The following is a 144,179-nucleotide window of genomic DNA, read 5'->3' on the forward strand; positions in this document are numbered from 1 at the left end:
CAGAGAGGGAACAATGCCACTCACTGGCTCTGCTCTAGCCCCCCTTTCCAATGAACTCTCTCGTGAGAGACTGGGAGTTTCTCCTGCAGTAGCAAACACCACAGTAGTTTACAGCTAGCTTTGAGTCCTTAATGTCCTATTCAGCCAGCCCTGCCTTGCCCATGCAGTCTGCTGCCTTGCTGTGAGTCCTCTCAGCCAGCCCCTGCCTGGCCTGTATGGTCTCGGCCTTGCCATGAGACCTCTCCACTCAGCTCCGCCCCTCCTACCAGTCTGGGTGAATGTTTCTTTAACTCCTTGCTTGTCGGACTTCCATGTAGTTTGATTTTCTGGCACTTCTGGTTGTTTATTGATTTTTATACTGGTTGTTATCCTCCTTTTGGTTGTGCAAGGAAGTGAAACATTTCTACCTATACCTCCATCTTGGCCAGAACTCACATCATGATTTCTGTGTCAGAATTTCCATCTTTTCCTTTTTTGGTGTATTTCTCTTACTTTCCATATTGTGCTGTCAGTGATCTTCAGCTTGCACCTGAGTTTCTTTAAGATGAACATGCCTTTGTTCTAACCAACCACCCCTCTGCTGCGGCTGAATCCAACAGTTCCTGGTTTGAATTACACCTTGTCTCTGGAGACTACATAAATACGAGGACCTTCATATAAAGCAAATCCCATTTTGCAGGCAGGGGAAGCAAGTGTTGGCTTTGTCTTCTGGTCAAAATCATACACTGAGTCACAAAATGAATTCAGTTTTGATTTCCAGGCAACCAATGGGAATCCTGGGCTACTGGGCTCTTCCTTAAAAGGTATAATCCCAAGTCTGGCTAGAGATGGAAAGATGAATGAAATAATCTTTTAGGTGCCTTTCAGTCTGAATATATTTCTAAGAATGTATCATTAGAGATGAAAGTAGTGATTAAATCATATATCCAGGTAGGTCTGGGTTACTATGATTCAAAAATTCAGTGCGTTCCTGGGTAGTTACTATAGCCCTCTGTTGTTTTCCAACAGGACATTTTTATCTCCCATGTGGCAAATACAATTTTGAATGACAAAAATGTTGGGCAATATAATGAGGATAAAAATAACTTCTTGAAGTTTGAAAAGTAAATTAATACCAGTAAGATTAAACTGAAGAGGGACACTCCCCCCACTCTCCCGCTGAGTCCCAGTCCCTTTGCTAGCAGAGACTTTTAACAATTTCTTATTATGTATGCTTTAAACCTGGCATTTTCCTTAACACATGCCATAAGCACTTTTCCATGTCATTGCATATGTGTCAGGAAGATCGTTTTGACAGATACATGATATTCTACCTTAAGTATGCACTATATTTAACTTCTATTTTGCCTACCAGGTTATTGGCTTCAATTATTTTTATCTTAAAATAATGTTATAATGATCATCCTTTCATATAAAAATAATTTAACAGAGGCAAATGTAAAGGCCTTTAAGTTCAACATTAATCATAATTACAGATTCTATTCATCTAGTTTCCCATAAACTTCAAGGGGAAAAAAAAAAACTAGGATGATTTGGTTATTCACAAGTGCTAAATTTCCCAAGATGCAACCAGTACGGTGTTCAGTACAGGGAGGTATTTGTTCTGCTCTACTCTGTACTGGGAACATTATATCTGAAATAACATGTCCCTATTCTAGGTATCATCCTGCACCCTTTGCAACACAAACATTTAGAAGAATTCGAGAAAATCTGATAATTATCAGATGAGTGCCAATTCAAGCTGAAAGAAGTGAGAGCTTTAACTCTGAAGAGGAGAGATCTAAGGTTATGAAATCAGATTTCAAATGTACAAAAGAGTATTTTGGGAAAGAAGAATTAGAATTACTCCCATGCCCAAAAGCTATGAGGGGCAGATTTCAGAAGATGTGGCCCAGAGTAGTTAAAGTAAGAAAAAGAAAAAGAAAGTTAGCGGTACTTCATAGACTTGAACAGATTGCTCCCTCCCCACTGAGGACCATAGCATTGGAAGAGCTGGGTAAGCTCAGGAATGGCCTGGGTGGAAAACAGAAGTTTCCTCCTCCTTTACCCTCTTAGATGTTGGCATTCTTCAAGGTTCCATCCTTGGTCTTTGGTTGTTTTCTATGCTTACTTTAGACAAGCTCATCCACTTCCATGGCTTTAACCACCACTTATCTAAACATGCCTTTTAAATCGCTCTCTCTAGTCTCTTTCTCCTGTGCTCAATTATCATCAAAAGAAAAATCTTTTAAACTGTAATGTATCGAGATCACAATTATCTTCCTGCCTTGAGTAGTTGGGACTTTTGTTTGCAAGTGTCAAAAACGCAACAGTAACTACCTTAGGCAAAAAAAGGTAATTTATGCTAAGCCCTGGCTGGCATAGCTCAGTGGATTGAGCACGGGCTGCAAACCAAAGTGTCCCAGGTTCGATTCCCAGCCAGGGTACATGCCTGGGTTGCAGGCCATAACCCCCAGCAACCGCACATTGATGTTTCTCTCTCTCTCTATCTCCCTCCCTTCCCTCTCTAAAAATAAATAAATAAATAAATAATTTTTTTAAAAAAAGGTAATTTATTGGTTCATGTCCACCAAACCATAGGACAAGCAGGGATTAAATTAGCTTCAGGATGCCTGAGACAAAGGACTGAAAGGCCACCAGAACTCACTTTCCTTATGTTTCTCACATCTGCTCCTCTCCATGTGCTAGTTTCAGTTTTTCTCTATTGAAGAGCAGCTTCTTCCACACATGAGACAAAACCACTAGCACCTCTACACTTCCAACTTTGCAGATTCACCGCCTGAGAAGAAAAGCCTGGTTCCCTTAGCGCCTATTCAAAATTCAGAATATTGGAGGTTTAAGATTGAGTCACATGCTCCTGTGCTGGCCAAACACTCTGGACAGGGTGGAGAGAACAAGATAGTATGACTGAACCAATTTGTATCTAGTAACCAGCCCTAGAACAATTACTGTAGCTAAGGAGATAGGGTCATGTTAACAAAAAGAAAGGTTGTTCTCATTATGTTCTTGTATTCCAGTTGGGAAAAGGGAGAACAGGTATGTCTGCTGTTCCCAGGAAATGGGAGCAGTGACAGGTGAACAAAACATTACTGAGCATTGCACTCTCCAGCAATGCTCCGTCTTCCATATACCAGGTGGGAGAGCAAAAAACCATGGAATTATCTTCTGGATGGTGGGCCAGAAGTCTTGTAGTACAGACTTCTTCTGCTAGGTGTTTTAGAAACCCATCCATATCAGTGTGCCAGCTGGCCTTGTTGTGTTCAGCTTCAGTGAATTTTTTTTTTGAAGACTCTTTCTAGTGTTTGCCCATTTCATGATGGGTGATTTACGAGTGCACCTGCCCACAACGTGCTGAGTGTTCAGCAGTTTTTGACCAAAATGGCAGGACCCCTGGGCCCTACCTTCCTATTATACACCCAATCTTACCCTAAGCGACTTTTTTGTTTCTCCAGATGAAAAAAGTCCTCAAAGGGAAACAGTTTGCCGATGTAGAAGAGGTAAAACTAAAAATGGCAGAAACACTAAAAGGCATCAAAATCAATGAGTTCAAAAACTGATTTGAGCAGTGAAGAACACATCTTGATACGTATTTATTGCAACAAATGGAGAGTACTTTGAAGATGACTGAAGTTTAAACATATAAGAATAAATACACAATTTTTTATAAATAGATTTTGGGGTGTTCTGGGTCCTTCCTCATACTTAACCTCTTAATGACATCTCTACTTAACCAGTCTTGCAAACTGTGCCTCAGCTTCTTAAAAGCTTTGGCCAGTTCCCCAAACAAACTCCAAAACCCTTAACTTAAATACAAATCCCTTCCCAACATGGCCTGACCTATTACAGCCTTATCTCCTCTAATTCTTTTTTTTTCAAATCTTAAAATCCTTTTTTTTAAAATATTTTATTTATTTATTTTTAGAGAGGGAAGGGAGGGAGGGAGGGAGGGGGGAGAGAGAGAGAGAGAGAGAGAGAGAGAGAGAGAGGGAGAGAGAGAGAGAGGTTCAATGTGCGGTTGCTGGTGGTTCTGGCCTGCAACCCAGGAATGTACCCTGGCTGGGAATCGAACCTGGGACACTTTGGTTTGCAGCCCGTGCTCAATCCACTGAGCTACGCCAGCCAGGGCCTCTAATTCTTCATTGTATTTTTTCCACTGCCATTTATCCTCCTTATATCTCCTTCCACCCCACAATCACCACACTGTTGTTCATATCCATGAGTCCCTTTTCCTTTTTTCTCAACACCCCCACTCCCTCCCCACCCCTCTCCCATAGCTATCATCCTGCTCTCTACAAGTCTGTTTCTATTTTGCTTGTTAGTTCAGTTTGTTCATCAGATTCCACATGTGAGTGAAATCATATGGCATTTGTCTATGACTGGCTTATTTCAGTTAGCAAAATGGTCCCCAGTCCATCCATGCCATCACAAAGGGTAAAATTTGCTTTTTTAATTGCCAAGTAGTATTCCATTATGCAAATGTCCTACAGTTGTTTAACCACTTATCTATTAATGGACACTTGGGCTGCTTCCCTACCTTGGAGATAAATAACACTGCAATGAACATATGGGTGTTTATGTTCTTTCAAATTAGTGTTTTGGGTTTTCAGATATATTCCCTCCCAGAAGTGGGATTGCTGAGTCAAAAGGCAGATACATTTGTAATTAAAACTCCTCTAATTCTTCTGTGCAACTCCCATTCCCTGCTTTCCCCACACAACCACACTGTGTCGCCACACTTGCTTGCTAGTCCTCAGATACCCAGACCCCTTTCCCCACTCCATACATTTGCCCATGTTCATCTCTGCACAGCTGGGACTGTCTTTTCTTACTTTTGTCACCTAGTATTTTCATTCAAGGTTTGCATAGAACATTTCCTTACCCTTAGGTTAAGCCTATCCTACTCTCCAGGTATGTACGACCCCTTGTAACTCCCATGACACATGAATTCACATCTTCTCACTAGGCCAAAAGAAGACAAGAACCATACATTATTTTTCTTTGAAGTAAGTCCTAGTAAAGGGCCTGATAGGTGAATGGCTATCACCTGGCACATAGTGGATGGTCGATAAATGTTTAATGACTAAAACAATAACTTAAAATGTCTAATTTTAAATTTTGTTTGGTTATTATTAGCTAATAAGTAAAACTACACATTACCCAAACTAGTGGTTCTTTTTTTTTCCTTTAAGAAATGAGAATAAATTAAAGAATAATGACTGGGTTAATTTGATTTTATTGTTTTCATCCAAAATACTCTACTTCATTCAAATATGCCAAATGCTATTGCAGTAGCCTCCACCCAGTACTGTCATACACACCTGAAGCTTTTTCACTGTCACATTAGTCCAAACTGGGCATAGATTTATCTTCCCAGGGTTCCAAAGTGAACACTGTACCACTGGTAGGCAAATCAACTCACAACATAAAAAGGGTAATTTGTGGCAACAAAAGCATAAAGGGGAAGAGAATAAAGGACTGAACATGCACAGGTAATTAAAGATACAATCAGAAGTAAAAGGACTACTGTATACATGAAACTTTTTTTGCAAGACATCATTGAAGGAAATTGAAGAAGACACAAAGAGATGGAAAAGTAGTCCATGTTCATGGACTGAAAGATCAACATAGTTAAAATGGCCATATTACCCAAAGCAATATACAGATTTAATTCAACCCCATCAAAATCCCAATGAATTCCTGACTTTAAATGATACTACAAAGCTACAATAATAAAAAGAAAAGTATGGTATTGACAGAAAAACAGACACAGAGACTAACAGAACAGACTTCAGAGCCCAGAAATAATTCCACATGTATATAAGCAACTAATTTTTGACAAAGAAGACAAAACATATAATGGAGAAAAGAAAGCCTCTTCAATAAATGGTGCTGAGCAAATTGAAAAGCCACATGCAAAAGAGTAAAACTAGAATGCCATTTGTCACAATATACAAAAATGAACTTGATGGATCAGATATAAATATAACACTAGAAACAACAAAATACAAGAAGAAAACATAGGTATTAAAGTGACAGGCCTTGGTCTCAGAGAGGATTTTATGAATCTGATTCCAAAGGCAAAGGAAGTAAAGACAAAAATCAATGAATGGAACTATGTCAACCTAAAAAGCTTCTATACAGGAAAAGAAACCACTGACAAAACAAAAAGGCAACAAATGGAATGGGAGAAGATATTTGGAAAAATACCTCCAATAAGGGGCTAACATACAAAATATATAAAGAGCTCAAACAACTTGACAACAATAAAACAAACAATCCAATTTAAAAATGGGCAGAGAACCTGAACAGATACTTTTCCCAAGAGGTCATATAAATGGCCAACATATTTGTGAAAAGAGGCTCAACTTCACTAACTACAGGGAAATTCAAATCAAAACCAACCACAAAAAGATACCACCTCTCATTTGTTAGAATGATTATTATCAAGAAACAAAAAAATAACAAGTGTTGGAGAGGATGTGGAAAAAAGGAACCATTGTACACTGCTGATGGGAATGTAAATGTGGAAGCCACTATGGAAAACAGTCTGGAGATTATTCAAAAAATTAGGAATACAGCTACCTTATGATCAAGCAATCCCTTTTCTGGGTATCTACTGAAAAAATTTGAAAACTTTTACTTGTAAAGAAATATATTCTTATGTTCATTGCAGCACTATTCATGGTGGCCAAGCCATGGAAACAACCTGTGTCCCTCGATGGATGGTTGGATAAAGAAGATGTGCTGCATACATATACAATCAAATATTACCCAGCCATAAGAAAAGATGAAACACTGCCATGTACAGTAACATGGATGGATCTTGAATATCATGCTAAGTGAAATAAGTCAGCTGGAATAGAACAAGAACCATACGATTTCACTCACATGTAGTATATACAACAGAGAGCAATAAACAAACAAAACAAAACAAAACAAAAAACCTAACAGGCACAGACAACAATATGGTGGTTACCAGAGGGGAGGGGGTCATGGGAGACTGGAGTGGGTAAAGCGAGTCAACTATATGGTGATGGAAGGAAACTAAACTTTGTGTTAGTATACAGATGATGTATTATAGATTGTACACTTGAAACAATGCAATCTCATCAACCAATGTCACTCCAATAAATTTAATTAAAATATACAGATTGGACTCTCAAAGGTCATCTGGCAAGAGGGTCACTTTTCTCTAAAGGAACTCTTACTACACTAAAAATACCCTCAATCTCTGCTACTTTATCCTTTTTTATTTTAGTACATTTTGCCTATAATTCAGTTTTCTATTTATCATCCATTTTATGGTCCAAGTCTATCTGAAGCTGGGAGAACTGTAAACATAAGTCATTTTGCAGAATTGATCTTATTTTCACATTTTGGCAGCTTTGAGAGAGTAAAAGCTGTGTATTACAGACAATGAGAACTAGAAGGGGCCTTGTAACCACCCTCTCATTTCAGAGATGTGGAACTGACACCCAGAAGGAAGAAGTGACTGGCCCAGTTGGTGGAAGAGCCAAAACTAGCTTCATGCCAATGCACTTAACTATAAACTCAGCAAATATAAATGTGAATATTTGAGGCACTGAGCTAGGAGCTACAAGACAAGTGATTATGATCTGGCTCTGAAGACCTGACAGTGAATGATGGCAGATTAGTTAAGTTCAGTCCATGATAATCTAGACATAGCCAAAACATTAGGTGCTATTGTTGTGATTCTTTCATGAAAAAAATGTACAAAGAATTCTCAACAGAAAGTCATCAGCTTGGAAGGGATATTCAAAATCATATTACCCTTTTCCACAACCCTTATTAAAGAATCTAAATCATAGCCTTGACTGGTATGGCTCAGTTAGTTGGGTGTTTTCCTGCAAACCAAAAAGTCACCAGTTCAACTCCCGGTCAGGGCACACACCAGGGTTGCAGGTTCAATTCCCAGTTGAATGAGAGATAAATGATCAATATTTCTCACATCGATATTTCTCTTTTTCTCCCTCCCCTCCCCTCTCTCTAGAAATGAATAAAATCCTTTTAGAAAAAGAATTTAAATCATAAATCTACTCTTATTTATGTTGCTTGGCCTCTTTCTATGCCTTGGTTTTTCTCCCCTGCCTCCATTTCTTGTGCTTCCTGAGAGGTGAAGAACAGTGTTGAGATCTGACACTCGATTATTCCGGTATGACCTCCAAGGCCATCTGGGCCTTTCATGACCTTACAGATTCCCTCGTCTTGGAACAATTCAATTAATAATAACTGTATCTATGTGTTGAGCAACCAGCATATGCCAGGCACTGCTAAGTGCTTTTCATAACACACACAGCCTCAGGTAATTCTCATAACAACATTAAAAGACAAGGAACCAGCAGTTCAGAAAAGCCAGGCAACTTCCCCAAGGCTAAAGGAGCTCAAAAGCGGCAAAGCTGAGTCTATAACCTAGGCTGCGTGATTCTAAAACCATGATTTCATTATAGCATATTGCTTTCCAAACACAAAATGCTAATCCCATGACACGTCTTTTTAAAATGTTGATCTTATAATACATATATTTTTATAATGAAGGACATCACTGCTACGATCAGGCAAATATAGCCACATTGCAACAAAGTTCATTGAAAGATCCCTCAACTGGAAATCACAATGCCTGGGTCTATGCCAGCTCTGACACTGAAACAACCTCAGGGAGACAATTCTTCCTGTCCTCCACAATGGCACATTATTATCTGACCCCACTGCAGTTTCACAGAAGCAGTATGAAATTATACCTTTGAAAAATTTCTAGTGTACCATGTTCAGCTCCTTAGACTTGAAAGAAGTATTTCATTCAGAAACATGTGTATTGATGTGTCACAGATTCCAGTTTTAAGCTACATTTATGGCCCATCTTTTCTGACATACATTTTTTTTAGTCCTTACCTGAGGACATTTTTTCATTGCTTTTAGAGAGAGAGGAAGGGGGAGAGAAAACATCGACTGGTTGCTTCCCTCATGCACCCTGGCTGGGCATCGAACACACAGCACAGGCATGTGCCCTGACCAGGAATCAAACCTGAAATCTTTCAGTTATGGGACCAGGCTCCAACCAAATGAGCCACACTGGCCAGGGTCTGGTATACGTTTTGTAAAGAGTACAGAATATGCATACTGTGTTCTAAGATATTAATTTTACAATGGTAGAAACTGAGTATTTTATTTGTGCCAAGGAGGATAGCAAAACTTTGAGTCTCCATAATTTGAGAATTACAGATTTTTATTTTATGTCTGAAAAGACAAGTTTTAAAGAGTAACTATCTTTGTGTTTATGGATTCAGAAAGTAACCAAAAATCATTTCCTGGATTAAGTACAACTTTACATGAAAAAAGGAAAGAAAATAATATTAAATAATAGTATGTGAAAGGGTTGTTCAGGAGGAACTTTCAGACAGGCAAGATTCTAAACTAGTGGGAAGGGGCCCATTTTCCCTAGCAATTATCACAAATACATAAATTCATACCCAGGGGAATTTGACCAGAGTTGTTCCACCTGGTGGCAAAAAAGAGACTGTATAATTTCATCCTTTGACCCAGTTCACTAAAATTTAAGAGAGGAACTCAGCGCCCAGATTTGCTGCGACAGTTCCGGAGTAAGACACTGCCATCTAGTGTTTGCTGCTCTCACTGTAATTTGGAAACCTCCCACTAACATGGTCTCTGCCAATCTAGTCAAACAAAATAGACCTAAATAGCAAAGGCATACATTAACACAGAATCAACATTAAATTATTTGTTGAGTTAAAGCATTCTTTTGAGAAAAATAGGAGTCGTCAGTACAGTATTGAGATGGGAATCAGAACTCACTTATACCTTCCACATGCTGACCACGCAAAGGGGCGACAGGGAACGTGCAGAAAACTTGTGTGTGTTTGAATGAGAAGACATAGCCCGTGTGTGGTGGAGTACGGGGCAGGAGATTACAGATCAAGGTAAGGACAGACTCTCTAACACTGAGTCTCTAATGCTGCCCAGTGGGGCAGGTGTGGGTTGTCACTGGAGTGCATAGGCATAGCCTGCAGTACTTTATTGCAAAGTTGAAGATGGCATTTAAGAAAAGATGGCTGACTAAAGCAGACAACCTTTCTTTCTCTTTTTATGCTAGACTTTGAGCTCCTTGAACACAGGATTCTTACTATTGTATCCTGTGTTTAGTAAACTGTGTGATATGTAGTAGATATAGATACTCGGTGTTTTGTTCAATGAATGAATGTATCCACTGACCATTTCCCTGAAGGAAGAAAACTAGCCCAAATAAAAGTCAGTTTAGGAAGAAAACTAGCCCAAATAAAAGAGTTACTTAATCAGAAAGAAAAAAAAACACAGCCCCTGACATTTAGAAACTGGCCTGGCACCCAGACTAAGTTATGTTACTCTCCTATTGAACATAAACTCTCAAAATACCAACCTCAAACTTACTTGGAGACTATGATGACATGAGATAAAACAAGGTCACTACATAATTTTGTCTAAGCACAGATAAAAATAAACTCACTATGCTACCACAGAATACCCAACCACCCAGCTCTTAGCCAAAACAATTAACTGCTGCTTCTTTACAAATGCCAGCTTTTCCTCCAGCTAGTCTTCCTCCCTATAAATAAGACTGACATACACAATCACAGACTCGCCCTGCTTTTGGACAGCACCCAAAAGAAGGCAGAATCCCATTTCCTTAGATGTTCCCCCAAATCACCCAGCCAAACCCCAAATCCTGACATAAGTTCTTTCTAACACCCTCTTACTAAGATACTCCACAATCCCCATGGTCTGTGTCCTCCCTCACTGTATGGATGAAAATGGGCCACATACTGAACCCGACAAGCTCAGGGGAGGCCTGCATGGTGGCCTTACAAACTCAGAGAATGAAAGGAACCACAAAGGATGGTCTGAAATTAACTTTCTCACTAACAGCAGTCCTAAGCTGGTATTTTTCCCTAACAAAGGTCAATCTTTACCTTAACTGAACCTGTTTGTTTGTTTGTTTTGCATCTAGGATAATATACCTGATAACATGCCTTTGGAATAACAAAGTATTTCCTTTTTTCTGGACTCCTTCAAAGCACAACCACCAGAGGAGGAGACCACAAATCCCCTCATTGTTTATGTTAACTGTTGACTATTAACTTTTATACCCATGTAAAAGAAGTATGTGTCCATTCATTTTACTTTTTATCCAGTCTCAGAGATTCGCCCTCTCCCCGCCCCCCACTCCCAGTTTGCTTTCTCCCACCTCCTTAATCTATCACTTAACAAATTTCATGTAATCTTCTGTCTGTCTTCCCCTTTGATTTTGATGTATAAAATCAGGGGTAAAACTACCATTTTCTGGAGCATTTTCTCAATACACTGAGAAATTTGCTTCCTGGCAATTGTCAGTTTGACTCAAATAAACTGATAAAAATTCTTACAGGTTTGGACATTTCTCATGTTGACAACTATAGCCTATCTTGTTTAATTACAGGTCTGCTTCTGGTGGTCTTGGGATAAAGGGCATTGAAGAAGTAAGTGCTAAGGAAAACAAAGTATGCTCTTAACCCCAGTGCAGTGTGAATCCTGCAAGAATCCAAGATCTGTGAGGGCAGTGTTAGTTACAGAACACTCCCTAAAAGGGGTCTTTCATATTAATACTACTAACATTTACTGAGGCTTACTCTGTGTCTTTTACAGGAATTATTTCATCACACGTTGTAGGCATTATCACTATCCCTACTTGCAGATGAGGAAACTAAAGCACAGAGAGTAGCCTCCTCCTCAAGTTCACACAACTGGTAAATTGTGGTGCCAGGATTCAATTTGGTCTTCTGACTCCCAAGCTCATGTTTCCAATAGACATGACTTTGAAGGTATAGAGAGCTAGATGAGTATGTGTTCTGAGGGCAGGCAGCAAGGCATGAGCAAAGGCACAAGGGGAAAGAGAGCCTCTATGTAACAAGCATCTTGTATTCTCAGTAATTGTATAAAAATCTACAAAATCACCCTGGCTGGGTGCTTCAGCTGGCTGGAGCATCCCCCCATACACCAAAAAGGTTGTGGGTTTGATTTTTGGTCAGGGCACGTGCCTAGGCTGGCGGTTTGATCCCCAGTTGGGGCCTGTACAGGAAGCAGATGATCAGTATTTCTCTCTTATATCGATGTTTCTTTCTCCCTTCCTCTCTAAAATCAATAAACATACCCTTGGGTAAGGACTTAAACTTTTTAAAAAAATCTACAAAAGCCATGTCTTCTCTCCACGTACCCTTTAGCGCTGGTCCTGGCTCGCTCGGGGCTGACCCCAGAGCCAGGTGCATGAGTTGGGGGTTGTTTATGAGGCTTTGATTCTGTCTTAATTTTAATTATTAAAATTGCTCCAATCTGCCTTCACCACACACCCAGCTTTTCTCATCTCCCCAAAGCCTGATATGGCATAACCTCAGGGTGGCCAGGGGGACTAAAACCAATCCTTCACCTTCACTCACCTTTCAGGTCTCCACATTCACACGTCATTCTCAGGGAAGCCTTCTCTGATTCCCTAGGATAAGTTAGATCCCTTTGACAGAGACACTCATATTGGCCTGAACTTCCCCTTTGGTAAAGCCTATCACTTGCTACAGTTCAGTATAAGCCCCTCCCTGCTCGACTTTAAATTCCATGAGGTCAGAGGGCATGTCAGACTTGCTCACTGCTTGATATACTGCAGGAACTCGGTTATATCAAGGAGATCAGTTATAGCAAAGAAGTTATTGTCTGGGTGTTGGGAATAAAGAAGACATCTTTTTACCTGGGATGGGTCAAGTATAGTTTGGACAGGAAGGGGTGAAGGGAAGAGAGAAACTACATAAACCACCATCCAGTCTGGAGTCGCTGAAAACATGAGAAGTAAACTACCTCTGTGAAAAAGTGAAGGTTAATGGATGTACTTGGACATCTTTCCTAAATACTTAGGGCTCACTGCTCCCACATTTATTACTCACACAACCAGGAAGCCCCCAAATAATCGTGTCCCTCATATTTCTTTGAGATATTAATTTCCTCCATCACTGTTGCCCCAAACAGCACCATAAAATTATTCATAGGAAGTGAGGCAGGACAGCTGGTTTCACCAAACCTCTTCCTGCATCTTAGTACAAAGGGCTAAAAATAAGTAAAATCACTTTGCTAAAGTTTCTAACCAAAAATAATTTTTGACAAGGCTTTTGTTTTTCCTTTCCCTACTATTTTTCATTCCCTTTTAATGTTCTCTTTTATAAAAACAAAACCTGTAATTTCATCTAGAAATGAACTATCTCTGTTTTAAGCAACATAAAATGTGTTTTGAGAAAAAAGCCAACATCCTCCCCATGGAGAGAGGACAATCTGAGACTAAAGCACAACAAGGACCACGACATCTGTCCTCAGTGCTACTCCTATGACCTGGGAGGGGGCCTTAAGGACCTATGGCCTAGAAACAAAACTTGTAAGAATGTCACTTCTCTACATCATTAATCAAAGCACAGTTGAATCTCCATCACAAGAACCTTAATAACAGTCCAACATTCAGACAGAGTGGGACATGAGTTTAGTACATGGAAAACTTCATTTGTTCCACAGGTAAGTCTTGATTATTCTGTCTCTCATTTCCCTCAGCTCTAAAATTAAACTATCTTTTGATACCTTCCCATTTTGCCAATAGGAGATTAAAGATTAAATGAAATGTCTAACTTGCTATAAAAGGAATTAGTGTAGCTATATGGGGAGGGGTTGGCCAGAGGTAGGATGGATGGCGGGAAGCGTGCTCACCCCCCAGAACAGCTCCTCAGAGCCAGGGGGAGCACACTGAGAGCAAAGGATGCTGGAGAGCCCATAGGCATTAGGGCTTGCTCTGTTTTGGAACTTTCAATAACACGAAGTAAATAATTTTCTTCAGAGGTTATCTGATGAGCTGTTGTTCAGGGTAATTCAAACTGAGAACACGAGACTTTCCCTATCTGCAAGTGGGTTACATAAGAGTTACAAGCAATAGAGTCCTTAAGAGTCCATTAAGTTGGAGCTGAAAACTTAGGTTTAAATAATGCAATGTGGGGATGAAACACAGAAATCACAGAAACAAATGTTTGGTATACGCAGACAACCAAAACCTACTATGGAAAGCTTTAACCACTACATGTAAAAATATTTTCACATATCAAAATGGCTCCAAATTCTTTATCATCATCACTGTAAATCAAGAAATAAAAGTTGCACTAACACAAAACCTTCCTCTTCATAACTGCAAGATTTATGAAACTTTCTTATAAACACATTTTTTTAACCCTGAGGCTGATTATCACCAAAGTGAAAAAGAAAAGTCACTATAGGCTGAAATTGATTCAATGTAGAATTTTTTAAATCATTTATTCTTTAACCTTGAATGGCCTTCTCTTCACTCTCCCACCCATGCTAATTGATGACAGGAGAAATAGATGACAATTGGTTGTGTCCAGTCCAGCAATATATAACATACTGACCGTTATGATTCTCAACTTAATCCACCAATCAAAACAAAGAAATAGAATTTTAGTACCAATTTACTCAAAGCTATCACATGAAAAAATTTATCAAAATTGTCTCTTTCTCATAAAAAGGGAATTGACAGTAAATTCTCAAACAGTTCTTTCTGACAATGTCCACTGCAGTGCACTCTACTTGGTAATTCAGTTCAGAGTTCAGACAGATTGTCTTGCAAACTTCAGCTCTGGGCTCTTAGTCACCTTGAGACAAGACCTGCACGTGTCTAACAGAAAAACAGCCCCAATGCTACAACATTCAGTTATTCCAGGCAAGTGATGGCAGAGGCAATCATCTTGAATCAGAAAAGAGATGGCCACATTGAAGAGGAGACTATTTAAACTTTTTTGGTATATAAACAGAAATAAATAGCACAAAAAGATTTTCAAAACCTAAATTCCCAAGGTTTCTACCACAGTTTTTTGTGAACAAGGCTAAGGCATGGTGTGCTACCACTCACAAGGCAGTCTAGGGGCTTTTTCTCCCATATGTCCATGATGTTCTCTGCATGTTTCTAAAATGTGCTCTTTCTAAATATTAACAGCACTTCATCAAAACCAACGGTCAGTCAGCACATCTGAGCCAGGCACTCTGTCCTGTCGCTTGGTTTCAGAGTATTATATGTGCAATTTCCTGTGGACTACTTACTGTTGACTGCACAATCACGAGGATTCTGGGCTATAAGAAACAAGTAGGGATATATGGCAGGTAGAGAATTACCACACCTAACCTTGTTCCATACTCTCTATTTTTATTATTCCTGAGATGCCTTCCCAATTCAAATGACTGAACTGAACAACACAGACAGGGACATTTATTGGGTTTGTCTTGAGAAGTTAAATTATGTTCACTATCTCTCAGCCAAACTGGGTGATGATAATGAAGAGAGAATTCAGTATTAGACTGAATTAGAAAAATCTTTTCTGAGAAAGACTTGATACAAGTGTTCTTTTCTTTTTTCCTGGTAGACTCAAGGTTGGAAAAACTCTTAACAATTGTATAGCCAATCCCCCATCTGACACCTGAACTGCTGTATAACATTTCTGCCCAGATGTTGCCCATTGTCTGCTAAAATACCTTTAGGGTCAGCAAGCTATTGCAACATTATTCACTCCTCCTTAGAATAGGATAGCAAAACAGATGGAACAGGTAAACAAACTTTCATTAAACATGATTGTGAATTTTGTCTAACTTTTCAAGAGACTTAGATTTTCAATCACTACTCAAAGGAATACACCAGATTTGTTCCACGAATCCCATGCTTTTCACAATGATTCAAAATGGGGAAATGAGAATTTTATGGGAAAAATTCTCATGGGAAAGCAGATAAAAATATCTTAGAAATAATCACTGTAGGTACTCCAAAACAAAGGGAAAGTAAATGTTTTGAATAATAAATAAAAGTTCCACTTCAAAGCTGCTATAAACACCTTGGGCACAAGTCTTGGTACAAGAATTCCAAAGCCTCATTGGATGCATAATCACAGCTGCAGCATCTGTCAGTTCAGAGGCAGGTGACAAGAGAGTGACAGGAGCAAGTCTGGGACTGCAGCCTGCTGTCCCCAGCACTCAAAAGCAGGACACGCTACCTTGACTTCTCCTTCCAGCTTGTATAGTAGCACTGCAAATACTTTTTGTATTTCTGACTTCTCTTAAGGTATTCAGACTGCTTCACCATTTCAGATGCCCCCTTCAGAAGACCAACAAAGCAACATGTTGTTCAGTGGACAGTGATATCATAATTCAATTTACAATGGATCAGTTCCTATGAAGGACAAGTTTATGTCTATACACGTATTTTTGGAACATATATATGAATAAATCTATCTGAACTGAAAACATTCATTCTGATAACACACAAACTTTAAAAACTCTAAATGATCATATTAATTGAGACTCAGCTGATTCAATTTTGAGTGTTATCTTTCACTGCAAGGTGTTAAAATGGCAATGGTGTCGATTTTTAACACACAAGACTGAATAACGAACAAAAACAAAACAACAAAAAAACCAACCTTAAAGTCAGTATGTCTTTATATGGAGGCCACTTTTTTTTTTCATATGGGTTTCAAAAGTGTCAGATAATTAACATTTAGTGGCTAGATGACAGGAGAGCAAATCTTCCTGCAAAAAAGAATAAACTTCTTTGACCACTGAGATTTGGAAGTCAAATCAATGGAAGTCTATTAAGTACTCAGGATAGATCTGGTTGGCATCAAACACCACAAAGATCTTTGGATTCCAGGTGTCATCCACACAGCTGTCATATAAATTCACATAGCTACCGTCTTTGGAGGGAGGTCGCATGTATTTGGAGTCTCCATTTATATAATCTCCAATTAGCACTCGAGCAAGAAACATAGATTTATATGTTCTAAATAGATGCCGCTGTTGCAAGCTTACACCATGAATTTGGAATGTGTTTCCATGTTTTATGTCATCTTTGCAGAAGCGACTGGAGTAAGCAGCATCTCTAGCAAAATAGGTTCCTTAAACAAAAAGAACCAAAAAAAAAAAAAAGCCAAGATTACTCTGAAGAACACATGAAACAGAAACAAAAACATTCTAATTGTTAGGGGAATAGACACATGGAATTATATAACTAAAACAGATGTGGAATTTCCTCTATGCAGATGTTTAAGAAAAGAATAGGAATTCCTCTGTAAGGACAGTTGTGATTCAGGCTTCCACGGGGACAGATATGTTTGTATAGACCAGTCCCCAACACCAAAACCATCCCACCCGCACAAAAATGTAGCTGCCAGACTTCTATTTTCAAAAGAAATATTATAAAGAAATCCAATATGTAAGACACATACAAACTATTTAAGTGTGGGAGCACCTGAGTTTTTTAAAAAATTTTTATTCATATTTAGAGAGAGGGGAAAGGAGGGAGAAACAGAGGGAGAGAAACATTGATGTGCAAGAGAAACATCAATTGGTTGCCTCTCCCACACCCTCACCCCCTACGACTGGGGACCTGGCCTGCAATCTAGGCATGTGCTCTGACTGGGAATCAAACCAGTGACCTTTCAGTTTGCAGGCCAGCGCTCAATCCACTGAACCACACCAGCCAGGGTGGATCTGAGTTTTAATTGTTTGGACTCCCTTCCATTTCTGTTTCCTTCCATCACTTTCCCCACCCTGCTACACTGTACAGCAATGAAAACTATTGTCTACAGAGATGATTTTAACCCATCCCACAAAACACATTTTATGATAAGGAGTAACAATTCAATAATATTTCTGAAATCTCCTGGACAATAGAACTCTATGTCCAGGAGAGTGTACTGCTCTTCACATCTGACCATCCCAAAAGAACAATATCACTGGTTGATTGCCTAAGTATGAAAACTCAGTAAAGCCTCTGACTCTTCTGAGGAGTCAGGCCTACGAGATTGCCATCATTATAGGAATATTTATTTTAAAAAGTTTTTGAAAGAATTTCAAAGTCTCATATTACCCAATACTGACAGGATTTATGTAACACTTTTCTGATCCTCTCACAGTTAAATAAATGGAATGGCCTTTTCAGTAGTTATTTAAAAATTAATTTATTTTTTAAAACTATAGCACATTCTGATCCTAAGTGGCAATCAGTCCTCTTGATGAAGGTAAGGTACAAAGTAAGAGCCAGCAAAATAAATTTCCACCCCTTACCTTTTCCCCTTATCTCTCTCCTTAATTTGCTTGAGTAGTGGGCATAAAGTGGAGAACTTGGACTTTCACAACATTAGAAAAAAGGTGAGGATTTCCCCCATTATTCCTTATTGCTTATTAATATTCTTACCTATCTTTTTCTAAAAAACAAAACAAACAAAAAATACCAGTACTAGACCCTTGTACAATGTGATTGATTTATTTTATAGTTCTCTCTATATCTGACATAGAACAGTTTTAGTTTTATCCATGGAAAGGACTTAATACATGAAAATTAAATGTCATGCAAAAATCAGCTAACATGGACATGATGCCCCATATGAATGACTGGGAGTGGGGTGTGACTGAATCCAGTAAAAAGGTCTTCTATCTTGTACATGCAGGAAGTGGCTTCTCTGTGGCTCAGAAAATCTAAGGGTGTGATGGGAACTTAATATAGTAACTTTTAACTTGATGAATGACTATCAAACCCCTGAATTACAAAACAATCAATTGTCTCCAAAAAGAGATTTGCTCCCAGGACTCAAATTGGACCTGGAATTCTGATAATTACCTTTACCAAAGAGAGCGCCATGTATACCATTTATTCTCCAATCAAAGTTATGAATGCAAATTGCTTCCACAAACTCACTGCTGGTACCATGAAATAGCATTTGTTCATTAATCTGAGGCACACCACTTTTTTTCTTGAGCTGAGCCTTTTTCCTAAAAACATAATAAACATAGACAACACACACACAGAAATATAAATGGCAGTTATTAATTTTTCAAGGAGCAAAATTCAATAAAAAGCATGATCCAGAAAACAATTCTTTAACATAAATAATAAGTGGACAAAGCAGCTCTAAAGAAGAATCTCAAATGCTCTTGAACACATAAATCATCTCATCAAAAATCATTAGCTAACACTGAGACTTAAGGTTTGAAAATTATACCCAAAACTACAGATATGCCAGACAGTGCCTCATTACAGTAAAGGTGGTTGCCTAAGTCAGTCAAGTTTTACAGATGCCTAACAATGACATTACAAACAATTAAATAATACAAAGTTCACAGAGTCTTTAAACAGTGGATTCCTTGAACAAGGACCATGCCTTAATTGATGTATTCCCAGAGGCTAAAAAATTTTGATTGCATTTAATTGAATTTTGAATCTTAGGGCTGGAAGGACATTAAGCCATCATTGAACATCTTCCCAATGGAAAAATCCCTTGTTATTACAAGGTAGGACTGGCTATAACAGTATAAAAACAAACAAATTGAAAACAGCCTAAAATTCTTTCATAGAAAAATGAATAATTACATATTTATACATGAAAATTAAAAGTAGTGAACTAGACTTACATGTATTAAAATAGATAACTTACGAAAAATGATACTGAATGTAAGAAGAATGTTGTAAGAAGAGACATATAAATCAAAATAATACTGCATATTGTATAAGTACACATATGTAGGTAGTAAAAAATATAAAAACACGGACAAGAAGGCAGCACACCAAGCTCAAGAGGGAAGAAAGAAAACAGGATGGGGATGGGGTAAACAGTTTACCTGTATATATCTTTGTATATTAAAAAATAGATAAAGGAGATCCAAGATAGTGGAGGAGTAAGTGGAAGTTACACTAACCTCCTCCCAAGACCAATCTGGAATTACAACTAAATTGAAAAGAAATCATCCAGAATAACCAACTGAACACTAGCTGGAGAGGAGCCTTATAACCACACACAGACAGAAGAAAGCACTTCACCACAACACTGGTAGGGAGTGCAGAGGAGATTCGAGAGGGCTGGCTGGGCTCACATGGGCAGCAGCTATAGTGCTGGTGGGATAGTTCAGTGGCCGGGGGTTCCCCTTGGGAAGTCTGGGGTCTAAACCCCAAGCTGGACTCCCCAGGCTATACAGTCATCCCTCACTATATCGCAGTTCACTTATTGTGGCTTCACTGTACCATGGGATATATATATCTAATTCTGTGTTGCGGAGTTTTCACTATATCACAGGATTTTGAGGTATATAGGTATTTATATAATATTTATGATTTTAATTATTTTTGCCTAAAAATTTAAAACATAAAAATGTTAATTCAAACATATTAAAAATATTAAATTGAAAAAAAATACAGTATGTATTTCATCAGCAGATGAATACCGTACTGTACACAATGGAAATGCAGCAGCCACTACCGCGTGTGCAAGTTGCCAACTTGAGTTTATACACGGCACACTATTGGCTGATGGAATGGAAGGCGACCAACGACAGCACTGTGTTCTGTATCCTGGGCACTGATTGGCTCAGTGACTGTAGCATGGGTCTGTTTGCTCTCCCACACGGTGCCCAAATGTTCAGCATCTCTCCTTGTTCACTTTACATCGATATCTGATCGCTGTGCGTAGTGTTGCTCTGTGGTGTTGTGTTTTTGTGAAATTTTTGTAAATGTTTGAATTTATTTCAAGCCCTACAATGCCACCCAAATATTCTGTGCCTTATAAGACTTCTGGCAGTGAACCCAAGTGCCAGAGGAATATGCTTACTATCAAAGAAAAGGTGGAACTTCTTGATATGTTAAAGGAAGGCAAAAGCTACATGGCTGTAGGCCGCCATTATGGGATCAACGAATCTACTATTTGCTACATAAAGAAAGACAAGAAGAATATTAGGTCTACAGCAACAATGGCTTTCAACAAGACTGCAAAGAGGGTGGTCACTTCCCGCAATAAGGCCATTGTGAGGATGGAGTCTGCATTGGCCCTGTGGATAAATGACTGCAGGAAGAAGAATAGCCCACTGGATACCAACACCATCTGGACAAAGGCCAAGAAACTTTATGATAGTTTTGCAGAAACCATGGACGTTCACGACAGTGACGAGGATGAAGACAAGGACAACGATGCAGAAGCAGGACCTTGGAGTGCTTCTCCCACCAAAGCAACCCCATTCAGTGCCAGCAAGGGCTAGTTTGACAAATTTCAGAGATGCTTTGGACTCAAGATAAAAAGCAGTGCCAGCAGCTCCCCATAACTATGTTCATCACTCTGACAAAGAGATCAGTTGCACCTACACTTTTAGCGGAAATAGAAGTTATGGCCCAGAGCAAAGATACTACACCACCTGATGTAGTGCTTGATGAAGTGTGTCTTCAGAAGAGCTGTAATGCTCTTCTTGACCATGTAGTACATTCATCTCATTGTCATCACCTTCATCGCCGTCAGTACTGCACAGCTACATAATTCATGATCTTCATCATTCAAGTTGTAGTATACTTCACTGGTGAGCACCCATATAGAATTTTATATGTTGCTAAAATTACATAGGTTTAAGAGTACACAAAGTGTTTAAGAGCATATGAAGTGTTTATAAGACTGTGGGAAAGGTTAATAAGAGAGTGGGAAAGGTTTACAGGAGTGTGGGAAGGGTTTATAAAGCCTTAAAATATATATAAATAATAAAATAAATATAACGCCACTACTTTGAGGATTTTCACCTATCGTGGGGGTCTCTGGAACGTAACTCCCGCGATAGGTGAGGGATCACTGTAGCCCAAAGCCCAAAAAGTACCCAGATAACATCCAGCTGTCAAAAGCACCAGGGTTTCTCTCTACCAAGGACAAATGGCTGTAGTCACAGAGAGCCTCTTAAAGGGTCAATGCACAAAATTTCATTTACAGTCACTTACCCTAGGTTCCAGCAAAGGGAGGGCAGAGTGGACTAGAGATGCTTGAGGAGAGTCTGGGGATGGTGGCTTTGGGGAGAGAACTGAGAGAACAGCCACCAGTATCCTGGTGCTGAGTTATCTACCACATGGCAGGAACCATCTTTCTCGGACAGACCACTCCCTTTGAAGTAGCATCAGCCTGAGGGGAAGCAATAGCCCTGCCCACAGGAATTACACTGCCCCATCCTGTGGTGCTTAAACCTGCCTGCTGGTTATAGATTGACTAGATTAACAATTGAAGGAGACAGCCACAGACTGTGGATCCCTGGTAGTATCAAACAGGCTACCTAGGGCCAGACTAGGACACCATCTCACATTGCCAGGAGTGCATCCAGAAAGAGAAGACAGTGCTAAACACTAGATTCTACTGAGATGAAATCGACCACATTCTTCATGATTTATGTTATTTTCTCTCCTGCATATCTATTTAGCATTCACTTCTTGTTCTGAAAGTTTGTGCCTATTAGTTCACTCATTTTTATAATATAGTTCATTTCAAATCTCATATTTTGCTCCTCCCTCCTTACACCATTTTACCTCCTTTCCTCTTATTTTCATATTAAATTTTGTTTTCTCTCTTGCTACTTCTTTCTACTCCACACTCTTATTATTTCTCCCCCCTACAGCCTCTCAAGCCATTTTTCCTGTCATTAGTCATCTCACATTCTTTTTCCTGTTTTTAAAATACCCTTATTCTCTGTCCACCTTTATTAGTCTTTGCGCGTTGGTTGTGGATATGGTGGTTGTTATTGCATTTCTTCAATTTTATTTCTAGATCTTCACTATATTTGTATTTCATATCTCAAATTTTACTGCTCCCCTCTCCTACTCCATTTTGCTTTCCTCCTGCCCTTTCTCTATTTTTGTTTCAAAATTTGTTCCTTGTCTTAGCCTGGTTTCACTCCTCACCCTTAGTATTTCTTCTCCCTCTATGCCCTCACAATCACTTCTCTTTCCTCTAGACATCTTTCTTTATTCCTTCTTATTCCCATCCATCTATATTAATCCTTGCTCATTTGTTGTTGATAGTGCAGTGGTAGATCTTTTTTATCTAATCTGGCTCCTTTTTATTCTCTCTAAATATATAGGTTTCTTTTTTATTTCTGTTTAAACCAATACTATGCACTTCCTGTCTCTTACTCCATTTTGTCTTTTTCTTCCCTCTGTTTTTTATTTATGATGTAAATTTTACTTCTTTCTTTGCTTTGTCTCTATTCCCTACTCTAATTATTGCTTACCTCTCTAACCTCTCAGAATCATTTTTCTTTCAGGTAGCCATCTCATGTTCATTTTTCCTTTCTCATAACAGTCTTAATCTCTTTACACCATTATTAATATGAGTTCATTTGCTGTTGATAATGTGATTGTGGATGGGGGTTATTTTTGCAGATGTGGGTTTGTTACCTGGGCTGTTTGGTCTTGTCCTGGTAGCACCTGTACAACAGCATACAAGACACGGTGGTTGAAGTGACTCTTAGCCAGCCAGAGGGAAGTACCCACAAAAGAACAACTCAAAGAACAACCAAACCCCAATTACAACCAGAGAGCCCACATAAATGGCATAAAGAGCATCCCAAGAGCATAAGGCTCAGGAGGTCAAGGAGACTGCACCACTGAACCCCACAGGTATCCTACCACAGAAGGTCATACCATGAAGACAGGGAATCAAAGCAGATCAATCTAATACACAGAGACAAACAAGAAGAGTAATCTAAAATGGAGAGATGAAGAAACAACACCCGATCAAAAGGAAAGGAGGAATCCCTAGAAGACTGCTAAACAAAATTGAGGCAAGCAAATTATCAGACACTGAGTTCAAATTAATGGTTATAATGATGCTCAATGAGCTCAGTGAGAACTACAAAGAACTCTAGGGAAGCTACAAGGACTTACTGTGAACTACACCAGCTTGAAAAAGGACATAGAAACTATCAGTAAGAGCCAGGAGGAAATGAAAAGCATAATATCTAAAATGAAGAACACAGCAGAAGAAATTAAAAGCAGGCTACATGAAGCAGAGTATCAAATCAGTGGCCTGGAAGACATGGTAGAAAGAAATTCCCAGACAGAGCAACAAAACCAAAAAAGACTTAAAAAGAAAAAAGAGGGTTTAAGGGAGCTGCAGGACAACATGAAATGTAATAATATCCATGTCACAGGGATACCAGAAAAAGAAAAGGAAAAAGGGATAGAAAAGAAGACCTGTTTGAAAAAGTAATGACATAAAACTTCCTTAACTTGATGAGAGAAAAAAGTCATGCAAGTCAGAGGAGCACAGAGGGTCCCAGTCAAGATGAACCCAAAGAGGCCCACTCCAAGACACATCATAATTAACATGGAAAAATTTAAAGACAAAGAAAGAATCTTAAAGGCAGCAAGGGAAAAAGTAACACACAAGGGAGTTCCAATAAGGCTATCAGAAGATTACCCAAAAGAAATACTATAAACCAGAAGGGAATGGCAAGAAATACTCCAAATAATGAAAAGCAGGGGTCTGCAACCAAGACTACTCTACACAGCAAGGCTCTCAATCAAGATAGAAGGCCAAATAAGAAGTTTGAAAGACAAAAGAAGACTGAAAGAATATATCTCCACCAAACCAGCATGCCAGAAATGCTAAAGGACTGCTTTAAGAAAATGAAGGGGCACAGGCACAAAGGGAAAAAATAACAATGAATATGTACCCTTAAATGTAAATGGATTCAATGCTTCAATCAAAAGATATATGGTAGCTGAAGGGATAAGAAAACATGAACTGCATATAGATACTGTCTACAAGAGAGCCACTTCAGAACAAAAGATCTACACAGATGTAAAGTTAAGGGATGAAAAAGAATATTCCAAGCAAATGGACAGGAAAAAGAAAAAGCTGGTGTAGCAATACTTATATCAGACTAAATAGATTTCAAAACAAAGGTCATAGAAAGAGACAAAAAAGGATACTACAAAATGTTTAAGGGAATAATCCATCAAGAAGATATAACCATTGTAAACATATATGCACCCAACATAAAAGCACCCAAATATATAAGAAAAATCCTAGAGGACTTCAGGAAAAATATTGACAGAAACACACTCATAGTAGGGATTTTTAATACTCCAAAGTTAACAATGGGTAGATCTTCCTAGCAAAGAATCAACAAGGATGTAGTGGCATTGCATAGGACACTACATCCAATGGACTTAATTGATATATACAGAACCTTTCACCCCAAAGAAGGAAAATATACATTTTTTTCAAATGCACATGGAACATTTTCACAGATAGACCACATGGTAAGAAACAAAACTAGCCCCTACAAATTCAAGAAAATTGAAATCATCATGCATGTTTTCAGATGACAATGGCTTGAAACTAGAAACCAACTTCAAGGAAAAAACTCAAAAACATTCAAATTTATGGAGACTGGGTAACATGCTATTAAACAATGAATAGATCGATAATGAGATCAAAGAAGAAATCAAAAACTTTCTAGAAACAAATGAAAATGAACACAAAACAGATCAAATAAACAAGCTAACCCTACATCTACAAGAACTAGAGAACAACAACAAAGTCCAGCGTGAGTAGAAGGAAGGAAATAATCAAGATCAGAGCAGAATTAAATGACACAGAGACTAAAAGAACAATTCAAAGGATCAATACATCCAGGAGTTGGTTTCTTGAAAAGATAGACAAAATCAATAAACCTTTAGCCAGGCTTGTCAAGAAAAAGAGACAGGGAACCCAAATAAGTGAAATCGGAAATGAAAAAGAAATTATAACCAATACCACAAAAATACAGAGGACAGTAAGAATTTACTATGAACAACTATATACCAAGAAATTTGACAACCTGGGTGAAGTGGACAAATTTCTAGAAAAATATAATCTTCTAAAACAGAAGCAAGAAGAAACAGAAAACCTGAATAGACTGATATGAACTAGTAGAATTGAAGCAGTAATCAAAAAACTGCTGGTATACAAAAGTCCTGGACCAGATGGCTTCACAGGCAAATTTTACCAAACATTTAGGGAAGAGCTAACTCTTGTCCTTCTCGAACTATTCCAAAAATTTCAAGAAGGGGGAAGACTCCCAAACTCTTTTCATGAGGCCAGTGTTATCCTAATTCCTAAAACAGGTAAAGACACAACAAAGAAAGAAAATCACAGGCCGATATCGCTAATGATCTTAGATGCTAAATCCTCAATAAATATTGGCAAATTGGATCCAGCAATACATTAAAAAGATCATACATCATGACCAAGTAACATTCATCCCTGGGATGCAAGGATGGTACAATATTTGCAAATAATAAATGTAATACATCACACAACAAAATAAGAGACAAAAATGACATGATCATATCAATAGATACTGAAAAAGTATTTGGCAAAGTACTGTTCCCATTTATGATAAAAACACTCAGCAAAGTGGTCATAGAGGGAGCATACCACAACATAATAAAGGCCATATATGAGAAACCTGCAGCCAACACCTTACTCAATGGGCAAAAACTAAAAACTTTCCCCCTAAGGTCAGGAACAAGACAAGGGTATCCTCTTTCACCACTTCTATTAAACATAGTATTGGAAGTTCTAGCCACAGCAATCAGACAAGAAAAAGAATTAAAAGGCATACAAAATTGGAAGGAGGAAGTAAAATTGTCATTGTTTGCAGATGACATAATAGTGTACATAGAAACTAGTGGCTCTACCAAAACACTATTCAACCTAATAAGTGAATATGGCAAAACAGCAGGATACAAAGTCAATATTAAAAAATTGAAGGCATTTTCGTACACCAACCATTAAATATAAAAAATAGAAACTAGGAAAAAATTTATTTACTACAGCAGCAAGAAAATTAAAGTACCTAGGAATAAAGTACTTAACCAAGGAAGTAAAAACCTGTACTCAGAAAACTGCACAACACTGTAGACAGAAGTTAAGGAGACAAATAAATGAAAGCACATACTGTGTTCATGAATTGAAAGAACTAACATCATTAAAATGTCAATACCCAAAGCATTCTAGAAATTCAAAGTAATCCCTATTAAAATACCAATGGCGCATATCTAGATTTAGAACAAATATTTACAAAATTCATATGGAACAAAAGTGGCCCCAAATAACCATAGCAATCTTGAGAAAGAAGAACAAAGTAGGAGGGATCACAATACCTGATATCAAACTACATTACAAAGCTGCTGTAATCAAAAGAGTCTGGTATTGACATAAGAACAGGTACATACATCAATGGAACAGAATAGACAACCCAGAAATAAATTCATGTCTCTATTGTCAATTAATATTTGACAAAGGGGACAGGAGCATAAAATGGAGTAAAAATAGTCTCTTCAACAAATGGTGTTGGGAGAACTGGAATGGTAAGTGCAAGAAAAACGAAAATAGACCACGAACTTACACCATACACAAAAATAAAATCAAGATGGACAGAAGATTTAAATATAAGTCGTGACACCATAAAAGTCTTAGAGGAAAACATAAGCAGTAAAATTTCAGATATCCCACACAGCTCTATTTTCACCAATATATCTCCTAGGGCAAGGAAAATAAAGGAAAGATTAAACAAATGAGTCTACATCAAATTAAAAACTTCTGCACAGCTAAAGAAAACATAAAAATGAAAAAGGAACCAACCATATGGGAAAACATATTTGTTAATGATACCTCAGACAAGGGTTTGATCTCCAAAATATATAAAGAACTCATATGACTCAACACCAAAAGACAAACAATCCAATTTAAAAATGTGCAAAGCACCTGAACATACACTTCTCCAAGGAGGATATATAGAGGGCCCATAAGCATATGAAAGGATGTTCAAGATCAGTAGCCATCAGAGAAATGCAAATTGGAACCACAGTGAAATACCACCCCACACCCACACCAGTCAGAATGGCCATCATGAGCAAATCAACAAACAAGTGCTAGCAAGGATGTGGAGAAAAGGGAACCCTAGTGCACTGCTGGTAGGAATGCAGACTGGTGCAGCCACTGTGGAAAACAGTATGGAATTTCCTCAGAAAACTAAAAGTGAAACTGCCTTTTGATCCTGCAATTCCACTGCTGGGATTATACCCTAAGAATCCTAAAACACCAATTCAAAAGAACCTATGTACCCCAATGTTCATAGCTGCAAAATTTACAATAGCCAAGTGTTGGAAACAGCCTAAGTGCCCATCAGTAAATGAGTGGATCAAAAAACTGGTACATTTACACAATGGAATTCTATGCAGCAGAATGAAAGAAGAAACTCCCACCTTTCATGACAGCATTGAAGGAACTGGTGAGTATTATGCTAAGTGAAATAAGTCAGTCAGCACAAGACAAATATCATATCATCTCACCTATAAGAGGAACCTAATGAACAAAAGAAACAGACAAGCAAAATAGAAACAGAGGTATGGAAACAAAGAACAGACTGACAGTGACCAGAAGGGAGAGAGGAGCAGGTAAGAGGGAAAAGAAATGGAAGGAACTAGTCAAGGAACATGAATGAATGACCCATGGACATGGACAACAGGATGGAGATTGACTGTGACAGCTGAGGGCAGGCTGGGCAGGGGAAAGAAATAGGGGAAAACTGGGACAACTGTAATAGAACAACAATAAAAAAAGACAAAAAGAAGAAGAAAATGTGACAAAAAGGGGGATTAAAATAATCCCCTTCTCCTATTTTATCTCTAAAAGATAGCTATTTAACATCTCAATTCATTCCAATGTCAAGTGCTTATAGCTTCACAGGACAGAGCCATCTATTTGTGATCATCTGTATACTGTTAGAAAGTATATCTATCCTAATACTGAACCAAAATCTTCCTTTCTATTACTTCTATCAATTGGTCTTAGTTCTTTTCTTCTAAACACAGAACAATTCAAATATTCTTATACCAAACTACTCTGCAAATACCCCAAAATAATCATGAATACTGACTGAGACTTTCTTTTCTAGGTCAAATATACATTACTCCATCAACTATTGCTCATGCAGCATAGCTTCCAGGCCTTTCTCCATCTGTGCTGGACAGCCCTTGGTTGACAATAACCTGCTGGATACCTTCTGGTTTATAAATGTTGGTAGGAAATAGGAACAGAATCCAGATATTACCAGACCACACTGATCTGCCGGCACACCACTGAATTCATTTTGTGGCAGGGGCACCACACTGCTGACTTACAGGCATTTGAGTCAATTAAAACTCCCAGGACTTTCTCAAATTAGACTTCTCTCAGCTTGATATACTATACTTGTACAAATGTTTTACAAACCCAATGCAGTGTAGTTATTTCAATTAAGCTTTAACTTGATATAGCAATTTATAAAGTACAGAACTTACTAAAAATCATGTAGCTTATTGACTATGTGTAGGATGGTGTACAGTTACATTTAAATGATGAAAGAAATGGAAATGTATATGGTCTTTCTCAAAAGTCCTTTGGCAATATGTATCAAAATTTAAATGTATATGCTTTGATCTATTGGTGATAGTCTTTTCAAACCATAAAGCATGACATTAAAAGGACGTGCATTAAATAAATACTTGCTCCAGGAAAAGCCAGCATGTTTTTACTAAAAACAAATCATGCCAGCCAGCCCTGACGGGTGTTGGCTCAGTTGGTTGGGCAACAACCCCCAGGGCAAAGGGTATCTGGCCTAATTCCCTGTCAGGGCACATGCTGGGGTTATGGGTTCGGTCCCTGGTTGGGGCGAGTACTGGAGGCAACTGATCAATGTTTCTCTCTCTCATAAGGATGTTTTCCTTTCTTTCTCCCTCCCCTCCTCTTTAAAAATAAATAATATCTTTTTTAAAAAAAAGAACAAATTATGCCAACTTTCTGTTTTAAAAGTTGATCTATTTACTTTTCTAACAATGCATATTTGTTGCTTTTCTAAGAAAGAAGAATTTTTAAAAAGATAATCATATCATTTTGACTCACTGTTTCAATCTTCTAAGGTCTTTCTGATTCCTGATTCATTCATACAACAAATAAGGTACACATTCTAGTATTGAATCTTTCACAAGTGTGATAAGCAAGTCTTGCAGATTTTCATCCAAATTCCTGATAAAATGTTGAAGGGCTCAAGAAGAAAGCATGCAAGTTACACCATTCAAGTTAACTGTTTGCGTAAGACTTTTAACTGGTTATTAATAGTTTTCTTTATACTTATTCACCTCACACATATTTCTCTAAATTGTCTTCATCATAAGAAACTTTTCAACTACTTTGCGAAAATCAAGTTACCCTAAAAGGCTCACCCATCTACTACTATGGTAGTCCTTTTACTTGGATATTAGTAAATCTACAGTTTTTTTTTTATCTAAGTAAACATTGTTTAATATACATCCTTCTAAAGTCAAGCTTCATGGTCTATAATGAATAGAATCCACTCTAAAATCAGGATGTTCAACTTATCACTACTTCTCAGGCACAGATTAGAATGAATTTTGGGTTGAAAATTTACTTCAGTCTCTCTTAGGTATTATAAAGGAAGTTTTGGTTAAAGAGCCAGGTGTGTGGGCATTAAAAACCTGCTTGGCCACTGGATTTGATATAGTGTTATTATACCAGTTGGAGGCAGAGTGGAAGGGGAAGTCAAAGCTTTGTATCCCCATAGCATGAATTATTCTAGTGCCCACTGCTAAGGCACCTCTGAAATGTGGAGACTCTCATACTATGACCTTGGTATTCCAGAAAGGCTCATGTTGAGTTCTAGGGCCTCCTGGACTTCAGTCAAACTATTGAAAAAGTCATAGTATTCAAACTATACTAAGTTCTTCACAATCCTGCCTGCCTTTGCCCAACCCTATGCACATTTCTGAACTTACTGAAAATTTTGTAGCATTCATCTCTCAAAGATCTCTTAAAATTACCCTCCATCTCAGGGACTAGAGAGCCAAAAGGGCTGAATTGGATATGCCATGTCCTCTAAACTGCAGCAAGAATATCTTCATGTTCTAGATTGAAATGTTTGCATAGATTTAGACCAGAGATTCTCCATCCTGACTGAACATCAGAATCACTTGCAGAACTTTTAAAAGATAATGTCAGAACATTGAGGTTCTGACTCGGTGGATCAGGGGTGGGTGACAGATATCTCTACTTGTTAAAGAGCTCCACAAGTGATTCTGATACAATCAGGGCTGAGAATCTCTGATCTAAATCCAAATTCTTCCACATTCTTTTAAAAAAGATTTTATTTCTTTTTAGAGAGAATGGAAGGGAGGGAGAGAAACATTATTCAGCTGTCTTTTGCACGCCCCCAACCTGGGACCTGGCCTGCAACCCAGGCATGTGCCCTGATTGGGAATTGAACCAGCGACCTTTTTGGTTTGTAGACTGGCACTCAATCCACTGAGCCACACCAGCCAGGGCTGGTGTTTACATTCTTAAAACAACAGCAGCATTCATTGCTCTTTTTTCCTTGCTGCCTTCTCCTTCCCAACCCTGGATCAACCCAACCACCTCCTCTCTCTGCTCTTAAATTTGAAAGGCTGAAGTCAAATCAAACATCCCCATGGTTTTCCCTGCAAATTCACACATTCCAATTTTAGCTAAGCCCTCAGCACTAATGGAAATGCTACAGTTGCCAAGTTAGCTCTCCCTCTGCCGTTTTCCACAGTGACCATTTCAAATCTCTACTTTTCCTCTATCTCTCCCTGGTATCCACACCTCCTTAACATATCATTCTCTACAAGTGACCTCACTTCTTATTTCATGAAGGAAACAAAGTATCAGGATGGAGCTCCCAGCCTAACTCCTGTCCTCATCTCCAATCTCTGCTTATTCATGACACGATCTGACCACCCTTGTGTATCTCCTGACATGTGTTCTCTGAATTCCATCCATCGCCTCTCTTCAGGAACCTTAATCCATCAATTACTCTTCCCTCTCCTGTCTTTTAAACTCCCCCTCTCCATAGGTTCTTTCCTATTATAATTTAAACATGCTCAAGTCTCTCCCATCTTTTAATTCAAAAAACATAAAACAAAACAAACAACCCTTTCCAACTCCACATTACCCATCTTCTCAGAGCTCTCAATCTCTTCACTGCCAAGCTTCTTGAGTCATCAACATTTGCTGTAAATACAGTACAGGGTGGGGCGAAAGTAGGTTTATAGTTGTGAGTAAGCGATACAGTTTATTCTGGTATTATTATTAATTATTGTATTGTCTTCCATATGAATGACTGTAAACCTACTTCTGCCCCACCCTCTATAGTGTCTACTAACATTGCTCTCATCAAAGGTACCAATGGCCTTTTTGTTGCAGAATACAAGGGATATTTTCTATATTTGTCTCACTTGGCAACTTTTCCATATGTGGCCAAGGATCACACCTACCTATCTATGTAAACCACTTTCTTCCTTTGCCTTCTGTGATCCCATTCCATCGGTTTTCTTCCACTTTTTCTGGTTATTACTTCTCAGTCAGTAATACTGAGTCAGTAATACTTTCTTCCTTGGGTTTTCTCTTCCTCTGTTTATTACTTCTCGAGTTCAGTCCTTGGCCCTCTTCTTTCCTTATCTACACAAAGTCCCTGGTTATCTTATTAATTCCTGTGGCTTCTTTTATCCACATTTTTTAACAATCTCAAACTTTTATCTCTAGTCTACACCACTCTGTCAAGCTTCCAACCCATATATCAACTACTTCTCCCTCCCCAACATCCCCAGACCAAAACCTGTTCTTACCCATTTTTCCTTAGTCAATGAAAACAAGTCACAAACTTCGATGTTATCTTCCTCATCTCCCTTATCCACTTCATTGCACACATTAAATTAAGCACCAAGCAATCTCATTCTACATCATTAATATCTCAACATGGTCTTCTTTGCTCCTTTGGTGCACTTTGGTTCAAGCCACCAAATGTGTCTCAGTTTAATTATTGAAACAATTTCCTGAAATGGTCTCCCTGCTTCTAACTTAGAAACCAGAGTTTCTAAGCCTCAGCACTACTGACATTTTGCACTAAATATTTCTTGTTGTGGGAGGCTGTCTTGTGCATTGTAGAATGTTTAGCATCTCTGGCCTTTATGAAGTAGATGTTGGTAGGAACTCCCCATCCCACTGCATGACAATAAAAATGTGTCCAGTCAATGCCAAATATAACCTGGTGGGCACAATCACTCCTAACTAAAAACAATTTTAAAAATACATATTTTATGTATTATTTTTCAACAGAGGGGAAGGGAGGAAGAAAGAGAGGGAAACATCAATGTGTGGTTGTACTCATGCAGCTTCTTCTGGGGACCTGACCCAGGCATGTGCTCTGACTGGGAATCAAACTGGCAACCCTTTAGTTTGCAGGCTGGCACTCAATCCACTGAGCCACACCAGCCAGGGTAGAACAACTGTTTTAAACTTTCTCCACAGCACAACATGCTGCATTAGTTTTCTAAAATGCAAATCAGAGCCATCAATCTCCTGCTTAGAGTCCTACAATAGCTTTCCACCATCCCAGGAAAAAATCCAAATCCCTAGTTTGGCTTATAACCCTGCATGGCCTGGCCCCTGCTAATGCTCTACCCCAACTGTGGATCAGTCCAACTCAAGTTGAGGCTACAGAAGAAAATCATACCACAGTGGTTGTACTATAAACTCCTGCATGCTCTACTTCTTGAGTACCTTTTTAGGCTCTTCACCAACCATTCATCCTACTTTCTGTTCTATTTGAAATTGTTTCAATGTTCAGTGGTCCCTCTTATAATCAACTTTGGCCCATGCTGCTCCCGAAGCCTGGAATGCCCTTCACTTCTCCTAATTATGTCTAGCTTAAATGAACCCTGCTTTAGGAAGTGCTTCTTGATATTCCCCACCATATAATACATATCCTACTTTTGTCAGCAAGAGTGAGTATACATCCTCACTTTGTGCTCCATGATGCCCTGTGGTCCTGTGAGAGCAGGAACAATAAAATGGCATTGGCCCAATCAAGATAACATAAAGTATATAAAACAATGTGGAGTCATTTGTCAACCGAGATGGCTGCCAGTCAGCCATAACACTTTGGTTCAAGAGGGAAACTACCTAAGTGATGCTAGACACATCTAACAAAGAGACACACCTAAGACATTTGCACTTGCAATCAGAGAGTCATGTCTGCAGAGGGGGACCACCCACAGATAGGCTCCTGGGGAAATTCTACACTTGCCATCAGGGGTGCCAAGACACTTAGCAAGGGGCCCTGAAGGGTGGAGTACACCACTTTCAAGGTATAACTGAGGCAGTCTCCAGACCACTGCTGAGACAGCCAAGCTCCACACACCAGAGTGCTGCTTCACACCACGCTGATCTTCCCTGACATTGGCTGCCGGACGCTCTGTCCTGCTGGACTGAGGACATCCAAGACCCTTCCTTGCAAGACTCTGACAACTCCCTTGCCCACCGTGCTGTCTCCTGGACCTGCAGACTGAGACTCTGGGACTCGGGTTCATTATTCCCCACTGATTGCAGGGTGTGTGTTGTATTCCTCTCAGATTGTTGGGGTGTGAGTAGGATGTTAATGTATGCTGATGTTCTACTTTGGGTGAACCTGCATTCAGTAAAAGCTGAGCGAATAGCATAGTTACTGTGTGTGACTCTTGTCTATTCCTTGGTGTCGAGCTGCTCAGTAGGCAGCAAACTGAGCATTTGCCAGGCTGACTTACAGGAAAGACTATATGACGAGCATACACTTGTGACAGCTCCCCCCTACATTCTGTGGTTCAATGGCCTGGCTCCTTGTCTAAGCTATGGTCCTGTACACTATTATATCCCAAAAGCCTAGAATAAAGCCTGTCACAAACTAGAAGCTGAAACATATTTTTAGAAGAAGGGAGGAAGTAAGAAAGGTCTTGACAACATGCAAACTGATGTCTGATGGACTCACATGGACATCACTGCCTGTATAGTGAGTCACAGATGACATTACAATGAGATTGACTTGGTTGTCTCCGTTCTTTAGGAAGATTACAAAATGACAGGCTGTCCTCACAATGAGACTTGGTATTTTGTACTGTCAGAGCAGGTGGCAGGTTCATTTACCATCACAGATTTCTAGATGCTGATATTACATAAAATCATGAAGAGCATCAACAGCAAAACTGTTTTCGGTAAAATCTTTGTATAAAAAGTTTGAGAGTCACTGTATATTTTATCACTATGATTTAACTGAGGACTGAAATTATGAGGGAGACTAATATAAACTCCACTTCAGAAGCCTGATTAAAAACAATGAAATAAGATTCCACCAGACTATTTGAGAAAAAACTTTATTCACTGAGACAATAAAATAAAAGGGAGTCTTCCATTTTCCTCTACAAAAGAATTACCTAAATAAGAACTGAATAAAACCTTCTGAACTCAGTAATATCAGAAATAAAAGTTGGCTTGATACAAAGACTCAAGACTATAAAGAAAGTTGAAAACCCCTTATTTTATAATACAAACTCTTATGAGAATAAAACCTGAAATTTTCTCAAGCCATATTAACTAACTCACCAGAAGCACGAAAGAATTCCATGTATCATTAACAAACAAAACTCAGCCCAATTTTCATGAATGACAGGAGTTAATGTATGGGGTCTGATTTAAAATATTTCAGCAAAAACAATAACAGCAAAAAAGGAGATGGATTATATGTGGTATATCTTCATAAATGTTAAATCAGTATAACAGCTACCTAGGGGTTTGTTATATTAAACCCTATTGTTTAAAATTTTCCTGAATAAGTATTAAAGGTCTGCTTATATTATGAATATTAGAAATCAAATCTCATATGCAAATTTAATAAAAACATTTCAAAACCCACATATTTTAGGTACTACTTGTTATTAAAAAATACAGATTAATTTGGATAAGACCTTTAAGTTTTTATAATGGCCTTTATTTTTAGGTTAAGTGAACACTGAGCAATCCAATGGGTCATTTCCAACCTAAATTGAATAATAAATTGAGATTTTAAATCTACAACATAAACTTTGGGCTAAGCAGGAAATTTGCAAGTATGTTTTTTTACAATGGCCATCAAAACTAAACAAGCAAATGACTGCAGGCAAGATAGTGTAATTGTTTTTTATCATATATTTTACTGATTATGCTATTACAGTTGTCCCATTACTACCCCTTCATTCCCCTCCACCCTGCACACCCTCTCCCACCCATATTCCCCCCTTTAGTCCATGTCCATGTGTCATAAGTTCTTTGGCTTCTACATTTCCCATACTATTCTTGCCCTCCCCCTGTCTATTTTCTACCTACCATCTATGCTATTTATTCTCTGTACCTTTCCCCCTTCTCCTCCTCCCACTCCCCTGTTGTTAACCCTCCACGTGATCTCCATTTCTGTGGTTCTGTTCCTGTTCTGGTTGTTTGCTTAGTTTGCTTTTGTTTTTGTTTTAGGTGTGGTTGTTAATAATTGTGAGTTTGCTGTCATTTTACTATACATGTTTTTTATGTTCTTTTTCTTATATAAGTCCCTTTAACATTTCATAAAATAAGGGCTTGGTGATGATGAACTTCTTTAACTTGACCTTATCTGAGAAGCATTTGATCTGCCCTTCCATTCTAAATGAAAGCTTTGCTGGATAGAGCAATCTGGGATGTAGGTCCTTGCCTTTCATGACTTGGAATACTTCCTTCCAGCCCCTTCTTGCCTGCAAGGTCTCTTTAGAGAAACCAGCTGACAGTCTTGTGGGAACTCCTTTGTAGGTGACTGTCTCCTTATCTCTTCCTGCTTCTAGGATTCTCTCCTTCATTTTTACCTTGGCTAATGTAATTGTGATGTGCCTTGGTGTGTTCCTCCTTGGGCCCAACTTCTTTGGAACTCTCTGAGCTTCCTGGACTTCCTGGAAGTCTATTTCCTCTGCCAGATAGGGGAAGTTCTCCTTTATTATTTGTTCAAGTAAGTTTTCCACTTGTTGCCCTTCCTCTTCTCATTCTGGTACTCCTATAATTTGAATGTTGGAACGTTTAAAGATGTCCTGGAGGTTCCTAAGCCTCTCCTCATCTTTTTGAATTCTTGTTTCTTCATTCTTTTCTGATTGTATGTTTTTTCTTCCTTCTGGTCTACTCCATTGATTTGAAACCCAGTTTTCTTCCCATCACTATTGGTTCCCTGTGCATTTTTCGTCATTTCACTTAGTGTAGTCTTCATTTGTTCATCTAATTTGTGACCCAAATCAGCCAATTCTGTGAGCATCCTGTTCACCAGTGCTTTGAACTGTGCATCTGATAGGTTGTCTATCTCTTGGTTACTTAGTTGTATTTTCTGTGGAGCTCTGATCTGTTCTTCTGTTTGGGTCACTTTTTTTTTGTCTTGTCACGCCTGTTACATATGGGGGGCAGAGCCTTAGATGTTCACCAGGGCAGAGCAACCCAGTTGCTGGGTTGTAACACTGTATGTGGGGAAGGGATCCAAGAGGGAACAGTGGCACTTGCTCAGCTCTGTGCCGGACTTCAGTCCCTTCCACCACTTCCCCCAAGCAAACTGGGCCTTTCTGGTGCTAATTCCCATGTGGGTGGGCTTGTGTACGTTCTAGGACCCTGTGGGTCTCTCCAGTGAACTTTCCTGTGAGGCTGGAAGTCTCTCCCTGGGCCACAATCCCCAGAGGTGTTTTCAATCAGTGCCCTGAGGCTCTATTTCCCAGCACTAGGATCCTGGGTTGCTCGCAGTGCCTGGCTTCACAGTCACCACCTTGCTGGGTCTGCCAGTTGTCACCCCACGGCCAGGGTCTGCCAGCCACCACTTGCGTGCCCAGGGTCCACCTGCTGCGGTCTTGCACACCCAGGATGACTTATGCACCCGGTCCCTCTGCTCTTTGTGCCTCGACCCCTCTCCACCTGGCTGCCGGACTCTGCCCCTCCTACCAGTCTGGATGAACATGTCTATTTCAACTATTGGTTGTCTGACTTCCATAAAGCTCAATTTTCTGTCAGTTCTGGTTGTTATTCTGTTTCTAAATTGTTGTTGTCCCTATCTTGGTTGTGCGAGGAGGCACAGTGTATCTACCTACACCTCAATCTTGGCCAAAAGTAGGAGATAGTGTAATTGTTAAAAAAGAAATTCAACAATGTTTCAGAGAATTGTAATTCAACATAAAAGTCTGAGCCAACAAATCTATCAACAAAACCAAACAGCTCCCCAGATTCCTTTGCAATGCTGATTATGCCAAGATGCACAGCTCCAAACTTTGAAAGGAGTGAGAGTTTCTAGGGGTGTGCAGAGGAGACCAACCTCCAGACTGCATTACAATAGGCAATGCCTTGCATTTACTTACAGAGCAGCTCTCTGTTACTTCCTGAGAATGCTGAAGAAGAGAGCTGAGAGACCAGGTCAAAACAATGCAAGAGAAAAACACAGCAGCAGTGAAAATTAATACAATTAAACATTTGTGCTTCACTATCGTGTCTAAGACTACAAAAGTCTTAGAAGTCAAGGAGAGGGTTCATATTAGAAACTGTCTCACCTGCAAAAGAACTCCCACAAGTCTAGGTTTTGAATTCTCTGAATTCTTTTAATTCTGTTGCGATCCATTGTTTTCCCAAAGAGACTAGCAACTTCATTATATTCGTGTGTTTGATTGTGCAAAGGAATAAGCTGGAAAATGAAGTTTGATAGTTTTATTGGAGTCCTTTTCCACCTCTAAAGCAGTACAGTCTGTCAGTTCTGGTCTTACCTGATAGGGTACGTCAGTATTCACGTTCTCCCAGTGTGGTGGCATGGGGATAGCCTCATTTTCACAGATATAACTTTAAATTGCAAAAGACAAAACAAAATGTTAGAATCTGTAAGTGATTTAGACTTTTCTTCAAAGCTGAATTTTCATGTTTGGGATAGTGCAACAAATGCAATTAAGTGTAACCCTTGGTTTCTTTATTTCAAAACATTTATTGGCTGTCTACTTGTGTACTACCTTTTAGGTGCTGAATTGAGAACTTGGATGGAAAACACCCAATCCTACATAACATTAAAATTTCAAAAACAGGTGTTTAATTGTTTCATTTTTCTGAATTTTCCAGAATTTCTTTAAAATGTAAGGAAGATTTTAGGTAAAAAAAAAATTCAAGAAGAAAAAGAAAGTCCTTGATTTTAAAAAACAAACAAACATGTAAACAGATTTATTCTGCCTATTAAATAAAATCAAAACCCCTAAGCCATACATTCAATGTCCTTCAGGATGGAGTCTAAACCTTTCTTTTTATTGCCCACTAGTCCCCTACAAAGTTCACACTAACTTAACTAGTATAGTCAATCAGTAAAACGTTTTTAAAAACCTTCTCTTACGGTTAAGCCACCAGATGTGAATACAAAAAAGCAGAGTGGCCCTGGAGAGCTCAATGGCAAAAGGCTAACATTGACACATTCTCCTCTCTGGTGACTAGAGGTCACTGGAAGAAATTATAAATTTCAAGCTTATCTTTAAATTTTAAGAATTCATTTCAACTTTGAAAAGATCATGCAATCATATGATTTAAGAATTAGTAAGCATTTTTCAAAGTACGCAGTGAATAGCTTCCCTGCCACTTCAGTCCTCGGTCTCCATCCAATTCTCACCTCTCGCCTCAGCTCCAATAATCACTGTTTTAGGTTTCTTGAGTATTCTTCCCAAACTTCTTTCTGTTAACACAAGCCAATTTTTCCCCACACACAAATAGGAGCATAAAACATGTCTTTCGCAGCTTTTATTTTTCACTTACTACATTCTTAAAGATCTTTCGCGTCAGTAGCTAGAGCATACCCTTATTCCCAGTCCCTGCCATAGAGCTTGGCACACAGTAGACACTCCATAAATACTGACTGAATGAATGAGGGCTTTCTATTCCACAAACACATAGAATTCCATGATATGGAGACACCGTCATTTTTTAACAAGTCCCTTACTGAAAATATTCAGGTTTTTCAACTTTTTGTTACTGTTAAGAATGCTGCAAGGAACTGGTTTATCCATTTGTCACTGTATGTGTCTACTAGTCAATCTGTAGGATAACATCTTTGAAATGGAATTTCTCAGTCATAGAATATATTTATTATTTTGACAGATACCAACCAAATGCCTTCCTTCAAGGTTGTACTCATTGAATTCCCAACATAAATACAGAGAATGCCTATCTTCCAACCTCACCAAAAAGGTATGTTATCAAACTTTTGAATTTTTGTCAATCTGATAGTAAAAAATAGTCTGATATAATTTGTATTTCTCTTGAGTGAGGCTGTATGAACTGCTCAAATTCTTTGCTGATTTTTCTAAGGGGCTGTTGGTCTTCTACATAGAGATTCATAGAAGTATTTCACATGCTGTAGAGATGAGCCTTTTGACTGTGATCATGAGTAACAATAGTATACTCAGATTTTAAAAAAATTTTGCCTAAAGTATCTTTTAGCTAAGGAAAAGGTTTTTTGTTTTTAAATTTTTGTAGCCCATAGCCTTAGTTAACTGTTAATTCATTGCCAATGAGAAATCTGTATGATTCTCCTTACATGTAATTAATTCCTATAATAAATAATACATTTAATAAATATATGTACATATGAATAAATGAATGTATGTGTACATTCATATTATATATTCCTGCAATAAATAAATAAACGTTTTTATATCAGCAAATACTTATCTTCATCACTCTTCTGTATTCTACCTAACTACTCTTCCTCTTTTACTATCGAGCTTATTATCCTCCATTCTGGTTCAGTCTTTCCCTCTCCCACCTTTGTTTTATGGTTTGCACAGTGTGTGAGAGAACAAAGACTATGCTTCTTCTCCCCACCAAACTATACCAGATATAATAACATGCCTTTACAATAATATTTTCCATTATTATGTCTCATTTTTCTCCCAGATTACATACTCTTTGAAGTAATTCCTTTACCATATATATTCCTTGTACTTGAGGAGGAGGATATGATATAGTTGTAAGGAAATAATATTCTCTATGTTCCATAGAAGTACTAGAGCATTCATTACATAAGTACTTAAATAACTTTTATATCAGGATGCTAAAATATAAACCAAAAGTCTCATGAAACAAACTAATAGAAACTTACAGTTTTTCATCCCTTAATCTAATTCTTTCAAAATATTTTTTTGGAATGAGCAAGGGGTATCTCTTAAAATTCACATGTTAGCAGTTTTTCTTTTTAATTTTCAATACTTTGAACAGCAAGAATTTTAAAACTTGCTGGAAGAATCATTCCGGAAAATAGTAGACACAGTGTAAGATATTTCCCCTTCAATTCCATTCAAAGTAATACAAAATATTTATTTTCTTCTGGCATTTATACCACTTTTCAGGCCAAATAAATCCAGAAATAGAAAAAAGGAAAACTTGTAACAGGGAACAAGTAGCAATACTGCTGTCCCACTGCACTCCCATCCCCTGTAGGTCTCCTTTAGTCACTATAAACTTGAACTACCTCTAGGAGTTGCCCAGTGGGAATCAGAAGAGGTGGAGAAGACTGGTAATTATTTAGGATTTAGGGCCCAAATAACTGAATGGTTCTGTGACAGTATTTCCAAGTTAATTCAAAATTACCTCAGTAGGTTATTTTAAGGATGCAAAGCAGAGACTATAAGGTGTTTTTTAACTACCATGCAAACTGTTCTAAAGAATTGAAAAATATAAGCATATAGAGGGAAATTAAAAAGCTAACAGGAAAGCCAACATGGGCAGAAAATAATTATATTGCTATTTCATCAAGTATGATGATTCAGTAATGAAGGGATCAATATTAAGATCATTAAATAACTTACCAAAATATTTTCAGTCTAACTGTTCCTATGTCAAATATTAAGAAAGAAAAAAAAAAAGCCCATTCTTTCTACCCCTGTGCTCTTTACGGTACCTGAAAGCACTGATAGAAAAGGGGGCTCTTTTTATTAAGCGCTGTTTCCCAGTGGTGAGGTTCATTTGCTTCATTTCTGCATACAAAGACAGAGATGTTGGGTGAGTCATAGAAACATACTGTGCTACAAATTGTCACAAAGATTTATAGCTGCCCTACTTGATAATCAGGAATCACAGAGCTTTGGGGGTAGCTGACAAACACAGCACATTAAAGATACTTTACTACCTACGTATCTAGCATGTCATAAAAGTACAATTCAGGGAGGACAGCTTCATTGCCTGATCTACGTTCACACAAAAGAATGCTATCTCAAGTGCTGCTCAGTATGCAGGATCTATTTTTTTCTAACATTAAATAGAAGAGTTCTACACTTAGGAAAATTAAGAGTACCAGAAGGAGAAAAGAATGATAGTACTGAATATTCTAGTTGGCTTAAGAGGAAAATATAGGTTGATTTCTCCAAAAATTTTGGAAATGATTAAAAAATACATTACCATTATAAAATTGGCACTACTCACAGAATTTCAAAAATTTGTACATTTCTTGCCTTCTCTTTAAATTGTATACCTAAACCAAAGCACAGAAAACCTAGCTAGACTCAATACATACTTACATAAGAGATTCTAATGCTAAAGGACTAATTACCCAAAGGAATCATTTTCTTCTTTTGTCCATGCCTCAGCAGTGGCAGTATTTACCAGGACCATTTCTTCATTCCCACAAAGTTGAATACAAAGTCTTAATGCCAGTCTCTAGTCAGTTTATTATATTAATTGGCATTATTCCATTCCATAAAAAAGGGATTCAACCACCTAGACAAATGAGGTATAAAGTATGCTCTGCCCTTTCTGTATTCTCCTGGACTCTGTACACACTGGCATTAACCACTGTGCAGGGAAAAGCAAGATCTAAGCACACAAACCAAAGCCTGTGGTGTCTTCCATGCTGCATCATTTTGAGTTTGCTTTTCACCATTTTTATAGCGAGAACCTGAATTGGCTTGTGGCAGAATGGTTGGGGCTAATTTTGCAAATAGGACATGTGAAATGCTAATACTCAGACTTTTGAAACGATCATTATATAGAGGATTGCGGAACTTGAGTTATTACATGTGACTTTTACTTGATTAAAAAAAGTTTTAATAAACAGTGCCGAGAGAAAGCTCCCCAAAAATACAGTTTATTAGAAACTACTTATTCAGAAACATGTAGCTTGCAGAATTATCTACCACATGCTTTGATAAACTTCATCCTCTGTAGGAGTGATGTCTGTGCATATCAGTATGTCTCAGTATTGCTTCAAAGCTGGCCCTTGTGCACAGGACTAAAATGCCTATCAGACACCTTCTGTCTAGACTGTAGGAGAAAGACAAATGTCAGGGCCCCCTTAAAAGCAGGCAGCTTGTTTGTCTAATGCCATTAAACAAATGTTATCATTAGTCAGGAATAAGAATCTAATGGTTTTAACTCTAGATTTAAAAGAAGAAAAAAAACTTTGGGGGGATAGTAATCATTACGGATTCTGTTGCATCAACCTCTCGCTGGACAAACCCCCTTCACTATTTCTGGGCCTTAGCTCATCTGAGGAAATTTCCTAAGGTTTTCCCACCCTATCCTATAACAACATGCTACTAACTGTCATAAAGACACTATTTACAGAAACTGGGAAGAACAGTTAAGAGGACTGAGCGTGTACCAACCAAAGTACACTTTTCTTAAGAAACCTTCCCCAACCAGGTTGTGTTTGCCTCAAAGTAGCAAACAGCTGGGACTATAGCAGCTTCAAATGAGGGGGCTGAATACAATAGTTTTTCATGGGATACCCCAAATCATGCCCATATACAATCCAATGAATACAATCCAAAGTGCAGCTGAGTTCCAGATTAGCTGGCTAATCTGTGAAAAAGCCAGTGAAATCAGAAAATGGCAGAAGGCTATGGCCATTAAAGAAAGTTTCTGGCAAAGGTACAAAGAGGTGGGTCATTCTTCTGAATTCTGATCTTAAAAAACTATCACCAACTTTGTCACTTAACTGCTCAGATTGATCCTTAAAATAAAAAGGTTCCAATCTATTTCAAAAGACTGATATGACAAGGAATAAAACAATAGTTTAAGGTGTTTGTGTTGACTAGAAGAGAAAAATTACATGAATATATGACCATGCCCAAATATGTTAGTATCTAGAAGAAGCATATGAATACTCCTTTAGAAAAGATAATGCTGTTCAAGAAGATTTTAAATCTTGCATTTTTAAAGAAGTATTTTATGTATTTCAGAAAGGATTTATTTCACTGTTTATAAATGTCACCAACTAATCCTGATCTTCAGAACTGTAGATTTCACCATATAGTATACTAAAAACATACAACTATTAGGAAAAAAAAAACACATACCTGCAAAGTCTATCTTGTAGCTGAATTTGGAAGTAGTAAAAGAAATGGACCCACAAGGATTTGTTTTGAAGCTTTTTTCGATATCTTCACTGCTAACTGAACACTGAATGTTGGTATCCGGCTTTAAGACAAACCAGAAAGTTTCATTTACCAGCTGTTCACATTAATGGCAGTGAGGTGGTACTGTGGTCACAGAGACAGAGGACAGGGAAGCAAGGAAAACCTAACTAATCACCTGTTCTAGTTCCCTATACACTGGGAGAATCACAGCTAAGCCAACATGTTAAAAACAGTTCAATGATTTCCACCAAAGATACTTCAACATCTGAGTACAATGCCATTTCTGAAATTATTACAATTGTCAAAAATTATGACAATCATTACATGTCCTAAGTGGCTCGAAAATTAAATCTTCTTTAAGTGGCTTTGTAAGGAAAAAAAAGACCACAAGCTTTAATCATTAACTTAATCATTAACTAGCTGTGTGACCCTGGACAAATTACAGTAACTTTACTGTAATTTGACCATAAGACAGAGTATCAACATCTGCTTCAAAGTTGTTATGAGGATAAAGGAAAAAACATTTGTACAACACCTAACATAATTCCTGGTGTACAGAAGGTGTTTAATATGGGCTGTTATCTTCCCTTCCTTTGTCCACCAAATCAAACTTGGAGTTGCTCAGATGTTCTGATACCATGCAACTCTCAGTCACAATCGCCTTCTGTACACACAGTAAACATAGACTGTTTCTTCTAAATAAAGTATTGTGAAAACCCAGGGGAAAGAAAAGGAAAAGGACTAGAAGAATTTCTAATCTTTCCTTTTAGTTAAGCTATCTGATTTCTTTAGGGTTAGATTTCTTTTGGGTTCACTCGCATTCATCTTATTGATCAGTAAGATGACACTGAGTGGATCTGAGCCCCTTCTGCTAATGTTTAAGGACAGGAAATACCTGAAACATGTGCCACTTTCCACACTCTGCCAAGTAAAACCAGCCCCATTGGGTGTCTGATGTGTCCATCTCATCCACCTCACTGTCTGTGGTTTTAGATAGGAATTCTTCTGCTTTGTGAAACATCTCCTGAAACGGTAAGAAAGAGGTCAAGAAAAATATTTTTTTCCAATAATCAGTGTACTTTTTACACATTATTTTCTTCTTACAAAGAATTATATTCCAAGGGTTTTTCCCCCATGACACTTCAAAAGCAGCATTCTATGTCATATATTAGTTCTGAAGATAAACATTTAAAAATGTTGAATAACACTGCTTACCAAATAAAACAAATAATGATACACTTAGGTAGAATATATCAATGTCCATTCAACCATTTAAGTAAGTTGTATCCAAATCTATAAGCACTCTCCAGATTCTCAGTATAGTGCCAAAAAATTTCTGTCTCATCATATGTTTATCCATGTTTTTGGTTAAAAGGGTCCATGCTATCACGACTATATCTGACTTAGACCAACTATATCTAATTTTTGTTTTAAACATTTCATTTAATGGCATGGAAAGATGTATATAATACATAGTGTTCAGGCCCTGGCTGGTGTGGCTCAGTGGATTGAGCGCTGGCCTGTGAACCAAAGGGTTGAAGGTTTGACTCCCAGTCAGGGCATGTGCCTGTGTTGTAGACCAGGTCCCCAGTATGGAGTGTGCAAAAGGCAACCGCACATTAATATTTCTCTCCCTCTCTTTCTCCCTTCCTTCCCTTCTCTCTGAAAATAAATAAATAAAACATTTAAATATATATATATATATATACATATATAGTGTTTAGTACAAAGAAGGTTGTAATAAATAAAAATATAATCCAATTTTAATTAAAAATACTTCTATATTTACCCACATGAATGTATATGCATGTATATGTACTTGTACATGTATGTGTTTATATGTGTACATAGAAAGAAAGTCTGGCTGGATATACCAAAATTTATTGTAGTTTTTCCTGAGTGTTAGGATAATAATTATAACCCTTATATGGCTCTTACTATGTGCCAAGTACTGTTCTCAGTTAAGATAATAACTCATTTAAGCCTTACAACAACCCTATAAGATAGGTACTATTAGCCCAACTGTATAAATGAGGAAACTGAGGTACAAAGAGGAGAAACAATCAAGAAGCCAGGATTCAAACTCAAGCACTCTAGATCCAGGGTCTATGCACTTAATCACCATGGTATACTGCCTTATACTTCATTATCAATGATTTCATAATCATTGATAGGTCTGTCCAACCATTTTCCTTAACTACAAGAAAAAAATCCAACCATGTTAATGTAAGAATGGAGTGTGCAACACTGATATAACCTGGCAGTCAAGGAGAATGAACTGGAATGCACATGTATGAACAATGACGACTTCACTGTACTAATAAGTGGGGGCTGTAGATGATGTTGAGTGAGCATGTGTACTGTGTGGCCATCTCATTTAAAAAAACTGAATATTTTTGATCCACTCATTTACTGATGGACACTTAGGTTGTTTCCAACACTTGGCTATTGTAAATTGTGCTGCTATGAACACTGGTGTGCATATGGTACATTTACACAATGGAATACTACTCAGCATAAAGAAAGAAGGAGCTCCTGCCCTTCACGACAAAATGGATGGATCTGGAGAGCATTATGCTAAGTGAAGTAAGCCAGGCAGTGAAAGACAAATACCATATGATCTCACCTATAAGTGGAACCTAATCAACAAAACAAATAAGCAAGCAAAGTATAACCAGAGACATTGAAATAAAGAACAAACTGACAGTAACCAGAGGGGAGGTGGGAGGTGATAATGGGGGAAAAAGGAGGAAGCGTTGCCAAGGAACATACATAAAGGACATATGGACAAAGCCAAAGGGGATTAGGATTGAGGGTGGGAGGTGGGGATGGCTAGGGTGGGGGGGAGTGGTGGGGTAAAAATAGAGACAACTGTACTTGAACAACAATAAAAAAAGAGAGAAAAAAACAAAACCATTTATTAACTGAATAAATAAAATTATAAAGTCACTTTACTCAAAGTAAAACTTAAAAAAAAAAAAACCTGGCCCTGGTTGATGCGACTCCATGAATTGAGCACCAGCCTGTGAACCAAAAGGCCACTGGTTCAATTCCCAGTCAGGGTACATGCCTGGGTTGCAGGCCAGGTCCCCAGCAGGGGGAGTGTGAGAGGCAACCACATGTTGATGTTTCTATCCCTCTCTTCTCTCTCCCTTCCCCTCTATCTAAAAATAAATAAATAAAATATTTTAAGAACTAAAATAAGTTTAAAAAACTGAATGAGTAGAGCAACAAATCTACATCAAATTTTTCATTAAGCTTGAACATTCATCCACAGAAACTACTTGGATGATTAAGAAGCCTACAGCTATGGGTGAATGGTGACTGGCAGCTTCACTGTGACAGTGCACCCACACATACATCACATCTACTGAAGAGTTTCTGGAAAAATATCAAATCACCCAGGTGACTCAGTCCCACTACAACTCAGATTTGGTGCCCTGTGACTTCTGGCTTTTCCCAAAACTAAAATCACCATTGAAAGGGAAGAGATTTTAGGCCCCAGATGAGATTCAGGAAAATACAATAGGGCAGCTGAAGGCTATTGGGAGAATTGTGTGAAGTCCCAAGGTGCCTATTTTGAAGAAGACTGAGGTGTCACTGTCCTATGTACAATGTTTCTTGTATTTTGTATCTCCTTCAATAAATGTCTCTATTTTTCATAGTGCATGGATGGATACTTTCTGGACAGGCCTTGATCAACTAACATATACAAGCTGTTTTTGAAAAGTTTTAAACATTCTTGGGTGGGGATTGTGATACAGAGGAAGTCACCAGAGAAGGGGCAGAGAAGTTAGCCAAAGAAGATAAAACTTTATCGGACTGGTGCTTTTTGTCTTCATTTTTAAAGGATTTTTAATTACTAGTTTAAATTAATATAGCTAATCAAGAGGACTGGCTTCACAAGATAATCCTAGAGACTTTTTGACCATTACTTCCACACTTCCATTCCTTGTATCTTCTCACCTACCTTCTCCAGGGTTAACCAGTGCTATCAAGTTATTATTTATCTTTCATCTCTCTCTCTCTGCCCCTCCCTCCTTATGTGAGTGTGTATAATCATACACACATATACACACATACATAATTATTGGTGATTTTTAAAGTTTTTATTTCCTATATACCTTATTTTTAAAAAAAAGAATATGCACTTGAGTAATTTTTTAAATATTTGTTTTTAATTTCATTATTTTAAATGTCCATCGTGTTTCCAGAAGCTATGTGACCTGGGATGAGATTCCGTTGCCTTGTCTAGGCCAGTTTCCTCATCATGAAATGGAGATTAAAGGCTCCGGCCTCACTAGGTTGTCGTTAGAAAGGAAGGAGACGATCCTGAAAAGTACCAAGCACTGTACCTGACCTCAATGAAGGGGACTTGTTATTTTTTATTCATGTTTTGAACCTCTCACCAAGGAAATGCTTTATTATTATTTTCTGGTTTTCTTTTTTCCCTTCATGTTTTAAATTTGATTGGCTGCTAAGAAGTAAGAAATAGAACAACCCAGGATCAGGAGCTTTAGGTTTAAGACCCACTATTTACCTTATATATTTTAACCACATAATAAAGGCAATGATTTCAAATTTAGGGTCATTTGTACATGCTTACTATTCATAACTTCTGCTTCTTCCTTCTATTAACATTCACATCATTTGGCTATTTTACTGTGAGAAAAAAGCAAAGCAAAAATGACAAAACTTCAGTTTTTCTCCTGAAAATACTCAGAAAGAATTTGGAAGAATGACTCTGAAGGTAATAGTTGAGACAAATATTTGGCTTGCGAGTTTTATCTATTCTCTACTAGAAAAGGCAATTCAGCGTATAGGCAACGTGGATGCTTTGCCTTATCACAGTGTCCCTAAGATCACATGTTAAGCCAGGTTAAGTGAAAGTGTTTTACCAAAGTCCTTTCAGGACTTCCTGTCATCAACAGTTTTGTGTAGGACCTAGGACAGACTCATATTTAATCCCTGTTTTAGACAGGGTGACACTATAGAGAGGTACTATTGTATTGAGCATTCCTAAAGCACTTCAAATTTTATGAAATTATATATCAATTTACACTAGTTTTTTTCCTACATAACACAATGTGCAGAAGTCATTACAGTCAAACCTTCAGTTCTCCACCAACTTATTCACAGACAACAACAATTCCTTGGTTGTCAACCGAGAACACTTCAGTTTTCAACCTGACAACCCATTCATGCCAATACCTATATGATCACAGTCACGTGTCTCTCAGGTGTGATTCAGTTTTTGAACAAATCACTTCTCGAACAGCCTTTTGGAACAAGTTAAGTCTAAGAACCGAGGTTGCACTGTATTCTTCAATTAAATTTATGAAAAACCCGAAGCAGAGGAAACGTAATTATTTTGTCTAGAAACATCAAGTTAGCAATGCAAAGAAGATTTAAGAAACACCCAAGGCCTCCTGTGTGTCAATTCTTCCCTAAGCGGCCAACACCCACTGCTGCTTCTTCGTATACGGCGGTCGTTCCTTCTTTCGTCTGTTGCCGAAGCTTAATTTGGTTGCTTTTCTTCACAGATGCTGTGGCTTTCTTTTTGGACTCAGTTCATAAGACTAAATCTTAACAGTTTTCTACAATAAATTTTCCCTCCAAGGGAATGGCTATTCTGCACAAAGCTCATAGAGTAGTCAAGTTCAAATTAATAACTTTAAAATAACATATCCATAGTAATAATAGATCTAGGTTAGAATACACTAATAGGCAATAAAAAGAATGTGTGCAAGTTGTCTGTCACGGAGTGGGCAATTAATAAACGTCAGCTGAATGAATTAGTTCAGCCACAATGCCATACATAACTCTGCACTGATTTTCCAGTTTTTAATTGGCAGATAATGATACTACCTCCACATCAGAGAGTGAAGAAAAAGAGTTAATACAAGGTGAAAAACATTTTGTAAATTTTGAAGTGCAGTACACTAGTGGAGACTATCTATAATGCTATCTATTCCAAAGGTCATATTATGGGGCCTGAGAATAGTCAGTCTGGATCATCACACTGAAAGACTATGTGAAAAATGAGTTTAAAGTCAAAATCCTGTTCTACAGAAGAAAATATACTGCCCCCTTCCAGACTGGATAAAAGCTTTCTGATAGGTTTATTACAATATACAAAGTATTATTTATTTTGTTAGTATAAACATAATACCTCAAGGAAATAATTTTTGGTCTGGAAAATGTGCTTGTCTCTTGAAGAAGATCCAAAACTTGATACTAAAAGCTTAAAAACAGGGTAGAACATTTGGAATGACAGAGTCAGGAAATCAGTGGACCCTCTCCCCAACAAAACTGCAGTTTAATTGATGAACATTATTTAAAAAAAAAGTCTCTGGAAATTGTCCTAAGGGCATACACCAAATAGTGACACATTTACTCAAAAAAAATCTATTAAATCTCAGAACAGGCAAGAGTCTGTGGCATTTAAACCAAGATCTGTTCTTTTGCCCCTACTTCACCAGCTCTGTATCACACAAGCTCTGCCTCCAGCATTTGCAGCCAAGAAGGCAGGGGCTCCTTTTCCTTCCAGCTTCCAGTCTGGGGCTAGTTTCACCTTAGGAGGAGCAGGCTGCTGGGTTTTCTCATTCCCTTCAGCCAGGAGCTACAGAACTCTATTCTGGGAAGGCACACAGAGCCCCAGTTTCCCTTCCTCCATTCAGACCCCACTCATTTGGTAGAAACTTGACTCCAGGCCTACAAGACAAAGAAGACTGGGCCTTGATAGCTACCACCCCAGTTTGCTCATAGGGTAGCAGTTTCATGCCAGGAAGAGTAAGTCAAGAAGAACATAAGCTGCCACCACCCCTCCCACCTAATGTCTACTCAAAAACTGAGGCATCACTCTGGGAAAAGTGCCCCAGTCCCAGCTCCAGGAACAGTGGCACAGGGACTCTAATCCAGGGGAAGGCATGCCATAAGAACAAAGAGCTTTACATTTCTACCTGAGGAAATTGACTTTATTTGGAACAGAAAGTAGAGACTCTCGTGCCTAAGAATACTACAGAAAAAAATGGAAATCTTGATAAAAAACAATTTATGGGAAGCCTGAAGCTCTGACAACAAGCAGAATGGCAGAACAGGCAGAAATTTAATATAGAGAACAAGGGACAGTCGAGAGGCCTCCTGAGATTATCGTCCACCATAGGAGGTTGCCATACAAGGAGGGACCCCCCAAAGTGGGATTTTCTTCTGGAGAGTTGGACCCTCGTAGGACAAACATTCTCTGCTAGATGAGTGTTCTAGGAACCCATCTATATCAGCATACCAGCTGGCATTGTGAGAGGCTGCATTCAGCCTCAGTGAATTTTTTTTTTTTTTTTCTGAAGACTGTTTCAACGCATTTGCCCATTTCATGATGGGTGACTTACGAGTGCACCTACTCACACCACACTGAATGTTTAGCAATTTTTGACCAAAAACAACATGACCCTCTTGCCCCACCCCTCCTATTCACCTGATCTTGCGCCAGGTGACTTTTTTTTGTTTCCCCTGATGAAAAAGTCCTGAACAGGAATCATTTTGCCATTGTGGAAGAGGTGAAACAAAAAAACGCAGAAGCACTAAAAGACATCAAAATCGATGAGTTCAAAAACTGTTTTGAGTAGTGTGGAAAAAAGTTCCTAAAGGTGTATTGCATGAAATGGAGAGTACTTTGAAGATGACTGAAGTTTAAATATGTAAGATTAAATACACTATTTTCTATTAATAAATTCCAGGTTTTTATGGGGCCCCCCTCATATTTATGCCATAAAAAAAGTTCCACTAATTTTAAAAGGAATGAAATTATACAAAGTTTGTTTTCCCACCAAAATGGAATTACCAATATGAATAATAAGAAAATTTATGAAATTCACATGTATTTTAAATTCAGTAACACACTACTAAAGAACTAAGGGGTCAAAATATCCCAAGTGAAATTTAAAAGTATGTTGAGATGAGTGAAAATAAAAACATAATATATCAAAACTTATGGGATGTAGCTAAAGCAATGCTCAGAGAAAACTTTATAGTTGTAAATGCCTATATTAGAAAAGAAGAAAAATCTCAACAAAAACATTCTATTTTAGAAAGAGAAAAGCAAACTAAACACAAAGCAAACAAAGGAAATAATAAAGGGTTTGAAAAAAAAAGGTGAAGTAGAAAATAGAAAACAATAGAGAAAATCAACAAAACCAAATAAAAGAAAAATAAAATTTACAAGCCTTTAAGTAGAAAAGGAGAGAAAACTCAAATTACTAAAATAAGGAATAAAACAGGGGACATCAGTACTGATCTTGCAGAAATACAAGATTTATAAGGTAATAATATGAACGGCTGTACCCCAGGAATTAAAATAAGCAAATTCCTAGATGAATACAAATCATTAAATGACTCAAGAAAAAATAGAAATCTAAATAGGCCTATAATAAATACTGAGACCAAATTAATAATTTAAAAACTTTCCCTGGCTGGCGTAGCTCAGTGGATTGAGCACGGGCTGCGAACCAAAGTGTTGCAGGTTCGATTCCCAGCCAGGGCACATGCCTGGGTTGCAGGCCACAGCCCCCAGCAACTGCACATTGATGTTTCTCTCTCTCTCTCTCTCTCTCTCTCTCTCCCTCCCTTCCCTCTCTAAAAATAAATATAAATAAATAAATCTTAAAAAAAAACTTTCCACAAAGAAAAGTCTAATCCCAAATGGCTACACTGGTGAAATCTACCAAATATTTAATGAAAAATAAAAGCAATTTATTTGGTATGTATATATAGCAAATAAGTAGTAGTCATATGTCTACTGTAGTAGTAGTAGTCAGTAGTAGTCAGAAGTAGTCAGATGTCTGATCTGACATTGTTCTGAAGGTTCAAACAGGGCAACTATCCAAGAAATAAATAAATACAAATGCATCCAGATTTACTAAAAGTAGGTAAAATTCTCTATTTGCAGATGGCATGACGTTGTGTCGGAAATTCTAAGGAATTCACAAAAGAACTACTAGAACTAGTAAACAAGTTCAACACATTTCAAGATAAAAAGTAAACATACAAAACTCAATTAGATTTTTACACATTAACAATGAACATTCCAAAAATGAAGTTAAGAAAACAATTCCATTTACAATAGCACCAACAAGAATAGAATGCTTAGGTGTAAGTATAACAAAAGATATGCAAGATGTATACACTGAAAACCTCATAACACTAGTGAAAGAAATTAAAGAAAATCTAAATAAATAAAGACATCCCATGTTCATTGGTCAGAAGGCTTACTGTTGAGGTGGCAATAGCTCCCAAATTGATCTTCAAAGTCAATGCAATTCCTAACAAAATTCTTTCTAACTCTTTGCAGAAATTGACAAGCAGATCCTAAAATTTATATGGAAATGCCAAAGTCCCAGAATAACCAAGCAATCTCGAAAAAGAAGAACAAATTTGGAGGATTTATACTTCCTGATTTCACAGCTTAATACAAAACTACATAAACAAAAAGTGTAGGACTAGTATGAAAACAGACATACAGGTCAATGAAACAAAACTAACCGTCCAGAAATAAAGCCTGCCATTTTTTGTGAATTGATCTTCAGCAAAGGTGCCAAGACAATTCAAAGGAGGAAAGAACTGTGTTTTTGACAAATAGTTTTAAAACAGCTAAATGTCCCCATGCAAAAGAATGAAAATGGACTCCCACTTGACATAATACGCAAAAATCTCTGACCTTGGGTTAGACAGTGGTTTCTTAGACATGACACCAAAAGAACAAGCTACAAAAGAAAAATAGATAAATTTGACTACATCAAAATTAAACATTTTTATACTACAAATGATACCTTCAAGAAAAATGAATACCCCTGGCTGGCATAGCTCAGTGGATTGAGCGTGGGCTGTGAACCAAAGCATCGCAGGTTCAATTCCCAGTCAGGGCACATGCCTGGGTTGCATGCACATTAATGTTTCTCTCTCTCTCTCTTTCTCCCTCCCTTCCCTCTCTAAAAATAAATAAATAAAATCTTTAAAAAGAAAAGAATGGAAACCTGACAGGAAAAAAAAGAAAATGAAAAGACAATTCACAAAAAGAGAATAATTGCTAATCATACATATGATAAAGCACAAGTACCCAGAATACACAAAGAAAATTTACAACTCAATAAAAAATAGCCAAATAATCTAATTTAAAAATGGACAAAGGATTTGAATAGATATTTCTCCAAAGAAGAAATGTCAGTATCAATAGTCATCAGTAATGCACATCAAAACAACAATGAAAGCTCACTGCACTCATGCCCTCTTCCCACCTCACTTCCTCAGGTATCACAGGCTGTAAAGCATAAGGGCCTCAGCCAATCTGGAGGCTAAAGCAACGGCCAGTTTGTAGCCACTAGTAGCTGCTGCAATACTGAGCTGCTGATCCACTGGTTCATCACTTCTCAGGTATCACTGAGAGCTCAGCAGCAAGGCTGAATTGTAAAGAATGGAAGCTAATGCATCTGTTGACATGTTTGCAAAAGCCCTGGAGAATCAGTTGCTTCAGGCTACCAAACTAGAAGAATATTTGGATGCTGAAATTCAGACACTGGTTAGCTTGACAAGGATGAACTGGAACACCTCAAATAAAAGAGACTTGAGGCACTAAGGAAAGCTCAACAGCAGAAACAAGTAACCTTTCTGCCCAAGCTTTCTGAAGTTGCTTTAACAGTATGCACCTAAAAACATAAATATACACATGGGGCAGTACCATTTCACACTTACTAAAATGTCCACAGCCAAAAAAAGACAGACAACAGAAATTCAAGATGGCTACAGAGTAGATGGAAGTTACATTAACCTCCTCCCAGGTCCAAACTGGAATTACAACTAAATTTTAGAACAATCAACCTAAATAACCAAGTGAAGATGAGCTAAATGAAAGTCTTATAACCAAGGATTTACAGAGGCTACATTAAAATTAGTAGGAAGGGTGTAGACACAAAAGGGGCTGGCCCCATACCCACATGTGGTGGTTGAGAATCTGTAGAGATAGTCTCAGCTGCTAAGGGCCCGCCTGAGGAGTGTGGGGTCTCAACCCCACACCAAGTTTCACAGCCCAGAACACCAGAGCCAGGAAGAGAAGTCCACATGTCTGACTGTGAAAATCAGAGCGGATTCTGTCTGCCAGGCAGAGAAGGGAGTCTGTTAGACACAAAATCTCATTCATTCATTCTTGGCTCCAACAGAGGGAGGACGAATCAGAGCGAACCGGAGTCATGTGAAGACAGACTGGGTTGTGTGACTCTGAGGAGAGAGCTGTAGGGATAGCTGCCAGGGGCCCTGTGCTGAGTCTCTCTCCCCCACTGCCCACAGATGCCATCTAGGGTTGAGCATGCCCCCCGCCCAACTCTTGGTGCCCCACTCCCCAAGTTCACACCCTGCAGAGGAATCAGCTGTCTATGGTTAGCTCGGGCTCTGGGTACAGACTCTCTTGCAAGGCTCTCAAGGAGGGAGAGACTGAGTAGTATGGCTCCAGGGTGGGGCCATTTTTTGCTCATATGCCCAACCAGCATTATCATTTTTGTGCAGAGCCCTCTCTTCACATGGCCTAATCTTGGTCTGTTTGGGTTTTATTAACTCTGTGGCCTCACCCTGAGAACTCCCTGAGACCCTGCCCCAACACAAAAGTCAATAGGCAACCAGAGGGTGGCAGCTGGCTTTGCTGTACCTCGAGAATGTTGCTGAGTGACCTCAGTTCCAGCAATGGCACCAAGTGTGAATCTGTATCAGTCTAGTGAACACCGCTCGCTCCTACCTGGTGACTCACTGAGAGCCTACCTCAACCAACTTATATACCACCAGAGGCTCTTTCAGTGACTGAGTCTAACGTGCTGCCAGCAAGTGCAGGCAGATCTTGGGAGGCGTTGGGCCTTTTGCTGAGCTGCCCCTGGGCTCGGTGCTGGTGGAAGCCAGTCTTGCTGCACAGCACAGCCCCTCCCACACATATCCAGGCCCAGAAGAAACAAACACAAACTGTATATCTACAAACAGGTAACCCAGGATTTGTCACAGGTAGCACCTGACATTGACCTATACCAGAGTCCCTCCCAAGAGGCCCCAGAACCAACACACCTGGTGGCAGGATTTAGACCACATTAGAGCACAACCCAATTAGCTCTACAAGCAGCACACCCTAAGGGAGATCCCAGGAGGCAGCAGACTCTGTTGGGGTAAATTCCAGTTTGTGGGGTCAGCTCCTACAGAGCAGCCCATACACTGTGGTCAGGATGGATTCCCAAAATCAGCCAGGCCCAGGGTCAACCCCACCCATGGAGAGACCAATAGCAGTCAAGACTCGACTACAACTTGAAGGTTCATAAAACCCACACAAGGGACATCCCTGGAGCAACTAGCTGAGGTGGTCAAGGAGATTGTGCCACTAAGCCCCATAAGGCCACCAGTATTTGTATGGTGACCATATAAGACCACCATACAAATACTGGGAAGCACAGCAGATATACTTAATACTCAGAAAAAATCACAGAGAGGCAGCCAAAATAGGGAGTTAAAGAAACATTCCCTGAATGAAACAAAAAAAATCCCCAAAATAAGAATTAGGTGAAATGAAGGAAAGCAATCTATGAGACACAGAGTTCAAAACAACAGTTATAACAATGCTCAAGGAACTTAAGGGAAGAATGGATAAACTCAGTGGGAACTTAAACAATGAGAAAAATAAACATAAAAGAGGACATAGAAACAATTAAAAAGGACCAGTCAGAAATGAAGAATACATTGGGAGAAATCACCAATAGGTTAAATGAAGAAGAAGACTGAATCAACGATTTGGAAAACAAGGTAGCAGAAAACACCGTATCAGAGAAGCATGAAGGAAAAATATATTTTTAAAAAGTGAGAATAGTTTAAGAGACTTCTGGAACAACATCAAGCATAACAACACCTGCATCATAGGAATACCAGAAGGAGAAGAAAGAGAGCAAGGAATTTAGAACATATTTGAAGAAATAATGACTAAAAACATTCCTAACCAAGGGAAGGAAAACACACAAGTTCAGCAAATGCAGAGTCCCAAACAAGATACTCAAAGAAGCCCACATCAAGACACATCATAATTAAAATGACAAAGATTAAAGACAAAGAGATAATCTTAAAAGCACAAAGAGAAAGACAGATTCCTGCAAGTCTGTCAGCTGATTTCTCAGAAGCCTTTCAGGTCAGAAAGAATTGACACAAAATATGGAAATTCATGAAAAGCAAGAACCTACAACCAAGACTACTCTACCCAGCAAAGCTATCATTTAAAATTTAAAATGAAATGAAGAGCTTCCCAGACAAGAAAAACATAAAGGAGTTCATTACCACCAAACCAATATTACAAGAAATGTTAAAGGGATTTCTTTAAGAAGGAAGTAAAAATAAGGAACAGAGTTATAAAGAATACAATGGCAATAAATAAATACCTATCAGTACACACTTTAAATGTATATGGATTAAATTCTCCAATCAAAAGACATAGGGTAGCCAAATGGATAAAAAGTTTAAAAAACCCATAAGACCCACATGTATGTTGTTTACAAAAGACCCATCTCTGAATGAAAGATACACAAAGATTGAAAGTAAAGGTATAAAAAAGGTATTTCATGCAAATGAAAACCAAAAAAGAAAAAAGAAAAAGCTGGGGTAGCAATACTTATATCAGACAAAAGAGACTTTAAAACAAAGGTTATAATATGAGACAAGAAGGATATTACATAATGATAAAGGGGTCAATTCAACAAGAGGATATAACTCTTGTGTACACATATGCACTCAATATAGGGGCACCTAAATCTTGCAAATCTTGAAGGACATAAGGGAAGTGATCAACAGTAATACAATATGGGATTTTAACACCCCATTGACATCAGTAGATAGACCGTCCAGAGAGAAAATCAACAAGGAAACAGCAGCTGTAAACACACCAGACTAAATTAATTTAATTGATATTTTTCAGAGCATCTCACCCCAAAGCAGCAGAATACACATTCTTTCAAGTGTGCATGAAACATTTTCTAGGACAGACCACATGTTAGGATGCAGAGAGAGTCCTGATAAATTTAAGAAGACTGAAATCATATCAAGCATCTTCTCTGGCCACAGTGGTGTAGAACTACAAATCAATTATAAGACAAAAGCTGAAAAACACACAAATACATGAAGGTTAAATAATATGTTACTAAACAAAGAATGAGTTAACAATGAGGTCAAGGAAGAAGTCAAAAGATACTTTGAGACAAATGAAAGCAAATACACAGCAACCCAAAATCTATGGAACACAATGAAAGCAGTTCTAAGAGAGACATGCATAGCATTACAGGCCTTCCTCAAGAAGTAAGAAAAATCTTAAATAAACAATTCTGTTCTTATGCCTAAAGAAACTAGAAAAAAGAACAATAAACAAAGCCCAAAGTGAATAAGGAATGAAAGAAGATCAGAGTGGAAATAAACAATATAGTCTAAAAAAAAAAAACACAAAAGATCAATGAAACCAAGAGCTGATTCTTTAAAAAGATAAACAAGATAGAGAAACCTTTAACCAGACTCATCAGGAAAAAAAAACAAGAGGATCCCCTAAAATAAAATCAGAAACAAAAGAGAACAACTAACACCACAAAAATACAAAGGAATAAAAGAAAACATTACAAACAACAATATGCCAACACATTGGATAATCTGGAAAAAATGGATAAATTCATATGAACATATAATTTTCCAAAACTGAATCAAGAAGAAACAGAAAACCTGAACAGCCCAAATAAACTACTAAAACTGAAGTAGTAAACAAAAACTTCCAACAAACAGAAGTCCTGAACTGGATGGCTTTGCAGGTGAATTTTACTAAACATTCAAAGAACTAACACCTATCCTTCTCAAACTATTCCAAAAACGCAAGAGAAGACTCCCAAACTTAATTTTATGAAAACAGTATTATCCTTATTTAGAAAAAGACTCTACAAAGAAAGTAAGTTTTAGGCCAATATCCCTAACAAACATAAATCCAAAAATCCTAAACAAAATATTAGTAAAAAATGAGAATTCAACAATATATTATAAAGATCATACACCATAATCAAGTGGGATTTATTCCTGGGATGCAAGGTTGGTATAATATCCACAAATCAATTAACATAATATGCCATATAAACAAGATAAAGAATAAAATGACATGATTATATCTATCAGTGCAAAAATAAAGCTTTTGACAAAATCCAGCCACCAGAAAAGTCTCAGAGAAACAAGAATAGAGGGAACATACCTCAACATAATAAAGGCTACATATAACAAAACCACAGCTAATATCATACTCAATGGGAAAAAAATAAAAGTGTTTCCCTTAAGATCAGGAACAATATCTGGGATGTCTGCTTTCACCTCCCTTATTCAACATAGTACTAGAAGCCCTAGACACAGCTATCAGACCACAAGAAAAAATAAAAGGAATCCAAATAGGAAAGGAAGAAATTAAACTGTAATTATCTCCACAGTGTATATGGAGAATCCCAAAGATCCCACCAAAAAAAAACAAAACAAAACCCAAAACTACTAGAACTGAAAGATGAATTCAGCAAAGTAGCAGGATACAAAATAAATATTCAGAAATCAGTTGCCTTTTAATACACCAATAATGAACTACCAGAAAAGGAAACTAAGAAAACAATTCCATCAAAAAAATAAAATACCAATGGGAGTAAAAGGGAGAAAACTGTACTTGAACAATGATTAAAATAAATTTTTAAAAAAATAAAAAACAAAATAAAATACCTAGGAATAAATTTCACCAAGGAGGTGAAAGACTCGTCCTTGCAAAACTGCTAGATACTGAAGAAGACACAAATAAATGGAAGCATATACCATGCTCATGGATAGGAAGAATTAACATCACTAAAATGTCCATACTGCCCAATGCTATCTATATATACAATGCAATTCCTATCAAAACACCAATGGCGTTTTCACAGAAGTAGAACAGATAGTCCAAAAATTTATATGGAGCCACAAAACACTTAAATGGCCACAGCAATCTTGAGAAAGAAGAACAAAGTTGAAGGTATCATACCACCTTATATCAAACTATAATACAAAACCACAGTAATCAAAAGAGCATGGTACTGTCATAAAAACAGACACATAGATCAATGGAAGAAAATAGAGGCCCAGAAATAAACTCATGCCTATATGGTCAATTTATATTTGACCAAAAAAGGCAAGAACATACAATGGAGTTAAAACAGTCTATTCAATAGTGTTGGAAAAATTGGACAGATACATGCAGAAAATGAAACTAGACCACCTTTTCACACTCAAAACCATAAAACTCCTAGAAGAAAACAAGTTAGTAAAATATCTGACATTTCTATTAGCAATATTTTTTTCTGATATATCTCCTCAGGCAAGGGAAACAAAAGAAAAAAGTAAACAAGTGGAACTACAATAAACTAAAAAGTTTTTGTACAGAAAAGGAACCCATCAACATAACAAAAAGACAATCTACAGAATGAGAGAACATATTGTCAGTGATATATCTAATAAGGGGTTCATACCCAAAATTTATAAAGAACTCGTACAACTCAGCAGCAAAATAACCCAAACAATCTAATTTAAAAAATGGACAGAGGACCTGAATACACTTCTCCAAAGGGGACATACAGATAACAAATAAACATAAGATTCAATATCACCAACTATCAGAGAAATGCAAATTAAAACCACAATGAAGTATCTCTTCACCCCTGTCAGAACAGCTACCATCAATAAAGCTACAAACAACAAATATTGGTGAGTATATGGAAAAAAGGGGACCCTCATGTACTGCTGGTAGAAATGAAGTTTGGTGCAGCCACTATGGAAAACAGTATGGAGGGTCCTAAAAAATGGAACTGCCTCATGATCTAGTGATTCCACTTCTGGGTATATATCCAAATAAGCCCAAAACACTAATTCAAAAGAATATATGCACCTCTATGTTCACTGCAGCATTATTTACAATAGCCAAGATTTGGGAGTAACTCAAGTGCCCATCAATGGGTGACTGGATAAAAAAGAGGTGGTACAAGTATACAATGGAATATTACTTGGCTAAAGAAAAGAATGGTATCTTAACATTTGCAACAGCATGGGTGGACCTACAGTATATTAAGTGAAATAAGTCAGTCACAGAAAGACAAGTACCATATCATTTCACTTATATGTAAAACAAACAAAATTGAAACAAACTACAGACTGATAGTTGCCAGAGGGGAGGCGGGTTGGGGACCTGGGTGAAAAAGTTGAAGGGTTTTAAAAATACAAATTGGTAGTTATGAAACCATTATGGGGATTTAAAGTATAGCATAGGGGCTGTATTCAATAATGTAATAATTATGTATGGTGCCAGGTAGGTACTGGAAATATCAGAGGGCACACTCTGTAAAGTATATGATTATCTAACCACTATCATGTACACCTGAAAGTAATACAAAATAATAGCGAATGTAAACTGTAATTGAAAAATAGAATAAAAGGCAGACAATAACAAGTGTTGTTGGGAATGTGGAAAAATTGGAACCTTCACACACTGTATGATATACACTGGTGGGAATGTAAAATGGTGCGACTACTCTGGAGAAGTAGTTTGCAGTTCCCCAAAAAGTTAAACATAGAGTTAACATATACCCAGTAGTTCTACCTTAAGGTATATACCCAAGAAGAGCAAAAATATGCATTCATACTAATATACAAACATTAACAGAAAAATTATTTATATTAGCTGAGAAGTGGAACAATCCAATGTCCATCAACTGATGAATAGATTAAGAAATATGGTAATTCACAATACAACAGAATATTATTCATCCTTAAAAGTGAGTGAAGCACTAATAAATACTACACTGATGAACCTTAAACACATTTTGCTAAGTGAAAGATGCAAGATGCAAGAGACCACACCATGGATGATTCCATTGAAAAGTACAGCATAGGTAAATCCGTAAAGACAAGAAAAGCATTGACTGGTGTGGCTCAGTGGATTGAGCACCAACCTGTGAGCCAAAGGGTTGTTGGCTCAATTCCCAGCCAGGGCACATGCCTGGGTTGTAGGCCAGGTCCCCAGTAGGGGGTGAGTGCAAGGCAACCACACATTGATGTTTCTCTCCCTCTCTTCCCCTCTATCTAAAAATAAATTAATAAAATCTTTTTAAAAAATAAAGACAAGAAAGCACACTAGTGAGTGATTACTGAGGGCTGGCAAGGAGGTGGAATGACTGTTAATGGGTAGAAGTTTCTTTCTGGGGTGATGAAAATGTTCTAACAATAAACTGTGATAATGGTTGTATAACCTTGGGAATCTCCTAAAAAATACTGAATTACACACTTTAAGTAGGTAAATTGTATGGCATGTGGATTGCATTTAAATAAAAACATTCCTTTTAAATGCTAAGGAACAAAGAATTAGACTCTCACAGCCAAGATTCTGAAGGAAACAAGAGATTCTAGAAGAGGTTAGTAGCCTAAACAGACAGTGGACAAAAGGAAAATTCGTAAGAAATTATAGATAAATTACTTGAAAGGCTTTCCTTTATACATTAAAAAATCAGGATGATAGCTAGGTAAAGTCTCCAGGAAAGCCCCAGGAGCAAGTCTCCTAAGTTCCTTCATGTACTCCTATCCTGTCAGGAATGTGCCTCCATTTGAAAGGGCACTGTGTTACTCAGCACCAAACACCATGAGGGATTTTGCAGTTTTACTTTCTAGACTTTTGTATTAGAAATGACAAGTACCTTTACAAACAGCTTTAATGACGTATAATTAACAATAAGCTGCATTTAAAGTGTAAAATTTCATATTTTCACACATGTATACACTCATTAAACCACCACATGAAGATGAGCATATGTATCATCCCCCAAAATTTCTTCATGCCCCCTCCCCTGTACTGGCAACCACTAACATGTCACTATAGTTTGCCTTTTCTAAAGATTTATATATATGAGGAGTCATAAAGTACGTACCCTTTGTCTGACTTCTTTCAGTCAGCATGATTATTCTGAGATTCATGTATTGTGTATATCAAGACTTAATTCCTTTGTATTGCTTTGCTGATCAGTATTCCATTATATGGATGTATCACAGTTTGTCCCTTACCTGTGGAAAAATGTGTGCTTAAATTTCTAAGAAATAACTAAATTCTTAAAAAGTGATGCACCATTTTACATTCCCATTTGCAGTGTATAAGTTATAGTTGTTCCACATCCTCACCAAGACTCTGTATGGCCAGACTCTTAGATTTTAGCCAACCTAATAAATAGATATGAAACTATGTTTCTTTGTGGTTTTAATTTGCATTTCTGTAACGAATAATGATGTTGAGAATCTTTTCATGTATTTAATTCCTGCCTATTTGTCTTCTTTGGTGCAGTTTCTGATCAAATATTTAGTCATTTTCTATTAGGTTGTTTGCTTGCATTTTTTAAATAGTTTTGAGAATTCTTAATATACCTGGCTATGTCATTTTTCAGATTCATGCTTTACAAAAATTTTCTCCAGTCTGTGACTTAGTTTTTCCTTCTTTTAACAGTATGTTTTGAACAGCAAACACTTTTATTTTTCAATTACACTTTACACTCAGTATTATTTTGCATTAGTTTCAGGTGTACAGCATAGTGGTTAGATAATCATTTATTTTACAAAGTGTTTCCCCTGATATTTCCTGTATTTGACTGACACCATACATAGTTAATACATTATTATTGACTATATTATCTATGCTGTACAAACATTTTTAATTTTGATGAAGTCCAATTTATCAATTTTTTCTTTACCATGGTTCTATAGTTGTATCTAAGAAGTCATTGCCTATGCAATGTTAGAGATTTCTATCCTGTTTTCTTCTAGAAATTTAGTTTTCTCCTATGCTTTGTTCTAGAAATTTACAGAATGTATACCTTCATTTAAGTCCATAATTCATTTTTAATTTGCATGTACATGTACTACAAAGTATGTACTGAAGTTCACTTTTTTACCTATGGATACTCAATTATTCCAGCACCATTTGTTGAAACAACTGTTTTTTCTCCACTGAATTTTACCTTTATAAAAAAAATCAGCTGTCTATATATTTGTGGGTCTGTTTCTGGACTCTCTATTCTGTTTTAATAATCATTTTCTCTACATGATGCCAATACTCACTGTTTTGATTACTACAGTTTCATACTGAATCTCTAAATCAATTAGTGATAGCACTCCAAATTTCTCCTTCAGAATTGCTTTAGCTATTCTAGGTCATTTCAGTTTTGATGGGGATTACACAGCAATCTGTCTGGAAAGAATTGGCATCTTAACAATATTGAGAATCCCCATCCATGAATGACAGATATCTCTTGGTTTACTTAGGTCTTAACTTTTTCAGTAATATTTTACAGATTTTAGTGTACAAATCTTGCACATCATTTGTGAAAAACTGGTACCTAAGTGTTTTATATTTCTTACACTATTATAAATAAAATTACATTTTTAATTTAAATTTCTAACTGAATGTTACTAATATATAAAGGTGCACTGATTTTTTTGTATGGATCCTTATCCATGAGCTTTACTAAACTAACTCACTTATGAATTCTAGGACATTTTTGGACATTCCATCTGATCTTCTATATAGGTACTATATATCTATCTACATATAGGTACAGATATATAGATACATCTATATATTTATCTCTATAAAAGCTGTACTTCTTTCTTCTAACATATAGTCTATTGATTTATCATTGTTGTTGGGTTTTTTGCCTTATTGCACTGAATATAATCTCTGGTATAACTTTAAATAAAGAATGGTCATAATTTCTCTGTGCCTAATCTAAGGTGAAAGTATTCAGCTTTTCACTATTAAGTTGAATGTTAAATATAGGTATTTTGTAGATGCCCCTTGTGTCAGAGGTCCCCAAGATCACCCTCAGGCTCCACAGGAGAAGGACTCACAGGACTCAGACGTTGTTCTAGTCATGGTAATAGTTTATTACAGTAGAAGTATACAGAGGGGTGTCCCCTCCCAAGACAGTCATGCAGGACACACTTAATTCTTACAACTTGTATGACTAGTGCAAAGTGCTCACCTGAGCCTAGATGTCCAGAGTTTTTATTGGGAGTTAAGTCATGTGAACATGTAGCACCTGTGTGGCTGACCTTTATTGCTGAAGTTCCAGACCTCCAGAGGAAAAACAGGTATTCACTGTAAATCACACTGTTAGTATAAACTTTTTGGCAAACTGGCAGCACATGGCTCCAGGTCTCAAACATGCAAATACACTCATTAGACAAAATATCACAAGAGCTGTTCCCTGCAGCTAAGCAAAGAACAGTCATGGAAACAGGCATTTCTTGAGAATGTGCAGGATTTGAGCAACACAGGCCTGCTAAGTTAACTATTTCCCACACTTAATCAGGTTAAGCAAGTTCTCCTCTTGGGTTGAGTTTTTCCTGGATTTGTCAAATGTTTTTTTCTGCTTGCATTGAAATCATGGGGTGTTGTTGTTTTTTTTTTTTTTTGGTTGTTTGTTTATATGGTGAATTACATTGACTGCTGTGCAAATATTAAACCAACCTTACATTCTGGGGATAAACATCATTTGATAATGAAGCATTAACCTTCTTATATGCCTATATTGTTATACTTAGTTTGCTAAAATTTTGTTCAGATTTTTTGCATCTATGTGCACTAGGAGTATTGGTCTGTAGTTTTCATGTAATATCTTTTCCTTTTTTTATATATCAGGATAATGACAGCTTTTTAAGAGTTGTAAAATATTACCTTCTCTTTAATTTTCTAAAAGTTTGTGTAGAATTGGTTTTATTTTTGCCTTAAATGTTTGTTAGAATTCACCAGTAAAACCACCTGTGCCTGCAGTTTTCTTTGTGAGCAGGCTCTTCCTACAAGTTCAAATTCTTTAACAGATATTGGGATATTATGTTACTTGTTTCTTCTTGAGGTAGCTTTGGTAGTTTGTGTCTTAGAAACAATATGTCCATTTCATTTGTCATATTGATTGACATTAAACTGTTTATAACATTCCCTTATTATCCTTTAATGTTTTTAGAACATGCAGTGATGTTACCTCTCTTTCTTAATATTGGTAATTTGTATTCTTTTCTCCTGATCTGTCTGGCTTATAAATAGTACTGATATTCCCCTCAAAGAGTGCTTTTGGTTTCATTCATTTTCTTTGCTATTATTCACTTCAATAATTTACAGTCTAAACTTTATTTCTTTGCTCCTGCTTGAGTTTAATTTGCACTTCTTTTTTAGTTTCTTAAGGAAGAAGCTGTGATCATTGATTTGTGACATTTCTTCTTTTCCAATATAGGCATTAATTTAACTATAAAATTCCTTTTAAGTACTGTTTTAGAGCATAACACAAATTTCACGTGCTGTTTCATATTTATTTTCCCTTTTTTATTTCTTTGACCAATGGGTCATTTTAAAGTGTTATTTATTTACCAAATCTTGGAGATTTTACAGATCTTTCTTCTGTTACGTTCTAATTTAATACCATTTTTGTCAGCTAGCACACTTTATGACTTGGTTTCTTTTAAACTTACTGATGCTTGTTTTATGGTTCAAAATATGGTCTATCTTGTTAAACGTTCTGTGTACTTCAATAAAAAGGTGTATTTAGCTGTTGTTTGGTGTAACAGTCTACAAATGTTAATTCAGTCAAGTTGGTTAATAGTGTTGCTATTAGTGTTAACAATCTGCTATAACCTTACCCATTTCTATCTCCTTATTCTATCAATTGACAATTAAAATCTTCAACTATACTGGAATTTCTCTACTGCTCCTTTAGTTCTATTAGTTTTACTTCATGAATTTGGAGGTTCTATTATTAGGTGTGTAAATGCTTAGGACTGTTACCAATTAACTGACCTCTTTATCATTAGGAAATGGTGTTCATTATCCCTGATAATATCATGTCTGAAATCTACTGTGACACTAATATATCACTGAAGCATTTTCTTGAATAGTGTTTACACTGTACATCTCCTTCCATTTTTTTTATCCCATATTCTCTTTCTATTCAAAGTGTGCTTCTTAGAAACAACTTACAGTTGGGTGTTGCTTTTTAATCCAATCTGACAATCTGCCTTCTAACTGGGGTGTTTAGAGCATTTATTATGCTATAATTACTGATATGGTTAGGTTTATCATCTTGCTATTTGCCTGTTATAAGAAGATAAATGGTTCAACTTTTTTAAAAAGTGCAAGAGATTTCAGTACACTTCATCAAAGAAAATAGGTTTACAGTTGTGAGCATGTGAAACACATCTTACTCTTGTTTATCCTTATTTATCATTTATTATTATATTATCACTTATTATTGTATTATTTCCATATGAGCAACTATAAACCTATTCTTACCCCACCCTGTATGTTATATTATGTAATGAGGCAGAAGTACTCAATGTTTCGTTCTGCTTATCAATGAGAACTCAAGGTAGTTTTTACTGTAGGGAATGAGTTTTCATTTAGACAGTATTTTTGTGAGCTGTGACACAGGCCAAAAAAGGTGCAACACATTCAAAACTAAGTGAGTACAAGCTATACAAACAGCAAGAAAGGCTGTTGCTATATTACTAAAAGATGTTATAAACATAATGGTTAGAAGTACACAAACTGCTCCTAATGGTAATTGAGTGTTAAAGAAAATAATGAAAATTGGATATTAGGAAATCTTTTTTAAAGATTTTATTTATTTTTAGAGAAAGGGGAAGGGAGGGAGAAAGGAGAGAAACATCAATGTCGTTGCCTACTGGGGACCTGGCCAGAAATCCAGGCATGTGCCCCAACTGGGAATCAAACTGGTGACTCTTTGGTTCCCAGGCCCACTGTGAATCCACTGAACTATAACAGTCAGGGCAGATATTAGCAAACCTTGACTACTCAGAGTATGTGCTCTCAGATGTTGTGAGGAACAATGGCAGAGTTTGCAAAATTACTCTGCCCAGTGAGGTTTACTGACTGTGAAGAAAAAAAGTGCTGACAAAAGTTTCTGAAAAGAGGAGTGATATAAAAACACTTGTTCATGATGCTAATAATAATAGTCTTTCTTGTTTTCCAGAGGCCTACTCAAGAGTATAGCTGAAATACATTCAGCATCTTAAACAACCTGAACCTACTACACTAAGGCCAAAATACTCCAATTTTTTAATCTCAGAAAAATAGGCTTTGTTATTTTATTGTTCAATTACATTTGTCCAAATTTTTCCCGTTCCTATCCCTGAACCACCCACCCCCTATTCCCACAGTCAATTCCCACACTGTTGTCCATGTCCGTTGATATACTTGTTATTTACCTGGGCCCTTACCCTTCTTTCCCCAATTACCCCGCTCCTCTCTCCCTTCTGGTCATTGTCAGTTGGTTCCTCATGTTCATGTCTCTAGTTCTGTTTTTCTCATTTGTTTTGTTCATTAGGTTCCACTTATAGGTGAGATCATATGATATTTGTCTTTCACCACCTGGCTTATTTCAGTTAGCATAATACTCTCCAGTTCCATCCATGCTGTAGTGAAGGGTAGGACTTCCTTCTTTCCTTCTGCTGTTTAGTGTTCCATTGTGTAAATGTACCAAAGTTTCTAGATCCACTAATTTACAGATTGGCACTTAGGCTGTTTCCAAACTTGGCTATTGTAAATAACATTGCTATGAACATTGGGGTGCATAGGTTCTTTAATTGGCGTTTCAGGATTCTTAGGGTATAATCCCAGCAGCGGAATTGCCAGGTCAAAGCACAGTTCTATTTTTAATTTTCTGAGGAAATTCCATAGTGTTTTTCACAGTTTCTGAACCAGTCTATATTTCCACCAACAGTGCACTAGGGTTCCCTTTTTTCCATACCCTCACCAGCACTTGCTGTTTATTGATTTGTTAACAATGGCCATTCTGACTGATGTGAAGTAGTATCTCATTGTGGTTTTACTTTGCATCTCTCTGATGGCTAGTAATGTTGAGCATTTTTTCATGTGACTGTGGGCCCACTGTATGTCTTCCTTGGAGAAGTGATGTTCAGGTCCTTTGCACATTTTTTCATTGGATTGTCTGTCTTCCTGGAATGGAATCATGTGAGTTCTTCATATAATTTGGAGATCAAACCCTTGTTCAAGGTATCATTTACAAGTATGTTTTTCCATATGGTTGGTTCCCTTTTCCATTTGCTAATGTTTTCTTTAGCCATGCAGAAGCATTTTAATTTGATGTAGTTCCACTTGTTGATTCTTCCTTTGTATCTTGCTCTAGGAGATATATCAGCAAAAATATTGCTGTGTGGGATATCTGGAATTTTACTGCCTATGTTTTCCTATAGGACTTTTATAGTGTCACAACTTATATTTAAGTCTTTTATCCACCTTCAGTTTATTTTTGTGTATGGTGTAAGTTGGCAGTCTATTTCATTTCTTTGCTTGGACCTTTCAGATCTCTCAACACCATTTATCGAAGAAGCTATTTTTATTCCATTTTATGCTCCGACCCCCTTTGTCAAATATTACTTGACCAGAAAAACATGAGTTTATTTCTGGGCTCTCTATTCTATTCCATTGATCTATGTGTGTGTTATGCCTGTAGCAGACTGTTTTGAACTGTGGCTTTGTAATATAGTTTCATTTCAGGTATTGTGATCCCTCCTATTTTGTCCTTCTTTCTCAGATTGCTGGGGCTATTTGAGATCATTTTTGGTTCCATATAAATTTTTCTGAAACACTGGTTCTAAATCTGTGAAATGTCATTGGTATTTTAATATGGATTCCGTTGAATCTATAGATTACTTTGGGTAGTATAGACATTTTAATGATGTTAGTTCTTCCAATCCATGAACATGGTATATGCTTCCATTTATTTGTATCTACCTTAATTTCTTTCTTCAGTGTACAGTTTTCCAAGTATGGTTCTTTTTTACCTCCTTGGTTAAGTTTATTCCTAGATACTTTAATTTTCTTGTTCCTACAGTAAATGGGATTTCCCCCCTGGTTTCTGTTTCTGATACTTCATTGTTGATGCACAAAAATGCCTTAGATTTCTGAAATGTTGACTTTGTATCCTGCTGTTTTGCCAAATTCATTTATTAGGTTGAGTAATTTTTTGGCAGAGCCAATAGGGTTTTCTATGTACACTATCATGTCATCTGCAAACAATGACAGTTTTACTTCCTCCTTCCAATTTCTTTGCCTTTTACTTCTTTTTCTTGTCTAACTGCTGTGGCTAGACCTTCCAATACTATGTTCAATTGAAGTGGTGAAAGAGGACACCCTTGTCTCGTTCCTGACCTTAGGAGGAAAGCTTTTAGTTTTTGCCCACTGAGTATGATGTTGGCTGCAGGTTTCTCATATATGGCCTTTATTATGTTGAGGTATGCTCCCTCTATGACCACTTTGCTGAGTGCCAGTATCATAAATGGGTGCAGTACTTTGCCAAATACTTTTTCAGTATCTATTGATATGATCATGTGATTTCTGTCTCTTATTTTGTTATGTGACATATTGCATTTATTATTTTCAAATATTGTACCATCCTTGCACCCCAGGGATGAATGCCACTTGATCATGGTGTATGATCTTTTTAATGTATTGCTGGATCCAATTTGCCAATATTTGTTGAGAATTTAGCATCTAAGATCATTAGAGATATTGGCCTATAATTTTCTTTCTTTGTTGTGTCTTTACCTGTTTTAGGAATTAGGATAATACTGGCCTCATGAAAAGAGTTTGGGAGTCTTCCCCCTTCTTGAAATTTTTGGAATAGTTTGAGAAGGACAAGAGTTAGCTCTTCCCTAAATGTTTGGTAAAATTTGCCTGTGAAGCCATCTGGTCCAGGACTTTTGTATACCAGCAGTTTTTTGATTACTGCTCAATTCTACTAGTTCATATCAGTCTATTCAGGCTTTCTGTTTCTTCTTGATTCTGTTTTAGAAGATTATATTTTTCCAGAAATTTGTCCATTTCACCGAGGTTGTCAAATTTCTTGGTATATAGTTGTTCTTAGTAAATTCTTACTGTCCCCTGTATTTTTGTGGTATTGGTTGTAATTTCTCTTTCATTTCTGATTTCACTTATTTGGGTTCTCTGTCTCTTTTGCTTAACAAGCCTGGCTAAAAGTTTACTGATTTTGTCTATCTTTTCAAGAAACCAACTCCTGGATGTATTGATCCTTTGAATTGTTCTTTTAGTCTCTATGTCATTTAATTCTGCTCTGACCTTGATTATTTCCTTCCTTCTACTCACGTTGGACTTTGTTGTTCTTCCTCTAGTTCTTATAGATGTAGGGTTAGGTTCTTTTTTTGAGATTTTTCTATCTTCTTAAGATAGGCCTATTTTGCCATGAACTTCCCTGTCAGGACTGCCTTCACTGTGTCATATGGGTTTTGGGCTGTTGTGTGCTAATTTTCATTTGTTTCCAGAAATTTTTTGATTTTTTCTTTGATCTTCTTGCCAATCTATTCATTGTTTAATAGCATGTTATTCAGTCTCCATAAATTTTAATGTTTTTGAGGCTTTTCCCTGAGGTTGGTTTCTAGTTTCAAGCCATTGTGATCTGAAAAAAATGCTTGATATGATTTCAATTTTCTTAAATTTGTAGGGGAATCTTTTGTTTCTTACCATGTGATCTATCTATGAAAATGTTCCATGTGCATTTGAAAAAAAAGTATATTTTGCTTCTTTGGGGTGAAAGGTTCTGTATATATCAATTATGTCCATTGGATGTACTGTGTTGTTCAATGCCATAAAATACTTGATTTTTCGTGTGGAAGATCTATCCATTGTTCACAGTAGGGTAATAAATTCACCTGCTGTGTTTTGCTGTGTGTATTTTTCTAGAAGTTCTCCAAGATTTTCCTTATATATTAAGGTGCTCCTTTGTTGGGTGCATATATGTTTATAATGGTTACATCTTCCTGATGGATTCTTCCCTTAAGTATTATGAAATATCTTTCTCTGTCTCTTTTTATAGCCTTTTTAAAAATTTTTAAAATATCTTTTATTGATTATGCTATTACAGTTGTCCCATTTCCCCCCTTCTCTCCCCTCCCCACTGTACCCCCCTCCCACCCACATTTCCCCCCTTTAGTTCATGTCCATGTGTCATACATGAGTTCTTTAGCTTCTACATTTCCCATACTATTCTTGCCCTCCCCCTATCTATTTTCAACCTACATTCTATGCTACTTATTCTCTACACCTTTTCCCCCTCTCTCCTCCTCCCACCCCCCTACTGCTAGCCCTCCATTTCTGTGGTTCTGTTCCTGTTCTAATTGTTTACTTAGTTTCCTTTGGTTTTGCTTTAGGTGTGGTTGTTATTATTTGTGAGTTTGCTGTCCTTTTACTATACATGTCTTTTCTTTATCTTCTTTTCTTAGATAAGCCCCTTTAGCATTTCATAAAATAAGGGCTTGGTGATGATGAACTCCCGTAACTTGACCTTATGTGAGAAGCACTTTATCTGCCCTTCCATTCTAAATGAGAGCTTTGCTGGATAGAGCAATCTGGGATGTAGGTCCTTGTCTTTCATGACTTGCAATATTTCTTTCCAGCCCCTTCTTGCCTATAAGGTCTCTTTTGAGAAATCAGCTGACAGTCTGATGGGAACTCCTTTGTAGGTGACTGTCCCCTTATCTCTTGCTGCTTCTAGGATTCTCTCCTTCATTTTTACCTTGGCTAATGTAATGATGATGTGCCTTGGTGTGTTTCTTCTTGGGTCCAACTTCTTTGGGGCTCTCTGAGCTTCTTGGATTTCTTGGAAGACTGTTCCCTTTGCCAGATTGGGGAAGTTCTCCTTTATTATTTGTTCAAATACGTGCTCAATCTGTTGCTTTTCCCCTTGAGATTCTGGTACCCCTATAATTCGGATATTGGAACGTTTAAAGGTGTCTTGGATGCTCTTAATCTTTTCCTCATTTTTTTGAATTCTTATTTCATCATGCTTTCCTGCTTGGTTGATTCTATCTTCCTTCTGGTCCACTGTATTGAGACTCAGATGCCTTCCTTTCACTATTGGCTCTCCTCCGTATATCTTCCTGCATCTCTTTTATGGTAACCTGCATCCTTTCATCTAAATTTTGCCCAAAATCAACCAATTCCGTGAGCTTTCTGATCACCAGTGTTTTGAACTGTGCATGTGATAGATTAACTATGTCTTGTTGGCTCAAAAGGATGAGTCCTGGGGGACTGATCTGCTCTGTTGAAAACATATTTTTCCCCTGTCTCTCCTTTTTTTTTTCCCAGTCTGGTTGCTCTTGTTACAGTGGGGGGGCGGAGCCTTAGGTGTTCACCAGAGCTGGGCACCCCAGTCGCTAGATTGTGACGTTATATTTGGGGGCGGGGCGGGAGTGGGGACGGGAGAAAACAATGGCGGTAGTTCCGTTCTCCTGGGCTCAGTCCCTTCTCTGGGCTCCCAGGCTGCGAGTTCTGCCCTGGTCCACAATCGCTACCCCTCTGGGTCTGCCAACCGCAGCTTGCGTACTCAGGGATCACTGCTGCGTTCTTGCGCTCCAGATGGCTGTCGCGCCGATTTGGCGCCAAACTTTCCCCGACCTCCGCGCGCCGCCAACCCGTGCCAGGCCCGCGCCTGCCTGGCTCGTCTTCTCCTACCAGTCTGGATGAACGCGTCTACTTCAACTTCTTGGCTGCCCAACTCCATTCAGATAAATCCTCTGCCGGATCTGGGCGTTATTCTGTCTGTAAATTATTGTTGTTCTAATCTTGGTTGTGCGAGGAGGTACGGTGCGTCCACCTATTCCTCCATCTTGCCGGAAGTCCTCTATAGCCTTTGTTTTAAAGTCTATTTTGTCAGACATAAGTATTTCTACACTGTTTCTTTTTTTTTGTACGTTTGCTTGGAATATTCTTTTACATTACTTCACTTTCAGTCCATGTAGTCTTGTGTGAGGTGGCTCTCTTGTAGACAGCATATATGAAGGTCATGTTTTCTCATCCATTCAGCTACCATATGTCTTTTGGAGCACTGAATCCACTTACATTTAAGGGTATTACTGATAAGTACATACTCATTGCCATTTTTTCCCTTTCTACCTGGGTTTCTAATGTTCTCATTTTCTTTCTTTTTTAAAAGTATTTTTTTATTGATTTTGCTCTTAGTTTTTCCAATTTCCCCTCTTATCCCTCCTCCACACTCCCCCCAACCCTCCAGCATTCCCTCCCCCTTAGTTCATGTCCACGAGTTGTACATATAAGTCCTTTGAGTCCTCTGCTTCCTATACCATTTTTATTTTTCCCATTCTATTTTACGCCTACTGATTATGCTTCTTCTTCCCTATACCTTTTCTCCCCTGTGTCTCCCTCCCCAGTTCCCACTGAACTCCCTCTGTGTGGTGTCCATTTTTGTGATTCTGTTCCTGCCCTGGTTGTTTGCTTAGTTTTTGTTTTCACTGTTTTTCTTTTCTTTTAGGTTCATTTGTTGATAGTTGCGAGTTTGTTGTCATTTTATTGTTCATATTTTTTATCTTCTTTTTCTTAGATAAATGCCTTTAATGTTTCATATAATAAAGGCTTGGTCATGATGAACTCCTTTAACTTGACCTTATCTGGGAAGCACTTTATCTGCCCTTGCATTCTAAATGAAAGCTTTTGCTGGATATAGTAATCTTGCATGTAGTTCCTTGCCTTTCATGACTTCAAATACTTCTTTGCAGCCCCTTCTTGCCTATAAGGTTTCTTTTGAAAAATCAGCTGATAGCTTTATGGTAACTCCTTCGAAGGTAACTGTCTCCTTATTACTTACTGCTTTTAGGATTTTTTGTCTTTAATCTTGGGTAACTTAATGAGGACGTGCCTTAGTGTGTTCCTCTTTAGGTCCAACTTCTTTAGGACTCTCTGGGCTTCCTTGAAGTCTATTTCCTTTGCCAGATTGGGGAAGTCTTCCTTCATTATTTCCTTAAATAAGTTTTCAATTTCTTGCTGCTCTTCTCCTTCTGGCACCACTATAATTCGGATATTGGAACATTTCAGGTTGTCCCAGAGAATCCTCAGCCTCTCTTCGTTTTTTTGGATTTTGTTTCTTCATTCTGATCTAGTTGGATGTTTAGTTCTTCCTTTTGTTCCAAATCCTTGCTTTGAATCCTGGTTTCCTTCCTGTTGTTGGTTCCCTGAATATTTTGCTTTATTTCATTTTGGGTATCTTTCATTTGTTCTTTCATTTTTCGACCAAGCTCAATCAGTTCTATAGCATTTTGATTACCAGGGCTTTAAATTCTCTATCAAATAGGTTGGCAATCTCCTCATCGCTTAGTTCTCTTTTTGAGGTTTTGCTGTGTTCTTTCATTTGGGCCATTATTTCTTTGTCTTGGCACAGCTGATAGGTTGTAAGGGGACGGGGCCTTATTCACCCAGGCAGGGCAACCCACTTTGCTGCACTGCCTGTGTGGGAGGGGCCAGAGGGGGAACAATGCAGATTGCCTGCTTATCTCTAGTACACTTTCCAACAGACTCTCGTGCCAGACTGGAAGTATCTCTTGCTGCAGCAACCCCAGCCTTAACCCACAGTCAGCTCTGAGTCTCGGTTTTCCCCTTAACTCAGGCCCTCCTGCACAGCTCTGCCAATTCGGTAGTCAGCCCCACCCCTCAGCCACCTTATAGCAGTTTTTCTGAGTCCACCTGTGCAGTCTGCCTTATCAGTCTGGTTGTTCTGGTTGATTTTCTCTTTAATTCCTTGGTTGTTGGAATTCCATGCAGTTTGATTTTCTGGCAATTTTGGTTTACTGATTTTAGATTGGTTGTTATCCTCCTTTTGGTTGTGTGAGGAAGTGAAGGGTTTCTATCTATGGCTCCATCTTGGCTGGAACTCTCTAATGTTCTCATTTTCCTAAAGCAGTCCCTTAGCATGTCTGGAAATGCTGGTTTGGTGGAGATATATTCTTTTAGTCTTCTTTTGTCTTTCAAACCTCTTATTTTGCTTTCCAATTCAAATGAGAGCCTTGCTGGGTACAATAATCTTGGTTGCAGTCCTCTGTTTATCCTTACTTTGAATATTTCTTGCCATTCCCTTCTGGCTTGTAGTGTTTCTGTTGAGAAGTCAGCTGCTAGCCTTATTAGAGCTCCCTTGTATGTTACTATTTGTTTTTCCCTTGCTGCCTTTAAGATTTTCTCTATAAATTTTGCCATTTTAACTATGATGTGTCTTGGAATGGGCGTCTGAGTTCATCTTGACTAGGACCCTCTGTGCTCCCCTGACCTGCATGACTTTTTCTCTCATCACATTAGGGAAGTTTTTTGTCATTACTGTTTCAAACAAGTTTTCTTTTTTATTCCTTGTTCCTCCTTTCCTTCTGGTATCTCTATGATAGTTATTATTATGTTTCATGTTGTCCCGTAGCTCCCTAAACCTTCTTTGTTCTTGAAATCTATAATTAAAATCTTGAAAATCTATAATTAAAGCATGAGGTTTTTTAATTTAGTAGAAATATTGGGTTAAAAAATCAAAGTGCTGGGTCTAACCTATATCTCAAGCTAGTTGTTTACTTTGTAAGAGGCTGCAAAAAATACCATACTTTTCAATGATAATACAAACATGACTGTTTTTTTAAAATACTGCTTTATTGTTTAAAATTGTTGGTTTGAATGGGCGTTGAAAGTTTGAGAAACACTGTCCTAGGGGTCTCACTTACTCTCATGATTTTAAAAGCCATCTATATAAGCTGAGATCTAAATTGCAATTTCTACCCTAGCCTTCTTCTCTGAGCTCCAGACTCACCTATCCAATTGCCTCTTTGACTTTATTACTTGAATGCCTCAAAGACACATTAAACCTGTAATGGGCTTCAAACTCTTCATCTTCACCATCTCTCCCCCTTTTCTAATCCTCCCATCTCAGTGAAAACATTTCCTTCTTGGCTGCCTGTGCCAGAAACCTAACATTCACCATTCAAAGTGCAGCCTGAATTGATCTATTTTGTCACCTTCATCTCCACTTTGGACTACACCATAGCTTCTTATGTGGTCTTCCAACAGCCTTTCTGATGCACCTGTGTAGTGTTCAATTACTACTGGAACAAATTAGCACAAACATAAGCAACACAAATTTATTACTTTACATTCCTGTAGAAGTCTGATAGGGGACTCACTGGGCTAACATCAGGGGGACTTGATTCCCTTATGGAGGCTGTACAGGGGAATATACTTCCTCGGATTTTCCAGTTTTTAAAAGCTACCCACATTTTTTGCCTTGTGGCCCCCTTACTTCATCTCCAAACCAGCAACCTTGTGTCTCTTTTGACTGTTCTCCCATAGTTACATCTGACTCACTTCTTAAACCTCCATATTCCACTTTTTAAGAACCCTTATGATTACATTGGACCTGTCTAGATAATCCAAAATAACCACTCTATCATAAGGTCAACTAGTTAGCAATCTTAATTCTCCTTTGCTATGTAACCTAACACATTCCCAGTTTCCAGGGGTTAGGACAGGGATAAGGAGGCCACTATTCTGCCCATCACACTCTCTGTCAAATCATAACTCATTTCCCACACAGAGCCAGAATGATCTTTTTAAAAACATCAATATGTTCATGTCACTTCCTATTTAAAATCCTTCAATGGCTTCCAACTCCTCAAAGAATAAGGCTCAAAATCCTAAACAGATGCCACAAAGCCAGGCATGGCCTAGTTCCTACCAACCTACTGGTGCCATCTTCTGGTTCACTATGTCCCAGGCATACACAGTTTCTCTCTGTTCCTCAAACACCAAAATGATTTCTGCCTCAGGGTCTTTGCTCACACTATTTCTGCTGTCAGACTACCCCTCGCCCTGGCTGGTGTGGCTCAGTGGATTCAGTGCCAGCCTGAGAATTCCCAGTCGAAGGCACATGCCTGGGTTACCAGCCAGGCCCCCAATAGGGGGCATGCAAAAGGCAAGCACAATTGATGTTTCCCTCCCTTTCTTTCTCCCTCCTTGCCTTTCTCTAAAAGTAAACAAATAAAATCTTTTCTTAAAAAGTCCCTCTCACCTCCCATCCAGCCTTTACCTGACTAACTCTTGTTTATCCTTCAGATCTCTGTAAAAGTGGCTTTGCCTGATCTCCCAGCCTCGTACTATCCTAGCTCCTCCCATTATACATTGCCATGGTATACTTTTTCTTTTAGAACTTTCACTACAATTGAAGTTAAATGTTATTTGTGTAATTATTGGCTCAATGTCTGCTTCCCTGCACCAGACAACAAATTCATGAGTGCTGGGGTCTAGTCTGTTGTGTTCACCACTGTAAACCCTGGAACTTAGAATTGACTGGCATATAGCAGGTGCTCAATAAATAAACAAGTGCCATCAGACATAATTTCAAAAGCAGGCCTAACTCTGACAGGGTGAGTGGCATAAGCCCAATACCTCAACATTCCACTTGAGCACTTTAGGCCAGGTGGGTCACACTGAACATATTGTCTCACTCCATTCCTTCAAACCCCTATTACAAACATGGGCCTCCAGCCTTGTCCCAAACTGTGTTCCTGATAACCAAAAACTATTAGGCTTATTTCCCTGACCTTGTGCTATACCTGCCATGCCAATCCTGGTAAGACTATCTTATTTCTCTATCCCTACTCAGGTGTTGTACCACTAGAAAGAAGTTCTAAAAACATGGACGTTCATGTCACAAAAAGGTCATGATTTTCTGCAGCTCAGGAATCCTCCTTTTGTCTCTGACTCTCTCTGACATCCCTCACAGGTCCTTTTTTACTCACACTAAGTCCTATATCCTACATTAGACTGGAAAAGTGTGTTCTGGAACCAGAAAATTTTAGATTTAAAACCTGGTTCTATCCTCATCCAGAAAGTTCACTGAACTTTGAGTCTTACATTGTCACTAAAAAAAAAAAAAAAAACGAGGCTAATAATTTATTAATTCCTCACCAAATGACCTACCTCACCAAAGTATTAGATAACCTAAGTTTGGGCATACCTTGTTTAGCACTGCCCCCAGGCACCAAACACTGGCATGTCACACTGCACTCCAAGCTTAGCTACACTAACTCCATTGTTAGAACAATTATAAAGAATGACAAGAAGATACAGGTATCAGCATATGAGCCCCTGATTATATGTTGATCCTAAGAATATATTTTCATAGACACTATGTTCTCGACAGAACTTTCATTTCCAGAAATATCCTACCCTCATCCCCCCTCCAGCCTGAGTACGTCTATAAAATACACTGCCTGACTAAAAAAGAGATTACATAGATGTTAGTTACCACTGTCCACAACCCCTCATCCTCATTCTCTGAGGATACTCATACTGAGACTTTTGCTCATTGTTGTAGACACTGGCCTGCAGTGTCCGCGTCATTATGGATGAAATGAAACATCCACATGGACTACAGAGTCCAGTGGAGGAAAGGGACAGCATGGCTTTTCTCTCAAGGGGAGCAAAAACCTTGGCCTTTGCCATGACCAGCCTTTATTGGGTTTCTCAGCACATTACACGATGGTCCTCATTTACTATGCACAGGTTCGCTTTAGGTGGTTACCTTTTACAGAAAACAAAGGAGCCAATGCTGCTAATGACATCACAGAAGAGGGATAATTGCAAATGAAAAGGCAAAAGTGGTTGAACTGGTTACACTCATCCTTGGAAGGTTTAGCATGGATTTTAGGAAATTACTTTGCAGTAAATGTCCTCAATTCAGGGTAAGGGAGTTTTTAAGCATGACCAAGACTCAAAGAGGCCTAGGTACATTGCAGGCCTGATTCCTCATGGGAGAACCTATCCATGGGCATGAGTCCTGTGCATCTCCGAGTGGGAGCTGGGCCCACGCCATGCAGAACAGTCTCCTACAGCTCATCATATATGCATTCTCTCCACTTCACTTCACTTTGTCCAAACTATACTTGCCATTCTTTCACTTATGTGGGCTTTGGTCATTTTGACCTTCCCATAAGTCTACTTATATAACTTAACTCCTACCTCAAATGTAATGTACTTCAATAAACCTTCCTAGTACCCCAGGTACCCTCTGGAATCACTCTGTACCCACACATATATTACAAGACCCCTGAGGTTAGGCTCTGATTTGATCTATATTTATAAACTCCTCCCTAGTGTCTAGAAAGGTGTTTTATATGCAGTAGCTACTTTACTAAATATTTGTTGAATGAGTAAAATAATAAATCAATGATTGAGTCTAGTTTAGACACATCTGAGGGACAACCCATAGAACTGTCCACCACCCAGCTCAAGAAAGTGGTCAGGACTACAGATCCACATTGGGCTTGTGTAATCACAATTACGATTCAGTGATAAATTATAGAAAAGAAAAAATTAAAGGTGTAGTCTCAGGAAAACCAAAAAAGAGAGTGATGACAAACATCCCTAAAAGCATTAATGCTACAGAAAGACAGAAGAGGTTGAAGACATAAAGTTTGCCACTGTATGTGGTCATTTGAAGGTTCCTGGTAACCTCCTAGCAAGTAAGGGTTAGGGGCAGAAGTGAGGCTGGAGCTGAGGTATGAGTAACGAGTGATAAAAAAAAATATGACTATTCTTTCAAGAAGTTTGACAAAAAAAGGAGAAAGAATCATGGTTTCAAGGGAGTTTGGAAGCAGGTGTGAAGATAAAATAACAGAGAAAAAGGTGGCTCAGCAGGTAAAGCATGACACAAGCATACAACTGTCATCCCTGCTACCACTAAGCAACGAAATGGGGTGAAAGACGACAGGGGGACTAATCAAATTCTGTTGCTTACTTACCTGAGTGGTCTTGGAAAACTCATTTCCCCTTCCCTGAGCTAACCTATCAGATTATTCTAACAGTATGAGTTAGTAAGTGTAAAGGAATTTTAGAAGGGCTTACCACTTTGTATAAAAGCCTTACTATTGTAATAAATGGTTTGTAATCTTGAACAGATGTTTGTAATTTTTCATTCTCTCTCTCTTTTTTTAATCCTCACCTGAGGGCATATCGATTGATTCCAAAAAAGGAGAGAGACAGAAATACAGACAGACACAGACAGACAGACAGACAGACAGAAACATTGATGTGACAGGAACACTGATGATCAGGTGCCTCCCGAACACTCCGACAGGGAACTGAACCCACAACCCAGTCATGTGCCCTTATTGGGAATCCAACCCCTGGCCTTTTGGTTTATGGGACAATGCTCCAACCAACTGAGCCATACCAGCCAGGGCTCATTTTTCATTTTTACTCATCAGTGTGACAGAGAGAAGCTGAAATTCCCTCATATGTAATATTGATCTATTTATTCCATTCCCAGTAAACAAGGCTAAGACAATCACAAAGAGATAGAGAAAGGCAGGTTAAAGTAAAGGTATACAGAGTCAAGGCAACAACGCCAACCCTTCCAACCCATTTCTACAAACGTTGCAAATTTCCTAAACTGGAGGACATTAGTAAAGAACTACCTCCCCTCAGGTGGATGAAGGGCTGCCAAGAGCTCATATCAGAAGTGAGTGTGCCTGTTGCTTCTGTCAATCTGGTCTGCCTTGGCAGGGACATTATGCTTACCTCAAGGTGTCAGGTCAGGGATAGGCTTCAGTAGAATCATCACTGACCTCATGACTTTCTTGAAAAATAAAATGGAATTGTGTACTTAAATAAAGTTTTTGTAGCTCCTGGGTTATCTCGTTCTGGGTCTTCCCCACCCCAAGGAAATGCTAGAAGCTCAGTGGTGATCTTTCACACTCAAACCATGTCAGGAGACTTTCCACCTGAAGGGGCGACTGCCTCTGAATATTGCTATGTTCAGGGTCAGTGTACACGCGTCTGGTAGTTTTAATTATAATCATCTTTGCCACAGCATTTTCACTGCACAACTAATCAACCATAAGGAAATTTCACCATAAAAGATAAAAAAACAAAAACTAAAAGGAAGACATTAAGAAGAACATAATGAAACATGAAAAAGTAATAAAATTAAAAAGACTTGCAAAAAATGAAAATACATTGTCTTTCAAGTGTTTTGTTCAAGTACATATTTTTTTTGCTTGTTAATTTGTCTCCTCATTCAGAATTGCACTTATCTTTTTTCACTAACGTTTCTTCCTTCATTAAGAGAGGTATCAGTTTCCAACTAAAGAATAAATAATGTTCTCGAAGACTGTTGTGAATTAGTAGCTGCCTCTGTCATGTTTGCCACAGTTTGGTAAACTTGGTTTTGATGGGTAGCTTTGATGAGATCTGACATACTCGCAAAAAAAAAATGCAAAAACTGGTATGTTATTATTTTCTAGTATAGTGTGCAATCCAGCTAAGATTTATATAATATAAAAATGGGAGTACTGCAAGAAATTTGCCAATGGAGAAATGAAACCAAACTGACAACTAGCTTAAATACATTGCTGGTTGATTCATCATGAAGAAATGAAACCAAACTGTCAAGTAATTATTTTGAAGAAATGAAACCAAACTGTCAACTAATTATTTTACCTTTTATGGTGAAATTGCCTTACTGCCAATGAGCTGTGTGGTGAAAATGTTTGTTGTGAAAATGCTCATACAAAAGTGCTTGAGGCAAAGATGTTTATAGTGAAACTACACATAACCCAGTGTAACATTTCCTCAAAGCACTTGTGAGTGGAATACACTATTACACAGAAGGTCTATTTGCAATAGGAGGTATCTTTGCAGATCACAGGTGGCATACTAAGGATGCTTACAAAACGGTACAGGAAGAAACTAGGCAGAAGTGTCCATTAAGGCAGTTTACAAATGACTTTCCTTCACATAGAATTTATTCTCTTGTTCAATGGCAAGAAATGACAAACAGTGATTTAAATTGATGAGTAATGCAAAAGTCACCTGCATTTATCTTTTAAGATCATTGTATTTTTTATAAAACCTTCCCAATTGTTTGGCTTAGGGTAACATTAAAATTAATTTTCATTCCATGAGTACATCTGGAGAGACTATCCAGATACCTCTTCTATTAAAAGAAACTAACAAATTACGAGAGAAATCCACATGCAGATGTTGTCTGTATTTTTAAAAATTAAACTTTGTTGTCAGTATTCATATGGTTATAAGAAAACAAACAGTATCAGTATATGTAAAGCTAGTAGCCTTAAGGCACATTAGAGTGATATAATAAGGGTTAAAAGAAGTGGGATTCTATGCAGAAGGCTCACTACTTTCAATAAAAGTCAGTCTACTGAAATCAAGCAAAATCGTTAAGGTGATAACAAAAAATAGCATTTCTTACAAAGGAGAGAGATGATATAACAAACCAAATATATGAGACATTCATTAATGCTTTTATAATCCTCACAAACATACAAATGACCCAATAGCAAATGCTGATGTATAAGTGATGGAGGATGGAGAATAAACAGTGAGACCAAAAACCTCTCTTTGGTACAATCACCTTTGTTAAATTAACAAATATTTTCTGAGTGCCTATTAAGTGTACCAGGCTCTGTTCTCTAAACTGAGAATACCACAGTAAACAAAACAGACAAAAGTCCTTGCTCACATGGAGCTTAGGGCATAGTGAAGGATTCCAAATATGTGACTTTGAGCAAGACATGTACTTGGGTGACTAAAAGGTTTGTTACAGAGAAATCAAGACAAGGAAGACTGCCAACACAAACTGAACACATACACACACAGACGGTACAAAATGAAGGTTGTTGATGACAGTGAAACTTAATATATATGCAGAGAGCACTTTCTCATATTTTTAAAGTGTTTTTGCTAAAATCAAATACAAGCAACTACTTTCCTCTGATGTAACCTGATACTAGAGGACTATATGTATAAACAAACAAAAAAAATCTCAGATGACCACTGTTACATGATGAACTGGGATGGAACCACACTGTGCAACCAACAAATACATACTAACAGTTTCTGCTGGATAAATACTTTAAAAATAAACAAATTAACTGATAAACTCTGTAATTTATCTGGAAACATATTTCAGAAATGGAAGTATTAATTACACCAAAGAAGTTTTTGCAATTATAGAAACAGGGTTATAGAGTAAATTTAGGCAGATATCTCTGCATATGGGGTAGTTTCATATATTTAGTCCAACAATTTGCTGAAATGTGACTCTGCCATTTTTCCAGTCAGCATAGTGTACATTTGCCATGTTACTAAGCGACTTCAACTCTGACAAGAGATTGAGGGATTATTCTTGGCAAATAGATTGCACTCTTTGAGTGCTGTACATTAAATAAATGTATAAAAGTGAAGGAGACAAAAATACATGCAGGCATAATGCATACACCGTAATCAAACAAGGAGGGAGACAAAACTTGCAGTTGAAACGTTCCAGGTCACCAGTTCTGTCCACTGAAAAAGAAACTCGAAGAACTTCACTAGCCAGAGACTTAGAACATACACTCGGCTCCCCCAAGTTTTAAATGACTGTCCACCTAGAAGGGAAGTAGTGACGGTTCCTTCTAGACCCATTCAAGACCCGGGGGTCGAATCCCCTAGCTTTAGATGGGTGGGACTGACACGTACACCTAAGGCAAAGGAAAAGGAACAGATCCGAAGCTCCAGTTGAAAGCAAAACACAAAGTTTACGAAGCTGATGTAAGGGAGGGGGAGAAACCACAGCCATTAAAAAAGTAACTGATAAGAAAGCAATACAACGTTGGAGAACCCACCGGGCCATCTACACCACTCAAATGGGCAGGAGTGGAAAGCCGCAAGGGCTGGGATCTTCAAGCTTCGGCACTCAACACCCAGCCCGAAGCAGCTGATGGGGAGCAGTTCCTGGGAACCCCCTCCCACCAACCCCGCCCACTGGGTCCGCCCCGTCCCGCCCCGCTACTCACCGGATTTGCTTCCCACATAACGGTGGCGAAATTGAGCGGAGGAGAGCCTGGTGGAAGGGGCTAGCAGCGGACCGAGGTGTTGGTTTTTCCCTAGGGTGCCCGGGAACGAAGGGTTGGAGAGGCAACCTTTACGCAGGCCTTCCTTCTCCCCGCCCTGTCACAAGCCAGCGTCTTTGGACTACCGAACCTCCCGACTTCCGCCCAAAGCGCTGGCCCCGCCCCACCCCCCCCGGAAGCTGGTCCCTCCCCTGCCGCTCCCTTCCGGACACTGGTGGCGGGTCTTGATGGGAGGAGCTTGTGAGTATGTGGGTTGTAACAGAGTTTAAAGGGTTTCTAGTCCAACCACAGTTTTAGTGTTAATGCCCAATACAACATCCCCATCAAATGATCTTCAAGCCACGGTTGGTTGTATTTCTTTCGATAGTTGTTGCTTACCGTATACTGAGTGTAGGGCCTGGGAATTGATCCCAGTACAACCAGTGACATTGGGACAAGCCTCATAATCTAACTGGCAGTTTCCTAATCTTCAGAATGGAGATAATAACATCTTCAGTATGTACCTAAGAATGTAGTGGCATCGTCTAAAGTACCTAGCACAGTATTTGGCATACAGCAAGAACTCAAGTAGTGGCAGTTGTTTGCCAGGCACTGCTAGGCACTCCAGAGGACCAGATTGACCCAAATGCAGTCCATGCCATCATGGAGCTTAGAGTCTAAAGAAAAAAAACAAAAAGTAATACAGATAAATAAAAAGGTGCAGCATGGTGTATAGAACATATCAAGCACAGGGTTCTAAGAGATCATGCTTACTTAGGAGAGGTGTCTGCTCCCATCCCCTCCTCCCCATAAGAGGTATAAGGATGTACTCCTGCTGAAGTTACCCGGGTAAAAGAGCTAAGAGAGGGGGTGAATCTTCTAGGTAAAAAATAGAATCTACCCTTTGGAAATACAAAAGAAACAGTTTGCTATAGATCCTCCTGGGCTTTTCTATACCTTTACACATTAAAAAAAAAATCAAAGAGTACCTGCAGACTTAAAACATGACATTATTTTCACTTAATATGATGCAGATAGTCTTCATTCTGATACACATAAATGTATTTCATCATTGTAAAGTTATCATTTTAAAGACATGTCATTCCATAGTTCGTTACACACACACATTTGAAATAATCCATCATGATAGACATTTAAGTGGTCTTTTAATTTCTTACTATTTCATAAAAATTCAACAATAAACATTTTTGCACTAACACTTCTGTACATTTGTCCATTTACCTCTTTGGAATAAGCTCTAAGAAATGGAACTGTTCAATAAGAAAGTATGTAAATTTCAAACTTTGATACATATTCCCAAACTACACTAAAAAATATCATATTATGTATATTTTCAATCTCTAATTTATTCTTTTTTTTTAAATATTTATTTATTTATTTATTTATTTTTAGGGAGGGAAGGCAGGGAGAGAGAGAGAGAGAGGGAGAGAGAGAGAGAGAAACATCAATGTGCGGTTGCTGGGGGTTATGGCCTGCAACCCAGGAATGTACCCTGGCTGGGAATCGAATCTGGGACACTTTGGTTCCCAGCCTGCGCTCAATCCACTGAGCTACGCCAGCCAGGGCTTAATTTATTCTTATAAATGAATTGAGGTAGGGATCATCATTTTATGTTAACCAGTCACCCCAATAACACTTCTTAAATAATCTATTCTTTCCCCACTTTAAAGTGCCACCATCAATCAAAAACTAAATTTGTGTGTATCTGTTTCTGAACATTCTCATCTATTTTATTAGCTCTCTGCCATTTCCTGTGCTATGCCATACTTATTATAAGTTGGTAATATATTTGTTTTCTCATAAAGCAAGTCTCCTAATGCTATTTCCAATTTTTCAAAATCATGAGTCCTCTTATTCAGGAACACATGTCTTGATGTGCCTAGGTCTTTCATATGTTAAATAACACAAAAATTTCTTGTAGATTTGTACAATTCTTGTGAAATTTGTTCCTAGATATTTTATAGGGTATTTTTGGTTATTGTGAATAGGGAAAACTACTGATTTTTGTGTAATCTTGTATCCTACCATACTGTGAAAATTTCGTATTAGTCCTAGTAGTTTGTGAATTTTATGTCAATAATCACATCACCTACAAAGAATTCAGTTTTCTATCTTCCTGTTGCATTGCCCAAAACCTCAGAAAATTTTTGAAGAATGCAGAATAAGATAATGGGCATTCAGTCTTTAATGCAGTAAGACAAGCATTTGCCCTTTGTTGGTGCTAGATATTCTTTAAAAACACCATTGCCTTTAAAGAATTCCTAGTTTATACACCATTCCTGGTTTATTATTAGCTTTTAATTAGTAAAGGGTGTTAAATTTAATCAACTTTCTCATAAACTTTATTACTGTATTTATTTTTTACTCTGACTTATTAATATAATGAAATATATACTAGTTAGATTTTCAAATGTTCAACTCATCCTTACAGTCTTGAAATAAACTCTCCATCATGTATTCATTAGTCTTTGACTACACTCCTGGCTTCAATTTGTTAGTCTTTTATTTAGGATTAAAATTTATTCATAATTAATCAAAGTGGTCCATTGTTAATGGTGCTTTTTGTGATTGTCTTTAGCAAGTTTTGTTAAGTGAACAGTAACAGTTTAAGTAATTTAGGAGTTAGCTCTTCATCAAAGGTGGAGTGGAATTTTGCAAAGCAAGTTTAACTGGAAAGATTGGGACCAGGCCCTCAACCTTTTGTGGTCAGACCTATATTTGACTTCCCAGGAGACTCCAGGTTGCCTGAGCTGGTGGTCAGAGAATGATGGGTTAGGGAGAACACAACCAGTTTGGATATATATATCAGGAGGATAACTTTTCAGAATATACTGCTATATCCCAAAGGAATATAGAGGAAACATATTTCATAAACTGAAAACAGATGTGCAAATTTTAGATAATTTTTTCTTATTATTCTTGATTTAAAACCACTTAGAGAGCAAGTGTGGGAATGGGCCTTACTGATCATTTAGGCCTGGGGTCGCAAACTGATAACTAAGGAGCTCTAGTACACACAGAGTATTTAAAAATGTTTTTTTAAAGCAGGAAATTTCACGTTAAACAATATGGATCTCCAGTTTCTCTTAGACATTGTATTCTCATATGCCAACAAGTGGCCAAATCCTGTGGACCCATGTAGACTGGAAGTGGACTCTCAGGTTTACCCGAGTTAGCAGGCCAATATTACTCATCCTCATTTAAATGACCTGGGGCTTATGTATTTGGGTTTGTATTGAGTATAATCCGCCTCTTACTTTGCTGAGGAAATGTAATGGATCTGGGACTTATAAATATCCTTATAGAAAATACCTTCTTAGCACTCTCTCATACCTTTCTCAAGGGTGGGCTCAATCATTGGGGCTCAGACTCTCCCACTTTCAATAGGTTATTCTCTGCATGTAATGCCTGAAATGTTGCCTATTACAGAGTCTGGCACTGGGAATGCTTCCGCCTGCATTATAGTTCTTGGCAATATGCCACAGAGCAGAAAGTATGCATACTGACCACGGTCTCACTAGTTTTCTCGGGAAGACCAAACAAATGGAAGACGTTTTACATTATCTCTCATGTTTTCTGTGTGTGTTCTGGAAGGAAATGTCTTAAACCCTGCTAAGCCCAGTCCTAGGAGCCTGGGTGACTACAAGCCCACTCCCACCTGGTGGAGTTTATTAAATCTTTGAATGCCAGGAGGGGTGGGAGGAAATGCCCAGGGGAAAGGAGAGAGAAGATGAGCAGAGAACTATCACTGGAAAGCATGAACATAATCAGAAAGCAGGTAGTTGAGCAGCAAAGTGAATTTGGGGGCTGGGAATCAGTCTTCTATAAAGACAATAGGAGAAAAGAGAACCAAGGTGAGATACAGGATATAGCACATATTATTTCAGTGTTATGTTCATAATTGTTTTAATTTTTAAAGGCCACATTTACAGCCAGAAATGGAGCACTAGGAATGCATATGGAAGACAGGCTGGATTTGACATAAAGGAGGAGCAGGAGACTAGAAGAAAGTGCAAAAGGAGAGAAGGGGTGCAGGAGCAAGGGAGAAAAGAGCTTCATTTGTGCCCATAAGCCTTGAATATAAAGACCCAGCCTCAGTCTGAAACAGAGCCAGCAGTGAGGCAGCCTCAGAATCAGCCCTGCTGCTGAGGTCTGACATGTGAACAACCCAGCAGGAATTAAAGAGGTGAAATCAGCAGATGAAACACTTGCTGAAGCCGAGATAAGCATTCCTGGGTAGGAATTTTTCAAAAAATCAAAATGAATCCTGTAAATCTTCCTAATTAGGAAACATGACAAGAAACTAAATTCAACCAAAAAAAAAAAAAATGAAGTGCTGAATAACACACCCACACTAAATGGAAAGGCTCTATTGAAAATACCACTGATTATTAGTTTTCGCTGCTCAAGGAAATTATCTCGGCACAATGATGGGCATCAACATGCAGCTCACAGCAGCAGTCAAAAGCAGCAGCTGAGATGTGTGGCCATCCTAATTAGAGGAGGGAGAATTCTGAAAAGGCTCTGGAGCTGTGACATTCCTGGCTGAAGCTTTCCTTCTAGGAATGCCACATAAGGGTTTTGGTCATCACATTGTAAAAGGGAACTTAATAGGAATGATCTGGAAAAGGACAGTAGAACTGCCTTGGGAAAGAGTGCTAGAAGCTTTGAGGCTAAAGGCAAAAAGCAGGAAAACACTTCCATAAGAAATCATTTTCAAACCAAGAGAGAGGAAGGCAAGTAAAAGCCTATGGTGGTGGAAAGGGCAGCTGGTGGCGTATTGTTTGCACTTAGGTCATTCCAGGCATTCCAGGTAATTACCTGTTCCTTGTGAGCACATCCAGGGAGCTTGAGAAATTACAGCAGATTATCTAGTATGAATTATTCTTCTATTCACTCCGCAAATATTTAGCAAGCACCCTCCATGTTCCAGGCACTGTCTCTAGCCTGTTAGGTTAGGTCAGTGAAGAAGATGGAGGAAAATTCCTGCCCTTGTGGAATCTATATGCTGAGTAGTGGGGGTGGGAAGGCCCTGGGCTGGGAATGGGGGGAAACATGTAATGTAGTGTAACAAACATTGTGTAGATGCTGTAAGATAATAAGAACTATAAAAAAACCATAGATCAGGGTAAGGGATATTGAGCGTAGTTGGGATGGTCCTCATTGAGCAAATAGCATTTGAAGTAAAATCTGGAGGAGGTAACAAAGCAAGCTTAATGGATATCAGGCAAAAAGTATTTTATGCAGAGGAAACAGCTGGTATGAAGTCCCTAGGAGTGCATGTGTGTGTTGGAGAGGGAGGAGGAGAGATGTACCCCCATATAACAATTAGCAAATATTTACACTAAGTATGTGTCTGACAATGTTATAAGCTCTTCATATACATTAACAAATATAATTCTCACAGCAACCCTATAAAGTAGATACTCTTATTATCCCCTACTTGGCCAAAGGACAAAGATCCAAACCTGGCTTCAGAGCCAGGGCTCCTAATCACCACATTACTCCCTCTCTCAATGCGGTTTCAACCCATCTGCTTCTGGTACCAGCCCTGCATATCCAGTTGCAACTGGAATTCAAGTACTGTCCTAGGATAAAATCATGTTTGTTTTTTTTAAAGCAGTGTTGCTCACTGCTTTACCACCTATGACCCTTCCCCTGACCCTTTGCTCCCTTCTCCCACCAACTCAAGAACCACTTTTTTTCTGCAGGTTCATCAGTGGGGTCTATTGCTTCTGCCCAGCAAACCAAGTAAATGTCTGTGGTTGGAGCTTTGGTTCAGTTTGGGCTGGGGAGCTGGGGAGCAGTGAAGCAGTGTGTGTGTGTGTGTGTGTGTGTGTGTGTGTGTGTGTGTCTGACTAGGGGCAAGGACAGAGCATGAATTGAATTTTAAAACCGGATATCGCCTTTTTCTTCTACTCCAAAAGGCTCTGTTTGTACCTGATGGTCACCAGCTCTTCTCACACCCTGTGTCCTGCTCTCTTAAGACACAGACCTTTATATTAAAAGCCATTGAATTATGTACTTTAAATGGAGGAATTGTATGGTATGTGAATTATATCTTAATAAAGCTATTAAAAACTAATTTTTAAATAGAATGTTGGCTTTCACTTACCTTGTTTACCCTCCTTCTGACCTTCCTTTTTCACATAGATTCAAGGGTCCCAGAACCATACTTAGAAAGATGTTCACCATTCCTAAACCCCATGCACTCCAACCAAAGTTACAACTTTGTTTTGACCCCAAGGCTTACAGCATTATGCCAAGGATAATAAATGATTCTATCTCATTATACCTTTAGTACCAACTTTCCTTAATAGAAAAAAATCTAACATTTTAATGTTAAAACAAGCATAATATATGTCATGGAGTAGACAGCGATGTTCACATACATGGGAAGGCGGTGTTCACGCTCTCTGAAACAGCTTCTGGCTTATGGCCCCCTGCTTCCAGCTGGGGGCTGGGGGATGGGGAGGCCCACGGTCCCTGCCATTATGGGAGAGAAGCTTCAGATTCCATGATATCATCAACTACAGTCAGGAGACCCTAGGGCTGATCCAAGGTAACTAGCTGAGTGATATTTACAAAGTCACATCCCATTTTGGGGCCTCAGTTTCACAACAAAAAGATGAGATAATAGGACCAGGTGATGTCCAGGCTCAATGCCATATCTCACAGTCCAGGGTTTGGTGTCATAATGAGACAATGAGATGCTGGACTCACATGTCACTGCCAAGATGCTCAGAGATACAAGAGGCAAAAGATATATTCCCTGCCCTTTAGGAACTTTTCATTTACTAGAGGGTACTAAAAAGAGAGTCACATGTAAGACTTGACAAAAATATAAAGTAAATATGTGAACCATCTAAAGAATGCAAGGGACAGGAAGCAGCTGAACATAATGAATGATCACATTTCTGGTCCAGAGCACCTGGCTTGACTTACCTGTGGAATTAAAGAGACAGAGTCTGTTACTCTCCCATCCCCTGGGGTTCTTCAGGCAGGTTGCCCTGACATGGGGTCACTCATTAATGATCTTGAGGATGGCCTCAAATCACATAATAAACTCACAGAAGAAAAGGGATCTTAGTGATCATCCAATTTAAACTCCTCCATCTACATTTAATCTTTGGAATGCTTGTCTCATACTTATAATATTTTTATTTAATAGAACATCCTTAATATTATCTCCTGATATTAATATTATTAATCCTGAGTAATCTGGATTACTAACTAAAACTGGGACTGGAATGCATTTATCTTTCTCTTCATAGCCCAGTGGATTGAATATGGAATGATTTTAAGACTAACCTTATTAGCATGGACTTGCAGAAGCTCTGCCTAGAAATGACTTCTCAAAAACCATTGCTGTGAACAAAATTAAGTTCTTACCCTCTACCATAGGTACTCATGCATTTTCCTATCCCGTCCTTTCATTTCAGAGCCATCCCCACTCTCTAAGGCTATTTCTGAGCATTTCCCCAGGTATCTAGTCACATGCCTTTGCATGTCTTAAACTTCCATGAGTTCTAAGAAGAAGTAAAACTAAAAGGAAATAGAAAGGAAGGGGCACTGTGATCCTTCCCACTGAATTAATTGATTTTTATTTGTCCTGGGACGATGTTATTAATTTAGGAAAATGTCTAGCCTCCCCAATTAGTACTTTCTGGAAACCAAACTAAAATTCAAAATATCTGGGTAGGATCTTGGTAAAGGCCTTCCTGGATCATGCAGAGGTATTAAATATCCCCCCACCCTCAAAGGTTTCTTCCAATTATTCTGGGATGCAAAAAGAAGTAGTGGTCCCTTACAGATTGTCCGAAACTGAGTTTTTCTCGTTGGCTGGAAAATGTGCTCATTTCATCACTAGATGGTGCTGGCACATAGGAAAGAACAGCTATGATTAAAAAAAAAAAAATGAGCACAAACTGTCTAATAAGCTACAGAATTTCTTTGTTTCTGGGTAGGAACGATCAGCTTTTGTCAAGCACAGTTCAGAATAGCTTTCACAATTAGCAATAATCTAATTGTACTCCTTTACCCTAAATCAACCAAATGGTCAAGACAGAGTGGAAGCTGTATAATATATACTTAAGAGTAAAGGTATTTATAAGGAACTATAAATCTCTTAGCTATGTAGTGTCAAAAGACAGAAGTTAATAGTCAGCAAATTTCGTTGTGTACTTTAACCAAAAGTGATAAGTTTTAGATTCTTACTCTGATATAGGTGGATCTTTGCCAGTTAGGTCATGCAGATATGAATTCAGGTAACTTCAAATTAAATTAGGAATTAAAGTACGAACTCCCCTACATCCTGACAAGCCATATTGTTTTAACATATGTAGATCTGTTTGAGGATTATTTGATATCATTTGATGAATAATTTACTATTTGAACTATAACCACTAACCAAGTTCTGATAAGCTATGGTCTAAGTTGAGTTTTAGGATTTTGGGATTTGGAAAGGAGCATACGAGGGCCTCTGTCTTCCTTCCAGCTCCCACGGTGATCTCCTTCACATTAACAAGGGCTCACTTAGGCTGTTTAAACCCTTGAGGCAACACCAAACTGACCACTCAGAGAAGCAGCCCATTATATTTCTAGACAGTTCTAATAGAAAGTTCTTCCTTATGTTGAGCCCAAGTGTGGTTCTTTATAACTTCTACTCATGTATCCCCATTCTTCCTTTTAGAGGAAGAATACAGAATACAATATTTTTTAAAAAAATATGACTGTTCCTTAAATATGTGATGGTTTAGGCTCTCTCAGCCTAAAATTGCATTCAGCCCTTCATCTATTTTTCATGTAACATGGTGTCTAGATCTATCTTGGTTAACATTCTCTGATTTATTTCAAAATGTGTTCTGATCACATTGCCGGTAGACTGTTAGTTATTTTGATTTAAATTATATGGGTTTATTAATCAAGCCAAAATTTGATGAATTCTCATGTTTCTTCTCTGAAGTCTTTAGGTCAACTAAAACTCCCAGGTCATTCATGTGTGGTAGGTCAGATGTGCCCAGTCCTTGTACATGTAATTGATTTTTAGAATTAAAATGTGCATGTTAAGCCCTATGATATCATGTGGATTTAAGCTCATAGCTGTGGTCGGTCAAAATTACTTAGGATCATTTAGCTCATGCTCTGGTGCCCAACATCCCTGAATTTGGAATTTTGTTCCTCCACTCATGAGCTGTGTCATCTTAAGCAAATTACTCGGTCTTGTAAAACATCAGTTTCCTCACCTCTAAAGTGGAGATAATATTACTACCTGACTTATAAGCAACTACAATTTACATGGGATAGTTTTGTAGAAAAAGTATATTTAACACAATCCATGGCACATAGCAAGGACTCAGTGTTTGTCATTATTAGTAGTAATAATATCCTTCATCTAAGCTATTCTTCTTTCTCCATGTCAGATGAAAATCTGATAAGCATCTCCTTTAAGACACAGATGAAAATACTGCCAGGGAAGTTTAAAAGAGATCTCCACAGCTCACCCTCATAGTTTTTCTTCAAACTGATATATTCAATAATCAGCACTTTACAGGCATAGCTCTCACCTCAGCCATGGTTGTACCCACTGGCTATCAGCCAATTCACATCTTGTCTACAAGGTGATTATGATAGATCTTATTAAAAGCCATGCTGAAAGCAAGTATGGATTCGATGCCTTTTCTTTTTACCAGTCTACTATCCCTATCAAAAAAAAGAATAAATGAAGACATGTTTTGTTTTCTGAGATTTTGGGTTGGCTCTGAGTGATCTTTGCTTTTCTAAAGACTGACAAAGAGTCTACTTAATAATCTGTTCAATTGATGGGTTAAAGTGGTGAAATTGTGGGTTATTTCCCCCTTCATTTCTATTATTATAATAATGTTTGTGGAGTAAATAGCTTTTTAAAATTCTGTTCTAGAATTCTGCCAGGAATAATTGTCATGCTGACTGGCTTATAGTTTTTGTAATATGCCCTTTTGCCCCTTTATGAGAATAGGGACAACTTTGTTCTTCTCTTGTCAACAGTTCTTCTATTTTCCATGCTTTTTCAGAGATTATTGACAACAGTTCTGGGAGTTCTTTGAGCAACCTGGGATGTGATTTGTCTAAGTCTGGAGATTTGAATTTATTAAGGGGGGTGTGAAACAAGCACCACACTAGTTTCTGCTCTGGCTTTGCCATTTACGATCTTAATAAGTGTGGGCAGATTTTTATTTTATTTTAGCTTAAATTTTCCCCTCTGTGAAATAAGGCATTTGGACTAACTGATGTTGAAGGTCTTTTCAAGGTCTGATGAACATTTCTCAAATAATCTAACTTTCCCTTACTAACTTTTCTCATTTATCTTGGCTTTCAGTGTTCTCTCAATAAAATTTGTTCTACCCTTTTTAAGTTTTGAAAATATGTTTTGGTTTAGAATCAAACACCTTAGTGTGGCACTCAGAGTCCAATACTGCCTGGCCTGGGCATTTCATTCCAAGTTTATTTCTTCCTCCTCCCAGGTACGTACCTTCTCTGCCTTCACATGGAGCTAGTCACTCTTCCATGTGCATTTTGCTCTGTCCTTTCCTAAGGTCATTGCCCTAAGGTGGAATATTGTCCCAGCCACCTCTCAGTCAGAATACCAATTCTTTAGGACTCCCAGACACAGGATGCTCCTTTCTCTCAATTTTTGATACATTCAGTGCTGATCATCTGACACTTCACCACAATAATTTCTGTGACATTTGAGTGTATTGTTGCACTGTATTGTTGTTGATTTATGAGTTTAGGGTCCCTATTTCCTGCCTTCTTCCCTTCCCCTTGTTGAGTATCCCCCTTGTTTGAGGGGATACTCAAAAAACCCTGGTAGGATGTTTAACAAATTCCAAGCCATTATTAGCTTTTCCCATTCAGAACATTTAGGTAATTATCTAATATATAGAAGTTTTTTTTCTTCTTAGGAGTCATAAAAAGATGAGCTCAGGCAGGTTAATTCTAGAAAGCACTTCATTTTAAGACAAGAAATGGAGTTGAATATACAGTTCATAGTGAAGCCAAAACTAGCTCACTTTTTTCCCCGATGGTAGCACAGAAAAGAGATGTGAGACCCCAGCATCAAGATCTGGGACTTGGAGGGCAAGATCACTGTAGATAAAGAGAAGGGATTAGATAAAGAACGTACATGCATCACCCATACGCAACAGTGGTGAAGACCAGAGGAAGGGGGCAAGGGCTGGGTGGATGTAGGCAAGGGGGAGAGGGAGTGGGAGACATCTGTAATAGTGTCAACAATAAAAACAATTTAAAAAGGAGTTATCAGTACCAGCAGCAAGACAGAGCCACCCCAGGTTACCTCGCTGGCCTGGCCTGCCAAACCAGACCCTCTGCTGGTTACATAACAACCTGATTCAAGTGTGGCAGGTGACCATCAGTACCTAGAAATATATAGCAGAGTCTAGAAATTAAAAACTGGTTTTCTGATTTGTAAAAAAAAAAAGAGGTGTGAGAAAGTTGCCAAATGTACAAAGTTACTAATTGGTCCAGGATCAAGTCCTACTCACAATGCCTAGCCTACCCTAATTTCATCTTTCCTATATTGGCCAACACAGCAGAAAGCTCTGGGTTGGAGGCTGGGTTTTTTTTTTTGTCTAATAAATGGCATAATTACATTTCTTAGTAATGGAGAAGCTGCTTTTATTTGTCCTGCATCCTACCAGGTGTGCATGCCTACAAACACGGGCTGTATAAATATGTTAGCACATGGAAAAGGAGGGTTTGCCTTTCTACCAACATTTGTGAAATACTTGTTCATATAATTATGTTATAATGAGCAATCTTAACAGAACAGTTCAGAATCACACCACTGTCATAAAAATACTATACTACAGTCATGAGAATAAAGTCTTCCCCAAAATGAGCTACTTGTAAGCTCAGAAAAGCTTGTCAGAAATAGAGGTGAGATAAGGAGGCATTCATGCACTGAGAATCTATGAACCAGACCCTGTTTGGGACATAAGCATTAGTGATGTGGAGACAGAGAAAAGATACATAGACCTTGTTCACAAGTTCACAGTTTGGGGGAGAGACCACCCAATAGGTAAGGACTGTGTGGTACCAGAAGTGCTGTAACATTGATTTGTGTGTCCACTGTGGCCAGGGGCCTGAGTGGAATGAGAAGGAAATGAACGTCTTTGTTTTGCACAGCACTCAGTGCAAATACTCATCCTTCTCCTGGCTCCTGAGTCCCCCAACCCCAACATATACATGTGAGAAGAGGCCCACTAATTTCTCTGGCAACCACTACCAGTGCCTTAGAGCAGTCTTTGACCACCGGAAAGAAATCAGGAACTGAGAGGCAGAGTCACACACTGTTATTATGAAAGCAGCAAACTAACAAGTCATTTCCAGCCTTCAAAGGCAGTGTTTGGACAGCTCTTTCATTGCCCTGTTTGGGGTGATAAGTAAATTTCCCAGGCAAGTATGAGTAAACCAGTCTTAGCAAGCTCATAATAAATGGGAATGTTTGCAACACTTAAGCATAATGATAATACTGGAACTCCTTACAGGAAAGCAGAAGTAAAAGTGTGTGAAGCAACAGCCCAGCTATATGTTGCTAGCATGAGAACATAAACTCCTGCACCAGCTCCTTTGAACTGACGACGGTCATACCACCTAAGTCACATCTTTTTTTTTTCCAAAGACCACCATCTAGCCTTATCATTTTGAGTCTAGGAAGCATTTTTGTTGGAAAATCCTATACCTGTGAAGCCAACCTCATTCTTCACATGCCTGAACCCCTAACCCCCAACTTCTGGGCTCCCAGCCTTCATCTGGTTGTAAATTCCAGGCCAGCCCTTTGCTGGGACCATGGCTGCCCCACAACTTCTCCTCTTCTCTGGCCAGGGAGATTGTCCTTTCATCCCATTCTTCTGCTGAACCCCCCCAGGGAAAAGGGAGAGAGCATCCCCTCCTTTTACCTGAGAAAATGGAGGCCCTGGAAGGCTAGTTACTTGTCCAAGGTCACACTTACAGTAAGGGCCCCAAGTAAATCTGCAGCAGGAAAGTGTGACCGGGCCTTTTGTGAGCCTCTGAGAGCCTGCACATCCTGCCTCCTACCAACAGGAGGCTGGACCTCCATATCCGCCTCTGCTTCCTCCCACCCACGGAGATTTTCAGTGCACCGAGGAACTGGAGGTGGTCCAAGCTCCCTGGGTACCAGGACATCACTGGCCACGAAGGAAAAGAGATGGGTTGGAGGATTTCCCAAAGGTCTTCCTCCTACTGGGAAACCCCTTTCTGCAATGAAGGGAGGGTGGTATGGGGATGTGGGTTAGGTATCCACATTGATGCTCATTAAATTCTTTCAGGGGATTCCAGAGCAGTAGAAACACAAGTTCTGTGGAGCAGATTGGGAATGGGGCCCTGACTCTGCCATTTACTAGCTTCCTGGTCCTGAACTCATGAATGTCTCTGAGCTTCCCTTTCTATACCTATTGTATAAAATAGAAACAGTACCAACCTCCTTAATTTATTTTAAAGATTAAATCTGATAATGCATGTCAAGCATGTGGCCCCGTGACTGGCATATTTCAAGTACTCAGCAATATCTGCTTTATTACATGAAAATGACTTTGCCTTAAGTGGACAGGTGATTTTTAAAACTTTATTTCTGCGCTATAATGTGCTGATTAATGAATTTATTAATATATTAATAAATAAATACATGTATGTTTAAAATATTTTTAAAAATTGAAGTTCAGTCCTGGCTGGTGTAGCTCCATGGACTGCGAGCCAGCCTGTGAACCAAAGGGTCACTGGTTCAATTCCCAGTCAGGGCACATGTTTGGGTTGTGGCCCAGGACCCCAGTAGGGGTCACGCAAGAGGCAACCACACATGGATGTTTCTCTCCCTCTCTTTCTCCCTCTCTTCCCCTCTCTCTAAAAATAAATAAATAAATCTTTAAAAATTAAAAAATACAATAAAAATTGAAGTTCTTTCCAGAGTAGATTTTCATGGATGTTTTATCTCTGAAGGCTTAGAGAGAACTTGTCTAAGAGAATAAGTGGAATAAATAGTAGGAGAGGGGGCATGAATCTATTCTCTCATACTGTGACTGAAGGTTTGGGCTGTGAGTGTCCATGAAGGCCTTTGTAAGATGGTACAAGGAGGATAGTTTAGGACCCAAAGCACAACGCTTTGTTATTCCTCTAATGTGCAGGTTCCAATCCTGAAGGCTCCATCTCCAAGAGGAAACTCTTAGATGCCTCCTGTGGAATAGAACCCTGTTAAAACACCCTGCACAGACACACATTCACATCCGGACTTGGTGGCATGTGGAAACATAAGTAAGAAAGAATAAGAGGAGCAACATAAGACTTGGGTATCTACATGTTCTGGTTTATACAGTCTCCTCCCAGCCATGGAGGCCCTCACCCAGACAGATCTGGGGGATTTTAGGACACAATACAACTAACGTTCTCATTTCCTTATTGTGTACAATCTTGCCAAGAGGCTATGGGACAAATGAAAAGCCTTGAAATGTCCTTCCACTCGCCCCTTGGAACTTGCAGCTACAAGGAAGTCTACACAGAACCCCTCTGAGAACCCCATGAGCACACCGCAGCCTCCAGGGGCTCTTTGCCCTATCCATGCAGGTCTCCCTCTTCTGATATCATCCTAAAACTTCCTTAAAATGTTTTGCTTGGTCATTATATGCTTTTTCATTTCTTTAATCACATCTTAAGGCCCTGCAGTTGGGCGTGTGCCCAACTTCCTCTCTTGTAATTGTTCCCTCAAAAGCCATTGACCTCCTACTTCTTAAATCTGGTGACTTTACTAAGCTACCTCTCCCCAATGCCCTTGACCTTCCTGAGGCTGGTGGTCTAGCTGTTGCTTCCTTCCTTCAGGAAATACTCTCCATTCCACCCTCTCTTACAGCTCAGGTGTCTTTACTTCTTTGAGCAAGAAAGTAGGTATGCACTGACAGTTTAAGCAATGACCTTTTTCTGTCCTTGCTGCCTCCCCACCCCAACCAACACACATGCACATAATGCTCCCTGGGTGTGGGTGTCCTGCCAGCTGGATCATTGTCCTGTGCTTCTCTCCCTCCCTCTCTCTCTTAGTGAATTCATTCAACCTCATGGTTTTATGTGTGTGTGTGTGTGTGTGTGTGTGTGTGTGTGTACGTGTGTGTGTATGTTTTACCACAGGCTGTGATGGCATCTCCTACAGTCTTCATTTCTAATTGTGGCTCTCAGGTCTACTCTGTCTTATGGTTTAGAGGTGCCTCCACTTGGTGTCCTCTCAGATTCAGTTATTGGAACTATATACACATATCTACCCCTTACCAACCTCTCTATAGGCCTTTAGACCTGTATCTCTGAGTTTTCCCTTAATCACCCACCCCATTTTTAGCTTGTTGATGAGGTAACTTCTGTCACTCCATGTATCACCTATCTCGCCTTTATACCATTACCCTGGTTGAGCTGGCCCTGCTCCTTTAAATGCCACTCTCTACGTGTTCACCAGATTCCATCTCTTGAATTCACTTAGACATTGTCACAGCTGTTCTGGCCTCTCTCCTGAATCATCTGTTTTCTCCCTGCTGCATCTGTCCCATCACATACACACAAACACACACACACAGAACCTCTTCTAAGCTCAATTCCTCCTCCAGCTACCATGTCATTTCTCTCCTTCTCTACACAGCTAAACTTCTTTAAATAGTTGTTCATACTCACAGCCTTTAATCTCTCTTCTGCCATGTTCCCTTATTAGGATTTCATAACACCTGACCTTCCCACTTCCTCTCACACATACCACTACTGCCAAAGCTGTTCTTACCAAGATCACCAAAGATCTCTTCATTACTACATCCTATTGTCATTTCTAAGTCCTCATTATTCTGGACCCTTAGCAGCATTGGTCAGAGTTGATCGCCCCATTCTTTACTTCCTTCACTTGTCTTCTTTGTATTTTCCTTCTTCCTTCCTGGACATTCTTCTCAGTTTCCTTTGCTGGCTTTATCTTACTCCATACTTCTTAATGTTAGGATGCCCAGGACCCAGTCCTTGCACTTCTCCTTTTTTCTAAATACTCTCTATCCCTTGGTGACCTCATCTAGTCTATGGCTTTAAATATAATCAATACCCTTATGATGCCCTCATTTATAATTGCATGTGTACATACTAATTGCCTATTCAAAATCTCTTTCAGTAATAGGCAACTGAATGTATCCAAGATAACTCCTAGTTTTAATACCAAAACTCACTCTTCCCTCCACCTTCCCCACTTCAGTTAGTTGCATTTTTCTGGTTGTTCAGGGTAGAATCTTACAGTTCTACTTTTCCCTCTTCTCTCACATGCCATTTTGATCCTTCTACAGATCTTATTCTCTTTAACCTCAAAATATACATACAATGTAACCACATCTCACCACTTCCAAGTCTATCTCCATAGTCCACCACCATGTAATAGCCTCCTAACTGGTCTCCTTGCTTCTACTCTTGATGCCTACAGTCTGTTCTCAACAGAGTTCTCAGGGTGATCCTGTTGAGTGTAAGTCTGATCATGTTACTTCCCTGATAATCAGAGCAAAAAGCAAAGTGTTTACAATGGCCTACAAGTCCCCCCATGGTCTGGGTCCCTGTTGCCTGCTCCACCCCCATTTCTAACTTCTCTCTCCCTTGCCTACTCCACAGCAGCCATGCTGGTCTTTGCTCCATCTCAAGCATATTAAACACGATGCCACCTCAAAATCTGCACTTGCTCTTTCCTCTACCAAAAGGCTCTTCCCTAAATATCTATGTGGCTTCCTTCCTTACTTCTCCACTTCCTTCAGGTCTGTATTCAAATATCACCCTCCTGGAGAAGAGGCTTCAATTACCCTATTTAAATATCTTCCTCTCGTAGTTTCAAAGCTTCCTAACTCCCTTGTCTGGCTTCATGTTTTTTTCCACAGCCTTATCCATATATATTTTTTGTCTTATTCTTTTTTCCTAGTTTTTACTTTACTATCATTCTTTTTTAGAGGTCTGTCTTGCCCTACTAAACTGTAAGCAGGGACTTTTGTCTGTCTTGTTCACTTCCAAATCCTCATTTTAATGTGGATTTAAATGTGAGGTCTGTCCAGAGGTATCCAGCCATGTAATATGAACAGCAGATACATTTATTGAAGAAGATATAAGATACAAGAAACATTGCACATAGGACAGTGATGGATGCCTCAGCCTCTCTCAAAGTAGGCACCTTGGAACCTCACACAACTCTCCCAATTGATATCAGCTGCCCTGGTGTATTTTCCTGAACCTCATTGATAGTCTGAAATCTCTTTCCTTTCAAAGGTAATTTTAGTTTTGGGAAAAGCCAGAAGTTTCAGGGCACCAAATCTGAGCTGTAGTGGGGCTGAGTCACCTGGGTGATTTGATGTTTCACTAACAAACTCGGCAGACGTGATGTATGAGTAGGCATGTTGTTGCGATGAAGCTGCCAGTCAGCAATTTCCCACAGCTGTGGCCTTCTGAAACATCTAAATAGTTTCTGTGGAGGAATGTTCAAGCTTAATGCAAAATTTGATGCAGATTCATCGCTGTACTTATGCAGTCATTTTGAATGCAACGGCCACACAGCACACAAGTCTCTCAATGGCGTCTGCCGCCCCCACTGAGTAGTACAGTGAAGTCATCATTGTTCACACACATGCCCTCCAGTCCACTCTCCTTGGCTGCCAGATTACGTTGATGTTGCACAAACCATTCTCATTACATTAACAATGGCTGGACTTTTTCTGGACAGACCTTGTATAGTGAACACATAATAAGTATATATATATAGTGACAGGCTGAATGAATGAATGAATGAATGCTTTTCTCCCTTCAAAATGATATTTAAATTTCTCCTATATTCCTCATTCTTACTACCAGCCCTACTTTGGGACTTACCTCCCCAGGTCTGTATTACTATAATATTTTGTGTACTGGTATCCTTATAGTAACAGAACCAAGACTAAGAGGCAAGTTTCCTGATTCCCAACCTAGCTTCCTTCACTTTATGGTCCATCTGGCCTTATATGTTTTCAGTGTTCTGTTAGAAGTATCCAGGCACAATGGCTAGCTTAGCCAGAGATTCTAGGAGAGCATGTACTTTGATCATGCCTGAGACCCCTGTTCAAACATTCATAGGAAGAAACCTCCATTCTTAGAGGTTTTAAGGTCTGAAGTGATAAGCTTGTTAGACTATATTGTTTAAGAAACAGTACAAAAAGTTAGTACAGTAGTGGGAATGGAGGAGCATGGAACAAGCTCAGTAAGATAAGCACATTCTTTTCAGAACCTCTTTCAGTGTCTAGGAGCCCCATATCCAGGGAAATAATAAGGCTGACTTGAGTGTAAGATTTGTATCTGTGCCTTTAATAACCTTTGTGCCCTTCTTTACTATATGGCATAGAACCCCTGAAACCAGGGAAAATAGTTACACAGTACCATGGCCCAGGGCATCACAAACTCAAATACCTGGCAGGACCAAGTAGAAAATATACATAAAGGAAGAAGTGGGGATGAGGAAACCTGGAGGGGGATGGAAAGGCATCACCACTATTAGCTTGGCCAGTGGTTGCCATGGGGGGGAAGTAAATGTCAGATCCAGAGATTTTTTTAAGAACCTGAAAATCTAAAATTTGGTGTAAAATCTCCTAAATTATAAATGTTGACAATGTATTCAAAAATTTTTTAAATGTGTGGTCCAAAAATCCCAGCTCTGGGCTGAGAGTCCTGTAAGTAGCTTACCTACCAAAGCATGAGGGGTAGAATCATACTGACTGAAATCAACTCTAGGCTCTCCACCTATTGGATCACAAAGTTATTTCAAGTTACTTAACCTAAACTTCATTTTTTCCATCTCTAAAATCCAGAAAGTGTTTCCAAAACTGACATGATGATGAAATGAAATAATGTAGTTGGTACTCAATATTAACTTCCCATTTTTCTTTAATCTCTGTCTTCTCCTCTCTCACTCATTGTACAATAAACTGGAAAGAAAAAGCTCTTTTACATTCGTATTTGAAGCAAATTAAGCGATATTTTTTCTCATTTCTCATGTTTTTCTAGGAAAAATTGACCATGATGAGCCTAAATGCATATACCAGTTTCTTGTCAGATTTAATTTGCATCTGCAATAGGAAGGAAGCAAGCCCGAAGATGTCCTGTTGTTTTGTTTTGTTTTATTTAGTTGTTTTGTTTTTTTAAAGGATAAGAGGACAGAGGATTACTAAAGAAACATTCTTTCCAAAGTTAAATTCTGACCATACAATCTCCGTGATTGTGACTGGGAAGCAAAGCGGGGACCCCAGCCAGCAGAAGCAGCCTTGCAGCACTCGCAAGCTTTCAAAGAGCCTTTCCAATTGCGGGCAGGAAGGACGCAGAACCAGAGAAGAGCAAAGTGTGCCACAGGTTTCTAGTCATAGTGTTAGCAAGGCTGGGGCTCAGAAGAAGCTGAGACTTGCCAAAAGTACACAGGAACAGCAGTAAGAGCTTGTGCAACTACGTCCTGAGCAGGAAGAATGGGGAACGGCCAGTGCCAGTGCTTGGGGCAGATGGTGTAATGCTAGCAGATGACAGATATCAAGCAGAATTATTCTACTCATATCTGGCTTCCATCTTCTCTATCTCTAGGAAGGATCTTCAAACTGGAAAGGGTAGTATAAACATGGTGAAGAGAAAATTACATCCTTGGTGTGAAGCTCCTTAGTAAATAAATAACTTGTTCTAAGAAAGCTCAGGTCTCCAGGCCCTGACAAATTACATCCCTGGGGACTAAAATAACTTGTGGATTTAGTCATAGACCCATTGTCAGTAATCTTTCAGAAGTCTCAAGAGTGATGTCAAAGGTTTAGGAATGGGCAGCTGTCCGAGTTGTCAACAGGGGGAATGTGTAGGTTTTGGAAAGTTTGCACTGTTGAGTTTCACTTTGATCCCCAACAAACTCTATCTTGGCTTATTAAAGAAGTTAGATTGTAATCACTTCAAAAAGGAAGTGGTAATCTTAAGAAGCCAGCACAAGTTCATGTAGAACAAGCCACGTCATACAAACATCATTTTATATGTGTTCCTTTTTAGAAAGTTTACCAAAACTCACCAGAGGTAGTGAATCTTTCAGCAAGGTTTTTGACAAAGTTTCTCATGGTAGGTGAACATATGTGGACTAGATGATCTATTGTCCCTCTGGGTGACGGCACAGCTGGGCAAAGCTGTGTATCCAGGCAGCATTGGCTGACTGAGCCAAGACACCCAGAGGGTGGTACAGAGAACAAGAAGCCACTGGTCCTTGTTTGGGGACCTGTTCTCTTAAGAATCTTTCAATGACATAAAAGAAATAATAATGTATAAATGTGGAATGACACAAAATGAAGAAGTATGAGTAATATGATGCCTGACAGAAATAGGATATGGTTTGCCTGAACAAGGAACCAAAACAAGCTATGGAATTTAATAGAGGAAAGTGAAAGTTTTTCATTTTGGTTTTTAAAAAACAATTCGGTTGTTCAAACTATTGTCAATAGTTAATGTGAAAAAGTCTGAAAATTTTAGTTAACAGAAAGCTCAATATAAACCAAAAATTCTGACATGGCTAGAAAACTGAAAAACCCACTGGTTGGTTAGGCAGTGCGCAGGGAAGCATCACGGCCACGCCGAGGGCGGTGGGGGTGCTGCCATCCTGCCTGCATCGGGGCATTGAGGTTAGTTCCAGGCACCGTGTTTCTCCTTCATATTTGGCTTTGTGGGCCTTTGTACTTTTTTAATTATAAGAGCAAAATATATTCATTGTAGAAATCTTAGAGGTGTAGAAAGGTAAAAAAGAAGAAAACACAAATGACCTCTCACCATTTGGCGATAACTACTGTTGTCATTTCTGTATGTGTTCTGTAAGTCTTTTTGTGTGTGAGATGGAGGCATCCGGAGGGAAGTGTGGCTTACAGAGAGTTTATATTCTTTCTTTTTAAGATGTTATTTATTTATTTTTAGAGACAGGGGAAGGGAGGGAGAAAGAAAGGGGGAGAAACATTGATGTCTAAGAGATACATTGATTGGTTACCTCTCCTATGCCCCCAGCTGGGGACATGGCCAGCAATGCAGGCATGTGCCCTGACTAGGAATTGAACCAGCAACCTTTCAGTTCACAAGCCAGCACTCAATCCACTGAGCCATTCCAGCAAGGATGAATTTATGTTCCTTTTTAAAAAAATCAACATTATATCCTGACTTATTTTCCCAACTCATTATACCAATCTACCATAATATGTATATGCCTTAATTTGTTTAAATTAACTGACTCCTGGACATTTAGGTTGTTTCCATTTAGAAGTGGTGGCAGCAATGTGGCACCAGGTTTTAAAAGGGAGCCTGACAAAGTGGTGAGCATTCCAGGGAGGCCAGCCGGCTTAGTGAAGGATCTTGGAAATCATGTTGTGAGAGAGGCAGTTAAAAAGGCTGTTTATCCCAGGGAGGCAGAATGAGAGAGCCTTGGTAGCTGTTTCAGACCCTTGATGAGCTGTCAAATAGGAAAAGGAGTGAATTGGTGTTGTGTTCCTCCAAAAGGTTGAACTGAGACAAATGGGAAGAACTGGGAGGGAGTCTGATTCCAGGTCTGTGTATAATGATTTGTGCTGTCCACCTTGGGCTGAGATGCTTGGTGGGGGAGCAGCACCTCCATCAGGGGAAGCATTCAAGCGGAAAGAGAATGGCCACCCAGAGCAGGAATCAGTAAAGAGGATTCCTCCACTGAGTGGGAGACTGAAACAATAATCTCGAAGATTCCTTCCAACTGGGAGATTTGGTGTTTCTTTCTAAGTTGTAAAACTACCCTCCTTTGACCTTGTTCACTTAAAATATTTATGGCAACTAAGGAGCAAAGAGTCAATGTCGTTAATTTTACTGCTAGGGTAAATGTTGTAGCTCAGAGGTACAACATACATCTTGGCACTTGGTATTGGCTCACATCTAGATAGCATTTCATAGTCAACAGAGCATTTTTTATGTAATTTAATTCTTGCACCAGCTTTGTGAAGTAGGTATTGTCATTATTCCACTTTTGAAGCTTAGAAAGTTAAGGCCCACAGCAGGGCTAAAATAGCAGAGCCCAGTCCTCTAGCTCTAGTTCCCTAGCACCTCCCAGGATAGGATGCCTATCTTCTGTGCGAGTCCCTGCTGTGCTTTCCTAGGCTGCCGCATGATCTTTTGTCCATAATACTGTATATTTTGTACTTCTGTAGGTAGATTTTTAAAATCCTTTAAGGCAGGATTATATATTATTTTTCATTTACATCCCATCCTCTTGCTACCAATGTACTAAAACATAAATCTCATCATGTCAGCCCCCTGTTTAGAATTCTTAGCTTCCCATTGCCATCCACAGTGATTCTTAATCCGGTTAGGCGGGGACTGGGGAGAAGAGAATGGGGTTCATTTCAGAATCTTATGAGGAAATGAAGGGTGGTTAGAAGCATCAGAAACCATATAATACTTTTGGAAAAGAAAAATTAAAGCAACTGGATCATAAATACATTTTCTGCTTGGTAGAGACATGTAGGCAATAAGTCTCAATCCTTTTAGGAGGGCACATTATATTGAAGATGCAGCAGAGAAGCACATAAGGTTTTTCCTTTTATCAAAGGGAGCCATGGGTTTAGTTGTTGTCTGAAAAACACTGGTGTAAGGACTGAATCCCACCTCTGTCATATATCAAATTTCTGAATATGTATGGGCCTGTGTCTGGATTTTCCATCTTCTAGTGGTCTATGGTTTAGATGTCAAAGTAATTCCTCCTTGATTATTATGGATTTAAAAGCTGTTTTAACCCCTGATAGGAAAAGTGCCCACCATTTTCCCCTCCAAAATTGCTTTAGCTATTTCTTGACCCTTTTTTGTCCATATTAATTCTAGTATGAGATTTTTAAGTTCTTTCAAAAATGCAAACTTACTTCCATTTTGATTGTTATTACACTGAATTCATAGATTTTATTGACAGAGATGAGAACCTGATTTTGAGTCTTTCCATCCATTTACTCAAGTGTGTCAGGGCCTGTGGATTGCCTACTCAATCAAAAACCTGCCCCATTTCTTGGAAGAGCATGCTTCCCATGACAGAGACTGAAAATATGACATACCTTCCCAAACTCCCTGCCAGTGGGCATGGCCTCACGACTTAATCCTGAGAGTAAGACATGAGGTGCAGTTTTATGAGAAAAGTTTGATACAAATGGATGTGTGAAGGGATGCTCCTTTTACTTCCTTCAGAACAGGGCTGTATGATGAGGACTTACACACAGATTGCAACTAAGACATCCAACCTATAACTGTGAAAAGACAAATCTGAGGACCAAAGCCCTGCTGGAGTTGATGCAGCAGGAAGATGGAAAAAGCCTCAGTGTTTGCTGATGCCTGTGAGTTGCAGAATTAACCAAACCTGCACTGCCTATGCTGGGTTTCTTGTTATGCAAAATAATAAGTATTCTTATATTTCAGGCATTTCTGGCTTGGTGTCTGTTACTTGCATGTGAAAGCAATGTACATCACCATTTCCTCCACAGGCATCTTAATTCATTTTTGTGAACAAGACAATTTTTAAATTACAATTCTAATTCTCTGTTATTGCTGATTAGGGAGGCTACTGATTTGTTTATAGGTCTTCTATCCAGCTTAGTGATCACTCTTATTAATTCCAAAAGTTTATCTATAAAATCTCTTACAATTATAGCACTTGCAAATAAAGATAGGGGGTTTTTTTTTGCTTTAAATTATTGAATCTGTTATTTATTTTCTTTATCTTGGTGTATTAGCTGAGACTTCTAGTGTAGTATTGAAAAGAAGCACTTACAGCAAGCAGCTGTGTTTCCTCCCAACTCTATTAGGAATGCTTATTAGTTTCACCTTTGAGGACCTTTGCAGGGCACCACTCTGGGAGTCCCATCACATTACCTGGCCATTGTGTGTGATTTTGTAATATAGTTTTATAAATATTCTTTTTTTTAATTTTATTTATTTATTTTTAGAGAGGGAAGGGAGGGAGATAGAGGTAGAGATAGAAATAGAGAGAGAGAGAGAGAGAGAGAGAGAGAGAGAGAGAGACATCAATGTGTGGTTGCTGGGGGTTATGGCCTGCAACCCAGGCATGTACCCTGGCTGGGAATCGAACCTGGGACACTTTGGTTCCCAGCCCGCGCTCAATCCACCGAGCTACACCAGCCAGGGCCATAAATGTTCTTTTTTTAAAGATTCTATTTATTTATTTTTTTTAGAGAGAGGGGAAAGGAAGGAGAAAGAGAGGAAAACATCAGTGTGTGGTTGCCTCTCACACACCAGCTACTGGGGACCAGTCCCGAGACCCAGGCATGTGCCCTGACTGGGAGTTGAAATAGTGATCCTTTGGTTTGCAGGCCCATGCTCAATCCACTGAGTGACACCAGCCAGTGCTACTTTTTTCTTGATTAGCTGAGCTACACATATTTTTCTACTCAAAAAATTTAATTTTAATTCCATGAATTTTTGTATTGTTTGTTTGCTAATCCATTGATTTCTACCTTACCTTTATCTCCTTCCTTTTGGTATTTTAAGGCTCATTCTCCCCATTCCCTTATTTCTTGAATTGACTGCAAACTTATTTATTTTTTAATCCTTATTTTTATAAATTAATTTTAGGTTCTAATATTGCCTTTTAATTCTACTCTAACTGCATCACATATTTTTTATGTGATGCTTTCATTTTCATTTAGTTTAAAATATTTTGGACTTTCCATTACAATTTTCACTTGAACCCAAAAGTTATTTGGGAGAGCATTTTTAAGCATCCAAAAGATTTAACTTATTATTTTTAAAAACTCAAGCCCTGGCTGGTGTAGCTCAGTGGATTGAGCGCGGGCTGGGAACCAAAGTGTCCCAGGTTCGATTCCCAGCCAGGGCACATGCCTGGGTTGCAGGCCACAGCCCCCAGCAACTGCACATTGATGTTTCTCTCTCTCTCTCTCTATCTCCCTCCCTTCCCACTCTAAAAATAAATAAATAAAATCTTTAAAAAAAACTTTACCTTTGGCTTTTAAGTATCTAATTGCATAGTAATCAGAAAATGTGTGTAATATAAATTATTTCAAAATTGTTAAATTTTCTTCGTAATATGGTCATTTGCAAATGTTCTATGTTAACATGAAAATAAATTATAATCTTTTTAAAATATATTTTATTGATTATGCTATTACAGTTGTCCCCTTCCCCCTTCTCTCCCCTCAACCCTGTACCCCCTCTCCCACCCACGTTCCCCCCCTTTAGTTCATGTCCATGTGTCATACTTATGAGTTCTTTAGCTTCTACATTTCCCGTACTATTCTTGCCCTCCCCCTATCTATTTTCAACCTACATTCTATGCTACTTATTCTCTATATCTTTTCCCCCTCTCTCCTCCTCCCACCCCGCTGCTGCTAACCCTCCATGTGCCCTGCATTTCTGTGGTTCTGTTCCTGTTCTAGTTGTTTACTTAGTTTCTTTTGGTTTTGCTTTAGGTGTGGTTGTTAATAATTGTGAGTTTGCTGTCCTTTTACTATACATGTCTTTTCTTTATCTTCTTTTCTTAGATAAGTCCCTTTAACATTTCATGTAATAAGGGCTTGGTGATGATGAACTCCTTTAACTTGACCTTATCCGAAAAGCACTTTATCTGCCCTTGCATTCTAAATGAGAGCTTTGCTGGATAGAGCAATCTGGGATGTAGGTCCTTGTCTTTCATGACTTGCAATATTTCTTTCCAGCCCCTTCTTGCCTATAAGGTCTCTTTGGAGAAATCAGCTGACAGTCTGATGGGAACTCCTTTGTAGGTGACTGTCCCCTTACCTCTTGCTGCTTCTAGGATTCTCTCCTTCGTTTTTACCTTGGCTAATGTAATTCTGATGTGCCTTGGTGTGTTTCTTCTTGGGTCCAACTTCTTTGGGGCTCTCTGAGCTTCTTGGATTTCTTGGAAGACTGTTCCCTTTGCCAGATTGGGGAAGTTCTCCTTTATTATTTGTTCAAATACGTGCTCAATCTGTTGCTTTTCCCCTTGAGATTCTGGTACCCCTATAATTCGGATATTGGAATGTTTAAAGGTGTCCTGGATGCTCTTAAGCTTTTCCTCGTTTTTTTTAATTCTTATTTCATCATGCTTTCCTGCTTGGTTGATTCTATCTTCCTTCTGGTCCACTGTATTGTTTTGAGACTCAGATTCCTTCCTTTCACTATTGGGTCTCCTCCGTATATCTTCCTGAATCTCTTTTATGGTAACCTGCATCCTTTCATCTAAATTTCACCCAAAATCAACCAATTCCGTGAGCTTTCTGATCACCAGTGTTTTGAACTGTGCATGTGATAGATTAACTATTTCTTGGTGGCTCAAAAGGATGAGTCCTGGGGGACTGATCTGCTCTGTTGAAAACATATTTTTCCCCTGTCTCTCCTTTTTTTTTTTCCCAGTCTGGTTGCTCTTGTTACAGTGGGGGGCGGAGCCTTAGGTGTTCACCAGAGCTGGGCACCCCAGTCGCTAGATTGTGACGTTATATTTGGGGGCGGGGCGGGAGCGGGGACGGGAGAAAACAATGGCGGTAGTTCCGTTCTCCTGGGCTCAGTCCCTTCTCTGGGCTCCCAGGCTGCGAGTTCTGCCCTGGTCCACAATCGCTACCCCTCTGGGTCTGCCAACCGCAGCTTGCGTACTCAGGGATCACTGCTGCGTTCTTGCGCTCCAGATGGCTGTCGCGCCGATTTGGCGCCAAACTTTCCCCGACCTCCGCGCGCCGCCTACCCGTGCCAGGCCCGCGCCTGCCTGGCTCGTCTTCTCCTACCAGTCTGGATGAACGCGTCTACTTCAACTTCTTGGCTGCCCAACTCCATTCAGATAAATCCTCTGCCGGATCTGGGCGTTATTCTGTCTGTAAATTATTGTTGTAAATTATTGTTGTTCTAATCTTGGTTGTGCGAGGAGGTACGGTGCGTCCACCTATTCCTCCATCTTGCTGGAAGTCCTCTACAGCCTTTGTTTTAAAGTCTATTTTGTCAGACATAAGTATTTCTACACTGTTTCTTTTTTTTTGTACGTTTGCTTGGAATATTCTTTTACATTACTTCACTTTCAGTCCATGTAGTCTTGTGTGAGGTGGCTCTCTTGTAGACAGCATATATGAAGGTCATGTTTTCTCATCCATTCAGCTACCATATGTCTTTTGGAGCACTGAATCCACTTACATTTAAGGGTATTACTGATAAGTACATACTCATTGCCATTTTTTCCCTTTCTACCTGGGTTTCTAATGTTCTCATTTTCTTTCTTTTTTAAAAGTATTTTTTTATTGATTTTGCTCTTAGTTTTTCCAATTTCCCCCCTTATCCCTCCTCCACACTCCCCCCAACCCTCCAGCATTCCCTCCCCCTTAGTTCATGTCCACGAGTTGTACATATAAGTCCTTTGAGTCCTCTGCTTCCTATACCATTTTTATTTTTCCCATTCTATTTTACGCCTACTGATTATGCTTCTTCTTCCCTATACCTTTTCTCCCCTGTGTCTCCCTCCCCAGTTCCCACTGAATTCCCTCTGTGTGGTGTCCATTTTTGTGATTCTGTTCCTGCCCTGGTTGTTTGCTTAGTTTTTGTTTTCACTGTTTTTCTTTTCTTTTAGGTTCATTTGTTGATAGTTGCGAGTTTGTTGTCATTTTATTGTTCATATTTTTTATCTTCTTTTTCTTAGATAAATGCCTTTAATGTTTCATATAATAAAGGCTTGGTCATGATGAACTCCTTTAACTTGACCTTATCTGGGAGCCAACTTGACTGTAGAATCATTTCATATATTTTTCCTAAGAATTAAAATATAAACTCCTTAGGTTAGCATTCAAGTTCCTTTGCATTTCAGATCCACTACTACTTCACTGCCAGCCATCTTGCACTCCACTCACATGAAGCTACCCACTGTCCTCTGAATATGACATGTGCTTTCATTCTTCTGTGTATGTATATGTGCTGTTCTCCCTGTCAGGTTTGCCCTCCTGCCACACGTTTAATCTTCAAGACCTTGCTCAAAAATCACTTCAGTTAGAAAGTTGGTTCCAGACCCTACAGGCTAAGTGATTTGTTTCTTCTCTGTGCAACACACTCAATATATGGGAACTAAGTGAATGTATGTAAGACTGAGAAAGCACATGGTTCCTGTGGTTTACTGCCATGTCGTTACCTCTATGGTCAATTTTTGTGTTCCCAAATTCTGCTCTGAGCAACTATAATGTATCCTATTTGTCCAGTGCATTTAGAAATACAGGGAAAGCAGTAGACACAGTATTTCCATGAAATTCATCTTATATCATGGCCATTAAGCTAACTCTGCATGAAGCCAGTTAAGGTAGCCCAATATGCTTTTATAAAAGTGTGGCTTTTACAACTATCAAGGCAAGATAATTAGGGACAACTGTCTTATTTCCTTCCTCAATTTCATGGTAGTCTTTTCAAAAGAGAAGAGATGTTAAGGTGAGCTCTGTTTATTTCTTTTTAGAAAAGTTAAAAATATGAGAGAAAGCTTAAATACTTCAAGCTCTAGTATGTTTAAGTGCTTTAACATTACAAAACCCCAATTGTATCTCTTTATTTATTATGATTCTATCTCAGGAGAAGGGTTCCATTTTTGGTCCCTTTTTACAGGGAAAAGATAATTTATCAAGGAAAATGGAACCGAATGGCATGTTTTCTGAGCAAAAATATTTACCTAATTGTACAACTTTTGGGGGCTCTTTCAGGGTACCATTTCTCCTCAGGCATAGAATGAAGGCTCTGTGACATGGAAGAAACAAAAGGGGTTTCAGTCTGGTGGGAGTTACTTGTGCTTTCTTTTCCCTCAGCTCAGTTACAAGGGTATGGCAGAAACAGAACTTCAGCTGAGTAACATTTTTGTTCTAAAAACATCTAAAATTCATCTCAAATCTGTATCTCTTCTGGGGAGACAAACTAAATCTATTCTAACAAGTAATTAAACAAACAAAAACACCCCCTAAAACCACAGACTCCTCTGGCGCCTGTCTACACCCCCCTTCCTCGCTGTACCTTCCTTCCAAAGCCCTAGTCAGTGTGACCTCCTCCACAAACCTACACTTACCTGACCCAGCTATCGTCAGGGTAGGGCTTGTTCTGTCAACATAGGAGATGTGTTGGGCAAAAGCCACATATGGAAAACATGGGCAAGAGAACTAGAAAGTAAATCAAAGTTATCTTCTCATTTAACTTCAGAACTTTGCTCCCTAATTCCAATAGTTGTCACGGTTTTCTGAAACTTGAAATGTAACTTATGTGGTATTTATTCTTCCTAGTGATTCAGAAAATTAAAAAGTCTATTTTTTCTCCAAATTACTATTTCCTTCCATAGTCCTAATTTGATCTCACAGCTTTATTCATTTACTCCATTTAACAGAAAATTATTAATTAGATATACTTTGAGTCCATTGTGAACCCTTGTAAAGAATTTAGAGTTTATAGAATTTAGAATTCTGAATCAAATTCAACATCTACAGAAAGAATCCAAAGTTAATAAATTGTCTTTCCCCCTTGAATAACCAGCCATTGCACTGTGCTTGAGAGACTGTGGTACATCCCAGAGAAGGAAATAAGGAAGAGGGACATGGGATATTTTATTTACAGAAAACATATCTGGAAGTGTAACAGGATACAGAGCATGGATCCCTGAAAATATTCCCTACAGCCCATGGTTGGGGGATGGGAGAAGTGAATGATACAGCATTTAAGATACTTTTCATCACAAAAGGCAAATTGATAGTTGTGCTGCTGCCCAGGTGAAATGTGGATGTCACTCTAAGAGCATTCAGTGCCTTCTGATGGGCAGGGGGTGGGGGGATGGATTTATGCAGTGCCTGTAGTAGAGGCAGGGAGGTGGAGTCTCCTGTGTCCTGAGGTACACTTGCCCTGACTAAAGATGGCAGCCAAAAGAAGGTAAAAGATACAGGGGAACTGGCAAAACTAGTTCATTGTAGGAGGGACTGGATGTGAGGTCATGTAGGAAGATCCAGGTCAGCATTTAAAGTAAGGGCTGGTGGTAAGAAAGCCAAGAGAGATTCTAGCATGCTGTCTGTAGTGAGAGAGGAGCTACTTCTGCTACTCTGAGAGAGGCAGCCACACTGTCTGGGAAAAAGAGAGAATCAGCTTTGCTGCCTGTAGTGAGGGAGGAGCTATGTCTACTCCTCTGAGAAGGCAGCCATGAGGACAGAGCCATGAAGTAAGGTGATTCAGCTGTGAAGCCTGGAGTAGTAAGGAAGGCAGCCATATAGGCTGAGGCAAGATGCAAGGAGAAAGCTGATGGAGCTGTGTGAGAATTCTTCTGAACCAAGCACAGATTCATGAGAGATGCCTGGAATGCTGACTTCGGCTTCTCTGAAGGACATATGGAGAGGCCACTCTCTTGGGATCTGTGCCTTTCTGGACTCCACCATGATCCAATGTAACATGGCACATATTTTCCTGGACTACTCCACAGAGGCTGAGGACAACATACCCAACATTTTGAAGGAGAGAACTGCTGTGAGAAAATGACAATTCCCAAACCCAAGAGTATGCCTTCCAGAGGGGATAGAAAACTGTGCAGCTGGTTGTAGAACAGATAAAGATATGGCAAAATTCTGGGCATGCTTTTGGCTTATAGCCTGGTGGGGAGCAAGGGAAGTGCTGGGTCCAGGGAAGTCTATGGTAACTCCAGTGGGAGTTACCATAGACTTATTGATATAAATAAGACTTAAGTTCCCATGGCATATATCTGGTCACAAAAACATCACCAAACTTCTAAATAAAGATCCAAAACACTTTTAATATTAAACATTGAAATAAATGTGACATATAACACACTTTAAAAGGATGAATAAAAACAGGTAAGAGAATAGGGCTCTGAGCAGGAGTGCCCCCAGCCCCTCTTCTCAAGATTAGAATCCTGAAAATAAAAACCTGTTTCCCTCAACACTAATTGTTGGGTCATGCATCAAGGTGCCATATGCATGAACCTCAGTTTGCTCACCTACAGAAGTATCGTTTGGCTTATTAAGCAACCATGATAAGCAATTATGAATTTTTGAAGAGGAGAAAGAAAAATAGACATATAGAGAAAGAATTACTGCCTGAAGAAAAGGTATCGGTCACAGCTCTTAGACATGTGATTGTGGTACATTTAGCTTCATTTCATTTCAAATTACATCAGTGAGCATCTGTTAGATACTAGGCACTATGTGAAGTTCTAGAGCAGAGCTGTACAATAGAAATATAATGCAAGCCACCTATTTAATCTTAAAGTTTCTAGTAGCCACATTACCATTAGAAAGAAATTAATGAATGTGGTCTGGCCCTGCCAACCTCCAAACTGACCACTCCCAACCTCTCCCCATGAACTTCAGCCTCCTTCATGTTCTAGGTTCTCCCAAAAACCACTGTCTTCCCCCTGGGGGCTTCCAAGTTCACATCTCTGCCTGGCAGATCCTTTCCTGTCTCTGTCACTATTCATTGTCATTTAGCAAAATGTAATAAATGATGGCTCACAGGAGCTGGATGTGTCCTCAATACTTTCATCCAATCATAATACTTTCATCCAGTTGTAAAGAATGGAATCCAAATGGTAGAATTTTTGGACTCTAAGAGGACTTTCATCATTTTTATAGATGGTTTTTGACATGAAACATGAAGCCCAAGAGGTGAGTGAGACTATCAACCCACTGCGTACTCTCCTTACCAAACCAAGCACCCTGGCACAGAGCTGGGTCCTCCTGAAGGAAAGAATGACTTTTTTAGTATTCCACAAAGCTACTGTATTAGCCAGTGGCAGCTTTGTGCGTAAGGGCGCTCTTTGGTAAGGCAAGAGGACTTGTCAGCCCCTTTTAAGACATACCTTACAAGGGGGCCTCTTAACACTGTTACTTTTACTTCATAAGTTTTATTTAACTGGAAAGTACATAATGAAAGTATTATGATTGGATGGTATTTGCATATTTGTAATACTTTGTAGGTCTTGACTATACGATTGTCACAGGAAGAATAAGAAAAGAAAAATGTCAATAATGTCAATAAATTTTATTTTGGGCCTAACAAAGATCAAGACTGTGGTTCCCTGGCATTCAGATGGTGTTTCCCATGGCAGCAGGAGGTTTGGGTTTCTGTCACGTGCGCTTGCAGACATGAGCCTTACTAAGAATCAGGGAGAACAGAATCACAACCAGACATAGAAGGCCTCCTGGAGAAAGATCTGAGGGATGTGGCCTTTTGAAATCACTGTCCTGGTGTCACAAAACCTCCCTTACAATATCACCCACAACTCCATAAACTCATACCATTTTTTTAAATCCCACTCTTTAGAAAACATTAGAAAATTTCCCAAATACCCGCTAACCTTCTCCATTCCCTTCTTCCTCCTTCCATATAAGCTACTAATAAGCAACCATTAAAAAATGTTTTTAGTGCATACTGTGTTTCAGCAGTGATAAGGAAGGCACAGCCAGTCTCTGGTCCCATACAGCTTAGCTCGAGTTTCCAAGCTAGTTTCTCCCCACAGAAAAGTTGAGGTCTGAGGTGGTCTCTAGGAATTTGATGTTCAGATTTTCACATCCCTGTTTCCCCTTCATGTTCTGTAATGTGTTACTAAATGCTGAAGATACTTAATTATGTCCCTGACAATATGTCAAAGAGAACAAAGTGCCTAGCTCCACCACCCCACCCACTGACACACACCAAACGAAGCAGCTATTTCTTCCCTGTGTTCCCTTACCACTTGTTCAGTATAGTAAGTCCTCACTTAACATCATCAATAGGTTCTTGGAAATTGTGACTTTAAACAAAATGATGTCTAATGAAACCAACTTTACCATAGACTTATTGATATAAATAAGACTTAAGTTCCCATGGCATATATCTGGTCACAAAAACATCACCAAACTTCTAAATAAAGATCCAAAACACTTTTAATATTAAACATTGAAATAAATGTGACATATAACACACTTTAAAAGGATGAATAAAAACAGGTAAGAGAATTCTTTTCCAACCTGCTTATTACAGTTCAGGGTCACAGGTAGCCAGAGTTCAGAGTGCAAGGCAGGACTCACCCTGGACAGGATGCCTTTCCATAGCAAGGCACACCCACTCACCCACGCTCATTCAGATTAGGACAATTTAGACACCCAATTCACCTAATGGGGACACCTTTGGGATGTGACAGGAAACCAGTGTCTCCGGAGAAAACCCAGCATAGGGAGAAGGTACAAATTCCATGCAGACAGTGGCCCAGCCAGGAATTTATTTTTTCTACCAATGTTATAATGAAATGATGTTGAACAAAATAACTTTATTTGAGGACTTGCTGTGCATTCAGATTTCCTAAACACCAAATCAGACTGACCTCCAGGACAGGATCCCAGCCCCACACCATCTCATCAAACTTCTCCAGGCCTCAGCTGTTAAGCACACCATTTAAGTTTTGACTTGTTCTCCCTCATCAAAGTTTTTATATCATTTGTAACCTCACATTAATATGTTTATCATCAAATATATGTTGAGCACGTGTATTAATTTTGCGATGAGTTTGGATAAGCAACAGAAGTGGTGAGACATAATTCCTACCATTTTTGAACTCATGGGCCAGTGAGGGAAACGAACAAGTCTGCAAAGTGGTTTTTGCTCAGGAAGAGCCAGGGTAAGTCCTATAGGAAAACAGAAAACTGAACCACTGACTTGAGCCGATGAAACTAGGGAGACTTCATGGAGGAGATTATTTTTAAACTGAATCTTAGAGAGTAAAGAGGAATTAACCATATAGGGAAGTGAGGGAAATCAATTCTAGGCAGAGGGAACAGAGTGTATAAACTGCCAAGGAAGGTATGCTAGGTCTCTATCCTATAAAGTGAGAGACACCATTCCCTCAGTAGAGTTTGTCTCTACCTGAAAACCTGGGACCTATCGAGGCAAGTTATCTTTCTCCCCACCTTCATGGCCCATCCCCCTCCCCAACACATACCTAACATGTATTGGTGGGACAGCTGGCCCACAATAACTACTATAGACACTCCCATTCAAAAGGAGGGGAAACAGCAGGCATGCAGCAATCCTGAGACCTGCCTGAAGCCTGGCAGGGCACATGAAGTCAGCTGTTTGATCAGAGATCAGGCCATGAGAATTATTCACTGTGTCTCTGGGTTCTACTCTCTGTGTCATTCTTCCCTTCTTCGGTGTACAAAGTTTGGGAAATCAAAGACTTTTTTCTTTTTGTACCTTCTCTGTCTCTTTAATCCAAGCCGGCTGTGTTTCTGCTTATACAATTCTCTTAAAGCTTCTGACAGCCTCCTATGAATCATACTGTGGTTCTTGCCAATGGCGGGGGAAAGCCCCATCTACAAATCTCTTTATGATAAATTACCATTTACCTCAGGCTTCTGCTGAAGCTGCCAAGGATTCTTAAAAGACCTGTTTTTGTTTGTTTGTTTGTTTGTTTTCTTGTTTTTGTTTTGACTGAAAAGTTATTTAAGGCATTGCTTTAAATCCTTTCAAAACCTTAATAAAAAATTTTATAATCACACTTTCAGTTTCATCTTTACACCATGTTTTGTGACCATTCCCTAAATTTTATTTTTGTTTGTAAGCCATTCTTGATTTAACATTTCTTTCTATCTGTATAGGCAGGGGATTTTCAAACTCAGCAAATTCTGTATTTTTCATATTTAACTTTTGTTTTCTTGAGTTTATTCTTCTCCCTTCACCTTTTAATTTAAGCAGCAAAAATAAAGCTAGGTTGGCCTTTAATCCTGCCTGGAAATCTCCTTAGCTAGACCACCCAGTTCATGAGGTACATCTTCTATTTTCCACATTATTGCAGGCAAGATGGTTGCTAAACTTTCTCACTGCATAATGGAGCCTCTTTTCCTCTAGTTTCCAGTAAAATTTTCCTTACTGTTCTTTAATGTTTGACAGATAGCCTTTTCTAGGACATTAAGTTTCTGTTAACATTCTTCTTTGAGACCCTTTACATTTTTATGAATCTTATCAAGGTCCTTCTAGCTTCTGTCATCTACTGTCTGAAAGCTCCCCTCATATTTTAATATTTCTGTTACAGCAGTGATACAGAGAGATCTGATCAGATCACTTGGGAAAAGTAGGGAGGAGCCACTGTATGAACAAGAAGATTTGAAATCAAAGAAGGGCTCTCAACAGGTGGGGCAGGCTTTCTCAGGCTCTCAGGTTCTCTTCTTCCTCAAGGACACCTAGATGATGGTGCTGCAGGTAGCAGCATTTCCCAGCAGACAGTATTTTGGATGGGAAGAAACTCTGGGTGCAGCCTAGGTCAGGCTGATGTGGCAGAGGATGGCAAAGTCATTCTTCTTTGGGTGTTCTAGATGGGATGGGTTGTAAGGCAGAGAAGCCTGCCATTCTTCCAAAACTGTGCAGCTTTTGTATCTTATGTTGTTTTAGTTTGTAAACCAATCCTATAGAAATAAGATAATTAAAATGAACAGGGGAAATGCTAGGAAAACTCAGGTGTTAGCGTTTAGCCTTAATTGATAGGCCTAGGTGACTACCTAATTCCTGTGAAAAGCTGTTATTCCAAAATTGTGAAGGCTTTGAATAAAGACTCCTTTCCTTTACCACCAAACCTTTGCCTCTGGAATTTTGCCTAGAGAGTGGCGGGGGGGGGGGGGGGGGGGGGGGGGGGAGGCGGGTAGCAGGACCCTTACTTGCTCTTGCTGTTTGGTAACAGCAGCACCCCACTTGCCTCTCACCTTCTGCATCCCCACTTTGGATTCCTTTGCTTATTTACACCTCCAGCTAGTGCCCACCAAGCCTGCTTCTCATCCCCACCCACGCAGTGCGTAAAAAATTTTCTTCCAGAACTTCTGCCCTTTTTGAAGGTCCTGGGAAATAATTCCAACATATCCCTCCAAAGATTGGCTCTCTTGAGAAGAGAGACAAGTCTCTCTGTCTTGGGAAAGGGCTGAAAGATAGGTTAGTGAAGGATTTTATTTAATACTGTCTTCAAGAACAAAAAAATAAACAACCCCAAAACTTCTCAGGGCATCAGATATTTCATCTGGAAAAAAAAGTATCAAAATTCTGTAAGAAACATTTTCAATTATCTGTTTCAAAGCAAAATCCAGAGAATGAGATGAATTTCTAACATTTTTGGAGACATGGAATTCTGGCTAGTGAGGCTTACTGCTGTTTTACTTCTATTTTTAAACAGCATTAACTTGACAGTGGAAGGGGTCATGGCAGAGTGGGAAAGGTTGAGGACTCATGCAGACCTGGGTCAGTTTCTTAGCCCCCAGTTTCTTCATCTCTGAAATGGAATTATAATTACCTAATAAGGTTGATGTGAGGGGTAGAGAAAATATGATGTATGTGAAATTGCCAAGCAGAACATTAGCGGGTGATAAACTATTTTGGACTTGTTAATATGAAAATTACAGAAATGACTCCTCATGTTTCCTCTGAAGTCTCCATTGTCTTTATGAAATGTCTAAAGTCAGGAGTCTCTGCTCCCACTCCTTACAGTGGCTGAGAAGGAACAAGAAGAAGGAAGCTTCTCGTTCTCTTAAGAATTAGGTTGCTGACAATGTGATCTTTCCTGCGCTCTCACACTGGCCTCAGCCTGCTCATCGGCTGTCAAAAATGGTAGAAGAAACCACTGTGATGCTTTGGAGGTCAAACCAATACCACCCAGGAAGAATTGAAAAGGGCTTGCAGGAAGCTAGCCTTGAAGCACCACCCTGATAAGAATCTAAATGAAGAAGAGAAGCTTAAACAGATTTCTCAAGCTTACAAAGTGCTCTCTGGTGTAAAGAAAAGGGAATTACATGACAAAGAAAGAGAACAGGCAATTAAAGAAGGTGGAGCAGGTGATGGTTTTGGCTACCCCAGGGATATCTTTGATACATTTTTTGAAGGAGAAGGAAGGATGCAGAAAGAAGATAGAGGTAAAAATGTGTGTCAGTTCTCAGTGACCTTAGACAATTTATATAATGGTGCAACAAGAAAACTAGCTCTGCAAAAGAACACGATTTGTGACAAATGCAAAGGCTGAAGTAGTAAGAAAGGAGCAGTAGGGTGCTGTCTCAATTGCCAAGGTGCTGGGTTGCAAATAAGAATTCATCAGATAGGACCTGGAATGGTTCAGTGAATTCAGTCTGTGTGCATGGAGTGCCAGGGCTGTGGGGGTCAGATCAGTCATACAGATGGGTGTAAAAGCTACCATGAAAGGAAGATAATTCAAGAAACGAAGATTCTCTAACTTCATATTGACAACGCCATGAAAGATGACCAGAAGATAATATTTTTGTGGTGAAGGAGATCAAGAATAAGGACTGCAGACAGGAGATATTATCATTATGTTAGATCAGAAGGACCATGTTGTTTTCACTCAATGAGAAAAAAACCTTTTCATGTTTGTGGACACATAGCTGATTGAAGCATTGTGTGGCTTCCAAAAGCCAATAGCTATTCTTGACAAATGAACCATAGTTAAGCATAGAGATATCGAGTGTGTGCTAAATGAAGGCGTGTCAAATTATCATAGAAAGTATGAAAAAAGTTGCCTAATCATCGAGTTTAAGGTAAACTTTCCTGAGAATGGCTTACCCTCTCCTGATAAACTCTCTTTGCTGCAAAATCTCCTACCTGAGAGGAAGGAAGTAGAAGTGACTGATGAAATGGACCCTGTAAAACTGGTGGGCTTTGATCCAAACTGAGAAAGACAGTGCTGTTACAATGGAGAAGCATATTAACAAGATAAACATCATCCTAGGGCTGGTGTTCAGTGTCAGACCTCTTAATGGGGTCAGAGAATAACACTCACTGTTGGCATGTTATATACAGTAGTGAATGAGTGAAGGACTATGATCATAATATGCTCGTTGTTGCTCTTGTTTTTGTTTTAATACTTAATTATAGTAGTGTTTTAAAAGTTAAATAAATAATAAACTCATATATAAAAATTCAATATAAAATAAAAGAATTAGGTTCTTTCCCATACTAAAAAAATAATCTCAAATTGAGGACTATGTAATGTGAAAATCTCCATGGACCACACTGAATCTGTTACCAATGAGCTATTACAATTTAATTTTATTTCTGTCTTAAATTTACCCTGGATCCCATTTCTCTGGTTTTCTCTCCTCCCCAATCCCTTATCTCCCTCATCCTACCTCCCACAAAAGTCCTTTGACTCTTTCTCCCAAATAGCCCTTGAGGCAAGAGGCTGGAAGCCAGTTCATCCTCTGCTGTGGTGTCAAGCTGGGAAAACCATGGGATTGGAAAAAAGAGAGAATAAAGAAGGTGGAAATGTGATTTGGGGGAGAGGGAATTTTAGGGTATTGGAGAAAAGCACTTGTTAGGAGGAATCATGATGTTGTATGTGTGAGGAAGGTATGAGGGAGAGACTTGAACAAATGCAGAGATGCAAGGAGAGGGAGCTTGAGGTAGAAGAGTTTGAAGTACCCTTCAAGGAAAGGAGCTATGCAAGGAGTGAGCAGAAGGAGGGAACTTACTAGATTTGCTAGAATTCTGGGAGGTGTTCACTCCTTGCTTTTCCCATATCTTGCTCTTTAGATGGTTCCACCTTCTTACGTAATCTGTATTCTTGGCTCCCTTCTCACTTAGCGCATGGCAGGTTGTCTCTTGCCCTGGAGATGCCAATAGCCTCCCAAGCAACTGGTCTCTCCACCTCATACCCCACCATCTTGCAACTAGAGTGACCCCTCCTTAATTTAATCTTGTCCCCAACCCACCTCACACTTCAAACTTTTTAGCAGATACCTGCACCTTCAATATTGAGTCTGAACTCCTCATTGTGGCATATCAGGCCTTTTGTGATTTGGCCCCTGCCCCTCTCCACCTCACCTCTCTTGCATTCTCTGCTCCAGCCTCTTGAGGCAGCCTGTCACTCAGAGCCTGACTTCCTTGCCTGCTTTGCTTTTGCTTTGGTTCTCACTTGTTCTTTTCTCTTTCATCAGTCCAACTTCTGCACTTTTAACATGGTATTTCCTCTCGATGTCAGGTCCTTCTCCCTTCTTCTCCATCTAATTCCTACATGGTTTTCATATTTCAGCTCAACTGCTCTCTTGTGAATCCTTCCTTTCTGTTACTACCCTGCCCACATACATCATGATCTCTTACCTACCCTGCAGAGCTGACCTGGGCACACTGTGCTTCCTTCTGTACTGCTACTTATCTCCGCACCAACTGGTCTCTGATTCTGGGAAGGGGGCTGTATCAGGACAAAGACTCTACTTAGTAGCATCTAGAATGTCTTGTATGGTTTCTGGAAAGTCAGTGTAGAAGGAGTTCCACCATGAGTGAATGGATGAACTGATTAATGGTGGCTGGTGGCAAAGAAGAGGTAGTCAGGAGGGATCCGGTGAAGGAAAGAGGTCTGTGAGGAAGAGAAGTATGATAAAATATAGAGAAGAAAACAAGTGTTTGGGTAAAAGAAACACAATTACTTTTGCTGGATGGGTGACTTCTATTTTGGGGAAGAAAAAGCACTACATTCAAGCAGCCTAATGGGCTATGTCTGGTGCATCTGAAGGAAGAATGCAGGTGGAATGGGGTGGGGGTCTCAAGCCCTGTAGTCAGCACCACTCAGGAATCACCTGTCTCCCCCTCCAGGGCCCCACTACCTTCACTTCCAGATGTCTAGCATTTTTCCCTTGATACTAACTCTGTTCCTGTCACTCATACCCAAACCGTCACCCCCACCACGAGGGACAAGCTCTTCCAGTGTTCTCTCCCACTCCATTGTCCTCACTTTCTTCCTCCACATCTACCTGCCTTACTTCACATCCTCATCTCTCCCCAGCCTAACTACCCAAAGTCATCCATTTTTCCATGTCCTAGGAGCTCAGGCTATTCATCCATTTGTCTAATTTCCTCACCAAGGTGTGCTGCCCCCACTGTTAAGTTTCTGAACACTTACCAAGGACTCCTACCCAAGTTGTGTTAAGACAATCAGAACATTAATGGACAACCATTCTTTAAAACTGCCAAGATACCAAATTGCATTTGTGCAAGATATCACTTTGATGAAAACTTCTCTAGTGTTACAAGGCATGACCTGTAGCTGAAGATTAATGTCCCTGCTTATGGAGGGTCAGTTACTCATGGGGTTTTATCAGCCTAGGCAGAGTGGAAAAGGTAAGGGAGAACCAGATCAGGGGACCCTGTTCCCTCTCAGCGGCGGCCCCCCACCCTCTCTCCTTTAGTGCAAACACTGTCCACAGGGCCAGCAGTACTGCTGTTTATTTTTATCTGTTTATCTTGTAATTAACATAAAGAAGGAGCCTCTTTTTGATGCGCTGGTTCAGGGGTTCAAAATGTCTAGCCACCTTGACCCCTTCACCATCCTCCATCGTCGCAGTACGTCTGCCCAACTGGGGAAGATTTATACTTATTTTTATATAATGGAAAACTCATTGCTGGACATGGAGTTACTCACTTTGATTTGTTTTCTTTGGAAGAAGAGGCTGGCGGCAGCAGCAGCGCCCCAAGCTGGGTCATTAATATGGCAGCAACAGCAACAAAGACCTTTACAGCCGCTGCCTGTAAACCGTGGATAAAGTTCAAGCATTTATTCTGTTTGAGGCCTCCCAGTGTCTATAAAAGCCCAGCACGATTATATGATCAGTGTCAAGACCCACTTTCCCCTCTTTGTGCTCCGGGATGCATTTCCTTGCCCTGTCCCTCCGTGTTGCCACCGCAGCTGCTCTGGCTTTAATAGCAACCCAAGGCACACACTATTGGAGTGTTCCTTGGGCTTTGTTTTAAACATGGTTTTTGCTTGTGTTAACTACCGCCTGGCTCTCTGACACCCGTGAATGAGGCTATGCGGGGCTGTCAATCAACAACAATAATAATGCCATCTGGGTTTGAATAATACTAATGAGAAGAAGAAGAAGAGGGATACTGTGTATTAACATAGCACCTTTGTCCCAGAAGCTCAGAGGGCGTTCGGGATAATAATTCATTCATGCTCTGAGCACTGCTTGACGGTAGATATTATGATCCCACCACAGGGGACTGAGACACAGAGAGGGCAAGTGGCTGGCTCCAAGGTCACACAGTAAGTCAGAGATGGCATAAAACTTAGTTGTTGTGAGTCCTCCAAAGCACTCACCCTACAGGATTACACTGAACTGTAACTCTCTGTGTGCCTGTTTTAAAAGTCTATGTGTAAAGATAGATATAGGACTCAGTAGTTCCATACCTTATGGGATGAAGAAAAGGAGGAAAAGAAAAGAATGACCTAGGGTAGAGGAGAGTCCATCATGCCAGGGCCGAGGGCAGAGAGGATAATGGGATACTGGTATGCCATTCTGAGAGGCATCTGGGATTTCTGTGGGGGCAGAGGCTGGCGGAAGCATGTTAAAGCAGAATGGATAAAGGAAAAGCAGCTCTCCCATACAGGTGAGAAAGCAAGCTAATACAGAGCCAAAAAGCTCATGGAAGGCTAAATAAGAAATAGTATTCACCCGGAAGAGAAGATATTGCTGAGAACCAAGAATTTCCCTATTTGTTCTAAAGTCCTATTCTGTACTTTGCAGGTCACACCAAGCAGCTAGGGCCACAGCTCTCTCTTCTCAACCTCCTTAGTGCACTGGGGGGTTCAAATCTGTCACTTCAGATCAATAGAATCTTACCTAACTTTTCTGTTCTCAGTTTCCACCTCTATAAAACCAGTGAATAACATTATCTTGTTGGGTTACATAGCACACTGCAATAACTTCCAAATTGATTTCCTCAACTTCAAACTCTCTGATATATATCATTGGGTTGTTATGAAAATTAAATAAGTTAGTATATAAAGAATAGTACATGACACGTAGTAGCACCTCATGACATGTAGTAGCACCTCAATAAATGTTAGTTATTATTTTCATAAGTAGTAATACACTTCTTATTATTATTGTTGTTATCATCTTCATCATTGCTCTGGTTTGCTGGCCACTTACTTCTGCATAGATAAGAAATAACCCAACAGCATGAAGAAAGAGTTCAGCCATACTGATGACATTATAGAAGGACATATAATCCAACTCCCCTTGTCTGTGCTCATGTTGCTTTTAGGAGCTGCACCCTAAAGAGCAGATCTATCATTCTCACTTGCTGCATGTGTTCATTTGGTCTCCTCCGACAGACTTTCTAAACAAATTCTGAGTAACGTCTAATTCTGCTCTCTCTCCCACCACACCTAGCACTCCTCTGCACCAGCTGCCTTTGCTCAGAATATACAGGTCACCTTTCCGTGATTTCTAGAACACCTGCTATGTGGTAGACTTTGAGCTGAGGTCTATAAGAATGCATTAGGAAGGCTCCTGTCTGGGGAGAATATACTTCCTTGGTAGAAGACATAAGCCATATGGGAACAATTCACTAATGGTATAGGCCTCCGAATCAGAACTTGTTAAAACAAACTGCCCCTAAAATGGCATTAAAGCCCATTGAAATTTTGCTTCTCGTCTTTTTCTCTGGAACTATTAAAAGTTGTAAGAAGGGGAGTAACATGATCAAAGCATCATCCCAGGAAGACACACCTCGCAATACTATGGAAGATAGATAAGGCCAGGGAGAGACTGAAATTGGAGAAATCAATTTGGAAGTAATTGTAATGTGCTACAAAGGAGCAAGAAGTGCTGTACTAAACAATTAATTGACTTATTGGTTTTGGAGTCTTTCAAAACCTCTCATCAAATAATTACATTTCCAGTTCCCTCTCTTTGGCTAAGAGCCTCTAAATGCTTGAGCGGACACCTTCTGCCCCATAAATTCCTTATTTATGGTATCGTCTGTCTTTGTTTTTTGTCTCTGACCCAGTTTAGAGACACTTTATCACTGGGACTGAATCTGAGACACTCTCTAGTTTCCACAGCGAGTATTCTTTGGCAATGAACAAACAGATTTACGATTCCTCCCCAGACCTTCAAGGAAGAAAGACACTGCTTTCGCATCTCTACAAGCTGGGCTGAATCCTCCCTTTTCTCATCTCTCACCACATATAAGGATTCTGACCTTGCATTTGATGTTTTAGCTCATGTCTTTACTTTTTCTGCAGACTCTGAGCTTCTTGAGGACAGAGCCTACGTTTGCTCCCATGTTTGAGTCCCTTTACACTGTAGTGCCTGATACAGCATAGATGCTTGAGAAATCTTTATTTCTAAAAATATAGATACGTTTTCTTAAAAGTATCTCACATTCTTCATGTATTCAAATAAGTGATATCACATCACACATAAATATCTTTGTGAAAGCATCCAGCTGATGTGATTTCTTCTTCAGACAGAATTTTATAGCCATATAAGAAGGCAGTATTTGTGAAGTCTGCCTTTAAGAATAAGAAAGCACCTCATTAACAGAGCAGTTGTCAAAAAAAAATTCACAAGTTCCTTTCTCCCTTTCCTCCTTCTTTTCTTCCAGCAGGCACATGGTCAGTGAATCGGAGATACTAACACAGGGCACTGTGGGAAATTAGTTCCTGCCCTTAAGAAGTCTAGAATCCAATGAAAAATACACACCCACCCATAATTTTATTTTATAAACTGAATTTTATTTTAGAAACAAAACAGAAGCAAATTCATAGATACAGAGAACAAATTGATGGCTGTAGATGGAAGACAGGTTGGGGAACTGGGTGAAAAGGGTGAAGAGCTTAAGAAATACAAATTGCCACTTATAAAAACAGTCACAGGGATGTAAAATACAGCATAGGGAATATAGTCAATAATAGTGTAATAAATATGTATGGTGCCAGGTAGGCACTAGACTTATCATGAGGATCACTTCATAAGTTATATAAATGTCTAATCACTATGTTGTACACCTGAAACTAATATAATATTGTATGCCAACTATAATTTTAAAAACTTAATTTATTAAAAAAATAAGATGTAAAAAACAATGCAGTCATGTGAAGGAACAACAAAAGAGGTCAGGGCTTACTGAGCTATCACTAGAATGGGCAATATGTGAGTCAGCTCTGGTGGTAGCTGCATTTTCAATAGATAGGGAAGTGGGGGAGGCTTTTGCAGCTAGAGGCCCAGCCCTGGGGCCCAGGGAGCTCAGGGAATTGTGAGTAGCCCTTGGGGAACAAGAACAGGCCAATAATGTGCAGATAAACTGTGGTAAGAAGGAGGGGACAGTGATGGATCTAAAGAAGCCACAGTGAGAACTTTGGATTCTATTTGCAGGCAAGAACAACAACAGAAGTTTTTGGAGCAGAGACATGTACCCCACATATAGTTTTGATGTGACCATTGGCTCAGACGGTAAACTGGCATTTGCCCTGTGGCTTGAGGTGTCTGGTCCTTGCTGCACTCGCCCTCAGGGCTGCAGGAGGAAGAAGAACCCTAGACAGAGGTCTGGACATTTCCTTCTGTGTCCTGGTGGCTGGGAATTTCCCTGCTTAAGGATGGGTATATTTGCCTTACAGAACTTTTCTTGAGAAAAAGGTGGTCCCTAAAAATCCTCTTTCCTTTCCCTCTCTTCACCCTAGGGGTTGTCTTTATATTCAGCTTGAGATTGAGCTAAAAGGGCTTTGAGAATCTACAGCCTCTTGAGTGGATTGACCACCAGAGAGGGCAAACAGCCCCAGCATGCCTGCCCCCTTCTCTGGCAGACCAAGCTGGCCCATTTCTCACCATGTCATGGATTTTCCTGGAGGCCAACACTGGATGCCACACGATCATGGCTTGAAAGGATTCCATGCTGTCTGCACAAACAGAGACTGGAGACTTTGGGAACAGCCTTGCTCTCACCTCACTCCCAGAAAGCCCCCCTTTTCTGGCCCATGCAAACAGGCCATGAATTGTGGCTCTCACTTCTACACACTGATGTACTGTGGGACTGAGGCTTGGGGTTTTTGCCTTTAAAAAATAAATCTCTCCATCTCCTCTCTGCATTGGACATGCTTGTCTCTGAGGAACTTTTCTTCCCAGAAAGCCCAAGTGGCAGACAAGAGGATTCTTGGGAGGGGCCTGGCCTGATTGCAGGCAGCCAGGCTGACTTCCACCAGCCCCATACCTCCTTTCCTCCCAGCACACATAATGCACTGTTCACCATGCACTTACGCCTTTGCACATTGCAGCCTCTCTGCACAGAATGCCCCTTCTTTCCTGCTCGCCTCGGGGAACTCCTACTCATTGTTCAATGCCTAACTTTAAGGGCTCTTGTGCTGTGAAGACTTCCCCAGCTCCCAAGTACAGAGATACTGGCTCCCTCCCTCTCTGTGCTCTTTGGATGTGCCTCAGTGACAGTATTGATGAGAATGCATTATGGTTGTTTAAATATCATTTTTCCCAACTAGACTGTGACCTGCCTAAGGGAGGGATGAAGGTGTCAAGAGACCATTGTACAGGATGTGGACTGCTCAACACCCTGGGCTGCTATTCACATTGCAGTGCAAATATACCCTGCACAATCCTAAGCAGCAGCTTCAGGGATAGTTAGATCTGATATTTAATAGGTTCTGGCACACAATAAAATTCTGTTTATTTAACCTAATGTAAGGCCACTGCTTAGATTTTTACTTCTCCTGCCCTAGTCCTATAAAAGAGGGAAGAAACACTAATTAGCCCAACAGCCTGAGGTGAAAAACTATCCAGCTCTTTCTGGACACAGCTAGGAGGGCACTCAAGATCCCAATAAGGCCTTCAAATAGCTAATGGCTGGTCCAGGGAGGTCAGAGGGGTTTTATCTCATGGCCAAATGAAGATATAGTGACTACATGAAGCACTAAGCTGAGAAGTCTTGTGAGGCAATACCTGACCTCTGTGGGAATGCTGCCCAGGTAGATGAGTGAAGTCTGTCTACCCAGCACGAATGAGAAATGGAGGCCTGTGTGCCATGTGCCTGCCACCCTTTCTAGTCTGGTCTCGGGCTGGCGACACAAGCTCTGTGGCTGATGGTCGGATTATAAAATAGGAGTTCTTCAACTGTTGTGCCCTCATGTTTTCAGGGTCCTGTGAGTGGTATATGAACTTGTGTCCCAGTGCCTGAGTTTCTTATCTACATAATGAGATTATCTTTCTTTAGGGTTTTGGAGAGGTAAAGTGGAGGATGGAAGGGAAGTTTATAATCCCCCCATTAAAATAAAAAGATTGTACAGGAGGTGGGGATGCCCAGAACCACTTTCAAATCATCAGACAATGTAGGATACTACCCCAGCCTCAATCTGATGTCATTTTCCCTCTCAGCTGTATGACCCAGCTTTCCCCTCCCCCATCACCACTGCACTGTACCGAGATCAAGCAAAATTAAAGACAGGAGGCTAGGAAAGAACATCTGAAATGCAGTGTTAATAACAACAATGAGTCTTATTACTGAAACTCAGTAGATGGGCACTGAGGAACAGGGGTGGGGTTCTGGTTGATGCTACATCACTAGAAGAAGACCCGGAGGGTTGTGACTGAGATCCAAAACAGAAACAAAACAGAAGAAATTCATAAATACAGAGAATAAATTGATGGCTGTCAGATGGAAGACAGGTTGGGGAATTGGGTGAAAAGGGTGAAGGGGCTCTGGGGCCACTCCTGGGCTCAACCCCAGCTCTGATCACCCTTAGCTATGTGACCCTGGGCCAATGGCTTGACTCTACTCCTCAGCTTCCCTTTTTTTTAATAAAAGAGGGTTAATTATCACTCTTAGCCCACAGAATCATGAGGATTGAGTTAATAAATAGGAAGTGCTAAAAGCAGAGTCTGGTTCATAGTCCATTTCCAGTGTTACTGTCACTGTTGCATTACTGTTATTGTGTTGTACTTCTCTTACAGCCCAGTGAGGCAGGGAAAATGGACTTAGATGATGGAACAGAAACACTTGAGAACAGACCAAGGGCCATACAGTAGACAAACAAGCCTCCCTTTCATCACATCAGCTCCATACTCCCTTCTATTAGTATTTCAACTTTCATGGAGTGAGCTAAAGCTTTCACAACCTCACATCAGAATCCTTTTCCTCAGGCTGGTCTTTGAATGGTGAGTGATCAAGGTCCCCCAGTATGCTGGGCACTTTGCTAGGAACCTTCATACTCATCATTAGTCCTAGACATTGTCTTGGGCACTTTCAACTGATGGTCGCTGGCACCAGTTCAAACACCAACAGGAATCCCCAATTTAAGGTGTGGTGAAGAAGAAAACTTTATTTAGTGCAAACAGCGTAACAGTAATATGGCATGGATGTGAAACAGCACTGTTCTGGAACAGCCCAACAGTGCTACACAGCGTGGCTGTGAAAACAGCACTCCAGTAGAATAGCTCCATAGTGCTACAATTCCACAGGGCCATGGAGCTGCTGCTGAGCCAGGCGACCCTGAGGCCAGGCCCTGCTCTGCTCTAAGACTGTCCGCTCCCTTCTGCCCTGCTTCTGTTCCAGTTCTGGCCACATGGCTTTGGTTTTTCTAGCTAGCTTCTGTGGGCAGAATTCCCCACCCCTGTCTCTGATTGGTCAGACAGAGCTGCACAGCTCTGATTGGATGGGGAAAGCCTCAGCCCTATTGGTAGATATAGGACTCCAGGAACTTCTTTATAAGGGCTGGCTCAGATAGCAAACAAACAGTGTGGACTGGCAGTTAGCAGCCCTGAGGAAAGCAGTCTAGCATGGAACAGGAAGGGTTGGCACAGAGGCTTCACTGCAAAGTACAGCTTGCATGAGAGGCCCCTGTGCAGAAATGGCTTCCAGGTGCTGTGGTTTTCTTTGTTTTGTTTTGTTTTTGAGCTCAGTTAGTGACCAGGAGCCCTTCCTAGTCCTCAGGGTTCATTTACAACATCAACCAATTAATAAAAGACCCTTTGGATACTTGTACCTATAAAGTTTTCAAATCCCCTATGCTAGGCTATTTACATATTCACTCTTTTATTATTTATTTTTTTAGCAGATGCTATTTGGCTTTGAGAGTAAGATCCTGGAGAAAGGAAGAGGGGATGTTCATTTACCAGTTAAATGCATTCATACCTTCTGATCCCTGAGCCTGGAATGCTGGTTCCTCCCTTGTGTACCTGGAAAACTCCTATTCATCCTTCAAAGTCCAGCTCAACCATAATGTCCTCTGCAAAGCTTTCCTCATCGTCCCCCAACCTCAAAGCAGAGTTAGTAACTTTCTTGTGAGATTATTTTTGCCTATACTCTATAATATAGACTTTATACTTCAATTACTACACTGTGAGCATCTTGAAGACAAGGAAATCGTAAGTTATCTCTGGACATTTGAGGCCTGACATCTAGCCTGGTACACTGCAGGTGTCCAACAATGTTGAGTGAGGCACTTTCCACCCCCAGTTTGTCTTTTGGGCCATGTGTTCTATAAGTTTAAAACTTTTTTTGAGGTTGTTAATGCCAGGCTTCCAAAGGAATTAAAAGTAAATATGAGGACAAGAATTGTTGACAACTACGGTCATAAAATTCTGGAACAACTTCCCAGAGATTCTGGAATTTTTCCTTGGGTAAGGCTTACAAATAAGATAGGATGATTTGATCATGATTCTGTTTGGAGATCAGTATAGACCAGCTGGATTTCCATTGGCCTTTCCATCTCCAGGAATTTTTAAGCCGACTGCTGGATATATGTAGAATGCATGGGGGTAAGAGGCATTATTACACCTCTGCACACTTGTGCACCCTTTCACCCTGTTTAGGGTACCTAGCCTTTGCGTTTCTGACCAAGTTATAGTCTCCTTCCCAGCCAACTCAAGATACACCTCTGCTACAAAACCTCTTTTGACCAGCCCCTTCCAAAGGAAACTCTGTTTCTTCAGGTTCTGGACAGCGTGACATTTACGGGGCCTCTCATTGATTCAGGAATATGTTGCATGACTTCACAATGGGAAATTCTTTCAATAGGAAAAAAAATTATTTCTCCTAGGCCCCTTGTTTCCTCCCCAGTGCCAAGCACAATTTGGAATAGCAATGCACGCGTGCGTGTGATTGTGTGTGTGTGTGTTGGCATGGCAACATAATGTGTATAATCCTAGTTGGAGATCCTGGTGTCATACATCTGGAACAAAACAAACTCATTTATGACATCTTCCAGCATGTACAGTGTCTCTGAAACATTGAGATCTCAAAGAAACAAAACAGTTCCAAAACAGGGTGGAGAGCTGACATTCTTTCCTTGCCTGCTGGCTTGCCCTTCCCCCCTGCCCACCTCCCCATATACAGAATGGAAACTTTCAGGGGAAAGAATTCCGAACAGCTGTTGTGAAAGACCACACAGACTTCCTCACATCTGCTAGCGTATAGCCAGTGAGCTCATTTCTCCGGGGGATGCAGTCTGAGTCTGTGGGGTCCACTTAAGTCCACCTTGGGAGGGGCTGGGGAGGAAAGAGGAAGTGGCCCCAGGTGGAGGAGGAACTTTCTCACATCAGAAAATTCACTGGAGGCAGGCTAAAGGGTGAGTGACCCCAAAGTCTCCTTCCTTGATTAGGAGAGTTTGCTTTGTTTGTAGTGGTTAAAAGGAAACATTATCAAAGTTACAATCGATTTTAAAAAGAACCTTGACTCCCTTCGAGTTCTCCTCCCCTCCTCTAAAATGTCCAAGTCAAGAAGCAATTACTTAGAAAATATCCTACAAAGAAATATGGTTCTGGGCTGTGGCAGCCTTCCCTAAGCGTTCTAGTGGTAAATATAACATTCTAATTTGTATGGTGCTCTATCCCATACAAAGAGCTTTCGAATGTATGTTATTGCGTTTGATCTTCCAGTGACCCTCGGGGAGGTCAAAGTGGATACTGCCAACACAGTGTTAGTACCAGAATTGCCACAGGGAAGGATATTGCCATTGCCATTGGCTTTAGCCCTGATTTTCTAAGGTCGAAGCAGAGGCTAATGGAGGTGTTATGGATTGCACAAGTTCACAAAACAGAACCAAGGACTTGGACTCTACATTTGACTTTTACAACCATGTACTTTTCCTTTGCAAAATGTGCAGTCATCTCCCACAAAATAGCAGCTTGTTTGTAAGCGAGCTTTCACTCCTACTCCCATTTCTCAGAGCCCTGGTCTCACAAATGCAACCAAGCCCTGGGATTCTTATGGATACGACACAATCACTTCCCAAGTTGAGTTTTGGCTCCATACCCTGACAGAGCTGCAGAAGAGAGGTTCAGCAAGAATATCTAAACCCTTTGGAAATTCTGTCATCCTCCGGATAGAGAGCTGTGGCTCCAAAGTGTACCAGACCAGGAGGTGGGAGATCTGGGTGCTCTGGCAGCCTCTGCCTCTACTGTCCAGCTGTAGCCCATCATGTATCCTGGGCCTCAGTTTTGTTTTGTTTTTTTTTTATCTATAATGTGAGTGAGCTAGACCAGGTGATTTCTACAGACACTCTCAGCTCCAGGCTTCTGTGTTTTCATGTCAGACAGGGAACACAGGCGGAGAATTTCCTGGAGGGACCTCTGCCTCTGAGACCCTTACCTCCACTGTCATCCTCCAGCCCCGTGCCTGCTGTTAGCCTGGAGCTGGCCTAGCCCTGCCTGGCTTGGGGACACCATTGTGCAATATCAGTTGAAGGTTTGGGTGAGGGCGGGCTGAGGCCAGCAGGGGGGAGACTGACTGGGGTATTTTTTTCAGATGCATATGTCCCCTCTCAGGCAGCCCTTTCAGAGCTCTGGACAATGTGCTCTTTTTGTCCCCAGCTCTTTGAGCCGCCTGTTCATTCTCTTTGCATCTGCTGTCACACAGGACATCCCGGCTGGCAGGCAACCATGGGGACACATTGTGCTCCCTTAATGAAGCATGGGCTGGTAATATGGGGGTTTGGGGAGCCTGCAGGGGCTAGGCATGAGCATAGGGGCACCCCATCTTTCTACTCAGGCTCCTCTTGGGCCCCTCTTTTACCTCTCACAGTTCATATGGATGTGCCTCTAAGAACGGAACTAGTTCTATGTCAGAGACTTTGGAGGTTGGAGTGCTGTGGGGGTGAACTGGAAGACAAAGAGTTCGGGTTTCCCTCAAGAAGTGGCACTGCTGGGCAGGTGGCAGGGAGCTCCTGGGGAAGGAGCATCAGCCAGGAGCACGTCGTGGCCTACATCCTCTCCACAAATAGATGCCTCCCCTATACCATCCCATGATATGAGTGGGTAAGACAGAACCCTGTGGGATCCCTTCTCATTCTTTAAAAACTGACTGTGCCATCACCCACCCAGGGTGTAATTCTTGGGCCCGGAGGGTCAGTGAAATAATCTCTTATGTTCCCCTCAGGTTTTAATGTGTTGTGGTTGGAGGCCTTCTCCATCCAAGTGAAGAAGGAAAAGAAGGATGGCTACAAGAGTTCACAAAAAGTAGCCAAAATCAGTGCAATATACCTCAGTAAGCAAATAAGCAGCTGGATTAGATGGTGAAATTATGGATGATTCTTCTCCCCAGCCCAAATATTCTTTAAAAATGCCCTCTATTATTTACACCCCCCTCCAATAGTAAAGAAAAATGAAATCAGTGGAATCCTGGGGGAGGAGAGATTTTTCTCCCTGTGTGGCTTCCAGCCACATCTGTGATCTTTGCACCAAAAGATGATGCTACCAACACTGACGATTACCTGTGCTCTGGGTGTGGGTGGAGAGTACTAACGATGTTTCCAGACAAGGCCACCCTTTGTAGCATAGGCTCTGCCTGCAGTTCTCAGGGTCAGCAGAAGTTCTGTTCCTAAAAGAGAGCCCCTTACCCCCAGGCTCCTTTCCTAGCAGCTACAGGGTTACCTTGCAGAAGCCAGGGCTCACTACAATGTTCTGGTATGTGCAGATGTCTTCTCAACTGTGACTACAACTTAGAGTTTGTCTTTCTGGAATGTTTACTGCACACACCCCCACACCAGTCCACCCGTCATTCCTCCTGGCCTGCTTACCCTCCCCCCACCCTAAAGAAAAAAGTCTGGGCCTTGTCCAACAAGGCCCCCTGCCCCTCTAACAAGCAAAGTGTGCTGGCATTGCAATTGGTGGTCTTCTCCCTGAAGGTTGTTAATTAGTACAGAATGTAGACTTCAGTTGTCTTGCCAGCCCCGATGAAAATGCAGCTGGCAGGTAGCCGAGACCGAGGAATTTGTCATAGGTTAGATCAGCCCCAGCTCTAAGAACCAAGTGTACAGCTTATGCAAATAGTTTTGCTTAGCATGGATCCTGTGTTCTTATCCCCCCCAGTTCCCCCACAATGTTTTTTAACTGAAGGGTGGGGAGGGAGTAGGGGAACAAGAGAAAAAGGGAGAACAAGCACTTACTTGCCAGATCTCATTCTAAATCCGAAAGGAGCAAATTGCTTCTCCTAAAAAAAGAAAAAGGCAGGAGGGGAAAAAGAAGACAAAACACCCATCCTTTGGTCTAATGTACTGAGCATTTGAAAGCTGAATTGCTCAATAAGAAAGGCTAACAGTGAGTGTATTTGGAGTGAGACTATTATCCCCATCAAAACCCATTCACACTCTCTGGGAGGCCAGCAAAGCACCTGGGTGGGGACTTGGAACATTGGGTTCTGTTCCTCTCTTTGCCATGACCATGTACCTCCTCAACCCTGCCGGGGTTTCTCCAACTTTGGCAGATGTTGCTTCTACCTAGCCTCAGTTAGCCAGAGCATCTGAGCACCCACAAGCTTCAGGAAAAAGGACTATGGTGGCTTCTCTCAGCACATGTATCTGACTGACAAGCCAGTTCTGAGCTGCGTGACTTGGGTTACATTTCCCAACCTCTCTGAGCTTTAGCTTCCTCACCTGAAAAACAGGGATAGCAATTCTTCCCTCATATTAAAGTAATGTACTTGGTACATATTAAGTGTACATATTTAATGAGAATAGATGAAGCAAGCCAACAAGATAAGGGAATTAGCATGTTGCCTGGGGGTTCATGTATACTCAGTAAAACATTGGCTGAGTCTTGACTAGCAGCCTAATAATGGTGACAAGACCAACAAATAACCAAAAGTTGAATTTTAAGGTTGTAAAATAGCACTCAAGACATCAAGTTGGTTCAATGGTGGTTGTATTGAAGATGTGGAGTGTGGTGAGAGTAGGGGAAGCAAACTTCAGGATTAATAATGTAGGACAGAGTTTCTCAACCTCAGCCATTAACATTGAAACTGGGTAGTTCTTTGGTGCTTGGGTTGGGGGCAATGAGGAAGGTACTGTCCTGTGCAGTATAGGATGGTTAGAGTATCCTCTACCTACTAGATGCCTATAGCACTTTTCCAATCGTGACAACAAAAATGTGACATTTTTAGGTGTTCTCTGGAGGGCAAAATCTCTCTCAGGCGCAAACTACGACTGACTGATCTAAGATCATTTCCTCCAGGCAAGCAGGTCAGTGATGTGATGAGCTCCATGGACTGTGGGCATGTGATACTTTCACTTCATTTACTACCTAATATATGGAAGAAATAATGAATCTTTGCTCAGGCTACTACAAGGATCAAAGGAGACCATGAACCGGATCTTTGTGCAAACCAAGAATGGAAAGGGTATCAGTGACTTCTGGTTTCTGACCTGGCACAGAAAGAGCTTGGAAGTCATTACTTCATTCTGACAACAAGTAAAGACATGAACAAACTGAAAATTCAACAAATCTTAGATCCGTCAGAGAAGCAAAGTCACAAGGTAAACTACTGCCCCCAAAATTGGAGTAGCAAACAGGTGAATACAGAAAATCACAACTTAACTGGAGCAAAAACCACCAGTAGAAATCTCGTTGGAAACCAGTACCAGGGTAAGAAAACACAAACTGTAACTGACCAACTGCTAGAGGCTCAGAATGAACAAGTCTGAGAATTCAAAACTCGGGGGAGGTGGGGCAAACTTCTGTCAGTTTTACTTCCAAAATCTCAACTGGGTTCTCACAGTCAATATCAAAGAAAAGTCTCTTCATGCTTTTGACAGGGACAGGGGGAAACAACCATTTTAAAAAATATTTTATTTATTTTTAGAGAGAGATGAAGGGAGGGAGAAAGAGAGGGAGAGAAACATCGATTTGCAAGAGAAACATCCACCAATTGCTTCTCAGGATCCCAGCACTAGGAAACAGAGCCTCAGGGCACTGATTGAAAACACCTGTGGGGGTTGAGGTGCAGGGAGAGACTTCCAGCCTCACAGGAGAGTTCGTTGAAGAGACCCACAGGGTCCTAGAATGTGCACAAGCCCACCCACATGGGAATCAGCACCAGAAGGGCCTAGTTTGCTTGGGGGAGTGGCAGAAGGGACTGAAGTCCAACAGAGAGCAGAGCAAGCACCATTGTTCCCTCTTGGGCCCTGCCCCCACATATAGCATCACAACCCAGTGACGGGGCTGCCCTGTCCCAGTGAACACCTAAGGTTCCGCCCCTCGTATGTAACAGGAATGACAAGACAAAAAAAAAATAGCCTCCAAAAATGGCCCAAACAAAAGAACAGATCAAAGCTCCAGAAAAAAATACAACTAAGCAATGAAGAGATAGCTAACCTATCAGATGCACAGTTCAAAGCACTGGTGATCAGGATGCTCACAGAATTGGATGAATTAGGTCGCATATTAGATGCAAAAATGAAGGCTACACTAAGTGAAATAAAGGAAAATGTACAGGGAACCAATAGTGATGGGAAGGAAACTGGGTCTCGAATCAATGGAGTGGACCAGAAGGAAGAAACAACCAAACAGGAAACAATGAAGAAACAAGAATTCAAAACAATGAGGAGAGGCTTAGGCACCTTCAGGACACCTTTAAACATTCCAACATCCGAATTATAGGGGTACCAGAAGGAGAAGAGGAAGAGCAACAAGTGGAAAACTTATTCGAACAAATAATAAAGGGAATTTCCTTTCCCTTCCCCAATCTGGCAAAGGAAATAGACTTCCAGGAAGTCCAGGAAGCTCAGAGAGTCCCAAAGAAGTTGGACTCAAGGAGGAACACACCAAGGCACATCACAATTACATTAGCCAAGGTAAAAATGAAGGAGAGAATCCTAGAAGCAGCAGGAGATAAGGAGATAGTAACCTACAAAGGAGTTCCCATCAGACTGTCAGCTGATTTCTCAAAAGGGACCTTGCAGGCAAGAAGGGGCTGGAAGGAAGTATTCCAAGTCATGAAAGGCAAGGACCTACATCCAAGATTGCTCTATTCAGCAAAGCTTTCATTTAGAATGGAAGGGCATATCAAGTGCTTCTCAGATAAGGTCAAGTTAAAGGGGTTCATCATCACCAAGCCCTTATTATATGAAATGTTAAAGGGACTTATCTAAGAAAAAGAAGATAAAAAAACATGTACAGTAAAATGACAGCAAACTCACAATTATTAACAACCACACCTAAAACAAAACCAAAAACAAACTAAGCAAACAACTAGAACAGGAACAGGACCACAGAAATGGGGATCACATGGAGGGTTAGAAATAGGGGAGTGGGACGAAGAGAGAGAGGGAAAAGGGTACAGAGAATAAGTGGCATAGATGGTAGGTAGAAAATAGACAGGGGAAGGGCAAGAGTAGTATGGGAAATGTAGAAGCCAAAGAACTTATGACACATGTACATGGACTAAAGGGGGGAATGTGGGTGGGAGAAGGTGTGCAGGGTGGAAGGGAATGAAGGGGGGCTAATGGGACAACTGTAATAGCATAATCAATAAAATATATTTTTTAAAAAGAAATGAATAATGCTGTTCATGAGCTCATTAGTAGATTTGACATGACTAAAGAAAGAATCTTTAAGCTTGAGGATAACTCAATAGAAACTTTTAAAACAGAAAACCAAAGGGGAAAAAAAGACTTTAAAAAAAGAAGAGAGTATTTAAAACCTGTGGAACAACTACAAGAGGTATGATGTATGTGTAATGGGAGTACCAGAAGGAAAAGAAAAAAAGGAACAGAGAAATATTTGAAGTAGTAATAACAGAGAATTTCCCCACCTTGATGTCAAACACCAAGCCACAGATCCAGAAAACTCACAGAATAGCAATCAGGCTGAATGCCACCAATACTATACCTAGGCATATCATATTCAAACTTTAGGAAATCAAATATAAAGAACAAACTCTTGAAAGAAAATAGAGGAGGGAAATACCTTATCTATAAAGAAACAAAGAATTATATCCAATTTCTCATAAACCATGGGAGCAAGAAGAGATTGGAGTAAAATATTTCAAGAATTGAGAAAAAAATAGCACCATCAGTCTAGAATTCTGTATCCTGTGAGATTATCCTTTAAAAGTGAAGACTGAATAACAGCTTTCTCAGACACACATTAAGGGAATTAATTTCCAGTAGATTTGCCTTGGAAGAAACATTGAAATAAGTTCTTTAGCCCTGGCTGGGTGGTTCAGTTGGTTGGAGCATCATCCTCTACACCGAAAGGTTGCAGGTCTGTTTCCTGGCCAGGCACATAGGTGTGGGGTCACCCCCCAGGCAGCGTGTGTACAGCAGGCAGCCAAGCCATGTTTCTGTCTCTCTGTCCTTTCCTATTTCTCTAAAATCAATAACATATTCTTGGGTGAGAATTGAAAAAAAAAAGGAAGGTCTTAAGCGAGAAAAATTATGTATATCAGACCCTTTGATCTACACAAAGAAAAGAAAGAACTTTAGAGAAGCAATAAGTCTTCATTAAGTAAAATACACATTTATATACTTCTTATTCTTAATTCATGTAAGAGATAAGTTTGTTTAAAGTAATAATAGTAACACTATTAGATTACATATGTTTTTATATATACACAAATATGCTTATATCTAAGTGAAATAAATATTAGCAATGATACAAGGGATGAAAAGAAGGACTTAGGATTTTTTGTTATTGTAAGGTACCTGCACTACACTTGAAGTACTATAGTGTTACTTGAAACTGGACTCAGTAAAATTGTAAATATATATTGTAAAACTCTAAGGCAACTATTAAACTAGTTTAAAAAAGAAATGTTATTGATATGCTAAGAAAAGATAGAAAATGGAATAAAATTTGGAATATAAAATACCCAATTAAAACTACAGGGGTGAAGGGAAAGGCAGAAAACTGTGTTTGAACAACAATTTTTAAAAAGGCAGAATAAAATGTGAGGAGTATTTACAGAAAAAAAAACTACAAAAGATAGTAGATATAACACCAAAAGCACAGGCAACAAAGCAAAAATAGACTAGTGGACTACATCAAACTAGAAAACTTTTGCGCAGCAAACTATGAAATGGGAAAAATATTTACAAACCATAATATATATGGTAAGGTCTAAATAAATAACTCCTACAGCTCATTGAGGGGAAAAAGGTAATCTGAGTTTAAAATAAGCAAAAACTTGAATAGGCATGTCTCCAAAGAAGGCATACAAATGGCCAATAGGTATATGAAATGATACTCAACATGGCTAATCATCATAGAAATGCAAATCAAGACCACAATGAGAACAAGTATCGCAGAGGATGTGAAGAAATTGAACACTTTTGTACTGTTGGTCGGATTGTAAAATGGTAAAACTGCTATGGGAAATAAAATGGTTCTGACTGGTGTGGCTCAGTTGGTTGGAGTGTCATCTAATATACTGAAAGGTCACAATTTTAATTCCCGGTCGGGGCACATGTGTAGGTTGTGGGTTTGATCTCAGTTGGGGTGCATGTAGGCAGCAGCCCACTGATGTTTCTCTCTCAGTGTCTCTCCCAATCTCTCTCTCTTTCTTTCTCTCTCTCTCTCTCTCCTTCCCTTTATCTGGAATCAATGGATATATCCTCAGGTGAGGACTTTTTTAAAAAGAAGCAGAAAAGAAAAGAAAATGGCGTTTCAAAAAATTAAAATTAAAAATAGAATTATCATATTATCCAGCAATCCTACTTCTGTATATTTATTCAAAGGAATTGAAAGCAGAATCTTGAAGAGATACTTACACTCCCATGTTTAATGCAGCATTACTTACAACAGGCAAAAGGGGGAAACAACCTAAAACATCCATCAACAGATGAATGCATAAAGAAAATGTGGTATATACATACAATGTAATATTAGGCAGCCTCATATAAAAGGGAAATCTTGTTATATGCTAAATGTTGATGAATATTGAGACATTATGCTTAGTGAAATAAGCTTATCACAGGAGAATAAATACTGCATGATCCCACTTATATGAGGTGTCTAAAGTTATTAAACCCATAAAAGCAGAAAATGAAAGGGTGTCTGCCAGGAGTTGAGGAGGGAAGAGAAATAGGGAGTTACTGTTCAATGGACATATGGTTTCAATCATGCAAACAAAAAAGTTCCAGAGATCTGTTGTACAATAATGTGCATATAGTTAACACTACTATAGTATACACTTAAAATTTTATTAAGAGAGTAGATTTCATGTTGTGTGTTTTGTTCCATGTCAAACAATTAAAAAAAACAAAAAGTAAAAAAAATAAATGGAAGACAAAATAGAAACAAAGGACAAAGATGATGAATAGAAAAGAGTAACATATATGCTTAATATTCACCCAACTCTATCAATAATCATTTTAGATGTCAGTGGTCTAAATACACCAATTAAAAGATCAAATTTTCAGAGTGTAAAAAATGATCCAGTCATATGCCTTGGCCTGGTGGCTCAGTTGGCTGGAGCATTGTCCCACATACTGAAAGGTTGTGAGGTCAATTCCTACTTGGCACATACCTAGGTTGCAAGTTTGATCCCCAGTCAGGGTGTGTACAGGAAGCAGCTGATCAATGTTTCTCTTACATTGATGTTTTTTTTTTCTCTCTCTCTCAAATCAATAAAAACATATCCTCAGTTGATGATTAAAAATATATAGATAACTATTGGTTTAAAATAGATTAAAATATAGATTAAAAATTATAGATAATCATGTATTATCTATAAGAAAACTACTTTAACTATATACACATGTAGATTAAAAGTAAAGCAATGAAGAAAGATATACCATGCTAACACTAATCAAAAGAAAGTGGAAGTAGTTATATTAACTTCAGACAGAACAGACTTTAGAGCAAGGAAGGTTATCAGGGATAAAAAGGGGCATTATTAACGAATGGTAAAGAGGTCAGTTCTCCAAGAAGACATAACAGTCCTTAATGTGCATGCACCTAACAACAGAATGTTAAACTATGTGGGACAAAAATCGACAAAAACCTTAAAGACAAATAAATAAATTCATATTAGAGTTGAAAACTTCAACACTCCTCTGTCAGAAATG

The 144,179-nt window shown here is 39.3% G+C and overlaps 1 protein-coding gene, 1 long non-coding RNA gene and 1 pseudogene across 7 annotated transcripts; 2 read left to right on the top strand and 1 right to left on the bottom strand.

Moving 5' to 3' along the window:
* Positions 1-384: 384 nt before the first annotated feature.
* On the bottom strand, positions 385-85,179 carry PARP11 (poly(ADP-ribose) polymerase family member 11). 6 transcript variants are annotated; one of them, XR_004901469.1, is made up of 9 exons: positions 84,977-85,179; positions 45,084-45,212; positions 44,129-44,249; positions 41,734-41,809; positions 38,570-38,642; positions 38,360-38,490; positions 18,743-18,894; positions 16,545-17,018; positions 14,124-16,219 (listed from the first exon to the last, which is right to left on the bottom strand). XR_004901469.1 is itself a non-coding variant. In XM_036018545.1 (8 exons), exons 1-8 carry the CDS (start codon positions 84,992-84,994, stop codon positions 613-615), a joined length of 909 nt encoding a protein of 302 aa, XP_035874438.1. In that variant the 5' UTR covers positions 84,995-85,179; the 3' UTR covers positions 385-612. The 6 variants fall into 6 exon arrangements, 5 of the variants coding, with proteins under 5 accessions (XP_035874438.1, XP_028388935.1, XP_035874437.1 ...); XM_036018545.1 differs by lacking the exons at positions 14,124-16,219; positions 16,545-17,018 and adding an exon at positions 385-821; XM_028533134.2 differs by having other exon boundaries at positions 14,124-17,018.
* A 32-nt stretch (positions 85,180-85,211) lies between these two features.
* On the top strand, positions 85,212-89,754 carry LOC118498971. The gene is made up of 2 exons (XR_004901470.1): positions 85,212-85,273; positions 88,953-89,754. It is a non-coding gene; the product is annotated as an uncharacterized LOC118498971 (long non-coding RNA).
* A 31,951-nt stretch (positions 89,755-121,705) lies between these two features.
* On the top strand, positions 121,706-122,922 carry LOC114512607 (annotated as a pseudogene).
* Positions 122,923-144,179: the final 21,257 nt, after the last annotated feature.

This window comes from Phyllostomus discolor, chromosome 2 (assembly GCF_004126475.2).
Source record: "Phyllostomus discolor isolate MPI-MPIP mPhyDis1 chromosome 2, mPhyDis1.pri.v3, whole genome shotgun sequence".
Lineage (NCBI taxonomy): Eukaryota > Metazoa > Chordata > Mammalia > Chiroptera > Phyllostomidae > Phyllostomus > Phyllostomus discolor.

Excerpts from the sequence above, each read along its gene's own strand:
- PARP11 (XM_028533134.2), bottom strand. Across the intron at positions 18,895-38,359 it reads TTGTGGGAGTTCTTTTGCAG|GAAAAAGGCTCAGCTCAAGA; the intron begins GTGAGACAGTTT and ends TTATGTTTTTAG. Across the intron at positions 17,019-18,742 it reads TGGCGCTCTCTTTGGTAAAG|GAACCTATTTTGCTAGAGAT; the intron begins GTAATTATCAGA and ends TTTTTGTTTAAG.